Genomic DNA, 144,179 nt, shown 5'->3' with positions numbered 1-144,179 from the left:
TGATGGCAATCAAGGACGCCCCATACGTGAAGTGGCCGCCCTGTCTGAGGGGGAATCCCAATGAAAGGAATAAGCGTCTGTATTGCAGTTTTCATAAGGACCATGGTCACAGTACCGAGAGTTGTAAAATCCTCCGCGATGAGATAGAGGAGCTCATCCGTTGCGGATATTTGAGAAACTTTGTACAAAATAACAATAACAATAATAGTAGTAATAGAACAGGTCGACAAGGGGAGCACGGTAAAGACGCTCCTGAGTCCAGTAGCAAGCCGGCCGAACAACCACAGAGACAGCCTCCAGAGGAGAGGCCAGTTTGGGGAACCATCCACATGATAGTGGGAGGTTCGATCGTTGCAGGGTGCACCTCAGCGACAGCTCGGACGTTGGTTCGCGAGGTCACCCGGGAGGAGCAGAACCCCCCAAAGCGGCCGAGAACGGAAGAGCCAATTTTCTTCACAGAAGACGATGCGCGAGGGGTCCATTACCCCCACGACGACGCGCTCATAATAAAGCTGAAAATCAATGACTTCGAGGTTAGGCGCATACTCGTCGACTCGGGCAGCTCGGCCGACATACTCTTCAAAGCCGCGTTTGACCAGCTCCAGTTGTAGAAAAGCGACCTGAAGCCCGCAGACACTCCTTTGGTAGGCTTCAGCGGAGAGGAAGTCCGGCCCCTTGGGAAAATAACAGTACCTATAGAGATCGACACATGGCCTTGTGTGGTCAGATTCGAACACAACTTTTTAGTGGTAGCGACCCCCTCTCCCTACAATGCCATAGTAGGTCGACCGATCACCCATGTCCTACGGGCGGTGGTCTTCACTTACCACTTGGCTATGAAGTTCCCAACAGACTTCGGTGTGGGAGTAGCGCGGGGCGACCAGCTCGAGTCCCGCAAGTGCTATGTTGCCGCCCTAAAGGGGAAAACCAAGGTGACCGATTACCTTGAACTGGAACGACCCACGGAGCAAGGCCCGACCTCAACATCAGACCCAGCTCGGACGCTCCAGATTGGCGCTTCCGTCCAGGAGCCCCTACGATCCGAATTGGTAAGTTTTTCACTTCAAAATTTAGATATCTTTGCATGGTCGGCGGCAGAAATGCCCGGTATAGACCCCGAACTCATAACTCACAAGCTGAACACTGATTCTATAGTTAGGCCCGTTAGACAAAAGAAATGCAACCTAGCCCCAGAACGGTGGAAAGCGGTTGACGAGGAAGTGGAGAAGCTCCTCGCGGCGGACTTCATAAGAGAAGTCCACTACCCAAGCTGGGTAGCCAACCCCGTCCTGGTAAAGAAGGCCAACGGCAAGTGGCGCATGTGCGTTGACTACACTGACCTGAACCAGGCTTGCCCGAAAGACTGCTTCCCGCTCCCCAGAATCAACCGTTTGGTGGACGTGACCTCAGGGCATGAGTTGCTAAGTTTCTTGGATGCCTACTCGGGCTATAACCAGATCAAGATGGACCCGGCGGATGAAGAAAAGACTGCCTTCATCACTGAATTCTGTTTGTACTGTTACAAGGTTATGCCCTTCGGGTTGAAAAACACAGGGGCAACCTTTCAAAGGCTTGTAAATAAATTGTTTGCGCCGGTAATCGGTAGAAAAGTAGAGTGCTATGTAGATGATATGGTCGTCAAAACCCAATTCTCACATGAATTAATACAAGACTTGCATTATGTTTTTGGAATTTTGCGTAAGTTCAGTATGAAATTGAATCCAAACAAGTGTGTATTCGATGTAACCTCGGGTAAGTTCCTAGGATACATCGTTAACCAGTGAGGCATTGAAGCCAACCCGGATAAGGTTAAGGCCATCTTAGACATGAAACCGCCCCGGAAGCCGAAGGAGGTTCAGAGGTTGAATGGCCGCATAGCCGCCCTAAGCCGTTTCATGTTTAAGTCGGCGGATGACTGTTTGCCGTTCTTTAAGGCAATAAAGAGCAAAGGGTTCGAATGGACCCAAGATTGCCAGCTTGCATTCGACGAGCTCAAGAAATACCTTACTAGCGTGCCAACCCTAACCCGGCCCGATGAGGGTGATGTTTTAGAACTCTACCTCTCGGCAAGCGATGGGGTGGTTAGTTCGGTACTAATAAAGGAAGTAGATCGGGTCCAACGACCCATCTATTATGTTAGTAAAGTATTGCAGGGAGCAGAAACGAGATACCCAGAGATGGAAAAACTAACATACGCATTGATAATTGCAGCTCGAAAGCTCCGCCCGTACTTCCAAGCTTATACTATTATCGTTCTTACCGACAAACCTCTGAGGCAAGTATTGCTTAAGCCCGAGGTCTCCGGTCGGTTGACGAAGTGGGCCATTGAACTCAGCGAGTACGACCTCCAGTACAAGCCGCGAACTGCCATTAAGGCCCAAGCCTTAGTAGATTTCATAGCCGAATGCACATTCAACTCCGAAGTTCCCAGGCCGGTTGAGCGCGAGGCTCCCACCTCGGGTGAGCCCGAAGCTCCCGAGTCGGTCGAGTTCGAACCCCGTGAAGTAGTAGCCAGTGTGGCACCTCTCCTAGCTCGGCCAATCGCGAGCTGGGGTGAGGAGCCTTGGATCCTTCACGTAGATGGCTCTTCGAACCAACAGAGCAGCGGTGCCGGAATAGTTATGCACGGCCCGAGTGACATGAAACTGGAATACGCGCTATGCTTTGAGTTCGAGGCGTCTAACAATGAAGCAGAATACGAGGTGTTGATAGCCGGACTAGCCTTAGCCAGAGAAGTAAAAGCCAAGCACATCGTTATCTGCAGCGACTCCTAGCTCATGGTCAACCAAGTCACGGACGAGTATGAAGCTCGCGAGCCGACCATGGTTGCCTATTTAGCCAAAGTCAGAGAGGCCCTGCTCAACTTCCAGTCACACTTCATCAGACAAATACCTAGGTCAGAGAACGCTGAGGCCGATGCCTTGTCCAAGTTAGCCAGCACTAGCGACCACCATGAGAATCGTGTACATAGAGGACCTGTCTCGGCCTAGCATTCTCGGGGGGAAAGAGGAGGTCGCTCCCGTCATTCAAGCAGAGCCGAGCTGAATTGACCCACTCATGAGCTTCTTGTTACACGGGACCCTCCCTGCAGAGCACAATGCAGCCAGAAGGGTGCAACGTCAAGCAGCTAAATACGTCATGATAGACGAGCGGCTATACAGGAGATCCTACACACTCCTCTACCTGCGTTGCTTGCGACCTATCGAAGCCGAACTTGTACTCCGCAACACCCATGAGGGTCTGTGTGGCGGACACTTGGGGGGCAGGGCCCTCGCCCAGAAAGCGCTTCGACAAGGGTACTATTGGCCAACGATGAAGGCAGATGCCTTTGAACTCGTTAGAAAATGTGATAAATGCCAGAGACATGCTAATGTTCACCACCAACCCGCTACCGACCTCAAATACCTCACCAGTTTGTGACCTGATGCATAGTGGGGCATTCATCTACTCGGGCCATTCTCGCCAGTGACGGGTGGAAGGAAGTTCTTAGTGGTAGCAGTGGACTATTTTACCAAGTGGGTAGAAGCCGAACCCCTCGTAACAATAACAACCCGAAATGTCCAAAACTTCTTTTGGAAGTACATCGTATGCCGCTTCGGATTACCTCGAGTATTGATCTCCGACAACGGCAAATAGTTCGAGGACATCAAATTTCAAGATTGGTGCCGAGACATGGGGATCCAACAGAACTTTACTTCAGTCGCACACCCTCAAGCAAATGGCCAGGCAGAAGTCACGAACAGAGCCATCCTCCGCAGACTAAAGGCACGGCTGGATCAAGCTAAAGGATTGTGGGCAGATGAACTACCCAGTGTCCTATGGGCCTACCGGACCACGGAGAAAACCGCCATGGGAAAAACACCCTTCAATCTCACCTACGGCACCGAAGCAGTGATCCCCATAGTGATCAAAGTACCTACGTTGCGCCTCGAAGCATACAGTGATCAAACAAACGAAGATGAGCTACGCACCAACCTCGTCATACTCGACGAAGTAAGGGATCTCGCGTACATTAGGACCGCAGCCTACCAGCAGAGAGTAGCTCTCTTTACTCCCCATACACAGTACTAACTTAAGCATTGGAGTATTCCCACCAGGCAAACCCCCGGGAATCCTTCCTTTCATCTTCTCAGGTGCCGCTCGTTGCCAACAAGAAGCCCGTCAGCCGCCAGATAGGAGTGCCCAGATCGCGCCACATTAGGTTCCAAGATTGGTGATGGTTATGTATTGTAGCCAACCAATGAAAACACTCTGCAGTCCACACCAAGTCATAAATGATTTATGAGGTTTTTATTGTTAAGTCCATCCCTATAAATTTTAGCTTTACCTTATAGGTAGGATGAAAAAATAGATAAATTTTCTATAAATTATTATATTTTTTCTTTTTAATAATTTATTAAAAATTTTAGAATTTGAATTGAATCGGATCAGATCAGATCAGACTTAGATAACCAACATTCTTAATGAATTCAGATTCGAATCAGCATTTATAAGATCTAATCGAATCAGATTTCTGATATATGCTATCGAATTATATTTGAATATACCCTAATTCAAATCAGATCCAATCCGATTGCATCTATACTTTTACATTTCACTTTTGACTTTCATCCTCCGAAACAAAACAAAACTTGAAACAAGAGTAAACTAAAATTTGCACAGCCCGTTTGCACTCCCATCTACTTGCACCACACTAGTCACAAACCAACGGAACCCATATGCAAAAATATATAGGTTGCACGTGATTGCTGGAGTTGGGAAGAATCTGAAATTGAAAATTTTAGCTATTCTAATCTCAAATACATTTTAGCTTGGAATTAAGATTAATTACATTTTAAGCTAAAAACGCGGGCAACCGATTTTTATGGGAGGAGATTTTTTTCCTGCTAAGTTGGAAATTGATTTATAGGTTCCAAGAATCAATTCTCCAAAGTGAAAGAAAAAAATATAAAAAATAGTGACATAAGTCATATACTTTAAGGTTAGGGGATAAAGTTCAGACCAAATTACAAGAATACCTTCTATATGTAGAGGTATTATGACCTCATAGACAGGTGTTAGCCAAAGTAGAACTCAATTTGGGTTAAATATTAAAACCTATAACCTAACCCTACACCCGCTTTTGATTATTCAAACTTGCACCCAATTTAGGTTAAATAATCAAACCTCTAACCTAATCTTACACCTTAATAAGCCTAACCCTAACCTAACTATGTAGGGGTGAGTCAAGGTAATTTACTAGTTAACCCATTGATCATAGGAGTCACTCTCACTAGAGTTTCAATTTAGATAAAAAAATAAACATAACTCAAAAATATAATACTTGGCTTGGATGATTGACTTGGTTCAATTAAAAATATCATAAACTCTTTCTATTTCAATTTTGTAAACAAGACTCGACTAATTAATAAACAAAATTGATGGTGTGCGATCTAGATACTCCTAGTTGGAAGATGATCTATACCCTAGTTGCGTGGTGAGTTGGACCAAGCTATAAGATAAAATATCAGAGAACCTAGGGTGGCTAACCCGGCAAGGTCGCTTCGATGCTTAAGTCAGTACAATATTATGGAAGCGAGCCGAATACTTGAGTGATAGAGTGCTAGTGAGCTAATAATCGCGCGTACCTTTGTCTTGAGGTTCGATGTCCTTATATAGTGGAGTAGTCGTGAATCTTACAAAAAAACTCCGGGATCTCCGGGCTGCATAGATAAGATCCGTTCCATTTTTGAAGGAGAGTAATGTGTCAATTGATAAGGTTTATCGCTTTCCTCCGATTCGGGCGAAGTGAGGATGAGTCCTGTTATTAGATGTCGTGATCTCGAGAAATTCGGAGTCCATTGGGGAGGCTTGTGGAGTCGATTACGTGGCGCTTCTATTCTTTAGCCCCAAATTGGATTGGGTATCGAGGTGCTTTTATGCCGAGGTGCTTTTGGGCCAAGGTGACCGAATACCCGAACTCTAACTGTTGTGGATTGGACTCTTTTCGCTAAATTGTCATCCCTCAAGCAAATCGCGTCCACGTGACCTCTACTTACTAGTGAAGGGATTAGAGATCCATCATATGGATGGCCGAACCCTGCAGGTAGATTGGGTGAAATTTTAAAAATTTCCTCTCCCCTCATCTGGGAATCACATTCTCTGTTTTAGAAAATCTGTATTTTCAATGATCAATCTTGAACCATAAACCAAACCAGATCTGAAACCAGAAGCAGGAGAGGGATATACCTGATACAGAGAAGCAATATCTCCCAATGGAGGTGTTCACGCCCAAGGTAGGAACCAAAGACTGCTCTCACTGAAGATGGCGTAGTGTAGGATGGAGCAGAATCAGCAATGTCGAACCCTTCACAAGAATTCGCTGGAGGCAGTGAGCACACCTTCAGATCAGCCTTTCTCTAAAGACTGATATCAAGATCCAATCTTGATCACTCCTGCTAGAAAGAGGAAATCGAACAGGAAGTAATGGCGGCGACAGGAAGGAGGCGGCAAGGAGAAAACAGCTCAGTCTCACTGGGTGCTGTGTTCTCTCTCTGAATTTCGAATGTGATTGATCTTCTAAGGCTGCAGCCCCCTTCTCCTTTTATAACCTTAAAGGGATCAACCCCTAATCCCATGTTGCTGATCCAAATCATATTTGGATCTGAATTCCCTTTAAGAGATAAGGATAGACCCTTATCTTATCTGCAGATTAGATTAACCCTCTCCTAATCTTATCAGGAGGTTTGCAAATCTGAATCTGTATTCAGATTTGGACTCTCTGAGTGGATAGGGTAAGACCCTATCCTATCTGCTAATCTAATATTAGATTCACCCTTTTAATTAACTGATCAAATCAGCCCAGTTCGAAATGGGCTTTAGGCCCAATAAGAGTATGCTCACTTAGCCTTCCAAACTGCTGCCCAGTTGGGCTTCCTTGTTTGGCATGGGACCCAAGCATTGATCTACACATCAGCCACAAGGGTTCGGCCCAGCCTTTGTTACAAGGCTTAGCCGAATTCATTGGAAAGCCTAGTGAGCCCCATGAGCCCAACACATGGACTCTATGAGCCCAACACATGGACTCTATGAGCCCAACACTTACACTAAGTGGTCCCTGGGCCAAGCCACCTTGTAACACCCAGGGACTGTGGGCAGATGCGAGATTAGCCCATCAGGTATTACCCTCAATGGTCTTACACTTAACCTCTTAGCCCATAATGATCATACATTGCCCGACAAGAGAGGACCTCTCCCTCGGCTGCAAGGAACAATGTTGCACTATCTGCTCACATGGATCCCAGGAATTAAAACCTTTTGCAAACAATTTGAAACCATAACATATGTATACTTTTATATCCGTATATAAAATATATTTTGCAAAACAAATCTCAACGATTGAAATCAGCTGCTAGTAGTCTTGGTTTCCCTCAGAGAGAGTGCATCCCCGATCATTACCTTTGTCCGGCAAAGGGGATGATCCTGTCAATATGATCACCCACTTAGATGTATTCTCGGACTGTCCCAACATACCTAGGTTTTGACCCCCTCTAAGGATCTCACTGATTGGCATATCAAAGACAACCCAATCCGACACCTAGTGCAGTATCATAATCGAGTCTAGGGGTCGGGTGTAACTTTCCAGTTTTGCCCACTAATCTCCAAGGTCCAGGGCAATACTGGAAATCTGGTCCGGTTCAGGGTTTCAAGTAAACCTACACTGCGTGTGCTTTGGGTCTCATCCTAGTAGTTGAGACAGGCCACCCCAACACTTGGCAACACACTAGTGTCAGCCTTAGTAGGATAAATCTCCCCAAACTTATCCAACGGCTATGAATATTCTAAACTAACACGAGTCTCATTAAGTGTCCAGTTTAAGGGTATTACACAGAAACACACCACAAAAACATGAATCAAATATGCACTTTATTCATTTACAATAAATGTCATAAGTACATCAAATTGATTGGAGCTAGGGGCATACAACTGTCTAATAGCTCCAACTTGCACTTAGGTCCAATCTTGTATAAGCCGGAGTCCCATACTTTCCACGTGTTTCTCAAACACTTTCTGTGTCAGTGGCTTAGTCAATGGGTCTGCTACATTCTCCACTGATGCTACACTCTAAATCAGGACGTCCTCTCTACCAACAATCTCCCGCAGTACGTGGTACTTCCTCTCGATGTGCTTGGACTTCGAGTGGGCTCGTGGCTCCTTAGCCTGAGCAATCGCTCCATTGTTGTCACACAACAATGGGATGGGTGATGTACTAGACGAGAATACTCCTAATTCATGAACGAACTTTTTCATCCACACGGCTTCCTTGGCAGCTTCACTTGCGGCAATGTATTCGGCTTCGGTTGTGGAGTCTGTCGTGGACCCCTGTTTGCTGCATTTCCAACAAACAGCACACGATCCTATCGTGAAAGTATACCCAGATGTAGACTTTCTATCATTTGGATCCGACTGGAAATCAGCATTAGTATACCCCTGGATCTGTAGTGAGCTACCATCGAATACCAGACAAAAATCTTTTGTCCTTTGAAAGTACTTCAGTATATTTTTCACAGCGGTCCAATGCTCCTGCCCTGGGTTGGCCTGGAATCTGCTTACCACACTCACTACCTGAGCAATGTCAGGACGAGTGCACAACATGACATGCATGATGCTCCCTACGATTGAGGCATAGGAAACGCCCTTCATGCCCTCAATCTCCTCAGAAGTCTTGGGAGACATCTTCTTGGGGAGAGTGACTCCGTGCCTGATAGGGACATTTATCTTCTTAGAGTTCTCCATGCTGTATCTCTTGACAATTTTGTCAATGTGGGTAGATTGGGATAATCCTATTATCCACTTTGATCTATCTCTATTGAGTCGAAGACCCGATATATAGGAGGTTTCTCCAAGATCTTTCATGGAGACTTACTGTGAAAGCCATACTTTCACCATAGTCAACATTCTTACATCATTCCCAATGAGTTGAATGTTGTCTACATACAGAACTAGAAACATAGCCTTATCCCCACTGAACTTCATGTAAACACATGGCTCATCTGGGTTCTGCTCAAAGTCAAACTTTTTGACGGTAGAGTCATTCCAGATGTTCCAACTCCTGGAAGCTTGCTTAAGTCCATATATGGATCTATTTAACTTACATACCATGTGTTCCTGATCCGCAGCTATGAAACATTGCGGTTGCTGCATGTAGAGATAACTTTTTGACGGTAGAGTCAAACCGGATGTTCCAACTCCTAGAAGCTTGCTTAAGTCCATATATGGATCTATTTAACTTACATACCATGTGTTCCTGATCCGCAGCTATGAAACCTTGCGGTTGCTGCATGTAGATATCTTCAGTAAGATCTCCATTCAGGAACACAGTTTTGACATCCATTTGCCAAATCTTGTAGTCATGGTATGCTGCTACAGCTAGCAGGACCCGAATGGATTTAAGCATGGCCACGGGCGAAATTGGTCTCCATTGAGTCCATCTCAGCTCTCATGACATCTACCCACTTCAGGGAATCTATGTTCAACATAGCTTCCACATAAGTCACAGGATCCTCCTCACTAGTCAAGACTTCCATCAGGTAACTATCCTGGTCATAGCCAAAACGGACTGGTGGCCTGGACACCCGGGTAGATATTCTAGATTGGTCCATACCTGGAACCTGTAAGACATCTCAACTGAGTCGTATTCTTGCTGATCAAACCCCATTAGAAACTTCACAGTCCATATATGTGCCTTGAACCACCCACTATTCTTGGAATTTAGCCAAAACCCTAATCACTAATCAAATCTTCCGTCCTTTTTTTTCTCTTCCCTAGTTATTAGTCGTGCTCGAGTCAAGTATTGTGATGATGATGTTCTTTAATTTTCTACCGTGTGGAAGGTGAGAGAGAGAGGCTTTGAAATGTTTTCTAGCGGAGAATGAATTATAACGATCTCTTTATGAGGTCCATAGGTGATAGGACGTACTGTACACAGTAGTAGATGGGAGCATGCAACCCCAACCTACGTACCTGGATCCAGACAAAGGAAGCCATTACACTTTGTACATCGAAAGAGAGATGAAGTTTCCCCTCATGGCACGTTGTTAGGGACAAAGGCTTCAGTTCCAGTACAAACCAAAGTTGCTCCATCGTTTTTGTTGCATTAAATGCCAACTGTCACGGAGATGATCTCTAAGGACCCGAGCAAGCAGTGTTTATTAAGGCTGTATTTGGTTTGAAGGAAGGAAGGAAGAGGTAGGGGAATCCATACAATGAACCAAACATAATCTTAGCATTTACTGCTTAGGACGATAGGCAATTCGCATCTGCACCCCCACGGCACATTCCAACCGTGCATTGGGAACATCTCCCGGTGACATTTATGGGAGATGTTCCTAATGCACGCTGAACAGAGCCGCGTGAATTCCATCCAGCATCCAGGTTGTTAGTTGTTATTACTTCCATCGGCATCCAACACCAACTAGCAATGAAGCAAATCGGAACAGAGCCGAGACTTGGCATTGCCACGTGGCAAAACGCCCATACATCTATCCACGTCAGCATTCCGGGACCTGGCTTATCCACGTCACGGAAAGAACGAGTTCAGAAAATGCGGCACAAATAAGGAATCATTCTTTTGGATATTCCGGAGCATGAGAGTATCTATTTATTATATTGGCACACTTTCGTACCGAATCAATCAATCAAGTTTTGGATTTTGAAAGATAAAATCGTTTAGTCGATGTTAACCCCCGTTCGACGCCATATCACGAGCATGCCATTGCAGCTTGCAACCGGCCATCAGCCAAGTAATCTGACCACATTGCCCTTCTCCCAAACTCCCATAGTCTCGTTAGGCTTTTTAACTACGCAGAGAGAGAGAGAGAGAGTGAGAGTGACCCGATGTAGCAAAATCCCATCAATATGGTTTGGACTCCAAAGGGATGGGTCTATCATTTTATTTGGAGGGTGTCCCACCTTTAATTGTGAAGAGATGAATTGAGCGGCTATGATCATCTAACCTAACCACATCAATTCTTCACTTAGTGAGTGCTTTTATTAGGAGGTAGCTTTTCTTCTTAATCTGAGTGTTGACTATTGAAGGTTTGATGGGTTATTACTTATTAGGCGGTGAGCTTTGGCCTTTGGGTTCATCCAATCGACAAGGAATGGGGCTAATTGTGTTGCGTGTGTGTAGTCTATGACTTTAAAAGGAAATATGGGCATGGTGCTTAGTGAGGTCTTATTACAAGTTATTGTATATCCTACCATACATGATGACCGCATCGCAGTCATTACTCCTTTAGATTTGTTGACTTGCACAAACTGATAATATGTCAACACCATTTGATTGGTTATTGGTGAGTCAATTGATGAGGATTGATTCTGCGTTTACACAGTGGCTCTGGCTGATGGGGATGCTAGCGGTTTGGGCTCAAACTGAACCCCAACTCCAACCGGCCGCGAACCCAACCCAATATTTAATTTTAATTTTGAAATAGGAATCCTGATCGAATTCACCTCCTCAACCATCAAGGCAGTTTACCACTTCTATACTGACACCCCTAGTGCATGATATATTGATATTTTTGTCTGGAATGACATTTTCAACTCAATATCCAAAACAAGTGATAGTTACGTTGCATGGGGTTTTCCACTTCTATACGACATAAGAAAGAAAAAGCTAGATAATTGAAGAGGGCAAATTGGCATAGCACAGGATCGGCTTCTTCTTTTATACGACATTGAAAATATGGGAAAAAAAAAATCTATGTCCACAGGATATCCAAGCTGAAGAACTTTGACCAATCAAAACCTTTCCCTGAATTTTGAGAAATACCACCTGACTGATTAGCAACTCTATCATACTGTTTGATTCTTGATTGGTTAGTGCTTACAAGTTTTTCCCATATAATATCAATATTTTGAGTTCAGCGTTACATCACATTCCATCTGTGTATTGGAAATATCTCCTAATACTTGATTGAACCTAACGCTGGGAAAAAAATATACTGTGAGGTGATACTAAGATGTATTTTTCAAGAAAAAGAAACTCATCCAAACCTAATCTAATTTGACTTCATTTGTTTGTGATACAAACGTCTACCCTGGTTCTCATTTGCGAGCATTTGTCTAATATGTAAAAGTAATGATAAAGAGATCAAAAATGTATTTTCAGACATTATTGTACTCTAAAAAAGAGTATTACTATAACTATTTTTTTGGAATAATTTTGTGTTCTTATGATAATTTTGTTTTTTAACCAAAATTTAAGGAATTGAAGCATTTAATGATGGGGCCCATGCTTTGCATCAATTTCAAACAAATAGACGAATACAAAAATGATTTAAAAATGTAAACCCAATTTGCATTTATGGATTGAAAAATAAAAAGATAATTATGTAGAGTACATATTTGCATTTGCATCGCAACCAAAAGAATTAGGATCTACTCCTCACACAATGCGCCTAAGACTAACCTCACAGCCACATCCGAGCCTATATTGATAACATGTCCCCATGAATAATAAATATAAATTTCAGGAGATGCTCTTGATATGCGACTAGGACATGCTGTGAGGTTGGTGTGAGACACACTTTGTGAGGAACAGATCCAGACTCAACCAAAAAAGCTTAAATTTCTTGGTGCTAAACTAGATGACTAATGCCCATTTCATTTGCTAGTATTAGTAGTAGGTTAATTGATCAATTGATAAATTGACTATGATATTGGAGAGTATTAGTTACTCAAAACAATTGCTTGAAATTGATACCTTCTCGTAAGGTGGAACCTGAGTGTTAATTTATTAATTTATATCACACATGCAAGAACCCTAAAACCTTACTTATTCATAGTTGGTTGGAAAAACATACTTATCTAAGTAAAAACGGTCGGAGCATAAGAATTAAAAACTAATTTTTCCTTTATTGTTGATAATTAAATAAAAAAAAACTATATTAGGATGTATATAAAACATAATGTTTAAATGTCACAAAGCATTCAAATATTTTTTTACAAAATTTAGAAGGATAAAAACTGGTTATTTTATTGAAAAAATAATACCCTGTACTTTGGGATTAGTTCCAATTTGGTCCCCAAACCTTAAAATGCAATAATTTAGTATCTAAACTTTTAAAACGTGTCAATCTAGTACCTACCGTTAAGCAATTGTTAACCAGTTGTTAAGTGATATTTGAAAAAGAGACAAATGCCTTTTAAGTGTCATCCAATTTTCTTTATCAACCATCCAAATGTTAACAAAAAATTAGCAGTCCCAAATCCTTTCCTCTTCTATTCAAAAAAGTTGGGGTCATTCAAATGTCCATTGAGACATGACCCCAAGTTTTTTGAATAGAAGAGATAAGGTTTTGAGACTGTTAGTTTTTTTGTCAACATTGGAATAGTCGATAAAGAAAATTAGGTGACACTTGAAGATCATTTGTTTCTTTTTCAAATACCACTTAACGGCTAATTAACAATCGATTAATAAATTGACACGTTTTGAAAGTTTAAATACTGAATTATTATATTTTGAAATTCAGGGACCAAAATGGCATTAGACCCAAATTACAGGGTACTTTAATCAAGAATTTTCTCTATCATATCAGCCAAATTAATTTGGTTGTAATTTTTAGCCAAAGTAATTTAGTTGTAATTTTATAAATGAAAAGAAAAAAATAATAGAGCTGGACCAGCTGATATCATCATCAGTATTGAAATCGAACGGGGATGATATAGGTAGCGGCCAGTGGGTGGACTAAGGGGGTATGATCAGCGGTCATCCCAAGAAGATAAGTAAACGTCACACATTCACAGCTTTCGACGTCAATAGCTTTTCAAACCATTTGAGATGCCGCTTACGGCTTACCCAAATTCCGAACGTATTCTCAGCTCGACGGGCGACGGCGTTCGAGAATCAAGAGCTCGTGATGATCCGCCACCATGCACATGCACGTGATGATCCGCCACCATGCACATGCACGTGCAAGGATACCGGGTCAGCTCGCCCTCGCTTAGAACCAACGCCGGATTTTGCATCGGCTGAATCCCGGTACAAAATTGTCAAGGTTTGGTTACTTGAGACTGATTAGAGGGAATTATTTACACAACAAAATAATTGGAGTTGTAGGGTCCTGTGTGTGTGTGTGTGCGATTGTTGTGCAAATTTGAAATTTCTGGAGTGGAATGTCCTTGTATGTAGCATGGTGTCCCTGCACTGCAGCAGACCGAGGACCATCATTAATGGATATGACATAGACTACTGGACCATATTCTAACCCCCGCTTCCCTTCAATTCTCACCGTGACAAAAGCAAAACTTCATCAATACGAATACATATAACAGAAAATGTTTCCCCTCTAAGATCAGTCAAGCAGAAGTCTCTGTTACATCCATTTGTCACAATCTACTACTATAAATGGTGGGTCCACATTCAAAACTTCTTTTCCATGGTCGTCATCTTCTTCTCCTCTCTTTTCTTCCCAACCCTCCTAAAAAAAAAAGAAGAAGAAAAGGAAATCCTTTCAATGATAGTTGCTTTCTATTTTTGAAAGGGGAGGGGTATCATCGTCAACTTCTATATATCTTTCATGGCAAAAGCGTAACGTTGCCAGAAGAAAACAAGAATTTCTAATTCTGAGTTTAGAAAGAGAAAGAAGGGCATCTCGGTAATTGTACATCACAAAATTTATGGGCTTCTAAGTCTTAAAGTCCTCGTAGTTGTAGCGGCCCAATCACCTTGTCCCAGTTGTTTGTTAACCAACTGAAAACCAGCATGTGAAACAGGGAGGGACACGGTGAGCAGAGGAAATGAAGAGAATGAGAGAACACTGCGATCTTCAGTGCACACTTAAGCGAGTGCGAGGTACGTTGTTCTGGGTCTCCTTGCTTTCACTATTCGTACTGATTTCTGTGAAGCCGTTGTCTGTCTGTTTCAACTTCAGTTATTTTCGACCGGGGGATTGATGTTGTCGAACCAGAAAAAGCGTTTCGAGCGATGCTTTATTAGTGGGTTGTTTCCCAGATATCAGTTTTCGGGCTTTGAGTTAATGGGTTTTCACCAGATTGTTCAATGTTTGTGGTTACCATCAACAGATGTTGTTTTCTTTCTCGTCGATATTGTAACTTCTTTGATCTAGAAGGAAGAAATGTTTAAATTCGTTTAGGTTGTTTGTATATTTTCTGGTTTCCGATCATGTTTTATAATTGTATGGTTTATTCAAGATGCAAGTTCTGATGTTCTTGATTTGAATATATCTAGAAATCTTTGACCTGTCCGGACTTCAATTTGAATATGTACCTGGTAAATCTGTTATCAAGTTTGCTCGATAGAAGGGAAATTATGTTCTTTTCTCCTTTTTCTTTTCCTTTTTTGTAATTCAAGGTCCCTTCATACATGATCGAACTTTTTGGGCCAAAAACAAAGAAATTTCGTTGACATTTACTTTGCTTCCCCTGATTTCTAATTGATTAAAAGATCCCGTCGAACAGATAATTGAACCAATTCAGTTTGCCTGCAGTTATAAACTACTCTATGGTCGAGCTTGGAGAAAGATAGCTGTGTAAAAGTTGCAGCATTTGATTAAATTCAGCTTCAAGATTATCTGTCTCCCTTCAATTTTGACAAAATTGAGGTAATCCATACCTGTTGATTAGTCTATATATCCTGATCTTTTGAATCAAGGAATTTTTTTTATCAACTTTTTTTGAATCAAAACATGACTGACACAAACTGACACCTTCACTCGAACTTCTCCTTTGTCAGAGATTCGGTGTAGATCTTCCTACTTGCTGAATCTGATCAGAAATATAACTATTCCTGTTATGGTCTTTTCTGGATTCAGGTAGCACGCTTGGTTCTCTAAGGGGAAGGAAAGTCCATTCTTCTTCTCCACATTTTCAGATAGATAGTTCTAAAATGGGCTCGCTAGAGGAGGAGCCGACACCCCAAACAAATCACAGTAAGCCTCCTGCAGTTCGACTGATAGAGTACATAAAGAACTCGACCATCTCCTTCAGAACATATCAAGCCATTGTCCTAATTTTGACATTTTTCGCATATACGAGCTATCATGCCGCCCGGAAGACCACCAGCATCGTTAAAAGCGCCCTCGATCCCGAGTCATCAAAACTTGGGTTCAGCTTATCGCCATGGCCTGGAAACCACTTCCATACAAGGACTGAAAGCAACCAAGTATCAAGTGCTCTCGGGAATGGGTGGGCGCCTTTTAATGGAACAGATGGAACTGTTTTGCTAGGGGATCTCGACCTGGCTTTCCTCGGAGTTTACTCCATGGGAATGTACTTTGCTGGTCATTTAGGAGATCGATTGGATTTAAGGATCTTCTTGACAGTGGGAATGGTGGGGACTGGCGTTTTCACTTCGCTCTTTGGGGTTGGGTACTGGTTTAACATCCATAACTTCTACTACTTCTTGATAGTTCAGATGTTTGCTGGTCTTTTCCAGTCGACCGGATGGCCTTCCGTCGTTGCCGTCGTTGGGAATTGGTTCGGGAAGAAAAAACGGGGGCTGATTATGGGAATTTGGAATGCCCACACATCTGTAGGCAATATTTCAGGATCTCTTATTGCGTCAGCTTTACTGAAGTATGGATGGGGTTGGTCATTTGCTGTTCCCAGTCTTCTAATTGCTTTTGTGGGGTCGGTGGTGTTCCTCTTGCTGCCTGTGAGTCCAGAGTCTGTGGGAGTCGAGATTGAAGTGGATGAACTGCAACCTCCCAAGAAGATTAATGACGAGGAAATAATAGAACCTCTGTTGGGATCAGAGAAAGAGATTCAAAAGGAACAAGCTGTGGGGTTCATTGAGGCATGGAAGATTCCTGGGGTTGCTCCCTTTGCTCTTTGCCTGTTCTTCGCCAAGTTGGTGGCTTATACATTTCTCTATTGGCTCCCGTTCTACATTAGCCACACAGGTATATATACCAATACCACCTTCGATTACTGTTAATTAACTCCATCGATCTGTTGTGTATTCCATTTCCATTCTGAAGTTGGAGCTAGCTCTTTAATTAAAATGAAAGCATATGTCCTACTGTTGATGGTAGTTTATTTTCATCTGGCAGCAATCGATGGCAAGTATCTTTCCGATGAGACAGCAGGGAATCTATCTACTGTATTTGATATAGGAGGTGTCCTTGGTGGGATACTCGCAGGCCACATTTCGGACCATCTTGATGCCAGAGCCATAACTGCAGCAAGCTTCATGTATTGTGCAATCCCAGCTCTTTTCTTCTACCGGTGCTATGGCCATATCTCCTTGTATATGAATATAATCCTCATGTTTATTGCCGGGATGTTCGTCAATGGGCCGTATGCCCTTATAACAACTGCAGTATCAGCAGATTTAGGCACACACAGCTCGTTGAATGGGAATTCACGGGCATTAGCAACAGTAACGGCAATCATAGATGGGACGGGCTCCGTGGGAGCTGCAATTGGGCCCTTGCTGACAGGTTACATTTCCGCAAAAAGCTGGAGTGCAGTGTTCACCATGTTGATGATGGCAGCCCTTGTGGCAGGGCTGCTTCTCACTCAGCTAGTGGTGGCGGAGGTGAAAGCGAAGATTGAGACTGCGAGGTCTCGAGGTGATCACCCATCTACAACACCAGCGATAGTCGAGGTGTAATTTATCTGGGGGGATAAACTGTAAAGAATGTGTAGCTCTGTTTCAGAGCCCCCCGTACGTGATGAGATGAAATGGAGCATATCCTCTCCTTTAAATTAAAAGAGACAAGGGAGGATGTTGTTCCTTCATTACTTTCGGGTTGAAGTTGGGAAGGAAATAGGGTTGCTTTGGTTTTCCCTTCTGTACAGTTGGTTGTCTTTCTACCAAATCCAAAATGAATGGCTTGTTTGTTGTAGCCAGAAATGTTGAGCATGTTTGGCTTCTCTCTCATTTCTTTCATTGGTTGTTGATAAGGCTCCGTCTGTTTTGCGGGAAGATTTGGATGGGATGGGATGAAAAAGTGTGAAATTTTCACTTTCTATTGTTTGATTATGCAAGGGAAAATAGTGGGAAAATTATTTTTATGGAAAAATCATTAGAACTGAACTAAATTTCTTGCATCCCTCTGTATTTCTTCCTCTTAATTTGTAGAAATATCTACAATTTGTAGGAATGATGAGAAACTTGGGTTGGATAAATTTTAACACAACTTGACATGCTCTTGTTAAGTTTTTTAGTAGGTTAGATCTAGCTAGCTAAGCTTCAAGAAAGGTGAAAGCTTGAGCTTAGCTTTAGTTGGGCTTCAAGCGTGTTATGGTGAAAGCCCACTTGAGCTCAGGTTGGGCTTCAAGCAAGGTGAAATCTCAGCTGAGCTTGAGCTAAGCCCCTTGTTATATGCACCTGTCCAAGTTACATGTAATTAGCAAATCAGGAAAGGTGGGAAACCTCTTAACCTAGGAGCTAAGCTTAGGAAAGGTGTTATATGCACCTGTCCAAATTCAAAGATCGCCAAGTAATAAGAATTTGATGGACAATAGATATAAATTTTATATGCATTAACCACACAAAACAAAGAACATGATTGGTTATTGTTACTATCAACTTCGAAGTTTGAAGCCCAACATCTTCAAAAATACATTCCAAAACCTGCTAAGAAGAGTACATAATCTTTTTTTGAGAGAAAGAGATAAAGCCTAAAAATGAATGAGAAAATTTGATTCAAGAAATTAACGCATAGTCCATGAGTTTGTCGAAGGTTTCTCATAGATTTCTACTACAAGTTTGCAACGTCTATTGCTCTATAATGCCAAGTGTTCCTGTAACACAAGAAACATAGCAAATATATAAAGAAGTGATTAGGAAGGATGAACAAGAATTCAAAAGGAAAAAAGGATGTGTCTCAAATGCTTGATATAAAAAAAGCCCAATATACATTGGCCTAACAATATAACACCACTTGTCTGAACAACCAATTCAGTTCATTGATGAACAAGAAGATATACATGATATATCATATCCCAAAACCATCTCTCTAGCAAGGTTCAAAGTGTCAACATGTATCGGCCGATACGTATCATTTTGGGACCCCTCAAATACGCCCCTACAGTGGGTGTATCGGGGGTCTGACCGGTTCAGGGTGTAGAGGAGGCCTAAACCAGCTCCCTTGAACCAATTGCGAAAAAAAAAGCACCAAATGCTGTATTGATTCGCCCGATACGCCCATACCGGCATATCAGGTGTATCGATATTTTGAACCTTGCTCTCTAATTTATAATAAAAACAAAAATAAGAGTCATATTTACATAGAATATCCAAGTCCAACTATGTCAATTCCCAATGCAGAATTTCAGGTTGGGCACCATTACAACGTCTTAACATTCATAACCCTTCTTTATTTGACCATCATCATGGAAACCATATCCATACAAAAGCTAAGATAAGCCATTGCTAGGATAGAATATCATGCCATAACAACATCGTACTTAATATATCTATATCTATATAAATATATTAAGTTGAAATGTGTACGTAAAAAGGCCTAAGAATGAGGGAAATGGAATCTAATAGTATTTTTTGCCTTTTTTACTTAGAAATTATAAGAATACCACTCTCTCCTACCAATTCTCTCTCTCTCTCTTGCTTTTTTTTCTTTCAAATTACAAGAATGCCACTCTCTCTCCTACCAACTCTCTCTTTTTCTTACAAATTATAAGAATGTCATCTCTCTCTCCTTATAAATTACAAGAATTCCACTCTCTCTCCAATTGAGGGAGACCTCAACTCGACATCTCGAATGCTAGGGGACCTACAATCAAGTCGAGTTCGAGCCAAGTCGAGCTCGAACTTCTGAGCTCAAGCTCAAGTCTCTAATTTGAATCAAGCTCAAGCTAGATGACACATCGACTATTGAGGGAGACCTCGGCTTGGCACCTCGATCACTAAGGGAGATCTTGGCTCAACACCTTGACAACAGAGGGAGACCTCAACTCGGCACCTTGTCAACTAAGGGAGACCTTAGCTCGACACCTCGCCTGCTAGGGAAACTTCAGCTCGACACTTCAGCAGCTGAGGGAGACCTTGGTTTGGCACCTCGACTCAACACATCTGATGATGCGCAATCCGGCGGTCTTAGCTGTCAACGACCTTGCCTCTGAACTGAGTAGTAGGGAACCTGAAACGGAGGAGATGAGGAAGCTCCGGGGGGAACCCGGTGTAAAGGCTCCGAAGCTCAAGTTAGAATCCTTCAAAGGCAAGATAAAACCAGATAGCGCAAAGTTTGCATACCTCCTCTTTGGGGGGGTGGAGAGCCTTTTATAACCACCTCGCGCACTCACTCCTAGACTTCTGTCAGGTCGGGAATGATTACTTCCGTGCGTCTGCCAGTTCGGGCGTCATTGCCTCTGCTGGGGCAGAACCGTCACTGCTCTTTTTGTTGGAGCCGTCTTTGTAACTGGAGATGGCGGTGGCAGGTGACGGTGGCAGGTGGCCGTTGAAGTGTGGCCGTCAAGCGTCAGATCCCAAGTCAGACAGGTGCGCCACCCATGGATACGGACTCCTTCGGTGTCAGGTATGGTGTGATTTGTCCAGTTCAATGCTCTGGAGGCGAAGTGCTTGGAGCGGTGTGCGAGGCGAAGTCTTGAGTTCGGATAGGAGGGGTGTCCCGAACTGCCATGAGACGGGCCAGTTCGGGTCACTGCTTTGTGTGGCTCGGGGCCAAAGGGAGAGTTCGGGCTCCTCGTAGGGAGTTCGGGCTCTTAGTAGGGAGTTCGAGCTCTTAGTAGGGAGGTCGGGCTCCTTTTAGGGAGTTCGGGCCCCTTGCAGGGAGTTCGGGCTCCCCTTAGGGAGTTGGTCTCCTCGAGGGGAGTTCGGTCTACTGGTTTCTTCCCTTTGGTGTTTGCACCCTGGGTATGCTGCTTTAAGTGCCGAGCTACTTGTTTTTTGCCGCGTGGCGTAATTGCGAGGTCGGGCCAAATCTTCCTTCATCAATTGCCCCCCATTCCTTGTGCTAAGGGTCTTGCCCTGGCGCGGGGAGTTCGCAAGGTGTCAGGTAGATTTGCCTTGCACTTTGAATCTTGGTTCTGACAGTGCGAGGTGCGTTGTCAGGGTTCCTTGGGTTTCTTCGAGCGTCCATTAGGCGGGAAGCGCGCCGGCCTGCGTAAACGCTGATAGCTGTGGCGGCGTGCACTTTATTTCAAAATTTCAAAAAAGCGCCACTTGGGAGGCGCGATAGCGGGCGTCTTTTCAAATTTGAAAAAGACGTGCCGCTGCCGCTTTTATTGAGGAGACGTGTGCTGGCGTTCCGTCAGTTTCGAAAAGATGTGCGCCGGCGCTCTGTCAGTTTCAGAAAGACGTGCGCCAACCACGTCTCGGTCTCAGGGGACGTGTGGTCAGTGCGACTGTAGTCCGTCGGATTGGCTTTGATCTAAGCCGTCACTTTTCGGTCACTGTGAGTATAAATAGCGGAGGGGACCCCAGTTGTTGTCACTTCTGTATCTCTCGAGCTCGCATCCAGTTCGCGTCCAGGTTTTTTCCAGTTCACGTTCAAGGTCTTCCACTTGTCCGAGCTCCTGTGGTCTACAGCTTTTTTCTGGGTGAGTACTTTCCTGGATCCCATCTCACTCCCCGATGTCTAGCTTGGATGGCTCAGATAGTCCTTTCAGCGGGTCTGATGCAGGTTCTACGAATCGAGTTGCATCCCCCGATAGCCCTAGCGAGCCGGAGGTAGAACTCGAGGAAGAGTTCGAACTCGTAGGCCGAGGCGCTTCGGGTAGTTTGGCGTCCACGTCTCGTCGGAGTCGGATGTTAGACAAGTTTGGTCCTTCGACCATGTCGCCCGAGGGGCTCCAATCCCTCATTACCTACCACAACTTTCTCGGGGAGTACGCTTATTTTATACCTTCAGGTAGCTTTCCTTGGGAGCACGGTCCTGATGAGATCGTGATATTCCGGGAGCAGCTCGCCGCGGGGCTGCGATTGCCTTTCCATCCCCTCCTTGTCGAAGTCTTGAACCACTTCGGCGTGACGGTCAGCCAGCTTCACCCGAACTCCATTCGAAATTTGGTGGGGACAATCTCCTTATTTTGCGAAGAGAGCTTTCCGTTGAACTTGGAGATTTTTTCTTCAATCTTGATGCTTAAGAAGCAAGCGGGTCCCCTCCCCGGGCGTAGGCGGGCATACTACCTGTCTCCTCGCCCAGGCTTTAAGCTTTTACATGAGCTCCCCAACAAGGTCCCAGCATGGAAGCGGGACTATTTCGGGGTGTGAAGTGTGCTGGGGTGGCCGTTTCAGACTGGGTGGGGGATGGTCGCTCCTGACTCCGGGGTCACGCTTGACAAAGAGACGGCGAAGGGCCTCCAGCAATGGGCGCGGCTTGGGCTGAAGTGTCAACAGTATCTGACGGAGGCCAAGCTCATTGCGGCCGGCCTGAGTTCGGGTAGGTTCTTCACTTAGAGATTCTGTCTTGCTGTCTTTCTTGCTTTTTACTGATGGCGAACTTCTTTTCGCAGGTGTGATGGATTCTCGAGGGACCCGGGGTGGGCACTTGTTCCAAGGCATGAAGAGGAGAAAGCGGGTTGCCAAGCGAACTCGCACCGAGATGCCCCGGGATGCGGAGCCCAAGGTGCCGGACTATCAGCCAGAAGATCTGCCCAGGGAGCCCAAGATGGTTCCTCCAATGTAGGAGCCGGCAGGGGGCCCTTATGTTGAGACTACCTACACAGGGGCTCCTACATACTCCGGTGCTCCTGCTTACTCCGGGTCTGCTCATACGCGAGTTGGGCCCTCGGGCTCGGGGGCCCCGGGGGATTTCAGGAGTGTGTTGTCGCCGACCCATGCTCTTCAAAAGAGTAAGGAGGCTATTTTCCTCGAGGAGGTCGCTGCGTGGACTGATCTCCCTCTGCATCAAGTGGCCTGTCGTGCCGTTACCCATGCCATGGTGGTAAGTGTTCTCCCTTTTTTAGAGCTCTTTGGCTTTCGTTTTGTTGGTTCTTTTGATCACTCGGTTCCTTTTGGTAGGTGAATTCTTCTATTCACGCCTTGGCGGCTCAGGTGGAGAGGAGCTCGAGGTAGGCGCGAGCTGCCGAAGTGGCTCGTCACGCTGCCGAGGAGGCTGCTCGTGTTGCCGAAGAGACTGCTCGTTTTTCATGGATCAGGCAGGCGAGGTCTCAGAGAGATGCCGAGGCCATGGGAGTGGTGGTGAAGCACATGGTGGACTTGAGGCTGGATCTGCAGCATCAGGTCGAGTACCTTCAGGAGGACATTAGGGAGAGGACGCAAATCTTTTCTCAAGGTATCGAAGATGCCAAGAAGAAGGCTGTCGATGAGTACATTGCTTTTTCACGGAAGACAATGCGCGAGGGGTCCACTACCCCCACGATGACGCGCTTGTCATTAAGATCTCGGTCCGCCTCGCGTTTAACGGCGTGTAATCCGTCTGAACTGCTAGGGGAGCTCGGGACGACTGGTTCGGCTTCGGCTCTCGGGCCGGGTTTTTTCTGTCGACTGGGTTGGAGGGCTCGCCTTCCCTCTTTCTTTTCTCATTCCCGCTTTCGGTTCGTTGGTTGATTTCTTCCTCTGTCCTAGTGAACTTGTATGTGAGCTTGAGGAATTCGGCCACGGTTGCGGGCTGGTTAGCTACCATGTGCCACTTGAACTCTTTGTGCGTTACTCCTCTCTTGGCCGCTATGAGCTGCACCGCAGGGTCTAACCGCGGTATCTGTACGCATGCTTCATTGAATCGCTTGATGTAGCCTCAGATGGAATCTCCTTCCCTCTGACTACTCTGAAGATGCTTTCCTCTATCATGGGGCACCGTTTGCTGGTGACGAAGTGTGCGGTGAAGACCTGCACGAACTGGGCTCAGCACTTTATCGACCCAGGGGCCAGGTTCCTGTACCAAGTGCGGGCTACCCCGCTGAAGGTGGTGGTGAAGGCCACGCACATGCACGATTCGCTGGCCCTGGCGAGGTGCATTTGGGACTAGAAAGCGTCAACGTGGTCGTTGGGGTCGAAGGACTCGTCATACTTGTCCAAAGGTGGGAGCTTGAAATCTCTGGGCAAGGGGACCGCCAGGAGTTCTGATGCGAGGGGGGAAGGAACTGAGAGAATCGGGGCAGCTCCTACCTCGTTCGAGCTCGTCTCTTCTTTGCCTCTAAGCTTTGACAAGACACGGGTGGCAGTTCGGCGACTTCGCCGGCGCCTTTGTTGTTGAGTGGGCCTGGTATTGGTGCTGCTGGCCTCCGTGTTGCCGAGCTCGATGGGCCCGGAATGTTGGTAATCTGCTGCCAGGGCGCCAAGTCGGTTTTCCGTGAGCGGGAACTCGAGCTTGGAGCGCCGAGGTGCCGATCTTGCGAGCGAGGTTTCCGACCCGCCTGCGAGCTGCGAGGCGGGGATGATTTTTCTCTCCCTTCGGCCTGGGGACGAGGCCTGGCTGTTAGGGGGGTTCTAGGGCCGGGAGGCCTTTCCTTGGTGGGGGCGTCCATCCTGCGGGGAGGCCTTAACCGGCCTCGGAGCAGGGTGCCGAGGTGGAAGTAGTGGTTGGTTCAGCGGCAGTTGGGGGAACTGTTGTTGATAGTGATACTGGGAGATGTTGTGCAGTACTTGGTGCTGATGAAGCTGGTGTTGCTGGAACTGTTGCATTTGAGCTTGCATTGCCCGCATGCACTGCATCAGGTCGTCCAACCGGTTTTGGCTGGCTGCCAGGGGGATGGCAGTTGGTTCAGTAAAGGTGGTCTCAATAGGGGGAGGAAAGGGGATGCTCGTGGCAGGAAGGTTTACGGGTGCCACTGCTTGTGCCGCATTCAAGCTGGGAATCCCATCCACCGAAGGGGGATGGTGAACTGTCCAACGCACACCACGGGGACTTGAAGTTGTTCCCCGGTGGTGTTTGTCTCCGTGCCACGTCCGGCGTTGCAAGAAGAAGCCATGAGTGTTGGATTTTTTGAAGAAAAGAGGTTATGAGAGTTTGGAGGGAGGCTTTTTGAAGCGTTTTCCCACAGACGGTGCCAATTGATGATGCGCAATCCGGCCGGTCTTAGCTGTCAACGACCTTGCCTCTGAACTGAGTAGCAGGGAACCTGAAATGGAGGAGATGAGGAAGCTCCGGGGGGAACCCGGTGTAAAGGCTCCGAAGCTCAAGTTAGAATCCTTCAAAGGCAAGATAAAACCAGATAGCGCAAAGTTTGCATACCTCCTCTTTGGGGGGGTGGAGAGCCTTTTATAACCACCTCGCGCACTCACTCCTAGACTTCTGTCAGGTCAGGAATGATTACTTCCGTGCTTCTACCAGTTCGAGCGTCATTGCCTCTGCTAGGGCAGAACCGTCACTGCTCTTTTTGTCGGAGCCGTCTCTATAACTGGAGATGGCGGAGGCAAGTGACGGTGGCAGGTGGCCGTTGAAGTGCGGCCGTCAAGCGTCAGATCAAAAGTCAGACAGGTGCGCCGCCCCTGGATACGGACTCCTTCGGTGTCAGGTACGGTGTGATTTGTCCAGTTCAATGCTCTGGAGGCGAAGTGCTTGGAGCGGTGTGCGAGGCGAAGTCTTGAGTTCGGATAGGGGGTGTCCCGAACTGCCATGAGACGGGCCAATTCGGGTCACTGCTTTGTGTGGCTCGGGGCCAAAGGGAGAGTTCGGGCTCCTCGTAGGGAGTTCGGGCTCTTAGTAGGGAGTTCGAGCTCTTAGTAGGGAGGTCGGGCTCCTTTTAGGGAGTTCGGGCTCCTTGTAGGGAGTTCGGGCTCCCCTTAGGGAGTTGGTCTCCTCGAGGGGAGTTCGGTTTACTGGTCTCTTCCCTTTGGTGTTTGCACCCTGGGTATGCTGCTTTAAGTGCCGAGCTACTTGTTTTTTGCCGTGTGGCGTGATTGCGAGGTCGGGCCAAATCTTCCTTCATCAACATCGATTGCTTGAGAGACCTGCAATCAAAGGTAGCCGAGTTCAAACTTTTGAGCTTTTGACTCGAGCTCGTGCTCAAGTCTCTAATTCGAACCGAGCTCAAGGCTGATAGTTTATGAGCGAGCCCCTACAACATAGGGCTCCCTCCGCTAGTAAATATATTTAGCTGAAATGTGTATGTAAGAAGGCGTAAGGATGAGGGAAATAGAATTTAACAGTATTTTTTGCCTTTCCTACCAATTCTCTCTCTTTTGCTTTTTTTCTTTCAAATTACAAGAATGCCACTCTCTCCTACCAATTCTCTATCTCTTTTGCTTTTTTTTCTTTCAAATTACATGAATGCCACTCTCTCCTACCAATTCTCTCTCTCTCTCTTGTCTTTTTTTCCTTTCAAATTACAAGAATGTCATTCTCTCTCTCTCCTCTTATAAATTACAAGAATGCCACTCTCTCTCCAACTGAGGGGGACCTCAGCTCGGCATCTCAGTTGCTAAGGGACTTGCAATCAAAGGTAGTCGAGTTCGAGCCAAGCTCAAACTTCTGAACTCAAGCTCAAGTCTCTAATTCAAATTGAGCTCGAGCTAGACGACACCTCGACCACTGAGGGAGACCTCGGCTCGACACCTCGGTCAGTGAAGGAGATTTTGGCTCAACACCTCGACAATTGAGGGAGACCTCAGCTCAACACCTTGTCAACTAAGGGAGACCTTAGCTTGACAACTCACCTGTTAGGGAAACCTCAGCTCAACACTTCAGCAGCTAAGGGAGACCTCAGTTTGGCACCTCGGCAATTGAGGGAAACCTCGGTTGCTTGAGAGACATGCAATCAAAGGTATCTAGGCTCGAACTTCCGAACTTTTGACTCGAGCCAAGCTCAAGCCTGATAGTTTTTGAGTGAGCCCCTACAACACAGGGCCCCCTCCACTAGTATATATATATGGTAAATGTACTTAGATAAACAATAGATTGGATACAGGAAAAAGAATTGTATGCTAAGATTTGGAGAGGAGAATGGAGTTTCTCCTTGTTGTAAGTAGTGAAGAAGATGACAGGAGGTTCAGCCAATGTAGAGAGTAGAGACTACCGCAACAATGGGGAAAACCTTCGTATGCATCAAAATATATATAAAAAAGTGAAAATGGCTCGCCATAGCAAGAGTATTACAGATCTAGTCTCACCTTTGCTCAAGATCACTGGAGAAGCTGTCGGAGATACGACCATTGGGGTGCTGGACAGAAGGGAGAAGAGACTCTCAAGTTTTTAGTCAGACAAAGCCTGATAACTTTTCTCAGACATGTTTCACTTTTTTCCTTTCTCACCGGGGTCACACTATTTTGGTGGGATCCCATTCACGTGTTTTTCAGATCTCGCATCTCTCTTTTCTCATCCCAAACCACCGTATCCCAACAATCCAACATGGGGAAAAATCATTTAGGAATATTCCTCTTTTCCCATCCCTTTCCTACAAACCAAACGGAGCCTAAAGGTCTCAATTTCAAGCCTTAGATTGCCCGAATTGGGGTTCATATTGGCTTAAAGACTTTCTGGTTGGTTACGAATTACAAGACATTTAGGCATGGAAATGGTAAGGGGATTGCATGGAAGGTAACCAGATTTCCTACTAACTTTTCCTACCCACTGTCTACCTGCCGTGAATTGCAGCCACACATCTCTCAATTCATAATAGAAATGTGTGGTTCCAATTCATGGCAGGTAGAGAGTGGGTAGGAGAAGTGAGTAGGAAATCCCGAGAACACCTCTTAAAATGGGACCGGATCGGACAGTCGGATTGAAAAAATCAGGAACCGGTCACCTGACTAGTTCTGTTTTACCCCAGAACTATCTTTTTGGCAAAAAAAAAAACATTGATTTGGTTAGCAAACTATTGGCCCGGCCGGTCAAACCATTTGAATCGTCCAACGGTTTTTGGCCATTTTTTATTTTTTATTTCTTTTTTTAGAACGGGCGATCAGTTCGATTCAAACGGTCAAACTGTTCAACTCAGGAACCGGACCCCTAAACGGTTCGTTGTCCGGTTCGGTTTTAAAAACCTTGCTGCCCGGTCATATATTAACTTATTAAATAAATTTTGAAAATAGCGGGTTTGCCAACGTTGGATGAATCCACAAAACAGGGCCACCATCAAACCAGTTTTTTGTGAAGCTCAAACTGCCAAACTAAAAGTCCCAGCTTTTACCTTTCTTGTAAGGCTTCAACCAAACTCAGCTTTTTCAGGTTGGGTTCGGGTTAAAACGGCCCAAGTTGCTTCCCAAAATCTAAATCTTGATACATTTGCTCTTTCTGACTTATAAAACTGATTGTGTTATACCGCTTGGTTTCTTGTTGGATTTTCATGGGAGGTATGACTTCAATTTCTCCCTGGTTAGTGTGATTTCTCATTTTTTTTATAAATCTTCTAGGTGAATTTACAACAAAAAGGATAAATTACTCATCCCTCCCGCAGAGTGTTTTCAAAACCGGACCGGATCAGATGGTTGGACCAGAAAAACCAGGAACTGGTCACCTGGTTGGTTTCATTTCACCCCAAAACCTCATTTTAGCAAAAAAAGAAAACCATTGATTTGGTCAACAAACTGCTGACCTGGGTGGTCAAACCATCAAACAATTGATCCAAACAACAATTTCTGGCCATTTTTTTTATTTTTTTGTCAAAGCATACTATCCATTCGGTCCGAACAGTCCCCGGACCATTCAACCTAGGAACCAGACCCTAGAATGGTTCCTTATCCGGTCCAGTTTTAAAAATCTTATTCCCGCAGGTTTTCAGTCAAATATTAAGACCTCCTCTCCGGTTTACCCATTAACTTAATCAACCCTACTTTTTGGCGCATCCTTGCATATTGTATGGACAAAAATGCTCTAATTTACGGTTCCATCTCTTTTAATCAATCCAAGGGACTGGCAAGGCAAAGAAAGATGCAAGTGGGACAAACCATCCTAAGCATCCGATGTCTTGGAAAGGATAGACTAGATATAGACCTAACTTTGTTCAATTTTCTTTTTTCAAAAATTGTGTTCTCAACTTATCCTCTCTGTCAACAATAGTTTTTAAAAACGAACTGGTCAGGGGTCCAGTTACTGGTTCGAATGGTCCAACCATTCAACCTGAATGGCCGGCCCGTTCTGACAAAAAAATAAAAAAATAAAATAAAAAACGGTCAAAATCATTCAAACGGTTAACCAGCCGGTTTAGTGGTTTGCTGACCAAAATCAACGGTTTTGGGGGGAAAAGCGGTTTTGGAGAAAAACGGAATCAATCCCTGACCGGTTCCCAATTTTTCTGGTCCAACCATCCGGTCTGGTCCAGTTTTGAAAACAGTACTGTCAACCCGAGATTAATAATCCATTGTTATTTGTTAGCCAATCAAGAAACGTACCATATAGTAAATCTAAAAAGGGTCAAAAGTACAGCTCAAGTATTTCATCATCCAAGCCTTATCCCAATTATATGGATTTAATACATGAAACCAGGAAAACATTCGCAGTTGCATGAATATTATTAGACATAACATGTCAACCCAATCAGTCCCTTGTTTGTCTTTTTTGTCAAAAGAATATTGAGAGCAATTACTCTTTTACTCCCTCCCATAGTAATGTGTTATACCCAAGGACACGAGTCCTTTCGCCATTACATTCTGTTTAATGCCATATAAATAATTAAATTATAAGCATTTAACCATACAAAAAAAAATCCTCTTGTACAGTCACAACAAACCCAAACCCAGATGATGACAAGACATGTTTATTAATTCCTAATCCTAGTTGATCCCTTGGCCATACTGGAAGTCTAAAAGAGCTCTTCCTGGCCCTTCTCCATGTTAAAACATGTGATGTGGCAAATGACTAATACAGCATTGCAGATAAACAATCCAACTTTGCCCCTCTCCACCGTGGAAAAGTAGGTGTGCCTCGTTAATTGACGGATTGGGTTGTATTAATTTAGTCCTGGATCACCTGTGGGTTTTTGAACCGAATACAATGACATTTAATGGATTGGGTCATGGTTATGATAACCCATTATTAGTGATATTTCGTCTTTTCCGAATAAAGGGGCAACAATTGATCAAAACTTTAGAGTTCCGAGAAAACCAAATCACAGCTCCTTGCAGCTGCACATTGGGAATATACCGCACAGCTGCAAGTGGCTGTAAGTAAGGTGCGACGGAATCCGATATCTCTGCAATTATTCCCATCGCTTTCTTCACGGTTACCACTTTCCCCCAAAACCACCTTCGCCTTGTATGTGTCATTCCAATAGCAGAAATCTCAATAATAGTCAACTATTGACTCAGTCCCCACGAAAATCCACCCCAAAAAAAGCACTTTCTTGTATGAAAGTATGAAACTCGAGTAGGATTTATCAGAAAATCCTAATCCCAATAAAAGGGGGATTAAGATTTCTCAGAAATTTCATCTTGGAGGCTCTCCCTATAAGGTACTAAAAGTAAAGGTCCTGTAGACAAGGTCCAACTTGTTAAGGTTAAAGTTGAAATTCATGAACCTAGCTTTACTTTAAGTTGGATTAGGGTTGAACCATCGGGCAACCCGACCTAACCCAAACCCAAATCTATAGTGAATGTCATATATAAATATATGTTATACATATGGTTTATTATGCATTGACTTGTTTAGATGCATGATAGTTGTATAACCTCCACCATATACAATAATGCCTTTCTTTTAAGATCACATAATCCTAATCAGAAAGACTAAAACCTTAATAACATATTTTATTGTTCATCTCCTCTCTGTTGTTTGTTAGTTGTCACCCATAACTTGCTGCCCATAAAAGATCTATCATAAGCCATAACTCATAATAAAATATAGTCATTTCAAACACTTTTTTTTTTGAATTTTGTACTAAAAGAACCAATAAAAACATCAACAAATAGTCAAATACTAATAAAACGTAAGGTTATATGTAATGAAAACTGAATTACGATTTGAGATTGAGAAGTTCTACAAGATTTAAGAGAGGGAAGAAGGTTGGATTAGCGTTAGACAGGGTAAGCAAAGTATCCATGAGCTGCCAGACCGGTGAATATGTCACAGATACTATATGCCCAATGCGGGCCTATCTTTTTCACATAAAAATAAATAAATAAATAAATAATCTAGAGTATCGATCATTCAACCATCGTGAAATGTTTGGCAGTATAGTGGTAGAACTAAATAGTTCCAATAATGGAACTTGGAGAAATTATAACAGAGCGGGGGTAAACAAGTAGCCAATTTACATTAGCTATATTCAACAAAGATAATTTTATCTTAACCATAAAGTGGAAGGCAAGCATACTGGACATGTTAAAACGAACTCAAGGAAGGGACCATAATGTGAAGTTACTACCTTCCACATCCTCGTTAAAAGATGAATTCGCTGAGCTGAACATACTTGTCACCTGAAGAACATTCTCTTACGATATATGCACTATCTTCTACATCAGCATTTGGACAATTCATTCGGTGCCTATATTCAATGTTAGCAGTGGCAACATGTGTTACTCCAAATTCAAGCAGCCAAAATGAAACTGATAAAAAAAGATGATCAAATTACCATGTGAAGTGTTCATCACAACATATGGAACCCCAGATGATACAAAGTCCAGATCCTTTCCTGCATTCAAACACCATTAACGTTACATTATAGATTGATGAAGTGATAAGTCATGGTCCGCAGGAAGCCCTTTTATGAGGTAGATGGATAGGATCTAAGGATCATCCATTTGATTTGATGTTCCATTTCAGGCTAGTGGTTCATCTATGTGTGATCTCAATTGCCTTTATGGACCAGGCCCCTATTAGCCAGTGCCGCATGGACACAGACACAATAGTCAATATCCAACATGTATCCAAGAGACTGACTAGGCAAGGTGAGAAAACATGGACTTGTGGAAACATCTATGGAAGAGTATAAACTATTAAAATAGTTCATATTTTTTTGAATGTTAACATATACCTACAAAAAAAATGCTGCTTTTGTTACCAAGTAACAGTTGATATGAAAAACGGGACTCGTCTTGCATATTAGCTGTTCATTTATGTCAAATAAACTATATGATAAAAAGAACATTTTACATAGAAATGTCCTAAAGAATCCATGTAGTTTTTTTTCTGAATTTTTTAGAAAAATAGAAAACATAGAACACGGGGCTAATCATTTTTATTAGGAAACTGAATCTAATCATTCATGGACATCTTTTAAAACCATTCTGTGCATCAGATGGGCCTTTTCTAATTCTATGTAAAAAATGAAAAGCTGCTGCAAGCTCTATTTAGTGGCTTCTAGAGAGGTATTTAGCCAGTGAAACAGGATACAGGTAGAGATTACATACCAGGTGGCAGTGTACATATCATAGAACTTGTCAAAGGCCTTATCAAAGCAATAGTTACAAGCCAAAAGATCCTTGATATTGGTCACATTGCATGTTGACTTGCAGCATTTTACCTACATCAACATGGATTTATGTTCTCAATCAGACGAGACAATTAACAAACACCATGTGATATTAACAACAATGGCTCACTAACTCCAAGAATATCCATTTCAAAAAGGTAAGCAATCAAGAATTTAGTGTAGATGGCATTTTCAAGATAGCACAGTAAAGTGGTATTCATATCCATGCACCAAATTATTTGCAATCCTCCTCTGTTTATCACATGTTCATCCTTTCAGTAGCCAATACAGATTACCACATGAAAACCCTTTCACCATAGAGCTTCTTGGTGTTTTAGAACCAAAGTTGCTCAAACCACTGCAGCAGAGTAAGGCTGAGAAAAATGAAAGAAATTCAAGGAGATTATGGGAATCTAATAACATAATCAGGAAGCAAGAGCATCTAAAGTCAACATCTCCATCTGGATATGGCAATCAGCTGGCTCTACCACTAATGGTTGCTTAGCCCAATACTGAGGAGCATCCTTTCCTTCACAAGATGGTTCATTATTTGTTCTACTATCATTTATGGTAGTGCCCTATTGTTGTTGCTTACCTCAATTCCAAAATAGTCACATTGTTTTTTGGTCATTCTATCTACATTGTAAGAGGCATAACAGAGAGAATCACCTGGAGTTCCCATCATTTTTACTGTCTCATTTTTCTTTTTCTTTTATTAACATTTCTTTTGTAAGATTTTAAAATTACAGTACAATTACGTTTTTAGCTTTGACCTAATTTCCATTTACTTGACAGTAGGGGTGCTCACGGTTCAGTTACCTTTTTGTGAACCGAACCGGTAGTACCAGTTTTTGGAAAACCGGTAACCGGAACCGAACCAAAACCAGTCGGTTAACCGGTTGACCGGTTCGGTTAACCGACGGTTCGGTTCGTCGGTTTTTTGGTTTTTTTGACTTTGTAATATTTATTATAAAAATATATATAAATATATAATAAAAAATAAAATATTATATTTTAAATAATAAATAATATATAATATATTTATATATAATACGTATTTATTAATTTATTATATATAAAATATATATAATATACATAAATATATAGAAAAACAAGTATACTGGTCGGTTCGGTTAACTACTGGTTTTTTAAATTGGTTAACCGAAACCGAACTGACATCGGTTAACCAATTTTTCGGTTTGGTTTTTCGGTTTTTTTTTGCTCACCCCTACTTGACAGACCTACAAATCAAACAATTAGCAGGTGTGTAATCAACAGAGTGGTTTCTTTGTCAAGAGAAGATGATACTTTATTTACTTTGTGTTCCCTCAAATAACATAGTGCTTTGCATAATATGAAAATGCTATATGTTCTAACAAGGGAAGACTCCTGGAAACCAAGAAAGCAAATCAAAAGCAAGTTACTTTATATTCTACAATTTGTTAGGATAAACAATTAGAGATGTTAATTCCTAGAAACCTTTTAAACAATATTTTACAAAAAAAAAAAAAAAACAATTTCAAATCACTGAATGATCTTGGAAAGTAGAGTTTCACCAGATCAATTAATTGAAATTATTACTTTCTACTCCTTCCTCAAGTCAGCAGGTAACAAGTCACTTGGTAAATTTGCCCCAATTGTCCAGATTTTCAATGCCACACATGTATATTTACAACTTCAATAAAAAGGGAAAGGAAAAGAAAATAGAGACACCAAAATCCATAATTTTCAGGAAGTGAATTTCATAACCACATTCAATAATTGCACCACAGAAATGAAGATAAATTGAAGGTTCTGAAGGGTAGTGAGAAAAGACATATGCTTCATTTGTTAACAGAAGACATGTACTTGGGTAGAGAAGAATGGAGAAACAAGATTCAGTTACACAAGATAAGCCACATGATGATGATAATAATGGGAGAGGTAGTGGAAGTAATGAAATGACAATGATGCCCATACAGAACTGCATAGTTGCCAAGGTGACAAGGCGGAGGTTGAGCAATAGTGGGGCACCTTGTCATGTAGGTGCCTGGATGCCCATCTAGGTGATGCCTAGTGACTAAGTGCACCTAGAATAATCTTAGTGATGAGGAGTAGGGTGGATAGGTTATGCTTTTTAGTAATTTAAGGCTGTTGTACTAGGATGATGCATGGAATGATGGAATGAAAAGAACAAGGTTGGTGGGTCAATCAGATAAGGAAGGTAGGAAGCTGCTGTATGGAGGAATATTATGCTTGGATGAATCTTAGGGTCCATTCATACAATCACCTCAACCATTCTTGAAATTGCAAGTTTCAGAAAATAGCCTCCAGTACTTGCTTAAAGAAGGTTAATCCCCACTCCCTTTCCTTTATTCAGCAAATGCCACTTGTTAGGCAGACAACGAGCTGGGTTATAGAGTTTCATAAAACCAGAGAAATCCTTGTGGTCAACCAGCAAGGTTTCCATAGCATGTATAGTAAATTCACCAAACCAAAACAATTTGCAAGAAAAAGCCCACATAAAGAGGGAATAGTAACTTATCTGACCACAGAAAGCATTTCCCTTTTAATTATTTAAGAACCACTTAGGAAGACACCATTAGCATAAGTATAGAAGGGCAGTGTGGACATGAATGCTTAGTAAATAAAAATTAATCTTCCAATAACAGTGATGCATGTACCTTAAAAGGAAAAGATTAAATACTAAACTACATCTACATTATGCAGTAAAAAAAAAAAATCTCACCAAACGTCTAAGCTTATAAGAGTAATATTGTTGATGGGATGGGTGTGCTGCAATGTGCTCATTTAGATGACCTGCACTGTAAAGTACACCAAACTCGAATTTACAGCCCAGTAGAAACTTAAGAGGACAACATATGATGTAAACAAGAATAGCAATTGCATTCATACACTTGACAACATTCCATGACAATTCTAAATAGGTACTGTTATCCTTTTACCAGCAGTCGATTCTGAGCATGTCTAGTAAACAATAAAAAAAAAATCAATCTTAGTCCTAATTGCAACTTATTTATGCTATTAACTTCAATCCTAGCCCAAATTGAAATGAAATCCCAAAAACACATCAATGAATGAAAATTCAATCCTACCAAGAACATATTTTCTCCCCATAAGACTTGGTCTGGCTTCAAATATATTATTATTTATTAAAATGCCAAATGAAGTGAAAAAGGGAAAGAAATACAAAAGGAGAACAATAAACAATGGCCCAAACACACATGAAGAAACACAATGCCCTGAGATTTCTTTATGACATATAAAAAATGGACCAGTTGCTGTCAATGGAAGATGCACCAAAAAAAAGATCTTTCCCTTGCTACAAATTAATCAAAAATTTTGACCAAACTCCAAGAATTGAATTTAACTCTATCTGATAAATCGCTTTATAGAACAAAATGAAGTTCAAGTCACTTGATGGAAGATAACACATTTAGATACAGAGAGAATCTACAGCGAGAGAGAGGAAGATGATCGTTTTTTTTTTTTTGGATAAATAGAGAGGAAGATGATCATTAAAGAAAATTCTTTCTCACAAATATGTATTTTTGAAGAAATTGGCCACTTAGGGGAAAACAACATCTCCCTTAGGGGTAGAATAACTCTCATTAACTCTACATTGGATAATCTTCCTGTCTTTTTTCCCCTCCATCTTCAAAGTTTCTATCTACCCTTAGTTGCTAAAAAGTTGGAGAAGATCATGAGAGGTTTTCTTTGGGATTCAAGAGATACCAAAAAGGACCACCTGATTAACTGTACAACTGTGTGCAAGTGTAAGAAGGAAACTAGCCCTAGACAGAAAGGTTGATTCTTTTTTCTTATTAAAAAAAAAAAAAAGAAAGGTGGATTTTATTCACAATCTGCATGACTTGCTTCCCTAGAAAGAAAGATGGATTCTAGAAAAATGGTTGTGGAGATTCCTTGAGAAACCAGACAGGTAGTGGCATGCTGTGATTAAGGCCATGGTCCTATGGCCAATGGATAGGATGTTTGGTTAGCTGTTAGATCCACTCATGCTTGTCCTTGGAAGGCCATTTCTTCCGTGTCCTAATTGTTCTTTCTTCATAATAAAATCAAATTTTGGTCGGACTTTGGTGGGGAGAACTACCTCTTAAAGATAGATTTCAATGCCTTTTCCAATTGTCTTCTGATAAAATGGCCTTGGTTTCAAACTACATTACTTCATCTGCTCATAGTTCATCCTGGAGCCTTAACAATATAAGAGAGCTCAAGGAAAATAAGACATTTGAGATTTCCCTTCTTATTGACTCTCCAAGTGACTTTTCTCTTATGCTTCTCTTGGTGACTATAGAAGTTGGACAGCTAGCATTTTGGGTCTGTTCTCTACTTCCTCTTTCTTCAAGTCAATCTCATTGGATCCTCCCCACCACCACCCTTTCCAGTTAAGGCGGTTTGGAGTGGCCCTATTCCCCCTAAAATCAAGGCTTTCTATTGGAAGGTGGTGCATAAAAAGATCAGTACATGTTAGCATCTACAAAGGAAAAGACCTAACTGGTATTATCTCTCCTAGCATGTGTGCCTTGGTGCCTTATGCAAAAGCAAGTTGTGGAAACTACCTTGCATTTACCAATCTCCTGTCCAATTGGTTCTGGCATTTGGGGATTTTTCTTTACATTATTTGGTTGCAGGTGGACCCCTCCAGCTAGCTGGGTCGCCTATTTCAGTCTTCTTTTTTCTCACTACCAACAAATATAGGGAAAATACTTTGGAGATGCACTAGAACAGTGATCCCATGGGCAGTGTGGGAGGGAAGAAATGCAAGAATATTCAAGGAATTTTCAAACCAGGGAGGCAGTAATAGAATTATGGTGAAGGTGGCATATAGAGTGAGGACTTTGTTGAGCTTCACCTCCTTTTCCACCAACAACATCATTAGAAATTGGCAAGCCATTGCTGAATTTTCACATCAAGAGCACAAGTAGCCATTCAATGGACACTTCCTATATATTCTCTTATTAAACTCAGTTTTGATGGGTGCAGCTTGGGTTGTCGGTTATCCAAGGAACTCCAAAATTGAAGAAGCATTTAGGAGCTGTAATGATACCATACTGGTTATGCTTTCAGGTTCCATTGGCCATGGAGACTCTACAAGGGCAGAACTTATGGGCATATTACATTGATAAGATTGGCCAAAACCCTCAATTATATATCTATCATGGTCGAGGGCGATTCAAAAGTAGTGGTAGGTTGGGTCAGACATGACACAATGGGAACATGGAAATACAAATATATCTCGTGAAAGTTACACATTTGGCAGATGAACTGATTGCTAACTTCCAGTGGGTACCTCAAAGCGCTAATACCATGGCTGATGCATTGGCCAAACAGGGAGGATTAACTAGTGTGAGAGGTCATTCCTACAGGGAACTAGTTGTAAATATTCTACACAATTCAAGGGGTAGTAAGAAGATAAACCTACAAAATAGGGGGTGCTTGTCACATCACTGCTGTACAACATTCTTTTTTAACATTCTAATAAAAAATTGATTTTTCACCAATTAAAATAAATCTTTTCACAAATTTACTTAAACCTGTCACAAAAGATTGTATTACAATCAAGGCACATTGCCAAACTTGATGAGACACGACATTGGTTGCATTTTGCACTCGATAAGCCTTTTCCTACTTGGTGGCACCTGAACACATTAAACAAGTACAGAGATGAAATGATATCCTACTTGGTGGAATCTGAACACATTAAACAAGTACAGAGATGAAATGATGCTGAATAGAGCAGCTGATAATTTGAAATTTGACATGTAAAATGATTTCAAGCAAGGCAACATATAAACATCCACCTAAAGTCCTCGGTGGCCAAATGTTTTATAAGTGTAAATTAAAAGTAACAGCCAAAGCAATCTAAGGTGCTTCTGTTAATAACTGAATCTTTAAATGTCCTTACCTAACATAAATATAAAAAATAAAATAAACAAATTGTTCTACAATGATAGAAAATACATTCATGAATAAAGAGGAATATTGTCAAGCTGAGAGGATGGGAAAGGCCATCCTTATTGCCTTTTTATTTGATAATTCATCCCTCTTGCCTTTGCAATGTACGTGATTCTATTCATTGATAGAAATGTCACCTGAAATTTCTTACCAAGATCTTTAATGCCAAAATGAATCTCGAGAGGTTGTTCAACCATCAGACTAAATTTCATCCATAGGGCATTCCCCAAAGTGATGCACTAGGAGTTGTAACAATTTTTTAACAAAGGATATGGCCCTTAATAGAGTGAAATGGCAAAACTGGACTAGTGTATCCAATCCCATATAGTAAAGATAAGAGGATAAAGCTTTGTTGAGCATAGCTGAGTGTGATGTCTATTTCGACCAACTCACCATAGGCCATAGGAATATCATTAATGAGTCTCAAGTCTCAAGACAACTCCCTCCCCAAACTCAACATAGAAAAGCACAAAAGCATAGCAGTAATTTTGCGTCATTCATACAACAAAGGAAGGGAAGCTGGCTTCTTCCCAGCAGCCATGAGTTGTGGTTCACTCAGTGAAGCATGTCTACAAACTATATTCACAACATAAAATGTGATAAAATATTTCTTTAAAGATTCAATTGCTTGGCATCCAACTGTGAATAGCGATATAACCTTCTATGGTATATCATGACTTGGTGGTGATAGAAATGAGCAGTGTAGAAAAAGACATTCATTTATTTTTCTAAAGAATTAAAAAATAGTGTGAGAAAAGAAGATTTCCATTGATCTTTAAAATAACTAAAAATATTCCAAGGAGAAAATATAAAACATCAGAAATAAATGAAGGTAATCAATATTTTTCTCGTGGAACAAGAATTGATAACAGTGCAAATTTAATATAGAATTATCTTTATAAAATTGTTCCATGTTCTCAGGCATCCTTAGTAAATCCCTGCAAACACTGGACTGAATAATGTTGGATGAAACATAGAGCATCATAGTTAGCAAAATAAAAATTATAAGTGGATAAGAATTTTATAAACCTTTTGTAGAGCGCAAGAAGATCTCTGGAGATGGAACTGGACTTGCAGCCTTTGACAAGCATCTATGTGAAAGAAAAAAACATGAATAAACTGTACCAAGTGAAAAGGCAGGTCATGGTGCAAATAAGTAGTCAGAATTATCATGAACAAGAAGTAAAACCTGATTGCATGATTGAGTTGAAGCAAGAGATTGAGGATTACATGTTTTCACCAAACAGTCTTCTGCAAGGTGACCAGGTCTCTGACATTTCCAACTACAATGGAAATCAACAATTATAACGAGTATATGACTATATGCTGAACTGTATATGAGAGAGGAGGGGAGAGGGGGAAGGGGGCAAATGTGCTTTGACAGTTAATACTATCTCATTGCGAACATCAATGTTGTGCCATGAGGTAAGACTGCAAAAGGAGTTAAATAGCTGAAATTCACCAACATCTAATGTGCTTCAGAACTCTCCTAACAGGCATGCATCATAAACTGAGATGATTAACAATGGAATGTACCATCTATATGTGCATAGATTGAATGTCTTTGTGGTCCACTTAAGCCATTCAAAATCCCAAATATCCTCCTTAAACTCAGGTATCACTAAACCACCACCTATTCCTGAAAGGCAAACAAGAGAATCTTGGGTGCTAACTACTCCCTGCAAAATAGTGTACGAATAGGTTAGAACACTGTTCAGGGGAGAACACTTAATAATAATATGAACCTGAAAGTTATTACATATTCAGTCAAAGATATAAAAAGGATTGGAGAAAAACCTCAGACAGGTCAACATTCCCATGCTTCAGCAGCTCAGTTTTGCAATCCATACTACAGATATCGTCACCTGTCTGTATTGAGGATGGGGGAAATCATCAAAAGGGCAAGAAGGTGGTAATTTGGAAGACATCAAAAGCAATGAACAGTAGATTGCAATTCTCACCTCATCACAAATATACTCTCCATATTTTCCACATACCACACAAACAGGTTCTCCAGGAACTGGAAAGCGTTGCTCACTTCTTGCCTTGATACAATCAACTTCTTTCATATGATCTGAAGGAACAATGATGTCAACATAGATGATAATGATTCCTATCCCATAAAAGATCACATACCAAAAAGCCATTTACATTATTAAATTCTTGCCCAAAGAGCATATATATGCATGACAATGAAACTATATATGCATGCATCGCATGTGTCTAGATAGACATATCTTGAGTTTATATGCCTTATTATATTTCATATCATTTTAAGTTACATTGGTGACAAAAGCCAACAAATTATTACATTCCACAGTTTTCAGTCTATATGACAACAATAATACCTCATCATCCTTGAATAAATCACTTCTTTTTATTTATTTATTTATTTGGACGGGGGGTGGTGGAGGGTTAGGTGGTTATACTTAAATAACATGTAGAAGCTAGTCTAAATGTCAAGCTAATAAGGATTTAATCTTGAATTTTCTCTTGGCCTTGAAAAGTTCATGGTGGACGGAGGTCCACAGGTTGTGGTGGGCCAGATGCTCTCCCCTATAATGGGCCATGGACACTATCTTGCTTCAGAAGAAAAGCACCTAACATCCAGACAGATCAGAAGCTTATGTGGACCCTGAGATCAGCAAATGCTATGGCAGATGGCTTGCCAAGAGATCATGTAGGAACATAGGCATATTGGAGACCCCTTCAAATTCTGGTTGAGTTGTAAGCTATTGCTGTTCAAATATAGTGTAGCGTTTCACTATTTGAGGCTCAGGTGACAGGAGTGTAGTGTTTTCTCTCTCTTTCTCTTTTTCTATTTCAGTATTAATAAGATCTCTTTAATCATTTATGATGAAAAAATTCAATCTAAAGATAACATATTTCAAGTTCACCCAAATTTTTATCTCTAGAAATTTCTATAGTCAAAAAATGCAAGATCATCAAGAGATAAAGCAACGTAAGTTTGTACTAATGACAATGGAGATGCATAGCTCATGTCAAAATTTATGGTCTGACAATATCAGCAGTTAAGCTGCAACACTAAGTTCATTGGTCTCAACTGAAGTGAAAGCACAATGGAAATAAAATAAAACAGAAAAATACAGAAGTAATAGAGATAGATTAAAATGGTTTGACCTGAAGGCCTAACAACAATGTTTGGCTCATTCACTAATTATTTACCCTAAGCAATCCACTATATAATACATACTTCTCAGAAAAAATCAAACCATGTTTCCAAAAAGAAAAACTTCCATGGTTTTACATAACATATGCAGCACCTTCAATCTGTGTGATAACCCCCTACACGACATGAATTTCTTATCCCAAAGTACAGAAAAAAAAGGAGGAAAGAGGATCACAAGAAAAAATAACAACTTTAAGTTTTCTAGAACTATGTTTCCATGACTATTCCTGTCTTCCTGATACTGCATTACATAAGGAATGTGTATAGTCTGCAGATTCAACAGCTTGAGTACCATGTCAAAGCAAATTTCCTTGCAAAGTACTCTTAGGCATTTCTTTCTATAACAATATTAGAGACTTCCTTGTCTAGCAAGTGCTTTCTTTTCTATAAGATGTTCATTAGCTTTCACCACATTTAACCCCCTCCCAACACTTAATTCCCAAAAGGAAAACAAAGATGCATCAGTTCAAACAATAAAGAAAGTTTACCTATAATATATAACAAAGATGCATCAGTTCAAACAATAAAGAAAGTTTACCTATAATATATATATATATATATACATATATATATATATATATTAGTTGCAACATAAAAAGGGCAGCCCAGTGCATGAGCCATTGCGGGTCTGGGGAGGACCAGGAAGGACAGATGTATGCAGCCTTATTCCTGCAGATACACAAAGAGGCTGTTTCCAGTATTTGAACTCCGGTCACCCAGGTCACAATGGAGCAACCCAACCATTGCACCAAGGCCCACCCTCTATTTAAGTTGCAACATGTAACCTACAAAACCATGCTGAGAGAAATTTTTAAATTCTAGTGGTAAAGAGAAAAGTAGAATAAACAAGACAATAATAGAAGATCCAGGGAACAAACCAGAACTAGGTGCAGCCAGTTTATCTTCACATTCCTCCTGTTTTTCTTCACATGTTTCTGATGATGTGTTTTCATCACCTGAATATTCATAAAAGAATATTATTAGTTAGTAATTAAAGTAATACTTGAAGAAAAACACAAAGGCACTGCAATATCAAAGCAGCTTTGTTTTTTTTTTTTATCAGTATAACTGAAATTCATTAATAAAACAGAAAAATGGAAGAGGCGTGGAAGATTAATGTGGAGAGCCACAAGAGCAGCTATCTTATGGTCAGTTTGGGAAGAAAGGAATAATAGAATCTTTAAAGGCGTGGAGAAATCCAAGGAGGCAATTGTAGAAAGGATAATTATTATGACTATTCATTGGTTGAAAACTTTGGATTTGTTTAAAGACTTCTCAGCTAAAGACATTTACAGGAATTGGGAAGTGGTGGCTTCTACAACTTCCATGAAACCTATTGTGTAGGAATTGTGGTCCTCACCAACACAACAAAGAGTGAAATTGAACTTTGATGGGAGTTCAAGAGGTAACCCGGGCCCTTCAGGTATAGGAGGAGTATTCAGAGATGAAAATGGCAGAATTGTGGCTTTGTTTTCAAGACCAATAGGAGTGGGGGACTCATTGAGAGCGGAGGTGATGGCCTTGCTTCAAGGTGTAAGATATGCAAAACAGTTGGGGTTACACCAAATTGAGATTGAGAGAGACTCTAAATTGTTGATTGAGTGGCTGCAATCTGGTAAGTTGGGAGTCTAGATTTATAGACAGCCCATAAGGGAAATCCACAATATAACAATGGAGATCGGCGCATGCTTCAAATGGACAAGGAGATTAGCTAATGGTTTAGCTGGCACATTGGCTAAACAAGAGACTGTGAGGGAGAGTATGTTCTGGGCAGTTTTGTAAGAAAGATTACTGGGGGCTCAACACCTACTTAGGGGTTGACAGCTGTACTTAAATTTGGAGTCATTTTAATGAAGTTACCGTTTCCAATAAAAAAAGAAAAGAAAAATGGAAGATAAAAATAAGGAGGAGATAAACTCTCTTAACTCCCCCATTGTAGAAGTAAAATGGATTACAATATAGCCCAGAAATTACTCAATTAGTGTTTCTTCCCACCCCTTGTTTAGCTAAAGCATCAGCCATGGAGTTGGCATCCCTCTTAAGTCTTAACCCAATTCAGCTTGACATCCATTCCTTGTGTCAAGTGTGCAAATTTCCTTTTTTCATTCATGTAAGCCCACCATCCCCTCTCCTCCTCTTTTTGAAGCCGGCCAATAACCAGCTTAGAATCCCCTTCAATTAACACCTTAGTAAGGTTAAGCTCTTTGGCTCTTTTAGCTCCTTCCACCACAGCAAGGATTTCTGCCCTTAATGAATCCCCAACGCTAATGGGTGCAGAGAAAAGAATAAGTAACTCTTGCTCTACTTGAAACTTTGTTCATCTACTTGAGTATGTAATGCAAGTAACTCTTTTCAAAACTTCGAAGTACTCAAAGGGCAAAAACATCAGCTAGCAATACACTTGATATGACCTTGTTACATACAAAAAAAAAAAAAAAAAAAACAAACAAAAAACAAAACTGAAAACGAAGTATCAGGGTGTTTAGAATGTGTTATTTTATTCTATATAAAACAATATAAGAAAAGCATGTTTTCAATTTAATTAACATCGTAAGGTCAACTTGCAATGCCCATTAACAGAGCAATTACTACCCCATTAAATTCAAGTTAAACCATATGATTATAGAATTCCACGGTTCCTTCAAAATCCCTACAAATGTTCCGATTATGCAAGAACCAACAATTACATAAACCAGACGGATAGCTTTTGTAAAAACCTACTTTCGTATTGTACCAAAGGCTTGAAACTCGAATTGGAACTTCCCTGTCAAAAAGATGAACCAGAAACTCAAATCAAATTATAGCTTTTAGAACATCCTATGACGAATGAGCAGAGAATGACATGATTGAGGTTACCAGAACATCTGGGGTCGATTCCTGATAAGCTTGAAACGACCTGACTTCTTTCCTATCTATGAGAAAGAATAGAAGTTAAAAAGAATTGATTCTTTATGAAGCGATATGAATCTATAGTCTATACAAGTGTGTTGTGAAATGGTTGCCTTCTCTTTTCAATGTAACTTTGGTGAGTGAGAGGACCGTCGTTCTCTTCTTTATTTTTGATAAAATCGATATTAGGTTTTCGCCTTCGATCAGGAGGGCGTTTACGACTGACTTTCTTCTCCTCGTCGTCCAGGCGTGGTTCTTCGGCTGGAGGAGCGTTCCCAGTCGCAGCGTTATAAGCTAACAATCGGAGTATACATGAACCAACAGAAAGGCCTAGTGAGATGGGGAGAAGAATTGCAGAGAACGAGATAGTTTAATTAATTGATCAACAACTAATACCTCTGAGATTTTGAAGAACGGAATCGAGACTGAAATCCTTTCTATATGCGAATGAAGGATTCTTATAAAAATTCGTCCGCGTCGTCATCTCTCTCCCCCGCTGGAATGGGCCTGAGCCCTGGAAACTGGAAAGTAGAAACTATGGAGTCCACTCGCCCTAAAGCTGAAGGTCTACATCGTATTGGCCGATACGGACGTAACGTCTAACAGACGGAGGCGAGGAGGAAGGGTGCAAGAAACGGGAGGCGACTACAAAAAGGCGGTTAGAGTGGGTTTATATGAGTTCAGACTCCTTTTGTTATTATTGAGTCTATCTCCACTTTTCCATTTTAATGAATCAATGTCTAATACACCCTTGGTATAAGTCATGTGATCTGCTTCCATCAAGTAAACTTCTTGATCACATATCTGTAACGAGTTAGAGGTCTAGACATCCCAGGTAGATCTTTTAAGTTGAGTAATATATAAAATCTGTGAGACATTTCTCACTATTTTTAAGTTCTCCTCATCAAAAACAATTTTTTGACAATGATCATTTAAGATAGGCAACGACTACTTTTTTATTCTAATTTATTTGTATTTGTTTTTCTAACATGTACTGGACAACCCCAAATCTTCTTCAAGTGACTTACACTTAGTTTCTTACCGGTCCATAGCTTATATAGAGTCTTAAGAACGAATTTGGTTGAAATCCGGTTCAGCACATAAATTGCAGTCTCCAATGCATGTCCCCAAAAGGATATAGGTAGTTCTAAATGCATGAAGAATGATCGGACCATGTCTAATAAAGTCCGGTTTTTTCTCTTTGACACACCATTTAATTGTGGTGTAGTAGGAGGAGACAATTGTGATATAATCCCATTGTCCTTTAGGTAATCTCTGAATTCATCGGAGAGATATTCATCTCCTCAATCTGATCGAAGGGCTTTGATGTGTCTCCCCAACTATTTCTCGACTTCTTGTCTAAATTTCTTGAACTTTTCAAATGATTCAGACTTATATCTCATTAGGTACATGTAGTCATATCGAGAATAATCATCGGTAAAAGTTATGAAATAACAGTGCTGATTTCGTGTCCTAACATTTATGGGACCATATACATCAGTATGTATTAAGTCAAGTGTGCTGGTAGATCTTTCAGGTTTACCTGTAAATGGTCGTTTTGTCATCTTACTTTGAAGGCAATGCTCACAAATTGATAGATCTTCTACAGTTAGAAAATCCAAATGACCATGCTTCACCAATCTTGTGATGCGATCTATATTGATATAACCAAGTCGTTAATGCCACAGGTACATGGGATTAACCGTATCATGCGTTCTCTTCCTGGGGATTAGTTCCGACGTAGTTTCGGTTATGTTCACTTCTAGAGAATGACGGAGGACATAAAGACCATTCTTAAATTCTCCATAGGTAAGGAATTTATTATTCAATTTAATAGTGGTATTATCACTGAACAAAACAGAATATCCATTTTTACACAATTTAGAAACTGAAATCAAATTTCTTCTAAGTAACGATACATAAAGACAATTTTTAAGGGTTACAATTCCTTATTTGAAAATTAAATCTACTATTCTTATAGCAGTAGCTACAACGGTTGCAGAAGTCTTCAAGTAGAACACCACCTCATCGTCATTCAGCCTTCTGCTTTCCTTGAACCCCTGTAGTGTATTATACACATGAGTGAAAACCCCAGAGTCAATACACCAGGATGCAAAAGTGACCAACAAATTGGTCTTTATGACAAGAGATTCAAAATTACCTTATTTGTTCTTGTAAGATTCTAGATATCGAGGACAGTTCCTCTTCCAATGTTTGGCCTTTTTGCAGAAGTGACACTCATCTGATGATTTTTCTTTCTTTTACCTTTTCGGCTTGCATGCATTCTTCTGAGGCCTCTTCTTACTTTTCCTCTTTCTTTTTCCAGATTTGCCACCTTCAACAAACATGACTACTAGCTTATCCTTCTTAATCAGTTCTTCAGCTCTCTACAATATATTGCTGAATTTCTAAAGGCTAACATTTAGCTTGTTCATGTTAAAATTCATGACAAACTGATTGAAAGAGGGAGGTAGAGAGTTTAGGACGGCATCAGTCTTGGTGTCATCACCCATCATCCGCATGACGTGGTCATGGACCAGTTGGCTCTTGGTCATCCTTGTGGTCATCAACAGCTTGAAGACCTTTTGTCTGACAGAACGGTTATGCTCTTCGTACATAGTCTTTAGACTATCCAGAATATTTTTGCAGATTTCGATTTTATCAAACTGTCTCTGGATAGAATTGTCTAAAGATGCTATGATGTAACACTGGGCAAGAGAGTTATTCTCCTCCCATTCCTAATATTCTCTCCTACGTGCTTCATAAGCCCTATCACTCGAATGTTCTGGAGCTGGGTTCTTGGCAATTTCTCGGACGTGAGGATCAGATTAAGGTTACGGTACCAGTTAGCATAATTAGGTCCCTTTAGTTTGTTGTTGTCCAACAGTTTGGCGAATTGTACGTGTGACATTTCTGATAAAGGACAATAGTTATTAGTCCATGGCCTAAAATTGTTTCATGTTATCTCACATAGAATGGTCTTTTATCTATGTTCCACCTCCATTTATTCATCTTTGAGATTTCGCTCCTATCTCAATGACGAGGACACGATGCATGTCCCTAAAAATGTGAGAAATCACATAGGTGCATGGAGCCAATTGTTTCAGCTGCAAAACCCCACCACTTTCTATGAATGATCAAGTATCCACCTATCTAATGAGCTTCCCCTTTGGCATCCATCAGACAAGGTTCATTGCCATTTTAGGTTAAACATTTTTGTCTGGTAAGTGCTGACCCATCATATCATGGACCCCAAGGTACCGTGAAAGAGTCTTCCATTTTAGGATAGGCCTCTCCCACCTCGGTCTATGACATCCCTATCATCTCATGAAGCAATCCCACCGATTGAACCAGCAAAATTGATAGCCCAATTTTATGGTGCATCTCCACCCACCGATTCAACCCGCTTTCATGCCAATGACAAAAAGCCTTTAAAGAATTCATCATATGATATTTCCTATCTCATTGCACTTATATTAATCCGGAGGGAACGAGCAAAATAATCCCTAAGTCTGATTTAGATCATACCAAAGTGATTCCCACTGACTTTCATAAAGTTAGATTCGAATGAGCCCAAATCGGGCTAGGGTTCCGCAAGGTTCCTCTTAGGGAGGAAGCTGATCAGAGGACCCATCGAAAAGGGAGATCATGCAATAATCTTAGGACATTATGGCAATGATGTGCATTCAACCATGATATTCGCAGAGAGCCACATACGTCTAAACATGGGCCAAGCTCTTATGATCCATGAACGAATCACATTCAGCACATCGTAAGCACAAGCATAAACACAAATTGATCCAATCAATTAAAAGGCTTGTAAAACCCTAATTAATTTAGTTAACGCACAATCAGCCCATTAAAGGCCCAAAAATAATCCAATAATTTCATCTTGATATATGGGCTAAACTGCAAAAAGCAGTTCAACCCACATAGCAGTAATGCTGAAACGGGTTGATGTTGCTTAACTTAACATAAGCTAGGTTTTCAAGGGTAGGCCGAATTGGTCCATGTGATGGACCATCAAACCCTTGGTCCAAATCCGGTTTTAAGCCACCAAAAATGAGACCATGGGGCTGTGATCATACCCCATCAAACCATTGGTTCAGCCCAACTAGTTTGGACCAAACAAAGTCAAATTGGCCTAGGGTTTGGTGTCCAAAACATGCAACAATTTATGTGAATATGATCTGAAATTTTAACAGGCGAAAAATAACAATCAATCATAGCAGAAAAACAATAAACTAGGGTTACAAGTGTGATGGTCTGAATCTGATCCAGACGAACTACAAACCTGCAAAAAACTATTAATTACAAATTGCAGATTTTCTACAAAAATTTCCTTCTCCTTCTCTACACGCTCCAGCAATTCTTCTGATGTAAAAAAATAGAAAAAGCCCTAATTTTCTATTACTTACATCAGAAAAAAATCCTAATACATTTTTTCTAAAAAGAAAAAAAATATATTTACAAACCAATAATCAAATAAATAATTTTACAAGTGCGCAGATCTTGGCTCCAATAAAGAACTCGATTTCCATCACACAAACAGCCCAAGAGCCAAAGATATCACAGTAGAACAATTCTAAATAATATCAAAATATAATAAAAAAATTTCAGATCAATTCGCCCAAAAACTGAGAACTGATTTCTTATAGAATTGCAAACTGCGCAAATCAGCCATACTAGTTATGCCAATTTCAGTCTTATTTCAAATCTGGTCTATTTCGGTTCAAGATTGAACCTTTGGCTTTGATACCACTAAAGGAAGGTCAGATCCATCATATGGATGGCTGAACCATGCTAGATGGTTGGGCGAAATTTCAAAAATTTCTTTCAACGTTCTGAGAATCGTATTCCTAGTTTTAGAAAAATTGCATTTTTCAAGGATCGTTCTTACACCGAAACTAGACCAATTCTGAAACCAAAAGAAAGGGAGAAGTATACATGATACGGATTCCACGAGTGTAGCTCCCAAAATGGTAGTTCATGCCCAAAGTGAACCCCAAAACAGCCTCCACCGAAGATGAAGCAGCTTGAAATGAAGCCAATTCAGCAATGCAGTTTTTAGCAAAATTGCAATCCAACCGATTGGATCGTGCAAGGGAGGTGAGCACGAAATAATTCAGATATTTTCTTGCAAAAATAAAAAATCAGAACTGATCTAGATCAGTGACAAAGAAGGAGAATGAATTAGGGTTTCTGAGTGGCAAGAGCAAAGAAAGAGAACTGAGAGCAGAAGATGATCTGAAGCAGTTCACCTCCTCCCTTTTTATAAGCCTTAAGGAGCACCACTCCTAATCGAATTAGGAGGTTCCTAATACAAATCTTTATTTGGATTTGGATTCTCTAAGTGGACAAGACTTATCTTCTTATCCTAATGGGTGCTCCAAACCCATATTCCTCCATGTCACATGACTACTTAAACTATTATGTGAAATCTTGATTAATCCAATTAATCATGGGCTTTAGGCCCATTTAGTAAGTGGCTCACGTCCCTAGGTAGTTGCTGACCCATTTATATTCACTTTGTATGGTGTGGGACCCCAACAATGACCTTACATAAGCCCACATGGATTTGGCCCAACCTTTGTGAAAAGGCCTGGCCGAATTCACTATCAAGTACAATGAACCCCTGAGTCCATCAGTATGGGCTCTTAATGGGCTCAACATTTACAGTAAATGATCATTGAGTCCAACCATCTAATGAAGGCCCAAGGATAATGAACTTAAGTAAGATATAGCCCATCAGGTAAACAACCCTTAATAGTCTCTTACACTTAACCTCTTAGCCCATAATGATCAAATAGTGCCCGATAGGAAGGACCTCTCCCTTGGATGCAATGTGCAGTGTTGCACTCTGTGCTCGGATGGGTCCCGAGAATTAAAACATTTTTCTTAAAAACATAATATATATATATATTATCATATAAATATAATTTGCAAAACAAATCTCAAACACGATTGAAATCGACTGTTGACAGTTTTGGTTTCCATTAGAGAGAATGCAGTCCCGATCGTTCACTCTGTCTGACAAAGGGGCTGATCCTATCACTATGATCATTCACTCGAGTGAATTCTCAGACTGCTCCAACATACCCAGGTTTTGACCCCCAAAGGATCTCACTGATTGGCATATCAAAGACAGCTCGATCCGATACCCAATGCAGTATCATAATCGATTCTAGGGGTTATGTGTAACGTTCCAGTTTTTCCCATTAGTCTCCAAGGTCCAGGGTATAACTGGAAATTGGTCCGGGTTTAGTGTTTCAAACAAACACACATTACATGTGCTTTGGGTCCAACCCTAGCAATTGAGATAGGCTGCCCCAACCTTCTTGGTAGCACATTAGTATTAGCATTGGTAGGATAAACTCCCAAAGTCTATCTAATGGCTAAGAACATTTTAAATTAACACGAGTCTCATAAGTGTCCAGTTTAAGGGGTAATTACACAGAAACACACAAATCATAACATGAAACAATTATGTACTTTTACTCATTTATAATAAATGTATCAGTACATCAATTTGATTGGAGCTAAAGACATACACTATCTAACAAATAGTACCAGAAAATGATGAGGGCTCATCGGGAGATGTTCCCAACACATGATGGGATATAATGTGGGATGTTGTGGGGCGCCTCCTTATGGGGGGCTAATTTAGGCCCTGTTTGATGATTAAGTACTTGTTAAAAGAAGTACTTGTTTTAACTACTTAAGATTGTTTGGTAACCTACTTTCCAAGTCGCTTATTATGTTTTTAAGCACTTATTGAGGTGGGTATGTTTGGTAAGCTATTTTCCCCATAAGTGTATATATCGACACAAACGACAATTTTAGCCCTCACTTCACTAATACGTATATACAATGTTTTTCACATGTTATACTATACATTTCAACTGAGAGTCCACGTGGATACCACTTCATGACAACTGTGGATCCACACATGAATCACCATGTGGACCCAATTAATAATAATAATAATATAGTAATAACAATAATAATAATGATAATATAATAATAATAATATAATAATATAATAATAATATAATAATAATAATAATAATAATAATAATAATAATAATAATAATAATAATAATAATAATAATATTCAACCAGGGAGCCTTTGGCTTTCATCAAATGCCTGTCATTTGTTCTTCATGGGACAGCTTCTACCTTTCATCAAATGCCTAGCAACATCCACTCAACATCTTGCCGCATATCACTCTCCCAAGCCAATGAATCTCCGCCAAACATGGGCCTTGATCTTATCTTCATCATTGCAGCTTGTGAACCCATGCACATTGGAGATACTAGGCTTCCAGTGATAGTAGAGTGGCCATAGGCCCTCGTTTAATCCTCAACATGTTGGGATATCCAATGGCCATGTGACAAGCCACATGTTGATGGAAGATGATTTTATGGTTATCTCCATGCAACACTCTTACACACAATCATTCATTTTAAATTATTACTTATTTATTTATTTTCTATTAAAAATAATTTATTTGATTGTTTATTTGAAAATGTTTTTATGCATGGAGATACCAATATTGCTGGATTATTCTGGATCCAAATTCCATCTCTTATTGGGTCAATGGATATTCATTTGACCCAGTCTAGACCGGATGACCATGTAGATAGATCCTTGATCAGTATGAGACATTTGTCTCAATCTGGAGAGGCCTTGACTTGGTCTTCCCTCCAAATGTTCAAGTCGGTTATGCTCCCTCCTCAAAACAAGGAAGGGAACGTTGGGGAAAGACCTATATAAATGGCTATCACAAAGATAGCAGTGTGTGCAAAATCAAAGATAACTTGGAAGGTCAAGCAACCTCCAAATTTTGGCTCCATCCAGATTTGACAGTTCTCTCTTGCATTTTGTTTGAGAGATAGGTGTCTCGGATCCTATATTGTGCAGCTACTCTTATTCTCTCTTTGTATACAGGTTTGATAACCAAGATCTTAGCCGTTCACCTCTACATCTACTCGGTCCTTCACTGGTATCAGAGCCAAACATCGACTGGCATAGTTTTCTGAGTGTAGCCACGCCACACCGAATAGCACCCCATCTTTTAAGCTTCAGAAAAGGGAGAGGAGAGAGAATACAACCAGTTCAAGAGTTTCCTCCTTTCTCCATTGTTCGAGGGTTTCGTCAGCTCTCCCATCTACGCATCTGTTCGAGCCTCCAACTGTAGTTACACTACGAAGAAGAAGAACCAGATCGGAGTTTTTCCTCCACCGAAACCCTGTTTCGGGTCTTCTTTCTTCTTCGTCGAGATATCAAACAAGTTCTTGATCCGACGACTCAAAACGAACAGAAACTTTGGCGACTCCAAACCTAGTTCCAGTTTCCTTATTATTTTTGTTCGAAAGAGACACTTATTCAAGTTTTCTCGGAAAGATATATGAATCTGCTGCTCGAAGAACTGCAAAATTTTATCTCATATCTGAAGTCAGAAGCAAGAAACCCTAAATAAATTTAGGGCTTTTACTGTTTTCGTTCACTACAAAACAAATCTGGTTAGATAAGGCGGATTCGACCAGTAAGCCAAACCCAAACATCTCAAATTGGGTATTGGAGTTTTATTTATTTGCTTATTTCGCCCATTTCAATTTTTGTTCGGTTTTGCAATCGTTGATTCCTACATCTTATTAATTTTTTACTGCCATTTTTTTTAGGATACATTTTTTTTGGGCTCCAAACCACTTAGAAGTATCATTGTTGAATGCCAAAGCTGCTGCTGAATTAAAAGTAGTGGAAACTGGACAAATTAAATCTATTGGATAACTTAGCTGTCGATTAGTATTTTTGCGTAAACAGCTAAGTACTTTATTTGCATTTACTTTATTTATTTATTTTTGGCCTCCGAACTTGAATGACAGTCTCATAAAATACAACCAACTGATATCTGTATTTGCTTTATTTTTATTTATTTTTGAATATTCTTGCTATTTTGAACAATGACTTCTACTGCCTTATCCCAAGAACTCAGTAAAACTAGGAAACTGAACGACACCAATTATGCTCTCTAGAAACGTAGGATTAGAAGGATACTTGATGAAGAAAATGTTGATTATGTTTTAGATAAATCTATTCCTACTAAAACTATTGATGATGATTCATCGATTGTAATTCATGAATATCAAAAACGGGAAAAGGATAATAGGAAGGCAAGAAATTATTTGTTAACTTTTATGGAACCTGACATAGAGTTTGTGTTTGAAGAATATAATAATGCTAAAGATATGTTTGAAGCCATTAAAGAAACATATGGAAAAATAATTGAAACCTATGTTCAATTGTTAATTGAAAAATATTATGGTTGTGAAATGAGATAAGAGGATTCTGTAGTAGATCATGTTAGTAAAATGAATGTGATTGCCAAAGAGTTGACAACCACTGGGAACCCTATTCCTGAGAAAATTCAGGTCTCCATCATTCTTAATAGCCTCCCATCTTCTTGGAATTCTGTAGTAACAACTTTAAACCTATATGGAAGAAAAGTTAGTATAAAAAACTTACCTACCTTGTTAGGATTAGAGGCTGAAAGGAAGATGAAGAAATCCCAACCTTCATCCTTAATGGCTACTCCCAAACCAACTGAAACTTCCCAAATGTGTTTGTTGGGATGGGAAATGTTGGGATGAGAAAAGGAAAATTTATTTTCTCAGTTAGTTATAATCTGTTTGTTTGCTGAGAAAATTTTTGTGAGAAAATCCACTTTCTAGTGTTTGTTTGCTGAGAAAATTTTTCTCAACTAAAAAAATGCATGTAATTTACTTTTATGACAATTTGCACCCCCCAAATGTATGACACATATGATTGAACTTGCCACGTGGCATGACAGTGTTATTAAACCTGCTCATTCAAAAATTTTACTCAAAAAGAGTAAGAAATGCTTAATTATTTGGACTTGCTCATTCATCATAGAATTTGTTCATAGGTCTACTCAATGTACTCATCCATAAAAAAACCTGTGCATGCATTCATAAAGAAAACTACTAGGAACTAAAATTGCTCTATTTGGACCTGTTGGTACATCAAAGAAGTTGCATTCAATAACATATTTCATTCAAAAAGTCATACATACATCAATAAATCATTTGAATTTGTCTTTAACCTGTAATTAATTCATCAATGCCAATAGTTCAACCTATTCATTCCATGTATTCATAATCATCCATATACCAATAAATCCATTTGTGGTAAAATATAACCATTCATTCCACCTAATACAAGTAGATTGACCATCGCAAAAAAAAAGGGACAACAATCAAATTGCCAATGCATCCCCAAAAAATATATAAAATGGACGCAAAAGCTCAACCATCAAAACAAGTTTTTGTCATATATAATTAGTACCTAGTTTGTTAATAAATGTGAGTTATAATAGTTTAAGTCTTTTATCCATCCCTTCAATATGGAGGCCTTAACTTCATTTGAAGCCATGCCTTCCTCAAATTTAACTCAACTCCGTAAAATGTCATAACTCGACTTTCAAATTCAACTAAGAAGTCATATGCTTTCATAAAAAATGCCACTGAACATCCTTCTAGGCTCATAACATCGACATACACCTTTTCCTTGCTAAATAAACCACACTCTCAACTGCAGATGCAAGTTTCCCAAGATGTGTAGCAATGTCTTGCACTTGTTCAGCAACAATTGCAGCATATGACTTCCGTTTTTCTAAAATTCTTCCTTCTGCAAAACTACTTCCCTCCATCGGCTTTGCTTGAAGGTTAGGATCTCCAGAATTCCCAGCCTCATCAATGTCATCAAACACATGCTCAACATTCGGTGTTGCACTAGTGGCAGTTGCAGAAATTGCATCTTGCTTATTTAGCTCCTTGGTTGTAAAGGCATCATTTCCAGTCACTTAATCATTTCCACATACCAATGCCAATTGGTCATAGTTTGGAATGCTTTTTCGTCTAAACTGCTTTGCCTCTGAATGCGCCTACTCATTTACCATGGGAGTTTCATAATAAATCACGTTTCGTACTAATAAGTCATCTTTCATATAATTTGTAAACCAAGTGTTTAAAGTATAAGTATTGTTAATCTATTTTACCTCAATATATGTAGTCCAAACATCAGGTGTTGCATTTATTGTCTTGGTTGAATCATTCCACGCAAAGCCACTTTGATTCAAAAGGTTTTTTAATATTACAAAATTCCGCTTGATTGTTTTCAGTCTATTTCGTGTGTCCTTGAATACATTCAGTCTATTTAAAAAAGTTATACAACAAAAATTATATTAGAAAGAAATAGTTAAACATAAAGAAATTAATGTCGAGCCCTAGATCGATACAATACATAATCAGCCCTCATTTGGGTAGCTATTTCTTCTCTGAGACGAATTCCTTCCCTTGATTGTTCATTTCTACTAGCTCGTTGAAATAGTTGAGAGATTTGTGTATTGTCTGCTCTATCATCATTTAAATCATCAATTCTTGCATCATCCTCAGTATCAACTGCTTCTCGATCATACTGACACATGATGAAATCATACAGATCTACACCCATGACATGGTTGTGTAAGATGTAGCATGAAGACACAATATTCACCTATGACTTAAAAGGGTAATGTTGCTGAGATACCAAGATTGGAAAGCGTTTTTAAAATATAAAAAGTTAGAAAAACATACATACTTACCTATTAAATAAAAAATGTTTCTTGTGAGAGTTTATTACTATCTTGAGGGACCTCTAACTTATGCTCTCTCCTCAGAGCATTGTTAAGCATGTGAGAATCCGATGCAACACCCTCCCAACCAGGTAATACATATGTGAACAACAAATTGAAAATGCATGCAGCAAGGATGTTTTGTGTGATAAGATTTACGACCTCGAAACCTAACAACATCAGTAGAAGGGACTTTCACAGGGAGGTGTGAGCCATCAATTGTCCCAACACAATTCTGTCAGTAGATTTAAGTTTTTTATTATTCATTTTTTTTGGTGTATACGTCATAAAGAAGATTTATCACTTAATTACCTTGAAATATGGCCAAAAATCACGTCGGTTTCTAATTTCTGGAGGTGTTTCAGTACCACTTGGTTGAATCAAGTACCTATCCTCCAAGCTCAACAAAGCATTCAATACGTTGTTGAAATGACGGCTCACAGTCTCACCAAACCGACTGAAATGAAAGTCTATTATTCTATTCCTAACATTGTGTGCCAATATGTATAGGAATCGTGCCACTTGTTCTTCTACCATGCACCTTATTGTATCATGTATTCTTCCTGTCTCACGAATAATCTTGCATAGCCTTGTAAAGGTTGCTTTCCCCATTCTAAATTGGTTATAACAATCTATTTCTTTTTGTCCATATAATCTATCCAATAAATCCTTTCGTTCAAAATCCCGGTTCACGGATGGTTCCCTATCAATATAATCCACATATTCTTGCAACAATGAAAATGTAACTGCAACCGTAGCAGTTGCAGCCCCAACAATTGCATAAAGCAAATTTTGCTCCATCTATTCATAGAAAATAAATAAACAAACAAATAAATAAATAAATAAATTGGGGAATTCATTCTAGAATGCCTATATAATTTACATATTGGAAAAGTAGTCGATGAAAAAAAAAATAAGAGCAACCATTAACCATGAATAAGTTTACTTCCTTCACTATACCATGAATACACTAAATAAGAAAATTGAGAGAGGATGGATGATTTGACAGCCCCTTAGACAAGCCTTACAGGTTTAATAGTATATACTTTATGTCAATAAATGGTGTGTGTGTGTGTTAGTATTGAAGAATTAAATTCTAAAAGATTATATTGACAAACTCTTAATATGGAATGACTAAGTATTGCATTTCAATCCGGTTTGGACTATAAATCTGTAATTTTTAAACAACATCCGGGACTCCGGGTTTCATGTAAAAAGTTTCATTTGGTTTGGATTGGATTGGATCCAATCTGGTCCATTTGCATTTCAATTGGACTGGATTGGATCTGATTTGTATAGGGGTTGGACCGGATTTGGTCCAGTCCATTTGTAAATGGACCAATGTTGGACTGAATTGGATTGGACCAAATCCAGTCCAATTGACAGCCCTACTGTTAAGTCGACACCATGGCTTATGCAATCACTAGGATTAGGGATTGTTTTATAAGTCCAATCCTTGTTTGAATCGCTTTGTTTTGACCCTACATATGATTATGGAAGAAAGAATTTCTTTTACAGACTGAATTTGTTCATTAACTCTATCTCAACTTCAGAATAAAACCATAGTCCATTTCTTAGCTTCTTTTAAAGAAGGTAAGGAGATCTATTAGCAAAAAAGGGAGATGAAAATATATATCAATCAGACCCAGTTTAACTCAAGGTTTTTTCTCCATCCACAAGGTAGTTGTGTAACTTCAGACATAACCTCTTACCCGATACAGTACTCTTCTTTCTGTTGGAAAAACAAGGGTGATGAGTTGGGTAATTAAAAGCACTATCTAAATGCCACCATCTAAGGTTTGGGCTTATAAAATATTGGTTTGGACTGGTTTTGGGGTTATTGAACATAAAACCAGTATTTTGTTGTATTTCTTTTCATGATGGGGCAATCCTAAATTCATTTTACAAATTAAAATCGCATGTAATTGTAATAAAAGATTTCATGAAAAGTATAAGTCTAGTCATTTTCCATCCTTTTTGGGCTTTAAAGCTATCATTTGATATCTTCAATGACTTGCTATCATTTGATATGGAAACCTATGGTTTGAAATGAATGGACATTAGGATAAGGTGTAAGGCATAATTATTCAACATTTGCTTTTTAGAAGCAAAGGGTTTTCCTACTTAATGGAACAATGATGAAGCCAGGAATCTTCAATTGCGACAGATGTGATGGTTGAAATAGTATCTTCTTCCCCCCTTTTCTATTTGTGAAAGGAGATAGAATTTCCTGGCTGTTTTCAGAGGAAAATGTAACATACAGGATATAGGGTTTATATTAGGGAATGGCACTGCATACCTGGACAAATCCAGTTTCCATATTCTGACACATGGACTAGATTGGTCAGACACCACCTCTCTGTGGCTATTAAGTTTTTGGATTGTTCTTTAGAAAATTCCTGGAGGGCCCATCTAGGAGATCTTGTCCCTGTTGTAATACAAGTGTTTGTCATTTTCTTTTATTTCTTGTATTTTCACATAATATTTTCCAAATTGCTCGTTTTACAAGTTCAAATATTGTATGATATTTGTTGCCCTCCATACATCGAAGCAAGAACCTTAGTCCATGTCAGCTTACATTCTGCTTTGCTTAGTTTTATCTCATCTTTTTCACTGGTTTCTCATGTCATTGTTTCTTTTATTTAACAGTCAGGTTTTGAAGGATTTGTTAGGGACAAATACACAACTCTTCCAGAATCAAATGAGAGAATGCTGGCAACAGAAGTCAGTGCTTTGTGGAGGTATGGATTAACTATTTCATGAGAAGCTTAAGGGATTAAAAATGTTTTGGATAGACAAAAAATAAATTGAATATTTGTATAATTGTACTGTTTATCAGTTTTTGATAAAAAAGGTTCATTGTCTATGATATGTGTTGGTGGTTCACCCTTAGTGGAGATGGTGGTTCACCCTGGAAACCAAGCAGATCTCTAACCCTTGGAGATGGTGGTTCACCCTTAGTGGTTCAACCATTTGATATGTGTCTCATCTTGTCATGTCATCACGTCATCAATTTGGAAGATGAAAAACAGGTGAAATGGAAAGAATCTGACAACAATTAATCATCTAATCCACCATATATCCATTTATTTCATAAAAATAGAGAAAAAACTTTAACAAAAAAATATATAACTTTGTTATTTGTCTCCCCTCTGTTAGGTAGTTGACTTTCCAAATTATTTGTTGATAGAGTTTTTTTTCTTTTCTTTCTGATTGGGTTCATAGTATCTGAATCCCACCTTTTCTCCTTTCCCTTCTTATACAAATAAAGACATTTTCTTAATTGATAAACAAGGTCAATAATATTTGTTAGTATAGTTAATAAGTTAATAACTAAGTACAAAGGGAGCAAGATAAAAGAAGATACAAACAGAAGAAATAACAAAGAAACATCCTAAGGCTGTCATGCTACAGCTTCCCTCTACATCCATATAGAGAGCAAATCTCCCTAATGAAGTGATTCAATATTCCAATGCAACTACCTCCTATCCACCCCTTTTCTAGTCAAAGATCACTAGAACATGAGAATATCTCCTAATCTAACTGAACAATGCGTTCCCTCTGACTGCTAAAAATATAACTTCTTTAATATAGTATATCATTGGATCCTTAGTTCGTCTCTTCCATCCCTAAACCAACTCACTACTCTCCAAGAATCACATCTCCAATCTCAGATACCCAAGGGCAGCATCAATAAAGAGGTCTGATATAGGACAGGTTGGGGGGGTCCTACAACACTCAGATCTGGTGGTGGGCTTCAGAATGCCAAAGTTGGGTCACTAATGGTAATAATAAGATGGAGAAGCAAGTAAACAGCTTGATTTCCTTCAAAAAATGACTAAGGGATTAGAAATAAAGAGCAAAACTCTTGCCGTGAGAGTAAACATCAAAGAGATGTCACAAAGGAGAAAAAATAAATTGGAGAAAAAAGAAAAGTATCTAGCTCCAAGCAGAATTTACTAAACCAAATTTTTAATCTTTAAATAAACTCTTTTAATTTGCAATTGCAATGACTCTATTTATGGAAGGCCCTATCAGTAAAATAGCCATAGCTCACTCAAAACATGTTGGATTTACACGATCTTGGTCTTGTTGGATATATAAATCAATAACCCTTATAATAAACACATTAACACCAAAATCATGAAAAGTGAACAATTTTTCACCCTCAAAAATAAGATAAAAGAAAAGTGGCGTGATTTCATCTTTAACTCTTAAAAATTCTAAAAGCTGTCTAAAAAATACACTTAAATTACATGACTCACTAAGGTGACCTACCCTATTATTAAGACACTAACAAATTAAAAAATAACTCCTGAATACTCAAACTAACAAAACTCAAATAACCCCAAACCTCTGAAATTGCCGTTGGTGCAACAATTTGAAGAAACTTCCTATCCTATCAGGCCTTTTTTATTGAAAGTATAAGGTAAAGTATTTCATTTAAAAAAAAAAGGGCCAAAATACAATTAAGTCTCTGTACAATGAGAAGCTGTACAGAGATAAACCATCAACCCAATACACCCATCCCTCAAAATAACTAAAAATTCCTTACAAAAAGGAAGTCTGAATCAAAAAAGGAAGAAATATGTTTATTTCTAAATAAAGGATGTATTGCCAACCAAGAGCAAACCATCCCCATAATCCTGTTCAGAACTTCTTCCTTTGAAGAGTGCTTTCTTTCGAAAATAAACCACTAAGATCTCACCTCATGATTCCTAAAAACTCCTCATACACTTGAAACCCAGATTCCATCAAACTTGAGCTTGATGGAGCCATAATAAGGGGGAGTCCAATCCTGTACAAGATTGTCTTTCAAAGTAAAAGAAAATGCAAGAGCCAACCAGCCTCTACAATATCATTGTTAATAAAATTCCAAAACTTCTCTCTAATATGAACCCAATGAACCACTCTGATGGTGATAAGATCAATGAAAATACTTTGATCTTTCTTCTTATCAAAGAAGACCTTAGGGTTCCCAAATCATCCATAAGAATGCTGCCCTTAGATTTACACAAAGAAAGGGAAAAAAGAACTCCTGGCAGAACTGTGCAAATCCAATGAACAAAGCCCAAGGATATCCTAAAATTAACAAAAAATGCATATAAATTATGAGTGAAATCCTCACTTTCCAACCACAGAAGAAGGCAATAAGGGTTCTAAGAAGAACTTGAAGCAAATAAAAGAGGGAAATTTATAATGGCAAATCCTCACAGAGTCATTGGTGTTAAAGTCACAAGACAAATCATCCCAAATTTTATTTAGTCATAGCATAAATCTCTATCCAAAATGAAGACAAGCTTTGACAATTTATAATGGCAACAAAAGAGGGAAATAAGAATTTCATACGTTATGGTGAAACTAAATGTCTGAATCTGAAAGCCAAATTGAAATTTAACTCAACGAGAGAGCCGCATCTGTTGCTAAGCCTCTGCAGCAATGTCTTCGTCCGCTTGAAATCTACTTTGGAATTGAAAACGTTTCCTCCGGATCTTAGATTCTTGTCTCCAAACCCAAGAACTCTATACGATGACGACAGACAACTAAACAACCAACAAGATTTGATGAATAAAAAAGCGAAAAAAAAGGAAAGACGAAGACAACTAACGGAGGCACAAAGGAAACTCAATACTCTCTGAGCATCTTCGTGTGGAACCGACTCGCGGAGGTATGGAATAATGGAACGAAAAACAACAAAAAAATGGTAGAACAGGACCGCTAGTGAGAGGGATTCATGGATTTTGTCTTACCTTCCACAGATATGGCCGGAGAAGCTACCGGAGATATGGCCGTTGGAACAGCGGCTTGAAGGGGAGACGAGCTTGTCGACTTCTTGCTCTGACAAATTCGATAGATTTTCTTAACTTTTCTTTTCACCGGCGTCGCACTAAAATGGTGCGATCCAGCTCACTAAACGGTGCGTCCCTCTAATTTCTCATCCCAAAACACTGTTTACCGGTAAACAAACACAAGAAATAGATAATCATTTAGGAATATTTTCTTTTTTCGTCCCTTTTTCAGCAATCAAATAGACCCTAAGGACAAGTTTTTCAAAAATAATAATGGGAAGAAATTTAATAAGAAATTTAAATTCTCAAAAGGATTCAAGAAGACTAAGGGTAAACATTGCTTTAATCGTGGAAAACAATGCTATACAAAATATAATTGCCCTGAATGCAAGAAGAATAAATCAAATAATGAAAAAGGAAAAACTGAAAAGAAAGACAGTTTGTGTAGTCTCTGAATCCTACTTTACTGATTCTGATTTTTCTGATTTGTGCATAGATTCTGGCTCCTTTAACCATATTTGCAAAAATAAAGAGATGTTTTTAGAACTGAAGAAAATGAAGATAGGAGAACACATAATTTTTATGGGAAACAACACCTACACTGTGTTATGGTCACACCATTCGGCAGTGCACTGCGGCGCAGTCATAGGCAGCAGCACGCACAGCAGGCCGCACAACAGCGGGCACCGCCTGGCAGCGCCGTACAGCAGCACGCACTGCCGATAGCGCACAGCAGCGCGCACACGCCCAACACCGCGTGGCAGCGGCACCATGAGCTGCACGCACGCACTGTGCGACAGCAGCACTGCACACATGCACCGCGCGCACGCACTCGGCAACAGCAACAGAGCGGGGCCCACACGACAGCTCATAGGGGTGGGCCCACCCTTATCTAGACACGTCAAGCCAACTCGCCACCAGCTTATCTTATCCCTTATCCTCATCCCTTATCTTATCTTATCCTTATCTTTATCTTATCTTAAGTAAGAGTGTGTTACCAATAGGAGTAGGTAATTAGGAGTTTGAGTTCAAGTTGGAGTTTGAGTTTAATTAGGAATTTCCATCTGTAATCTCCTATTTAAGGAGCTATGAATTGAAATAAAGGATTCAGTTTTCCAATCAAGAAAAGAGTGAGGAGAGTCGGGTGGTCTCTTGGACAAATCACCCATTCGGAGAGTTAGGGTGGTCTCTTAGACAAATCACCCATTCAGTTTCTGCAATAGGGTTTGCACGCAAGGGAAGGCGCAAGGGAAAGCAAGGCTTTCTCACCGTGGACCGACCCGTGACGAGATCCTACGCGCGGGCCCATAACAATTTGGTATCAGAGCCAAACGTCACAGGCAATATGGAGCAGCTATCAGTCAAGGTCAACGAACTGGAACATAGGCTAGCAGAAACCAGCATGGAGGTTCGTGAAGTCAGGAAAGACGTCCGGGAGATGCGACGCCTACTGGAAGCATTCCTCCCCAACAAAGAAATGAGTTCTGAGGGAATCGCCAACACCAACAGACACCGTCCGGACTTGGCAGAGGCATCCAGCGAACAACAGATCGTTGCCCCTACAGCCGCAGTTATTTCCAAGGATCAACGCACGGAGGATGAAACTGTAAAGTCTCCTCCTTTGGCCGAGGACAATGTCACGAACATTATAGTAGAACCTGCAAAATGCGCTCCTTTGACGAAGACAGGTGGGCTTGGCGATGTTGCTGGGGCTTTACCGAAGGCCTTGGCTCGGCGTGGACATAGAGTTATGGTTGCGGCACCACAGTATGGTAACTATGCAGAAATCCAAGAAACAGGAGTGCGCAAGAGATGTAAGGTGGAGGGGCAGGATATAGAGGTAACTTCCTCTCAAGCTTATATTGATGGCATGGATTTTGTGTTCATAGATAGCCCTATGTTCCGCAATATTGAAAAAAATACATATGGGGGAGGCCGAGGGGATATTTTAAAACGCATGGTTCGCTTCTGTAAGGCTTCTCTTGAGGTTCTCTTCTGTAAGTATACCCGGTGCGTTCCTGTGATCCACAACAAAGCACACCAGGGCCGTGGTCCAGTACGCGATTTTTGTTATGTGGATCTTCCACAAAACTACTTCAAACTATATGACCTAGGAGGTGGGGAACACTTCAATGTCCTTGCGGCTGGACTGAGTGCAGCAGATCGTGTAGTCACTGTATACCATGGTTACGCCTGGGAGCTGGAAACTAAATAAGGTGGCTGGGGTCTGCATCAAATAATCCAACTTTATGCACTGAGATACGGGGCAGTCCCTGTTGTTCTTGCTGTTGGTGGACTGAGAAATAGTGTGCAGCCGTTTGATCCATTCGCAGAGTCCCAAGCCATGTATCCGAAATACGAGCTTGAGGACAAGCTCGTAGTCCGGGAGGGGTGTAATGTTATGGTCACACCATCCGGCAGCGCACTGCGGAGTAGTCATAGGCAACAACATGCACAGCAGCAGGCACCGCCTGGCAGCGCCGCACAGTAGCACGCACCGCCAGGCAGCAGCGCGCACACGCCCGGCACCGCACGGCAGTAGCACCATGGCGCACAGCACGCACCGCCAGGCAGCAGCGCGCACCGCACGCACTGCACGGCAGCACGCACCGCACACATGCCCGGCATCGCACGGCAGTGGCACCATGAGCCGCGCGCACGCTCTGCGCGGAAGCAGCACTGCGCGCACGCACCGCACGGCAGCGACACCATGAGCCGCGTGCACACACCCGACAGCAGCAACAGAGCGAGGCCCACACGACAGCTCATAGGGGTGGGCCCACCCTTATCTGGACATGTCAAGCCAACTCGCCGCCAGCTTATCTTATCCCTTATCTTATCTTATCCTTGTCTTTATCTTATCTTAAGTAAGAGTGTGTTACCAATAGGAGTAGGTAATCTCCTATTTAATGAGCTACGAATTGAAATAAAGGATTCAGTTTTCTAGTCAAGAAAAGAGTGAGGAGAGTTCGGGTGGTCTCTTGGACAAATCACCCATTCGGAGAGTTAGGGTGGTCTCTTAGACAAATCACCCATTCAGTTTCCACAATAGGGTCTGCACGCAAGGGAAAACATGGTAGAGTTTTAATATTTGGGAATAAGTTTGATGGATTGTATCGTTTGACTATTAATAAAGTTGATGCTCTTTCTAGTTATGATTGTGCTTATCATGTGAATGAAAATGCGTACATATGGCACATGAGACTTTGTCACATAAACAAAGATAAAATGATGAGAATGAGTTCTAATGGATTAATTTCCAAAATAGAAATGAATTTCAATTATTGTGAACCATGCCTTAGTGGAAAAATGACTAGACTCCCTTTTAAGAAAGGGAAAAAATCAGAGGAATTATTGGCTATAATACACTCTAATGTTTGTGGCCCTTTGAACGTAAAAACACATAGGGGTATGAAATATTTTGTAATTTTTATAGATGATTTTCTCCAGATTTGGCTTTGTGTATCTGATTAAAAGAAAATCAGAAGTATTAGAGAAATTTAAAGAATATAAAATACTTGCAAAAACCCAATTGGGTAGAAAAATTAAAACTCTTACGAGTGATAGAGGTGGAGAATATATCTCTAACCTATTTAGTTACTTTTGTACACAAAATGGAATCATACACCAATTAACCATGTCATTCACACCACAACAGAATGGAGTGGTTGAACGGAGAAATAGGACTTTGTTGGATATGGTGAGATCAATGTTATCTCACTCAAGTCTAGAAACACACTTTTGGGGAGAAGCCTTAAGTACTGTTGTATACATTCTAAATAATGTTCCAATTAAAGTTAATAGCTTAACACCACATGAAATGTGTACTGGTAGAAAACCAGACTTGACTGACATCAAAATTTGGGAGGCTAGTGCCTGTGTAAGAGTGCCAAATCAGCAAAGAAGCAAGTTAGATAATAAGAGTCTAAGGTGTACCTTTATAGGGTATAGTGATAATAGCAAAGGGTATAGATTTGTTAATCATAAATCTGATGGAACAGTTGAATTAATAGAAAGCATGGATGCTATTTTTCTAGAAGATCAAATTGAGGATAATAAACAATTACCTAGCTTATTTGAATTAAATAAAGAAATTATAGAAGTTGAGACTGCACCTGATAGACAAGTTTCACCTAATAATGACACCTTAGGTAGAATTCAAAGAGAAAGATTCCCTTCATCAAGATTAAAATATTATTATACCTACTTGAATGAAGAGTCTCTTGATGATCCAATTGACTTTGAAAATGCTATGGATGCACCTGATAAAGAAAAGTGGTGTGAAGCCATTGAAGAAGAGTTAGATTCAATAAATAAAAATCAGGTTTGGGAATTAGTTGATTTACCCAAGAATAGGAAACCTATAGGGTGTAAATGGATATTAAAGAGAAAACTCAATGCTGATGGGTCTATAGAAAAATATAAGGCAAGATTAGTAGCAAAAGGGTACACCCAAGTAGAAGGGATTGATTATGAGGAGACTTACTCTTCAGTTGCCAAGTTTACCTCTATTAGAATCCTAACGTCCTTAGTTGCCTTTTTGGACTTAGAGTTGTGCCAATTAGATGTTAAAACTAATTTTCTCAATGGAAAGCTGAATGAAGAAATATACATGACTCAACCCAAAGGTTACGTAATAAAGGGACAAGAAAATAAAGTGTTTAAATTAAAGAAACCATTATATGGTTTAAAACAGTCCTCTAGGATGTGATACCATACCTTCCATGAAGCAATCTCTAAACTTGGATTTATACCTAATCCGTTTGATCATTGTATTTACTCTTTGAATAGTGGGAGCAGTTTTGTTGTTCTTTCATTATATGTAGATGATATTTTTATTACTGGAAATGATGTGTCTATGATTAATGAAACTAAAGATTGGTTAAAAGCCAACTTTGAAATGAAAGACATGGGTGATGCAAGTATGTATTTGGAATTAAAATAGAAAGAAATAGGAACACTAAAACCTTAACTCTTTCACAAAAGCATTACTTGGAGAAAATCCTAAGGAAATTTAATATGAAAGATTGTAATGGAGTTGAAACTCCAATTTGTAAATAAATCCTTGGTCAGTATGAGACATTTGTCTCAATCTGGAGAGGCCTTGACTTGGTCTTCCCTCCAAACGTTCAAGTCGGTTACGCTCCCACCTCAAAACAGGGAAGGGAATGTTGGGGAAAGACCTATATATATGGCTATCATAAAGATAGCAGTGTGTGCAAAATCAAAGATAACTTGGAAGGTCAAGCAACCCTCAAATTTCGGCTCCATCCATATTTGATAGTTCTCTCTTGCATTTTGTTTGAGAGATAGGTGTCTCGGATCCTGTATTGTGCAGCTACTTTTATTCTCTCTTTGTATGCAGGTTTGATACACCAAGATCTCAGCCGTTCACCTTTGCATCTACTCGGTCCTTCATCCAGTTGATGTCAGGCAGCTGTCAACAGAGCAATCCCCAACCCAAGTTGGCCCATTTGAAGCAGATTCTCTTCAAGAGCTGTAGCAATCTCATTTAAGGTAGGCATTTTGATGGTGTCGAGTGGGACCATACCCAGACAGTCATTAGAAATTTTAATGGCCAATTCAGAGAGCTCTTGCCTAGCAGCTTCAAGCCCAACTGATGCTATGGTTTGCTCATTGAGAGCCTTGCAGGCTTTCTCAAGTATGGACTGCAGATATTTGCCTTGTGCTTCAATCCGAAGGTGGAGATGTCGCTGGACCTCCAACTGCTCATGCAATCTTCTTTGGACTTCCATTTGCACATGTAAAGCCTCAGTAACCTGGTAACCATCATTTAAGTCTTGAGCCATCATTCTTGATGATGCTGATGAAGATGATAAAACAACACCCTGACTTTCATCTTTAGAATTGTCAGTGAACTCCTTGCATGATTGCTTCTCCAGACGATATTTCTGTAGATGAGACTTCAAATGATATAGGGTAAGGCCCTTTACACCCATTGTCTTGATAATGGTTTTTGGTGTTGCTTTGTCAGGGCCACCCAGCTGAGTAACATCATCTACAAATCTCTCATGGAGCTCAGTTATCCATTGTAACCGAGGCTTCGGATCGATAGTGAGAACTAGACATGCGTCACCAGGTAGATTAGTGCCTTCAAGAGATCCCTGTAAATCTTCATGGCTGACGCTCCCATCAAGCGAATGAATCCCATAGTACATTTTCCTTTCTGCTTTCTTCCGGGGCCAGGCGCCCCGAAAATCTTCAGACCTAGTTAGTGATCAGTGCCTCCAAAAGCTTTGCAAATCCAAAAAGTTGTTCTTACAAGGGAATTCAAGTGTAGATCTACAAAGAACTGGGAGTTCAAGTTAGAAAAAAACCAAAAAAAAAGATTAAATGAGAAAAATAACTTCAGAAAATAGAAGAAAGTGGCCAAACGACAGGTCCACCGATCACTTTTCCTCACCACTGATCGTCGACGATGAACTTGCAACTGGTGTGCCGCTACCTGGTAGAGATGTTCAAATGAATGGAGAAGGAGGTATAACCCTTGTGTGGGGGTATTTTAGGTATTACAAGAAAAGATTAGGGATTGGTTCGCCCCATTTTTTTTTGGAGAAGTACTTCTTCAAGAAGAGCTGGAAAAAAAAGCCAGCTTGGAGTTACTTTTTTAAAGAAGTACTTCTTCCCCACTTTTTTACCAAACACACAAAACCACATAATGTGTGGTCCCAACTCTTAAAAGAAGTATTTGTTAAAAGAAGTATTTATAAGTGTTCTTAAATAGGGGCTTAAACTCGTACCCAAACTCTTAAAAAGTGTCTAAGTTGGTCTAAAACCATTAATAGACGTTAAGTATCATGTGAAATAACAAAAATACCCTTCACCTATCATCTAATTTTCTCATGATTGATATCCGATCCCTAATCAGTAACCACCTCCAATATCAAGCTGGTTATGGATTTAGTTGCTTTGTACCACAACACATTGTCAAGTTAGTATGCCAAAGCAAGGAAGTGTTCCCGCCATTCTCTACATTACATGCCAAATTGCATCTTAGGGAACTGGTGTGGCTCCGAGAATTACTCGATGGGGAAACTGTGCAATGATGCTTTAATGGGAGCAAAGGTTGAGATCGAATTCAATACTCCTCCAAACAGGCAAACAATCATCACTCATGACCATGAGCTACTTCTACCATTTTCACTTCACAGTCCTTTGTCACACCCTTCTCTTCTGTTCCACTAACCATTGAACCTGCTCGAACAAACTTGGGGACTCCCAAGTCTAATACACCATGATTTAACCCTAATCCCTGAAGCCCCAAAATATCTACCACCACCACCACCACCACCACCATCACCATCACTACCCTCCTCTTCATCCTCCTCCTAATCATAACCATCTACCTTGTTATAACCACTACTCTGCCTCCATTCCAGGACTTGACTCATTTCTCTCCCAGTAGTCACTTCTCGACCCACATGCCTCCAACGATTCTTTCCTTCCCCTCTCCTTGTCCCTCAAAAAATCCCTCTCCCTTCACACCTTCAGTGTCTCCTCCCTCCTCTCCCTCAAAATCTAAGTCCCCATCCATGTGAAACTCATTGGATCTTCCTCTAGCCACTCCCAATATCTCTTCTCTTTTTTCCTCCACACCACCATCTTCTCCAATTGATTCCATGTCATCATACCTATTCCTCAACACCTCATTGTAGAACCCCAAACCCCCAAAACACAGTTTTGCTTTGTGCAACCAAAACATATATGCTCATTGCTCTTGCCTCCATTATCCATTTCTTATTTCTTTCAAATCTGTTATCAAAAATAAGAAAAATAGCTTCTCCTCGAACAAGAGAATCCATCTCTCTACTTTGGCCCTCTCTATAACAATACCCACTAATGAATCTTCAACTTCAACCACCACCTCGCTTTCCACAAATCACGGAAGAAAGCCCATAGAGAGTCTCCTAAATGTTTGCTTCAATTCAGCCTGGATATGTGCTTGAATCGTGGTGACCTTGTTAAAGCCCTTCACCTTTACGACGATGATGCTCCTAAGAATGGGTATTGATGGAGTTGCTCCAAATGAGGCCACATTAGATTGGTTGTTGCAATGGAAGACCCAGAGATGGCATTTAATTTGATTAAGAAGATGACAAGTCATGACATCCTGCCAAAGTTGAGGTCATACTGACTTGCGCTATTTGGGTACTGTAAGAACCGGGAAGCGGATAAGGCTTATGAGGTTGATGCTCACTTGGTATCACCTAGGGTTTGGGCGGAGGAGCCTAGGCTTGTTGCATTGCTACAACTTAGTTCAAGGTAGAAGACAATGAGCAATGTCTTTTTTTGAAGGGTACTTTTGATATTTTAAAAAATTTTAAGTTGCACATGTCATCACCTGATCAGATAGTTGATGGTCAATTAATGGCATGAACCAACTTGACACTTTTTGAAAGTTTGGGTACTATAGTGACACATTTGAAAGTTCGGGTACTAACTTGACACTACCCCCAAAGTTAACGGTACTAAAGTGGAATTTTCCCAAAAAACAAATAGTAGTAATCCATGTGATACATGAACTTTTGTTAAGCGAAAGTGAAGTAATAAAAATACGTAAGAATAAATAATTTTTTATATATTTTAACTTTTGAAATAATTAAAAATTATTTATATTATATAATAATAATAATAATAATAATAATAAATAATAATAATAATAATAATTGATTTTAGCTAAATTAATAATCTAATCTCTAATAAATAACAATATTACTTTTTTGTAAATTATTTTTTATAAATATTAATTGATATAAGTGAAATAATGTTTTCATTATTAGTACAATAACAATTGCAATTATTATTCTATTTTTTAATATCTATTAATTGAAATTTATTACATATTTTTGTTATTTGGAAGCTTCAATACCTCTAAATTATTTAATATATTTTTTATTATTTCAATAATATTTAAATCCTTTATATTTTATATTCTTATAATCAAATATTATTAAAAATATTATAATTATTTTTGTTTGTTAATGAATTTTTAAAATTTATCACTTAATTTCGTTATTTAATCTAATTTTTGTTATTTAAATAATATTTAAAATATGATTTAGTTACTAATTTTTTCAATATTTAAAATTGATTTATTTAAATATTTTTTATTTAAATTTTAAAAATATTATTTATTTATTAAATTGAAATAATCCATAAAATTATAATTTATACTATTATTACATAATTCCTTTATTAATTTTGTAAAATATAAAATTATTATTAATTCAATTATTATGAAATCTATTATAATTACTTTTCTATTTTTAAGATTTTTCTAATTTATTACTTAATTTGTTATTTTAACTATTCAAAATTTAGTTATGTTAAATATTACATTATTTAAAATATTTAAATAATATTCGAATATTATTTATTTTGAATATATTAAATAATATTAAATGTTTGTTATATAATTATTCAACTATATTTAATATTTTGTTACCCAAAATAAAAAATAAAAAAGCACCTTAGTCGGACAGCGAAGTGCAAAGTTATGGCATCCCAAAATTTTCATACACATTTAGTGTGCAACCCATTCATATGGTTTATTGACCAAGTCAATGGTTTTTTATTGCCCTTAGGTTTTATTAAAACCAAACATAGAATCTAGATCGAGTGACAGTTCAAACAGTTCAATTGGCCGGATCAATGACAAGTTGAAAACATTGAACGGGTCAATAGTCCAACTGTCTGGGTCATATGGTTTTTGAATGTCCTCCAGGTTTTATTAAAATCAGAACCAAAATCTTGATTGTGTGATGGTTCGGATGGTTCAACTATCCTCTAGGTTTTATGCATGCAGTCAGTATACCACTTTAGTGGCAATAAAAGCCTTGTTTCTAGCGGCAGTTTTTGATCTTTACCGGTAGTCACCAAAACTGCCGCTAGAACTCTTAGCGACACCTATTTTAGCGGCAGTTTGTTGACTGCCGGTAAAACTTCTACCGGTAGTTTTGATTATTTTTAGCGGCAAAATTGCCACCAAAAGTGATTTTTCTTGTAGTGGCATGCTACCACACTTTATTTTCTTTATATAGTTAATTAAAAGTTTTTATTACACAATAATATGAATCCTATTTTTTTGAAGTTTTACTCCTTAATTTGTTTTATGTAATTAAATTAAGTATTTATTTCTTGAATACTTCCTAGTTTATTCATATATGTACAACAAAACTGAATTTATACATAGTTACTTCATACACTTTCGAATATGATTTGTTTCTTTCATAGTTAATTTATATTTTTTATTACACATACTTTTTAATATGGCATTTTATAAACTTCATGCATGCTGTATTTTACTTTTCACTTACAACCTTTTTACCTAAATAAAACAATATTCTTACATGATATGATTTACATATATTCTAGTATAATTTTTAATACAAAATGACATGATTTTTAAATGAATATGTTTCATGATATTCAAACTTCTTTTTTTTTGAATTAAATGGCTTGTAAGTGAGACCATGAGAGTAGATAAAAATAGTTTGAGGTTTTTTTATTTGGTTTTTTTATATTTACTTATTTATTTTTTTTTAATTTAATAGGTTGTTGGGTCCTATTGTCATGTATCATTGATGAACATATGAATGATAATGCCATTCTCATATGCGTGACACATTGAGACATAGAGTAGCATATTATTATTATTATTTGTTAGGAAAATAAATAAAAATTTTCGGGGGTTAAAAATATATTAAGGGATTTTTAGTGGAATCGGATATATAATAAAATCTTCTTGAATTTTAGAAAATATTTTTTTGGTAGAAGAAATTTGGAGAATATCAAATATTGATATATTACTAATGTATTGTTTTATTTAATGTTGCATTAATGAGGGGTACACCTCATTAAGCTTGAGGCTTAATAAGTCTATCGCCATTCATACAAAGAGGGTGAGGCAAGAGGTGGCCTTGCCACGGATCTACTCCTCACACCATACTCACAATACATTATAGCCGTGTGTTGGGAATATCTTCCCATGAATAAGGTTGGTGTGAGACGTGCCTGAAAACACTTTTTTTTTTTTTATTGGAAAAGGTAAGTTCATTAAAATTAAAATTTTGATAAGGTACATCTGTCAACTCCTAAGAAGTTGACCCAAGTTACATTGTTTTGTTAAGGTATCCATTAGCCCGTTAACTGACCTTCCTGTCCATTTAAAGCACACACCAATCTCTCCCGTTATATTCATTATTTTCCTTATCATTTGTCTATATTTCCACGCTCCCAAACAACATGACATCATCCACCCCATTAACAGCTTAGAGTCCTCTTCAATCTCCATTTTCAATCTTCATTTGATGTAGTCCCAAATGCCTGGCATATCTTACGCCTTGAAGTAAAGCCATAACCTCTTCTCTTAATGGTATCTTTGTCTTTTTCATTTCTAAATATTCTCCCATACCCGACGAGCCTAGATTACCTATAGAGCTGCCATCAAAGTTCAACTTTGTGTTTTGGGAAATTGGCGAGGCCCACATTTCCTGCACCATAGACTTTACGGATGTAGTACTTGCCACCTCACCCCATCTTCTGTAAATGCCATTAGCTGAAAAGTCCTTAAACAACTCACTTATTTTCAACTAGTGAATATAGTTATTCATTGATTTCCTTTTACATTTTTCTCTTCGGATCTTTTAGTACTCTTAAAGATTCTATTATTTCTTTCTTCCCAAATTGATCAAAGAACTACTTTTGTAGCTCTCCACATTATTCTACCCCACTTCTTTGGTTGCTTGTAAAAGTTTGGGTCAAAAAGGCTTATCACATCCAGGGGAGGGGTCCACTTGCAACCAAAGAGAGAAGATAAGCAATACCAAATAAAAGACACAAAAGGACAAAATATTAAGAGGTGTGTGATTGTCTCACCAAAACCCAAGGAAAGGCTACAGACATGGGGTGAAAGGCAAATGCTTGACCTTTTTCTTTGCAACAACTCCAGAGTATTATTTTTTGGAGTGTAACCTCCCAACAAAAAGCACAAATTTTTGGAGGAATAGGACTATACCAAACCTCCTTTGTTGGAAAATTCCCTGCAAGGTTAGAGGACTGGAGAAGGACATTATAAAAAGAAGCACAAGTGAAGACACTAGAGAGTGAGAGTTTCCAAATTCTGCTATTCAAACAAGATCAATCCAAATAAACTGACCCTAAGAGAGCAACAAGTTCATCCACAATCTCCATTTCCGATTCCCTAACCCACGTCCAAACTCATGAGAAAACTTCCATCACGTCCAAAGAACCCCCTAGGTTGAGCCTAGGGGTGTCAATTGACCGATTTTGGATTGGATCCAATTTGATCCAAGCCTTATCAAATTGGATTTGGATGGTCGATTATAATTATTGGATTGGGCCAATCCAAAATAAACTGGTCCATATTCTTATTGGTTTGAATTGGACATAAACCAAATTTCCAATATTCTAATCATGAGGCCAAACCCTTGTCCGATTTGAAACTGATCAAAACTGAAATAGACATAGAATCACTTTTATGAAAGTACTTTTACGAAAGCACTTGTACAAAAACACTTTTATACAAGTAATTTATGAAAAGTACTTTTATGAAAGCACTTTGCAAAAATACTTTTAAGAAAACACTTTTACAAAGTACTTTTATGAAAGCACTTTTACAGAAGCAGTTTTATAAAAGCACTTTTACGAAAACACTTTAATAAAAACACTTTTATAAAAGTACTTTTACAGAAAAACACTTACAATTACAGAAGTAATTTTATAAAAGTACTTTTATGAAAGCACTTTTATGGAAGTATTTCTACAAAAGCATTTTTATGAAAGAACTTTTACAAAAACACTTTTATGAAGTGTTTTTATAAAAGTACTTTCACAAAGCATGGAAGTACTTTTATTTCGTAAAAATACTTTTATCAAAGTACTTCTATGAACAAAGTGCTTTCTCAATGCCAAAAGGGTATATTTTCGTAATTTTCAGATTTTCTTCATTTTAATATATTTTGTAGTTTTTTTATATGTTATGTTTTTTATATAGTTTTTGATATTTCATTCAGTTCGGATTGAATCCAATCTAGTCCATTTATATTTTAATGGACTGGATTGGATTTGAACTGGATTGGGTCCAATCCATTTGTAAGTGGACTCACATTGGATTGGATCGGGTTGGATCAAATCCAGTCCAATTGACACCTCTAGTTGAACCTACATCAAAGAAGAAAGCTTTAAAGCATTCTTGAAGCCATTAATGATGCAACAGAAGCTCTGAGACATGTAACACGTTTATTCTCCTTTTGGGCCACATGATCAGCATATACAATCTCTTAAAACGTATTCACGTAATTGGGGAGAGCATCGGAAGATGTCAAGCATGTCAAATGGATGTATACTGGTGCAATAGTGTCTTTACTCGCCTTTGGCTCCTAGACTATATCTCGGGTAAGTTCCTTCCATTGAATCCATTTAATTAATTTTCTAATTATTCTTTGTCATTATCGTGAAGAAGTGCTTGGCTAGCATTTTATGGTGCTTCATGAAGTCCATTGCATGTTTTCTATCTATTATTAAGGCTTGGTTTGCTTTTCGATCAAGAAAATGCAATTACTTGGGTAAGTTTTTCCTGAGAAACACTTGCCCGGGTAAGTGCCTTTAGCCATGTTCTTTTATTTCTCATGTAAATAAGGCAATGGCCATTTTAACCATAAAAGTCCATTATTAAAAGGGACATTTTTGTCCCATTCAAGTGTAAGCAACTTTCCCCCTAGGTGGAAAAGTTATTTACCCACTTAGGGTAAGTGATACCTAGGAAAATAAACTTTCCCTGGTCCCCACATAAATTTAAAAAAAAACATGGGATTCTTGGTTATTGGAAACCAAAATCCCATTGACTGACTTTCCCCCCTCTCAAAATCCCAAAAAGAACACCCTCTAAATGTAGATAATTTCAGCTTTTGACATTTTAGCAATCAAGTAGAATTGGCCAACCATTCATTGTAAAGATGAAAAATGTTCTAATAGATTATTTTTTTATTGCCTTGCATGTACATTTTTAGCAGCATCGATGTCCATTTCATTTGAGCAAAAGAGTAGTTAGTCCAAATAAAATTTTGCTCAGATACATTAATTCTCATCTCATTTCGTAGTTTCCTATTACATGCATTAGAATCATAACATTATTAATCTTGCACTTTATTTTCCAACCTTAAGTGTTTCCATAGTACATTTATTAAAAAGGAGAATTTCTTTTTTTTTTTTTTCTGTCATGCATAATCCTAATAGGCTTGCATCATATATGTAACAAATGGTAGGAAGTTGCTGGTTTTCTCTATTCATTTCTTCATTTTCCGACTTTAGACCATCAGCATTAGCTGCTTGCATTTCCACTTAATAATTCTCCTTGGATTTTTAAGCTATTCTTCCTAGGTAGGAGTTGAATATGCATACATTTTTTGTATAGGGACAACCGGGGAAACTCATCACCCATTGGACCATCTTGTTCTTGTTACAAATATCTCTTTCCCAATAGTCCCCATCCTTCCCATGTCATTTGATTCATGTTAAGATGTTTTTTTTTTTTTAAAGTTGTATGTGCATGTCACATCCATTTATCTTAATCATTACATCTTAGAGTGGAAGAGTAGAGGGTCCCATTATATTTTTAGTGTTACCCTAAAGTCATTCTTGGGTCTGTTTCATCTTGCTTGAAAATTCTTGGTTATCAACACTTTCACCTATTTAGAACTCCTCTTACTTATCTCATATCATCACTAAATTCCCATGGTCTTTGCAAGTATCACATCATCGTTAAGCATAAGTGGTGAAATAATAGTATTATTCATTTAGCCAATCAATGCTCTTTTCTTTATTATTTATACTTTTTCCTTTTAGGTTGGTTAGTGATAGCATTATTCATAAGTGGTGAAATAATAGATAAATTTTCATTTATCTTATTTACCATTTAATGTTCTCCATCATTTTGTTGAGTGCTTAATTTACATTATGTATTAGCATAAACAATTTTGAATCCTTGCATGTTCTCCAATTTACCTAATTAGTGTATAAATTTTCAATAATTTATGCCTAAAGTTATTAAACTTCTTTGGAATATTGGTGAAGTAGAAGCCAGTTCAACTACACGCGTGGGGTGCCTAACACCTTCCCACATCATACTTTGGTCCCCAAACCCTAAGAGTTTCATCCCTCTTGAGCAATGAATCACCAAAAAACAAATTGTTTTTCTTGAAAAATCTCAAATTTTGAGTTTTCCTAAATACCCAATTCCCAAAAAAATTTATATGGCGACTCCAATCTATGTTTTGCCCCCCCCCCTCCAAGTCAGGTAACCACATTCCCAAAACAACACTTTATTCCTTGTACAAGCATCAAATTTGAAAAAAAGGAAGGATAGAAGGTAGGAGTTCATGAACAACTTTCCAAGGAGAACATTGAAAGGCCCTAGGGTCAAGACCCGCATCCCAACCATTGTCTTCCATTCCATGTATGGTAACGACCACTCTGTGCTAGAGTTTATCTTGTTCCAATGGCAACCTCCACACCCATTTCCCCAACAACGATTTCCTTAATCTAATGTTTCCTATCCCTAGGCCACCATCATCCTTATTTCTAGAAACCACCTCCTCCTTCATTAGCTAACCAAATACTCCGCACCCACCTCTTGTCTACCTCAAGTAGCTTAGATTCTTGAATTAAAACTGTTTGTCTTTTCTTTCCTCAACATACCCCTGATCACTCATCTCTTTCATGAACTCCCCAAACCTCTTACATACCATCTTAACAACTTCATAGGCACAATTCAAAAACAAACCCTTACTAGAAGACCCTTTTACAATTTTTTCCTCCCCTTTCTACCCACGCTCCCCTTATCATAATCCACCTCACATTTGAGTCTTTCCACTTTAATTTCTTTTTTATCTTCTTTAAAGTCTCTTCTCCCTTTTTCCTAGACTCTATTGGTTTTGCTTTCCCATCTCCTTTTTTATTAAGACTCTTTTTCTTTTTCTCCCCCTTCCCTTTTTTTAAAGAGCTAGTTACATTTCCTGCTTTCTCCAACTTCTCCCTCATCTTAGGATTCAGAGTGTCACTCTACTCAACTCTCTCTATCCTAGCCTGTTCCTTTTCCACACAAATTCTAATCAACTCCAAAATAAGCTCCCAAATCTTGTTTCCAAGCTCCTTATCCTCTTGTTCAACTGACAACCCATCAACAACCTTAGTTTCTTGCACCTTATCACACAAATTGGCATTGTGCATGGTTGGGCTGGTCTCACCTATAGACATGACATACATAAGTGATGTATGTATGTCATGCGGGGATACTAAGTGATGTATATCTCTACTTCTAAGTTTTGGGTTGACATCAGAGGACCTCTGTATGGGAGATGTTCTCAATGCACACTTGTGATGTGCGATGCGGTTGGTGTGAGGTGCACTATGTGAGAAACATATTTGAATTCTTTCTAACCATGGCTATTAATAGGCATCTTGATAAAGAAAATTCTTTCTAAACCATGGCTACTAATATGCACATTCCTAAGCAAAACTAAGGGCCTGTTTGTTTGCTCTGAAGTCTAACATTTGAACGTGCAATAATTACACTAAGAGGTACATTGGCATTGGTGAACTTTTCTTTCCTCTGAAGTCTGAATGCAGAGAATATTATTCTGAATTCTCAATTCTGAAAGTTATCAAATATCCATTTTGACCCCATATCTAAAAAAGTTTTTATTTGTCTTTTTAGAGTATCATTGAAAAATAAAAAATTGTATAATTACACTTTAAGAAATAAGAGATAAGAGAAAACGAACAACTATTTTTCTTCATAAATTTTTATTTACGTCTATATGCACTAAATGAAGCTTTGGTTCTCTTGTAGATTTTAATATCTCTTAATGCCACTAATACTTCCATGCCTCGACGCCAGGACCAGCTCAGCAAGCTCAGCAGCACCGTCCTGATCTGCATCGCAACGGGCAACTCCATGCCTTCCTGGGGGTCGGGAGCAGTGAAGAACAAAGAAATCTGCATGGACATGATGGCTCTGCATACAATACAAATGGGTACTGCCGTATTGTATACAAATCTGCTCATGAGTCATGAGACAAAAAATTTATTTCTGGACTTCTGTATACGAATGCAGACTATTGCGGTGTTATTAAACAAATCTGTCCAGCTTGCTTCTGTGTTGTTTGTCAGCCAGGTCAGGAAGTTTCTGTCTTGCTTCTGCTGCTTCAAGAGATTGGTGAGGACTCTCAGTTCCAATAGGAGCGTTCTGAATGTCACTGATTCAGAGTTGGAACCCAATATGAAGCTGGATCTAAGCCATTTTCCTTTGCATCTTGAAGGAGAGGAACAATCAATCAAGTTGATCATGAACAGTTGTCAAGCAACGGATCATTGGAATTGCAGAGTAACAAAGAAACAACCAAAATTTCTCATACAGCTTCTACAAAAATCAACCATGTCACAAGGTTTCAAGAGAATAAGAATTTGATAGTGACCAAGTTCCTTCACTAGCTTCAAAAGAACCTCCTAATTGCTGGGCACTGGCCGTGGTGAGTGGTGACCCTCACAAGCATTGCACTTCCAAACAATGACCAGCTTAAAGTCACAATTGTTACGTGGAGCAATTGAAGGCCTCAGATATGTCAGACTCATATAAAAGAACCTTGACATCAAAGGAATGTGTAGATATTCTGTGGCTAAGGGTTGATCTTTAATCTAAGTGGGTAGATGAGGACCTCTGTAAGATGGCCATTAAAGGAAAATGTCCCGTGGAGATAACTGAAAGACTAGTTGATATTGGAAAGAACTATTTAATGAAATTCAAGGAAAGTAAAAGCAGTGGGTGTGGACGGAGTGAGAACCCTCTCCATTGGCCCATCAGGTTTTAGCAGCCAATACCATGTATAGACTTGGTTCAGACTTGAACAGATGACTCCTCACTCCTTGGTAAACATACAACATTAAGACCAACTTTACTAAAGATGCATATTAATTATGTGTGTGTATTATTGGATTGAATTGGAGTGGATCCACATTTGATCCAGTTATAGATAGATCAACTTCAGATTGCCTTGATATGATTGGATTCAAATTTGAATTTGGACAAACAGATACCATTTGCAATGCCAAAAAGAAAATCATCTCATAAAGATGGTCTCGAAAGACAACAACAGAACAACTCAATATTAGTTCATGTGGATTAGCTTATGACAACCCAACCAGCATACCTTTTCCAGTCCATAAATCTCAGGTGCCATGATCAATTGACACCTACTCTAGCCTATATTCTTTATTTCTTTTAAGAAATATTGGCTTTGCCACCTAATACTTACTAAGCCACTAGAGTCTACACAAACTCAAATATGCAATACAGCCAGGAGAAAAAAAAAAACTTTGAATATGAATCTATTGGAACTCACATCATCAGTTTCAATAAGCCAGCTTCTAGATTTGGTAACTCAACTCTTACACCAAATCTTCAGCTGAAAAGATGATCTGTAGTTAGCAAACACAAAACCAATATAACCTTATGAACCAAATACTTGTGCATTATGAAAGAGATTACAGTTTGGCAGTGCAAGCTAGAAATTCATAGCCCTAGTATAAACTCTCATATCAGTTGTACAAGCAATAACATCACTTCAGCAAGCTTCTAAACAAACACTAAAAGTGACGGCTCTCAAATAAATGTTGTGGTTCTTGGCAATGTATACCCGGCCCCCACATACCATTCTACCATTCCCACCAAGAATGAGAAACTGCTTATCTCCATATTCTGCAGCTCCAGTTCCTCCCCTTTATGATAATCTACCACAACAGGCTGGAAACTGACTGCTGAAGAGGACATGCTCATCAGTCTTTGCTTGAATTCCAAGTGTAAACAGCAAAGCCAAATGGATGAAGACCACATTTCTTTAAAATTGATGAAGATCAGGGTCCAGACTCTCAATGAAGCTATTCCATTGTATCATTAAAATCTATGGCTGCTCTTTGAACTTTGAGCCAATCTGCATGTGTCAGTTTGAGAAAGGAAGAGATGGAGACTAGGGACTCCCCCCGCAGAGAGTCACATTCACAATTCATCACATGGTCTTGTGTGAGAATACAATGCAACACAACCAGCCAGCAGAATGCTTCCACTCTTGGAGGAATAGGGTTACACCATATGCCTTTAAATGCTAGAATTTTAATCTGACTTTGGTTTAATGTTTTGTAAAGAGACTTGACTGCAAAGTGCTCCTTCTTGCACTCCTTCCAACATCTCAAATCTGGATTTTCTGGACTGATATCCACATCTTGAAGTTTAACGGAATAGTATATTCCTCTGTCTCTTTATCTATAAAGACACCACACAACCACACTATGCCTGACTTCAAAACACTAACTGATGGAAATTTCCTTCTCACTTAACCTGTTAAGTTATGTTAAAAAATTGTTGGTGCAAACCACATTTATGTTTGCATTATGATGTTAATCACAGTTTTGGTGTTACATTTATTTAGCTATTTCAGAGGCAATGAGTCACTCCAAGAAACCTTCCCATGCTCACATCTTCTCGGTGAGTGTGATGTTTTAATAAGCATGGATCCATTTTGAGGAATCTCCCCCCTTTTGCTCTATGTTTGTGCACTGAAGGAGAAGAATATTTTTTCTATGGCAAGGTGTCTCCCATTTAATTGAAATTAATCAAAACAGGGAGAACGTTGATGTGATGGACTCTCATTATTAAGGGTTTTGAAGGATCAAATTATGAACATTATAGGAGATATTGGAAAGAATTGATCCTGTACAACCCTTTGGTGTATCTACATGATCTGAATTCAATATAACTTCAGCATTTAGTAAAAATAGTGAAGTTATATCTTCTACTTTTTATCTCTTTTAGGATAGTAAGGCTGTTTGATTATGAATACAATTATGTGCTTTGACTATCAAAAAAAAAAAAAAAAGCTTTGAGCAGTGGTAAAATCTGGGGCTGACAAGTGATCTCTTATGAAGTACTGTTGTAGTGCCACTGAGGAGAGGGGAAGGAATCTAAGCAGCCAGTCTTCTAGGTGAATTTAAAAATCCCGCTAGGGCACCTATCCTTTTAGATAGCTTGGAGGTCAAGTTAAAATTTGAGAGTAAGTCTCTTGATAATCCCCACCTTGGCCTGAATGGGTGGGATGGTCCTCAAGGATGTTTACAACATGTTTTGGGATTATAGTGGACCTATGGAAGATTAGGAATCAACAATAAGGTACTTTCCCTATTCAAGAGAACCAGCATTGCTAAGGTTCCATTTGTTTGCAGTATCTAGTTTGGATTTGTAGCCATTTGATTGCCATGTCAACTTGCACCCCTAGATGGGTAAAATGTAAACTTCTCCCATTGCACCTATTGATGGTGCAGATTTTGCATCCCAAAAGGTGATGCAAACATTGCACCCTTCATTTTCCCCCATACAAAGTGAGGACCACATCATTTTTCTTCCCATTGTACTCCTAAACAAACAAAACAAAATAAACTGTGAAGTAAAAGTGAAACTCTCCCGATTTGCACTTCTGTGCATTTGCACCAATGCAAATGAAATGTGTACTGCAAACAAATGGAGGCTAAGCAACACTTCACTCTGTCCTTAACAAACAAAACAAAATAAACTGCGAAGCAAAAGTAAACCAGAATTTTCATTCTCCCGGTTTGCACTTCTGTGCATTTGCACCAATGCAAATGAAATGTGTACTGCAAACAAATGGAGGCTAAGCAACACCTCTCTCTGTCCTTAACACTATGCAAGTGGAATTAGATGGAGCCAACACACTGTACGGGGCATTTGGAGATTCGTTAACTTCTCCCACGAAACTAGAGAATAATAAATGTTGAAGATTAATTAGTTTTATGATGTTTTTCTGAGTAGATGTTTTATGTTAGACGTTAGATAGGAGGTGGGGACCATAGTAGTTATGTGAGTCCAAATTTTATTATGTTTTTGAGTGTTATTTATGCTGTTTTATGTTTTGCCGCCCTATAAGGGCATAATTGTCTTTGTACTGTTCTATTATTTTAGTATAAATAATAAGTGAAGGGGGCGGCCAGATTATTGCTCTCTTTTCTTTCAACTTCTCTTCTTCTCTTCTCCTCCTTCTCTCTTCCTTCTCTCTTCAAGAAACTACTTTCTTTTATATTTTTTAATTCAACAGATTTCTACTTGGTATCAGAGCATCGGCTAGGGTTTCTTGAAGCATTCTCATGCAGCCCTAGATCAGTCGACTGCATGAGTAAAGGGCTGATTGATCTGCTATAGATTGCCCAGTTCTTGGAGTTTTTGGTGGGATCTAGACATCAGGAAGGTGATCTACTGTTCGACATCAAAATCAGGAAGAACTGGAATATAGGGAAGAGTCCCAAAAAAGTTGGACTCCTTGTTTTTGATCTGATCTTGGACGCCTAGGTATTGTTAGTTTTCTTTTGATTTTCTGAAGAGGGCGGTTTGGTTTCTGAAATTTTCTAGGCCTCCCGAAGTGATCGATTCACTTTTCTTTCTGTTGGGAGGCATGGGGAGGAGAGAGATTTCCCTCCAGCTAGGGTTTTCTTCTTCCGGAAGGGTTGATTTCTGTGTATGGTATTAAATTATTTTTTGAAGGTCTCCAATCTATTTTTTCTTACTGTTGAAATGTTTGAAGTAAAATGGAGAGTTGGAATACCGAGATGAAATCTACCGGTACTGTGGGACTGGGTGTTGGAGGTAGTAGTGATATTTTTGGGTCTGAGATCATTACTACAGTAAAACTTGATGGTAAAAATTATTTGGAGTGGGCACAATTAGCTAAAATAGCTATTGGTGCCCGTGGAAAATTAGGGTATCTCACTGGGGAGGAGAAGAAACCTGATACAGACTCTTCCCGATGGGTGCAAGAGAATTACATGGTAACAAATTTCCTATGGGCTAATACTGCTATAGAGATTTGGGACGGAGTGACTGAAACCTACTCTCAGAAGCAAAATGAAGCCAGAGCCTATCAGTTAAGAAATCAGGTGATAAATATGAAACAGGGAGAAAAACCTCTTGCTGTGTATTTATCCATACTGAAAACCCTATGGCAGGAAATAGATCACTTAGAAACTGTGGTATGGGAAAGTGTAAATGATGCAGCAACTTATCACAAACTGGTAGAGAGGAGTAGGGTTTTTGAGTTCTTTCTAGGGAGGGTGTGACACTCTCTCAGGCCTATGCTTTTGTCTCTAGAGAGGAGAGTAGGAGGAATGTAATGCTGAGACAGCCTGGGATTGACCAGTTGGCTATGGTTGGTACAACAAAACCTAAGCCGAATGGAGACAGGGGGAGTAGTAAGACTAGAAGGGCAGATAAGAAGGACCTGGTGTGTGATTATTGTAAGAAGCTTAAGCATACCAGGGACACTTGTTGGAAGTTTCATCCAGATCTAATGCCTGCTCGGATAAGAAACAAGAAGGAAAATGCAAATGTAGCCACTACAGGAGACTCTTCAGCCCTTCTCTCCCAAATTGATTGGGAATCCATTGCAATAGCAGTAGTGAGAACAAAATTGGAGAGATTTGGACAGCTTATGAGTAAGAAAGATTCACCCAGCTCTAGCCTTCTAGATGGACAGCAGAATGCAAGAGCCAAATACATCACTTCCTTTGCACATACAGGTAGTTCATATGCAACTGCGAATCTTGCATCCACTTTAGATAAGGAGGGACCTCCCTAGATTATAGACTCAGGAGCATCTGAGCATATGACTAATGCCCCTATCATTTTCAGTTCCTATCAGATGGTTCACATATGCCCATTGCTGGGAAGGGGGCAGTTAGAGTGACCAATGATATAACTCTGTCCTCTGTTTTATATGTCCCTAGACTTCATACCAACCTACTTTGTTAGTTCTTTGGCAAAAAATTTGAATTGTTCTGTGACCTTTCTTCCTACTAATTGTGTTTTGCAGGATCTGGAGTCAAAGAAGATGATTGGGAGTGGACGTGAGGTGAATGGAGTCTACCTTCTGGATGAGATTCCGAGACATCAGGGCCATCATGTTAGCAGCAACAGTAGTAGTGGGTCAGAGTTAATAAACCAGATTATGCTTGACACAATCACTTGGGACATCTTTCTTTTAATTCTTTGAAATGTCTTTTCCCAAAGTTGTTTTAGTCTGTTCAATTATCTACTTTGGAGTGTGAGAGTTGTCAGTTAGGAAAGCATTGTAGACAGTCTTTTAAACCAAGTAATAAAAGAAGTACTTCTGCTTTTAATATTGTTCACATTGATGTATGAGGGCCATATCAAATCCCTTCCATGGGAGGATTCCGTTACTTTCTCTTGTTTGTGGATGATTATACACGATATTCTTGGATATATTTGATGAGATCACGTGATGAGGTTTCTAACTTAGTATGACAATTCCACCAGATGGTTCTCACACAATTTGGAGTGAGAACTAAGGTTTTTAGATTAGATAATGCTAGAGAGTACTTTGAGAAAGACCTAACCATGTATCTCTTAGAACATTGTGTAGTTCATCAAAGCAGTTGTGGATATACACCGCAACAAAATGGAGTTTAAGAGGAAAAATAGACACATTGTAGAGGCGGCAAGGAATCTTATGGTGTGTGCTTCAGTTCCTGTGTAGTTCTGGGGAGATGCAGTTCTTACAGTTGTACATGTGATTAACCGTGTTTCTTCACGAACTTTGGGGTTTAAGATGCCATTTAGCATCATTTTTTCAGATGGAGAGATATTTCATATACCTCTGAGGGTTTTTGGTTGTGTTTCTTTTGTTCACATTCTTGGCCCTCATCGCAAGAAATTGGATCCTAAGGCCAAGAAATGTGTTTTTCTTAGGTATGCTCAAAACCAAAAGGGGTATTGCTGTTATGACCCAGTGTTGAGGAGCAGATTTGTCACTATGGATGTTACCTTTCTTGAATCCACATTCTTCTTCTCGAGTGGTTCTCCTCAGGGGGAGAGTTTTGGGGAGGAGAACTCACAATCTGTTCCTCTTCCTATTTCTATGGTACCAACATCAGTTCAATCACCACCTGCACCATCAGTTTAGCCAACATCGGTTCAGCCAACACCTGCACCTCCAGTTTCATTACCTGAGCCACTACGGGCAGCCTCACAGCAATATCAACGTCGGTAGATGATGGTTGACTCCACACATCCTCGACCCACACTACTCTCTGTTAGTCCTTCTGAAACTCCAGATTCAGCAGATACAGTCCAGGTATTCCTCTTGAGCCTGTTATGTTTTCTGATGATAATGTTTCTATCCCTAACACCATTGTTGCAGCTGATCCCACTGACCTTGATATTTCCATTGCATTTCGTAAGAGGAAGAGAAAGTATACAGCCCACTGCATTTCACACCATCTTTCCTACAGTGCCTTATCACCCTCCTACCGTGCTTTTCTTTCTTCCCTAGATTCTGTCTATACCCAGGAATGTTACTGAGGCTCTCTCCAAACCTGAATGGAAAACATCCATGCAAGATGAGATGGATGCTTTGGTCAAAAACCAAACTTGGGAAATAGTTGATCTCCCCCCAGACAAGGAGACAGTCGGATGTCGATGGGTATTCATAGTGAAGTATAAGGCCGATGGCAAGATAGAGAGGTACAAGGCAAGGTTAGTAGCAAAAGGGTATACTCAGACCTATGGTGTTGATTATCTGGAAACCTTTGCACCAGTAGCTAAGATGAGTTCAATTCGTATTCTTTTATCTCTAGAGCCACCTATTCATGGCCCTTGTTCCAGGTTGATGTAAAAAATGCTTTCCTCAATGATGGCTTACAGGAGGAGGTATATATGGACATTCTAGCAAACTTTTATGAAAATATTGGTAAAGGAAATGTGTGCAGACTTAGAAAATCTCTGTATGAACTGAAACAAACACAGTCTGATCACACACTCTTTGTGAAGAGAAGAGATGCTTTGGTGTCAATTCTGATTGTGTATGTGGATGTGGATGATATAGTGGTGACAGGAAATGATCTGGAGGAGATTGACAATCTCGAAAAAATCATTGCAGTAGGAATTTGAGATCAAAGATCTTGGTGAGCTCAAATACTTTTTAGGGATTGAAGTTGCAAGATCCAAGCATGAGATCTTCATTTCACAGAGAAAGTATGTACTTGACCTACTGCGAGAGACTGAGAAGTTGGGGACCAAAACAACAGACATTCCTATTGATCCAAATCACAGAATTAATGGTGAATTAGTAAAGGATGTGGGGAGAAATCAAAGAATGGTGGACCGACTGTTGTATCTGTGTATGACATAGCCAGATATTTCTTATGCTGTTAGTATTGTGAGTCAGTACATGCATGCACCTCGGGATTAGCATTGGGAAGCTATTGAAAGAATACTTGCATATTTGAAAAAACACCCTGGTAGAGGCATTCTTTTCTCAAATCATGAGAATCTGAAGCTAGAATCCTATACAAATGCAGACTGGGTATGATGCTTAGATGACAGGAGGTCTACATCAGGAGTGTGTACCTTTGTAAGTGGAAACTTGATCTCCTAGAGGATTAAGAAGCAAGCGGTTGTGGCAAGGTCAAGTGCAGAGGCTGAGTATAGATCCATGGCTCATGGTGTCTCAGAACTTCTTTGGGTTAGATCTCTTTTGAGTGAGATTGGGGTGAAAGCAGAAGAACCCATGATGTTATACTGTGACAATCAAGCTGCAATCAATAGTGCCCACAATCCAATTCAGCATGATAGGACAAAACATATTGAAGTTGATAGACACTTTATAAGAGAAAGGGTAACAACAGGAGAAGTTTGTTTGCCTTATGTCTCTTCAAAGTTGCAGCTAGCTGATGTTCTCACTAAAGGGGTGGCTACGCAAGTTGGGAATGTGTGACATTTACTCCCAACTTGAGGGGGAGTGTTGAAGATTAATTAGTTTTATGATGTTTTTCTGAATAAATGTTTTATGTTAGTCGTTAGATAGGAGGTGGGGACCACAGTAGTTATGTGAGTCCAAATTTTATTATGTTTTTTGAGTGTTATTTATGTTGTTTTATGTTTTGCCGACCTATAACGACATAGTTGTCTTTGTACTATTCTATTATTTTAGTATAAATAATAAGTGAAGGGGGCGGCCAGATTATTGCTCTCTTTTCTTTCAACTTCTCTTCTTCTCTTCTCCTTCTCTCTTCCTTCTCTCTTCAAGAAACTACTTTCTTTCATATTTTTTAATACTATAAAAAAAACAAAAATCTATTCCAGTTCAGATTAAATAGATACCTGGAGAAATGAGTTCTCTAAGTTAGTATGCTTGTAAATTAACCATCACATGAATGGGCAGAGTTTACCCCATCCTGATCCTTTCAATCTTTTGGTAGAACATCCTGTTAAAATTTCTTCTTAACATTTTGGCCTATGCTCATGGTTTTTCTAAGCGTTTTTATTCTTTTGCTTTTGCCAATTCATTAGCTGAACTTTGTGTTGCTATAGTTGTTCGATAAGGAACAATAGATTGAGATGCCAAGAAACTTAATGGTAATTTTAAGATAATCATAAAACATAAATTCATTTACAAGTTTTCGTTAATACATGTTGCTAAAGGGAGATCACTGGGAAAAGTAAGGATCGATGTTAACAATAAGAATTGCAAGATGACGAATATGAATTTCGCCGATCTACAGCAATTTATTCAATCAATTTAATATAACAATTGCATATCCTTGCTACAATTAAAAAAATCTGACTAATGCATGCTTTAATTTGAGGTAAGGAAAGGAACAATTCAACATTTCCATCAATAAACAGAAGTGTTAACCCTCAATCAATCTACAATGTTCACATTGCGACACCAAGGGTTTCAATTTTTTCCCGTCTCATTTTGTAATACACAGACATCAAAATTTAAAGCACCCTGGTGAAGAAAACAAAAAAGGGAAGAGAACCTGGTTTCAAGTTTTCCTAAAGCATCGCTTTCCCTACTAGTCGTCGTCGTCTCTCTTCTTCGGCTTCCGGTACGTTTCCTCGATGTGTTTGGCTATCAAAAGCCCTGTACTAGCGAGCTTCTTTATGTTGGGAACGTTGTAGTTCTGAGCAACGTATACTCCACACAACGTCCCTAGCATGAATGAGAAACTGCTCCTGATTATACCCATTTTCTGCAACTCCTCTAGTCCTCTGTAATTGTCACCGATGAATCGACGATACAAAGGCACGGTAAAGATTGTAGAGAATATAGAGGCTGAATGGGTGAAATCGATATCTGTTAATCTCGATTCGAATACAGTCTAGGGCTTAAATAGGTTCGACTGTCGTCCGCCCCACGCTTCACACGCAGTCACTGACCCCTTCTCCAAGTCTCCACTCTTTCGAATTGAATTGCGAGCAGGTCACTTGGCAATCTACGACGATTTGTTGGGACTATTGGAAGCGTCATGTTGGTAGCAGACATGAATTTCTTTGGAGAGAGGAATGGGATCTTCTCTTCACTCGGGGGGAACGGGATCTGTTTCTCACACTTAGGCCCTTCACATGCAGATCCACCGTGTATTAGGAACATCTCCAGCGAAAAAATTCTTAGAAGTACAGGAGATGCTCCTAATGCATGGTAGGATGTGCTGTAAGGCGCGCGTGAAACGCCTTTTGTGAGGAGCACATTCGGTCTTCACTCAGAGGCGCTCACAGGTACATCCACCGTGAATTGAAAACATCTCCTGTGAAAAATAAGTACGAGAGATCTGTGCGCGTGAGGTCAGTGTGAGGCGCCCTTTGTGAGGAAAAGATTTAGTCTCGGTAGAAGATTCCAGCTCCATAGGTCAGTGCTGTTAGAATAGACAACATCAGATCCGCTGCACAAGTGGCACATGCGAGTCGTCGGAAGACCAATTGCTGGAGGTAACGTGCCGGCGAAGACCTATTGTCTATTGATCAGAGCATCGTCGGGAAGACCTGATATTGGTGGTGTGGGTATAGTATAGATGGAGGATATGGCCATCTTGCACATGGTGGATTCGAGGTTGAATGGGAAGAATGATTAGAGGTGGTGATTGTGCTCATGTTGGGTTGATTGTCCTCACTGTGTCTCATCTGCACCACGTTCAACCATGAGACAGGTTGCCAGGTACTATGCAGGAGAAATCAGGATGCCAGAAGATTTGAGCGGGCTTGGAGAGTACGAAGCAGCGAAGAATGAGGACTGAGGAGGGGTAGGTTTATTAATGATTTTATACATTTCTATTCGTTGTGGACTGAGAAGATAGGTTTGCATTCTTTCACGGGTGCTGGAGATGGTGAAGCAGCAAACAGAGCTTACCAAGCCGTTGAGGATGCAAAAACCATGTCGTTCCATCGAAGAAATGGTGACTAGCGACGGGCTTGAACCAGAGGATTGGCGCTATTACGAACGTAGATACCTTGCTCGACAGCTCGAGCAATGGTGCGAACTGCGAAGTGCCTTACCACTCGTCGTGTAAGAGGTCACACGCGTGAAGAACTTCACATGCTTAATCTAGTTTTGTCCACAGAAGATCCGGACTCCCAACGTCGCTTCAGCCTGCATGTCCTTTTCTTTTACTTGGAACGTCAAGTCTTACATGTATAGTTGAGTGGAATCACTGAGATGGGTGGACGAAGGCCATAATTCAGAGATGATGGACAGTTCGGTTCCAGAGCAGCAACAACAAGAAGGGAGCCGGTTGAAAGAACGGATTGTTTTTGGACTTCGCCGAATCGCCATAGGGTTGACGCCTCCTCCCCGATATGAATCACGGGCTTGCTCTGTTACTTATCTGCGCTCTCATGCCCATATTAACGCTGTAAGTTCTCTTAGCAGGGTATCTTCATATAGCTTATTTTATGTTTTCTTGTTGGGTTCACAATGAAGAAGCACTTTCAACTCCTTTGCATTTTTCTGCTTAGTATGTATACAATTCTGGTGATGATACGTGATTGGACATTTGATATATTTGGAAGCTATAACCTATAATTACTGCCTATATACACTAATTTGCTGTTACAGAGTGAATTTTTGTTTACAGAAGGGGTTTACAGTTGTGACTTGTTGCAAAGGAAAATCAAAGAGCTTTGGATTCAACAGGAGAAGATCCCCCCTCCCTGATTCTTCTTCTTTTTTAAATTTTTAATTGTTCAATCATATATGTATATATTGAATAGAACAACGAAGAAATGCAAAAGTATGTATCCAAGCAAGAAAAAGGCAAGGGAGAAGAAGGGGTGAAAGGAGAGAGTTACAAAGGAATATTAAGTCCCTGCTAAGTGCGGCCCAACAGATCCGCTTTGATTTTTACCAAAAACAAGAAAGAAAGAAACAGATTCACTTTGATAGAATTTTTACCACATCGTTTGCCTTCCCTGGAGACCATTAGGATGAAAATATTCACTGAAGAGGTCACTACATTCATTTTTTTTTTATTGATCTTGCATCATCTCCAAACTACGTTTTTGTTACTCCAAAGTTCAAGCCCAACCCAAAATGCACCTTAAATCTTTCATGTTGTTATGGCAGAAGATAGGCTTTTCTACACCTTTAGTCCATTGAAAAAAAACAAATGTTCTGAATCAATTAGAATACCTTCTACCTAGCCCTATTTATCTGAGGATGCTACCAAGACTGAGTCACTTTAAAATCTTTTCACCTGGTTCTTGTTAATGAGATTGTGAGGTTGTTCAGCAAAGAACTCTTGCAAAGAGGTATTTTCCCAGTAACAAAAAAAATATGTGAATTCCACTGACTAATCAACTGAAAGACATCTGAAGGATAACCCAGCATATGGAAACAACAAAGTTTAATGAGGCCAAGTGGAGGGTGACCTTTTGGTGAAGGAAAAAGATGCTTATGCAGATTCTTGTCTTATTTGCCCTCAAGCAAAATATTTTTTTTTTTTTTAATGAGAAACAATTCATGTTCAAGTGAAAGTTACTTAAACCCTTAACTTTAGCCCTTGCAACTTAATTTGATTCTTCCACTGTTTGAGCTGATTAACATGAAGTAATATGTCTTTTCCTTATCATGCCACTTCTAGAAACTCATTTTTTGGATTCATACATTATGTACCTTCAAAAGATGTTGCCTTTATTTGTAAGCAACATCTGATATGAAAAATGGTATTCGACTTGTGCATTATCTGTTCAGTTACATCAAATAAGGCAGGAAATAAAAAGGAAATGTCACATATAAGTGTCCTCAAGAATCTGTGGGGTGTTGGACTCTGTTGGATGTCTGACATGGGCAGGTCATCCATTTAGGAGAGTCCATGCAAGACTGCTTTGCAGAGCCAGTCCTGGTTTTATTTGGAAGACTTATTTATTTGTTACTGAATACACTGCAGCAAAACAAAAGGAGAACACAAAATAAAGTTATACAACCTGTCATCTAAAGGTCCTGCTATGCCACCCATCATTTTTCTAGAAATAGATCAGATGAATGTAAGAGACTGATATCCTTCGCAGAAAAAAGTGATGAACTAATATTGTATGGGATCTGTGCATTTTGGCTAAAAAATAACACACATGGAGGAATTTGTTTCTGTTAGTGTTTGGCACTAGTGCCCAATAAAAGGAAGCAGGCTGTAGAGGTAATTGACACTTAAGGAATCTTCTTAGTAAAATAAACTAGGATATCATCATCATTGTCCAAGCCTCATCCAGCTATATGGGGTTGGCTACATGAATCCTATTTCGCCATTCCATTTTGTTTAATGCCACATCCGTTGTTTTTTTTTTTTTGAAGAATAAAGAGAAAATTCATTAAAAAAGAAAAAGAAATACAATAGAAAGGTGATAAGGTATCACCCGAAAGAGACATACATCCAGAGGACCCCAACAAAAACAACATTCTATAACAAAACCCAAAAAATTCACAGATGAAAGACCTAAAGACTCAAAAAACCAAACTCTGCCAGAGATGGTGTTTCAAAAGTGCAAGGCATAGGGGTCAATTCGCACCTGAGGTGCAAGGCACAAGGTGAGGTGCACGCCTTTTTGAAGCAAGGCACACAAATAAAAAAATGCTAAAAAATAAAAAAAAACTGCAAAAAAAAAGAATATTAAACATAATATTAATAAAAAAATATAAACTTTAAATTTTAAAATAAATGTTTTAAGAAACCTATTATCTAGAAGGGAAAATTCCACTTTAGTACCCTAAACTTTGGGGGTAGTGTAAAGTTAGTACCTAGACTTTCAAATGTGTCACTGCAGTACCTAAACTTTCAAAAAGTGTCAAGTTGGTTCCTGCCGTTAATTGACCGTCAGCTATCTATTGAAAATGTCAAAACTGCCCTTTACATTGTTCATTATCTTTTACCTTGAGTATGAACCGGTTGAGGTGTTTGAGATTCTGGACTAGATACAGCTCATGAGATTAACCTTGAAAGGAAACCCCGACCTGCTTGCGGGTTCAGTCTCAAGGTAGAAGACAATGAACAGTCTTCTTTTGACACTACCCCTAAAGTTCGGGTACTAACTTCGTCCAAGACTTTGTTTTTAACATACATATTTTCCCAAAATTTTGATATTTTTTTTCTTGATTTTTCAGCATATTAAAGGTGATTGATCTAATAATGGAAAGCACCTAGAACATGGTAGTCCCAATACAGAGCAACATCACTCTCCACAATGGATGTGAATTCTACTTGCTCACTAAAGAGGACGTCATCCGGTTCCTCCTGAGCTCCATCAACCTCTTTTCACCCATCCCGGCTCTGTCGATTGATTCTCTCAGCATCATTGGCATTGAAGCACCGACCATCGGATATCACGATCTAGCCTATTCCACTATGGATTTAATCTCCAGTTCCTTGTCTCAGTAGACCATTGTCATAGATGCTGATGGGAAATTTATCGGGGAGATCTCTCCATACACCCTGGCAAATTGCGACGGAACAGTTGCATGGGCAATATCCTCTTAGCGGGCAATTTAATGGCTTACGTCGACTACGGTGGTCCGCCAGAAGCCCTGGTGCAGGTGGTGAAGGCAAGGTTGAAAGAGAGGAAGTTTAAAGGAATGTTGGAGTTGTTGGAGGAATTCTTCCCATCATTGTTGTCATCGTGTTTGTCAGATGAGGAGTCCTTTTCGTCGTCACCAAGGGTACCGCTGTGGTTGCATGGGTATAGCCGACAGGGAAGTTACTCGGCGAAGATGGTGGGGAGAGCGGATGCGATTGTGTGCCATCCAAGGAGCTTGCTGGTGGCAATGATGATTCAAGCGCTGGCCCACCGTGTGAATTACGTGTGGTCATTGAAGACGACTACAGCTTGGCCGGAATTGTCACTTTCTTCGACATGTTGAAGGTTTTTCAAGAGCATTTAGATTCATTATGTCATTAGAGTAGAACCCAGGGAGAGACTCAAATTACTCAACGCGGATCAAACCGGTTGAGGTTCAGTCCGGTTAGATGTGAACAGTGCCAAACAGTAGATTTTGGTCCCCCGTTTGATCGTTTGAATGAGAAAGTGTGGTGTTTATTTAGGAGAAAATTTTCCCGTTCTGGTTGAAGGTGGGCCCTTCATTAGTCCAGAATTTCAAGGTAGAAGACAATGAACAATGCCTTCTTTTGAAGGGCAGTTTTGATATTTTCAATAGATAACTGACGGTTGGTTAGCGTCAGGGACTAACTTGACACTTTTTTCAAAGTTTAGGTACTGTAGTGACATGTTTGAAAGTTCGGGTACTAACTTGACACTATCCCCAAAGTTTAGGGTACTAAAGTGGAATTTTCCCTATCTATAATTAAAATACATAAACATAACATGTAAAGCATATTCAAATGTGAATTTAAAAATAAAATCAAACATATATAACATTTTCAAGTATGTAAAACACACAATCTATTTTTTTCCTCAATTGCATTACTTAAAGTAGCTAATGTAATGTAAAACATATTATATTCCTAATTCTACGAGCCACCTTTGTGCCACACCCCTCGAGGCAAGCCCAAACAAGTCCATGTTAGGGTCTTAAGTTCTTAGTTCTCACACAAAATAATGATTTTATAATTTTAATTGCTTTTTAAGAAGATATTTTAGTAGGTTGAATGAATGAACAAAGCCCCAAGCCTAGATGGATTTATGATGGCTTTCTTTCAAGATTGCTGGGAAATTGTGGGTGCTGATTTAGTGGAAGTTTTTGCTGAATTCTTTGAAAGGGGAAAATTTAACTTAGGGGCAAATGCCACATTTATCACTTTGATCCCTAAAACCTTTGATGCTTCCTACCCAAAAGATTTTAGACCCAAAAGTCTTGTGGGCAGCATGTATAAAGTTGTCTCCAAGGTGTTAGCTGAGAGAATTAAAAAAAGTTCTTCCCTCTTTAATCTCTCCAAATCAAGGGGCTTTTGTGTTTGGAGTAGAAATCTGTTGAATTGAAAAATATGAAAGAAAAGTAGTTTCTTGAAGAGAGAAGGAAGAGAGAAGGAGAAGAGAAGAAGAGAAGTTGAAAAGAAAAGAGAGCAATGATCTGGCCGCCCCCTTCACTTATTATTTGTAGAGGAGATGGGCCGAATGGCCCATAGATTGTCATTTCATGTTATGTTATGTTTCTCTCTGTTGTGGGCCTTATTCTGGGCCCATACTCTATAATGTTTGTTTTTGGTATTTTCCTGCTCACTCAAGGGCCTCTCTGTAATTTGTCAAAGATTAACTTATTAATAAGATGTTTAGAGTGTTAGAGAGAGGTTATGTTCGAACCTCTTACTCTCTAACACTCATTGCCGCCAGTTCTCTCTTCTCTTCCTCTCTTGTTTGTTTATTTTCTGGTTTGCATCTAATCTCAAACAGTTCCATACATCAAGTGGACTATTTTCAACTTTATTTATACTAAATATAATAGAATGGTACAAAGACAACTATGCCCTTGGCGGCTAAACATAAAACAACATATATAACACTCAAAAACATAATAAAATTTGGATTCACATAACTACTGTGGTCCCCACCTCCTATCTAACAACTAACATAAAACATCTACTCAGAAAAACATCATAAAATTGATAAGTCTTCAACACTCCCCCTCAAGTTTAAATGTCACACACAGAAACCAACCCTTTTGGAAAAAGAAAACCCTAGCTGGAGAGAAATCTCTCTCCTCCCCATGCCTCCCAACAGAGAGAAGAGTGAATCGATCACTCTAGGAGGCTTAGAAAATTCCAGAAACCAAACCGCCCTCTTCAGAAAATCAAAAGAAAACTAACAATACCTGGGCGCCCAAGATCAGATAAAAAACAAAGAGTTCAACTTCCTGATGACTAGATCCCACCAAAAAATCCAAGAACTAGGCAATCTATAGCAGATCGATCAGCCCTTTACTACTTCATGCAGTCGGCTGATCTAGGGCTGCATGAGAATGCTTCAAGAAACCCTAGCCGATGCTCTGATACCAAGTAGAAATCTACTGAATTAAAAAATATGAAAGAAAAGTAGTTTCTTGAAGAGAGAAGGAGAAGAAGAGAAGTTGAAAAGAAAAGAGAGCAATGATCTGGCCGCCCCCTTCACTTATTATTTATACTAAAAGTAATAGAACAATACAAAGTCAACTATGCCCTTATAGGGCAGCAAAACATAAAATAGCATATATAACACTCAAAAACATAATAAAATTTGGACTCACATAACTACTGTGGTCCCCACCTCCTATCTAACAACTAACATAAAACATCTACTCAGAAAAACATCATAAAACTGATTAATCTTCAACATTTGGAAGACAAATAATAGACCAAATCCTTATTGCAAACGAGTGTGTGGAGTTTAGAAAACGGAGAAAGGAAAAGGGCTAGTGTGCAAGTTGGACCTGAAGAAAGCCTATGACTTGGTGGATTGGGATTTCCTTCTAAAAGTGTTAAGATTGAGAGGTTTTGGAGTGAGATGGTGCAAATGGATAAAGGGATGTATTTCCTCCTGTCACTATTCCATTTTGGTTAATGGAGTTGCCAGAGATTTCTTTCCAGCTAAGAGGGGCCTTCGACAAGGAGATCCCCTTTCCCCTTTTTTCTTCACTCTGATAGCAAATGTGTTTAGCGAGTTGATTTCAAGGGCTGATGCCAACAATTTGATACGAAGTTGGAGAATTGGGGGGAATAATGTGGTGGTTACCCATTTACAATTTGCAGATGATATTCTAATCTTTTGCGAAAGGGAAAGGGAGGAAATGACAAATCTACAAAGGATGGTAACCCATTTTGAAAAGATCTCCAACCTCAAAGTAAATTGGAGCAAAAGTTGTGTAGCAGGGTTAAATAAGGAGAGAGGAGAGGTTGAAAGCCTAGCTAGTTTGTTAGGTTGTGAGGTAGGTGATTGGCCTTTACAGTACCTTGGCCTACCCTTGGGGGGGAACCCATTTTTTGAAAGATTCAAAAAAAGGCTTGCTGGATGGAAGAGAAACTACATTTCTCTAGGGCAGTGATTTAAAAGGCACACCTAGGCACACAGGCGTGGCGCATTTTTGGGTAGGCGCCTCGCCCAGGTCCTAGGCGCAGCCCATTCAAAAGGCGTATGCCTGGTGCGCCTTTTAAAAATTTGCCGCTTTTTCCTTTTTTTGAGTCTGGTGGCTAGAGCCCCCATGCCCCTCAAGGCCAGCCCAAACAAGTCCATGTTAGGTTCTTAAATTCTTATTTGGTGATGTTGTCCATTCATTCGTCCTAATAAAATATCTTCTTAAAAGCAATTAAAACTAGAAAATTATTATTTTTTGTGCAAAAACTAAGAATTTAAGACCCTAACATGGACTTGTTTGGGCTTGCCTTGAGGGGCGTGGCACAAAGGCGGCTTGTAGAATTAGGAATGTAATATGTCACATTAGCCACTTGATGCAATTGAGAAAAAAAGAGATTGTGGGTTTTATATGCTTGAAAATGTTTTATATGTTTGATTTCATTTTTAAATTCTCATTTGAATATTCTTTGCATATTATATTTATGTATTTTAATTTTAGATAATAGGTTTTTTAAAACATTTATTTTAAAACTTAAGTTTATATTTTTATTAATATTATGTTTTATAATTTTTTTATTTTTTTTGCATTTCTTTTGAATTTTTTGCATTTTTTTTGATTTTTTAGCTTTTTTTTCTTAAATTGTGCACCTTGCCTGAAAAAGGCGCACACCTCGCTTGCGCCTTGCGCCTCAGGCGCAAAATGGCCCTTGCACCATTTTGTGCCTTGCGCTTTTAAAACACTGCTCTAGGGGGTAGAATAACTCTAATAAAGTCAACATTGACTAATTTGCCAGTCTATTACCTCTCAACCTTTAAGATCCCCATAAAAGTAAAAGTGGCCAATAAACTAAAGAAACTGATGAGAGACTTTTTGTAGGAGTCGGGGGATACAAAAAAAGATCATTTGGTAAAGCGGGAGGTGGTATCAAGAAGTAGGGATAGTGGAGGCCTAGGGATTGGAAACATCAAACTTAGGAACTTGGTACTGTTGGGTAAATGGCTGTGGAGGTTTCCTTTGGAACAAGAGAACTTACGGCATAATGTAATTGCAAGCATTCATGGCATGACAGACAACAGATGGGACGCCGGTCTTGATCCTAGGGCAACAAAGGCTTCTCCTTGGAAAGAACTGGGAGGATATCTGGCTTGGGGATGTGACAAGTCTTGATCCTAGGGCAACAAACGCCGGTCTTGTCCCTTTGCTTCTTGTGTGTGGAGTTGGTTTTCTTCCTTATTTGTCTACAGGTGGACCCCTCCCCCGGATGTGACAAGTCTTTTCAACCCAAGTTTCTTCCTACTATCAAAGAAAAGGGGAGAGTGATGTGGAGGGCAACAAGAGCAGCCATTCTTTGGTCTTTATAGGAAGAAAGGAATAAAAAAATATTCCAAGGGGCACAAAGATCAACAGAACAAGTCATTGACTGTGTGGCCATTAAGGTCATACATTGGCTGAAAGTAAGTGACTTATTTAAAGATTTTTCAGTGGATGATATACAAAGGGGTTGATCAGTAGTTGCAAACTCTTCAACCAGACAGCCTGCTCTTCAGCCTTCTTGGACACCAGCAACACAACAAAGGGTAAAGTTAAATTTTGATGGAAGTTCCATGGGTAATCCAGGACCCTCAGGAGCTGGGGGAGTCTTTAGGGATGTGGAGGGCAGAATGGTGGCACTATACTCTGGTCCCATAGGAGTGGGAGACTCTATGAGAGCTGAAATTTTGGCTCTTCTACATGGCCTGAGATTTGCCAAGCAATGGGAATTTCAGAACTTGGAGGTGGAAGGGGATTCTAAATTGTTGATAGGGTGGCTGAAAACAGAGAAGTTGGGTGTATGGAAGTATAGACAGCAAATAAGAGAAATAATTTGCTTGGCAAGGGAAGTTGGAGTAACATTTAAATGGATAAGGAGATTAGCAAACTATACTCTGGTCCCATAGGAGTGGGAGACTCTATGAGAGCTGAAATTTTGGCTCTCCTACATGGCCTGAGATTTTCCAAGCAATGGGAATTTCAGAACTTGGAGGTGGAAGGGGATTCTAAATTGTTGATAGGGTGGCTGAAAACAGAGAAGTTGGGTGTATGGAAGTATAGACAGCAAATAAGAGAAATAATTTGCTTGGCAAGGGAAGTTGGAGTAACATTTAAATGGGTAAGGAGATCAGCAAACTCTGTGGCAGATAGCTTGGCAAAACAGGGGACAGTCAGGGCACACTTTTTTTGGGCTGTACTATAACTCTTGATGTTATGTTGGGGTCAACACTCTTTGTTTAAGTGGTTGACAGTGTAAGATGTTTATTTGATATCCTTAATGAAAGTTTCCGTTTCCAATCAGAAAAAAAAAATCTTACTTTGAAAAATATTAAAGCACTCAGTCTTAATCACAAATGTTTGGGGATGGCTACACAAATTCTTTCCTGCTCGTTTGCTCTATCAAGAGCCATGTTTTCTATCAAATTATAAGTCCTTAAATCGTTTTCTACCACTTTGGGCCACATTTTCTTGGTCTTTTCTTTGTGTTTTTGGAACCTTCTATTTACATGGATTCACTCTTCACTTGTGCAGTCATTGGTTGTCTATGCACATGACCAAACAATCTAAGCTGGCTTTGAAAAACATAAAAGTACTCAACCTTAATAAAAAATGTTTGGGGTTATTCTTTCCTGCTCATTTGCTCTATCAAGAGCCATGTTTTCTATCAAATTACAAGTCTTTAAATCATTTTCTACTACTTTGGGCCATATTTTCTTTGGTCTTCTCTTTGTGTTTTTGGGACCATCTATTTACACAAATTCACTCTTCACTTTGCAGTTGGTTGTCTATGACCATCTCAGTTGACTTTTTCTCATCTTGTCAATAATTGAAGCTACTCCTAAGTTCGTTCAGATGTGCTCATTTCTAATTCTATCATTTCTAGTCTTATAACTTATCCATCATAACATTCTCATCTCAGCCACACTCATTTTTTTGGGCATGTTCTTTCTTGATTCCCTAAATCTCTGGGTCTGCCCCTAGCTCTTCTAGACTCTTCAACTTGCAACAGGTCACTTCTTTTTACCGGTGCTGTAGCCGGTCTTCTCTGCACTGTTATTTTCATGATATTATATTACATAATTGTCAACTGGCTCATTTTTGAGTATTGTAGATGTGCTGATGTAGAACTGAGGAAATTTCCTATGTGACTTTACTTCCATGGATATTGGGGAAGCATGTATGCCATTTATGTTACAATAGAAATGTGAGGTTTTCCTAATTTTGTTCTATGATGCACCAATATCTGTGCCTGTCAGCTTGGACATACAATGCTGTTGTCATGTTCTGATTCCATGTTGAATCCTCTAGTAGTTCTGTTCATGATGTCATTATTTTTGGCATTTGTTTTGTTTATTGTACTTTCATATTACAAAACACTTAAAAAGAGATGTGAAAGAAAATTCTATGTTGACTTGCTTCTTTAACTTTGGGCTGCAGATGATTAGATCTTTGAGGAAGGCTTTTGTACTGCAATGCAGTGTTTTTTTGAACACCACTTACTCAAATTAGCCCAAAGAAGACATGGGAAGGAGCGACTGCAGGCTTTAATGGCTGTATAGCTAGTGCACTTCTGTTATCAAAGATGCTTTCCTGGCTAACATCTTTATTAAGGTATGACTGTTCATGGAACATGGCAACTGTAAATACAGATTTGTTGGATGAGATTTGAGCTTGAATTTGAGACTGCATCTTTATTGTTCTTCAATTCCAGAAAATTAGTTTGCTTTGTTGTAGGGATTTCTTTGTGCCATCATGGTCTTCAGATAATGCTTCAGATTTAGCATCTGCTTCTCTGATATCAAAAATTGATCTAGAATGAGTTGGGTCCTACTTTTAATAAACAACTGGTTTCTGGATTACTTGACTGATGCAACAAAGTGAACTAATGACTTTAGTTTTGCAGAAATTTGCAACTATTTGATAGGATTTCAATAGTGGATAAAGCATATATGTAGAAGGTTTAAGAAGGGACTTAGATGGCTGGGATGGTTGGTTGGGTTCCTATATTTAGGCCTGCATAGGGTAGAGAAGTATAGTGAAAAAAAATCTGAAAATGCTGAAATTCAAATTAGAATGTCTTCTTATTTGATTCAATTATTATCTTAGCTCAAGTATATTCAATGAAGGAATGAAAAAGTATTAAAGGGTTGACCTGTTTTGCAAGTTGAAGGTGTTAGACAGTTTTGTATGCCCTTAGCTTCAATCTGATTTGATGTACTTTTGATATTTAGTGTAAATAAATAAAGTGCATGTTTGATTCATGTTGTTTGGTATGATTCTGTGTAAGACCCTAAAACTGGACACTTAATGAGACTCGTGTTAGTTTTAAATGTTCACAGCCATTGAATACGTCTGGGGAGATTTATCCTGCCAAGGCTGATAATGATGTGCCGCCAAGTATTGGGATGGCCTGTCTCGGCCACCAAGGTAAGACCTAAGGCACGTGCAGTATGGGATTACTCGAATCCTTGAACCGAACCAGATTTCCAGTATTGCCCTGTACCTTAGAGATAGATGGGCAAAACTGAAAAGTTACACCTGACCCCTAGACTCGATTATGATACTTCACTAGATGTCGGATTGGGCTGTCTTTGATATGCCAATCAGTGAGATCCTTAGCGGGGGTCAAAACCTGGGCATGTTGGGGCAGTCTGAGAATTCATCTGAGTGGGTGATCATAGTGACAGGATTAGCCCCTTTGTCGGACAAAGGTAATGATTGGGAATGCACTTTCTCTGATGGAAACCAAACTGCTGGCAGTTGATTTCAATCGTTGGAATTTTGTTTTGCAAAATTTATATATATAATATATATTTAAGTATGCTTTCAAAATGTTTGCAAATGGTTTTAATTCCCGGGATCCATATGAGTAGAGAGTGCATCACTGTTCCTTGCAGCTGAGGGAGAGGTCATCTCTTGTCGGGCAGTGCTTGATCATTATGGGCTGAGAGGTTAAGTGTAAGGCCATTTAGGTTAATACCTGATGGGCTAATCTTGCACTTGCCCACAATCCCTGGGTTTTTATAAGATGGCTTGGCCTAAGGATCACTTAGTGTAAGTGTTGGGCCCATAGGGTCCATGTGATGGGCTCAGGGGTTTACTGGGCTTCTCAGTGAATTCGGCTAGGCCTTGTAATAGAGGCTGGGCCGAACCCATGTGGCTGGTGTGTAGATCAATGCTTGGGTCCCACGCCATACAAAGAAGCCCAACTGGGCAGCAGATTGGAAACCAATTGAGCACTGATTATTAAATGGGCTAAAAGCCCATTTCGGACTGGGCTGATATGATCACCCACTTATGGGGCGGATCTGAGATCAAGGTTAGTAAAAGGATTGAGCCTTTAACCTAATCCACTCCAGGAGACCAAATTCGAATTAGATTTGAATGTGGTAATCTCCTGATAAGATCAGGAGTAAGCTAACCTGATCTGCAGATAGGATTAAGATCATCCCCTATCCAGATACTGATTTGGATTGGGATAACTCCTAATGGGATTGGGAGATTTCTTAACCAAGAAGAAAGAGGAGAAATCCTAAGAGGATTAACAGAAATCGAACCTAGGATTTTGAGAAAGAAAACTTACTGCGAATTGAGATAGGATCTCGTACACTCTAGAGAGAAGAGAAGCAATCTTCGCCATCTTCATCTCAGGAGTTCTCCTCCAGCCGCCGCCATTCTCTGAAAAGATTCAATCTTTGAAGAAAAGAAATCAAGAAATCAGTTCTTGATATCAGTTTTGCAGAAAGAACTGAAAAGATTCGATGCTCAGTGTTTCCAGAGGATTCTTGTGAAGGATTCAGTGTGTAGGACGCACTCTGCTGGTTCCGTTCCACACATTGCTGTGTTATCTTCAGCGGGAGCGGATCTTGGTGTCCTCTTTGGGCGTGAACACCAACTTTAGGAGATACTGATTCTCTGGATCAGGTATAATTCCTCCCTTGTCTTTTGGTTCAGATCTGGTTCGATTACGGTTCAAGTAGGATCCTTGAATATTGTATTCTAAATTTAGGGAATATGATTCCTAGTTGGAAGAAGGTAGGAAATTTTTGAAATTTGCCCTCCCATTCCGCAACCTTTTTGGCGTCCATACGATGGATCATACCATTCTTTCAGAAGGGTGGGTCTAGAAGAGCTAGGGACAGACCATAAAGAAATGGGTTGAAGAGCAAGGTAGCCGTCTTGTGGACAGTATGGAAAGAAAAGAATTTGAGAATTAAAAAAAAAAAAAAAGACGGTCAGAGGAAGATATCATTAAAAACATTTTGATGAAAGTGGTGTGCATTGGCTAAAAACCTTGGATGTGTTTGCCCCCTTTCCAGTGTTTTCAACCCATCATTGACCCACCCAGTTGGACTGGTGACCTGGTCACAACTCCAGTTTGGCTCAATCTCTAACCCATTATGTTACAGAACCCATTGTCTTGTCAACCTTGATGATTGAACCATTGCCCCATCTGACTCATTCAATGGGTTACTGGGTTTTTTTCTTTTTTTTCATATTGATGACATCATGGGTTGATCCATTGACCTGGACGGTTGAACCACTGTCCCATTGACTTGGAGGATTGGTGCCACTACCCCAGTGGATTGATGCCCACTAACTAGCCTCCAAGTCCAATTAAATCTTGATGATTGTGGTATGAATAATCTAGTGATTTTGGTATAGTAGGAGAATTTAGAAGCAGTTATGGGGCTATTCTTACCATCTTCTCAGGACCCATATGTGTTAGACTCATAAAGAGCTAAACTGTTAGCTGTCCTACAAAAGTTGTGTCTGGGAAGATCCCTGAAGTTCAGAAATATAGTTGTGGAAGGGGACTCTTGGGTCGTAGCGAGATGGCTAAAGAGCGATAGGTAGTGGTGGAAGGGGACTTCTGGGTAGTTGTGTAATGGACAAAGAACAATAGCCAAATCTTGTGGATGGACATATTATGATAAAAAGTTAAATACTTGGCAAAGGAATTGGGAACCTTCAAATGGCTCCAAACATCAGCAAACAACTTGGTTGACACGATAGCCAAACAAGGGGGTGAGTAATTAGCGTTTTTGGAGGCTTTCTCATAATGATTGCTGTAAATCAATAAAAATGGGATTAGGTAGAAGATGCTAGCCTAACAGAAAAAGGATCTTTAGTGCTTCGCTATATAGATTTCATTCTTTATTAAAACTTTGACAGTTAAAAACATAGACTGATTGATTGACTAATAAGAAGACAAAAATGTGGATAGAAGAGTCTTAACCCATCTTGAACTTGGGAAGAGAGAGATGGCCCGTGGATGGGAAAAAGAAAGCAAACTTCTGTAGAACCTTGCTGTGGCCAAGAACAAGATAGGATGAAGAGAGTCTTCATGCAACAATTCTGGCAAGATCAAACTACATGGTTAATGGTTAATACTGGAAAGAAAGAAGACTCGAATACATAATAAAGATGAAAGCAAAATATATGTCTCCTGTTTGGTTTTTATAACTCCTATAATCTTTTTTCCTTTTTTTTTTCAAATTTGTAAAAGAAACTGCACTTTTTTCTATTTGTTTAATATTTTTTCCATATGAGCCTTTTAATGAAATGTACACATGTATGCATATGATACTGATGGAACTGTGGACTGTGACTGAGAATAGTTGGAGCTGGTTCGAGGGAGCTCACCCTCCTGAGATACTCGAGAGGGGAGAGAGAGAGAGAGAGAAAGAGGAAAGAAGAAAGAAGGAAGAAGAAGACATTTATTGTATTACTCATCTGATGCTCTCAAGAGCTCATTACAGATTTATAATGTGAAGCACATCTTCTAACAAACTAACGACCGAATCACACCTCCTGACGTGGACGGCGGCGCAAGCACACGAACCTCAGAGGAGTCATGGTGTGCATGATCCCTGGGGCGGCTTGAGGTGGGCTTCGAGTGCTATGGGCCTGGACCTTTCCTTCTAGGTTTGCTTCTACTCGGGTCTTAACATACCCTTCCCCATCGAGAACGAACTTGTCCTCAAGGTCGATGGTGGGAAATTGCTTCTGGAGCTGGGTATAATCCTCCCAGGTTGCATCCTCCTCCGGTAGACCCTTCCACACAACTAAGACCTGCTTGTGGGCCTTGCTGCCGATTTTCACCCAACGAACATCCTTAATCCATTGCGGTTCAAACACCACTTCGCCAACTTCAGAAACAGGGGAAGTGTGGGGCTGGTGATGTCAGAAGGAGATAGGCAGGGCTTAAGGAGGCTAACATGAAAAACAGGATGCAACTGGCACTCTGTAGGGAGATCAAGACGATAGGCTATGCTCCCAATTCTTTCAACCACTTGAAATGGGCCAAAGTAATGGGGAGACAGCTTCTGAGTTGATCTTCAGGCCAGAGACGCTTGTCTATATGGTTGGAGTTTCAGATAGGCCCAATCCCCCACTGAGAATTCCAACTCCCGGTGTTTCTTGTCATAAGAAATTTTCATACGCTGCTGGGCCCGCTGTAGGTGATACTTGAGGGTCTTGAGTATATCCTCTCTCTCGGAGAGTTGGGCTTCAACTTCGGCTACTGAGGAGGTTCCCTTCTCGTATGGCAGAATAGAAGGGGGGTCACACCCGTAGAGTACCTTAAAAGGAGTTGTCCCTGCCGAAACTTGGAATGTGGTATTATACCAGAATTTGGCCCATGGCAACCATCTAACCCACTGTTTGGGCTTATCTCCAACAAAACACCGTAAGTAAGTTTCCAAGGAACGGTTAACTACTTCTGACTATCCATCTGTCTGTGGATGGTAACTGGTTGAATGAAGTAGATGTACACCTTGGGCTGTGAAATAAGCCTGCCAAAAGGTACTCATGGAGAGAGGGTCCCGGTCTGTCAAAATGGAGATCGGGGTCCCATGGAGTTTGGCCACTTCCCGTATGTAGACCTGGGCTACGGTGGAGGCTGAGTAAGGCCTGGAGAGAGCAATAAAGTGGGCATACTTGCTTAGCCGGTCGACCACTACTAGCACCACCGACTTTCCTTGGGAGGTGGGGAGTCCGGTTATGAAGTCCATGGTAACCTCTTCCCAGACCTTCTCCGGTATGGGTAGGGGTTGTAAGAGCCCAGTCGGAGCCTGAAATGCTATATTTCTGCTGTTGGCATGTGGCGGACCTTGCCACATGTAAAGAGACTGGGCTGAATGGGTCCTAGTATCTTCTCTTGTAATATCTTTTCTTTAATTGTTGGCTAATGGGCCTGTTATTTCTTTTTGTTTAATCTCTTTATGTTACTGCCTAGCTGGCCGCCCACTTAAGGGCATACTTGTCATTACTCTAACTTTAATTCTTAATAAAAAAAGGATTAGAGGAGAAAGGGAAGATAATTCGATTCTTCTTCTTCTTTCTCTTTTTGCCATCTTCTTCTCTTGTGTTGCTGCTCTTACTTCTCTTCTTCCTTTTTCTTCTAATCTTCAAATTTACACCTAATATTTGAGGACTGATTTTCTTGGTATCAGAGCAGGTCTATTTCTTCCTTTTTCTTCTTTCTTCTTCTTTTCCCATACACCCTTAGATTAAGAGAGTGTATGGAGAGATAGATTCTCTATAGTTCAGAGGATATTGCCAAGAAGCGGTGTTGTTCTGTTGTTGCCCAAAACCCTAGCCGATTAGAGATTTTCAAAGGTATAGGTAAAGGTGAAGCTTTGGGTGTGGCGCTCTGTGCTTGGGAGGTGTCTTGTGACTCCTAAAGGAGGGCGGTTCAGGTTTGGAAGAGATTGGGAAGTTCTGGTAGGAGCGGCTGCATCTTCTCTCTTCCTCCCCAACAACTAGACGGAGTAAAACCCTAGTTTTCAAGCATCTGGGTTCTGGTTTGACTTTAAGTAAGTTTATATAGACAAAATTTCTGGTTCTTTGATTTCCGTTTGATTAATGGAGCCATACGGAAGTGAGTTCAAACAAGTGCCGGTTTTAGGCCTTGGCTCGGTAGATTCCGTTTTGACTGGTGTAACCACAATCAAGCTAGATGGGACAAATTATCTTGCTTGGGCACAGTCTATAAGAATTTATGTCTGTAGTAGAGGAAAACTCGGGTATCTCACAGGTAGTAAAGTGAAACCCGAAGAGGCAGACCCTGAATTTGAGAAATGGATGCAAGAGAACTATACTGTCATAGGATGGTTGGTCAACTCTATGCAACCTCATATAAGTCAGCATTATCTCTGGATGTCTTCGGCTAAGGAGATATGGGACAGTGTTACTGAGACCTGTTGACAGATGTTGTATATATGTTTGGTACTGCAAGGGTACTTTTGTAATTTCTTCATTCTTTAAGTTGTACGGCCATCCTAGTATAAATAATAACATATTGCACGCCTGCAATATTCTTTTTGGGCTCTCAGTCCTCTCGCCTCTCCTCTCTCCTTTTCTCTTGTTCAACATGGTATCGGAGCATGTCGTCCAGGCCTGAAGGGTGATGTCGGGCAGTCTGATTTTTTCATCTTCCAAAGTCGAGCAGTCTGTCCCTTCATCTTCCAGTTGTGTCCATCTGCTATTCGGCTTTCAGCAAGTAGAAGTCTGCCTGACTTTTCATCTTCCAGCGTGGAGAAGGTTCTGTTTTATGGAGAAATTTCCATCTGATGTTCGACTGAAACTTTCATGGAGAAGTTTTGTTTTCATCCCCTGATGTTCGTCTGAAACTTTTAGAGGCTATCATCTGATGTTCACAAAGGTATTATCTGTTGTTCATCTGCTGTTCGGCCACCCTGGTATTCGACTGAGGTACCTTTTTTTGTTACTTTGTTCTCATTGATTGTTCGACTCCCCTGTTGATGGATTGAAGTAACCTTTTTTACTTTGCTCTCATTGATTGTTCGGCTGCCCTGAAGTTGGACATGTACCAGGTCTGCCGATTAGGTGTGGTGAACTTCACCTTTCTCCTTCCACTCTGTTGTGGGGTCGTATGATCCCTGCAAAACCGTAGGTCATAAGGACCTGTTTATGTGCTGCAACAGCAGTGTTTGTTTTTGGATCCCTGTGAAACCGTAGGTCATAAGGACCTGTTTGTGTGCTGCAACAATAGTCTTTTTTTTTTGAGGCAGTGTTCCTCCTTTGGGTGTTGTTTTTAAATCTGAAATCATTAGCGGTGAAGATTCTGCCACATCTGGAGTTTCCTCAATGCTGAATGGAATGAGTGGGGGTGGTGACCTATCCTTTCCCATGGCTGTTGTCCCTCTTGATGGTTTAAATTACCTAGAGTGGTCAAGAGGGATCAAGTTGTACATCACTGCAAGGGGGAAGATAGGATATATTAATGGGAGAATTAAAGAACCAAACTCTGGGAGTGCTGAATATGATAGATGGAATCAGGAGAACAACATGGTTATGTCTTGGCTCTTAGTCTCCATGCAACCTCAAATAAGGAAGAATTTCATGTGGGCTGAAACAACATATGAGATCTGAGAACAAGCAAAATCTACATATTCAGAATTGCGACACTATGCCAAGATCTATCGACTATAGGCAGAATCGTCTACTTGTAAACAGGGGAAGAGGTGTTTATCGGTATATTACTCTGACTTGACTTCTGTCTGGAAGGAGTTGGACAATTACCAGAATGTGGACTGTAAGTGTGACGAGGATGCAAAACTGTACAAGAAGCTTGTCTCCCAGCAGAGAGTGTTTGCCTTCTTACATGGTTTGAACCCTCTGTATGAATCTATCAGAGTCCAGATTCTCAGTTCTAAGGATCTTCCATCAGTTCAGGAAGTTTATGTTCTTGTACAATCTGAAGAGAGTAGAAGGAATTTGATGAACAGCCCTGGTGGAGATGCAGTTGTGTTGGCAGCAAAAGGGGGTGTCTCTACTAGTGTGGGAAATTCTTCCAAGAAAGGAGATCTCTAGAAAAAAACAGAGGATAAAGACAAATTGTGGTGTACTCATTGCCAGAAACCTCGACACACCAGAGATACATGTTGAGATCTTCAACCAAAATGGGCTCAAGATCTGAATAAGAAGCAAGGTTCAGATGTGAATAAAAGGTCAGGACAACAAGGTACAAAGAAATACACTATGGCCAACATGGCTACTCGGGAGAATCAGCCCTCCATCCATACTGTGACTCAGACACATCTCTCTGGATCTGATCCAAGGGAGGATATTATGAATTCCTTCTGTGACCATTTAGAGCTCTATGGTAGAGCAATTCGTTAGATGGATGCTCCTCCCTCAACCTCATTTGCATCTACGTCAGGTAACTCTGCCACAACTTTCCATGTTGCTTCTCACACCCTTGACTCTCCACGGATCATTGATTCTGGAGCGTCAAAACACATGATTGGTATGTCCTCTTACTTTCAAACCTATCACCTTCTTTCTGAAAGAGACAAGGTGAGACTAGCTGATGGATCATACACTTCTATAGCTGGTCAAGGAACCATCTCTCTTCCCCTTGGCCTTACCCTTTTTGATGTCCTACATGTTCCAAAATTTCCCATTAATTTGTTCTCTATTAGTAGTGTTACTAATTCCTTAAACTGCTCAGTGACCTTTTTCCCTTCTCATTGTGTGATTCAGGATCTGGCCTCGGGGGGGACGATTGGTAGGGGATGTATGGTTGATGGACTTTACATGCTGGAGAATAAGGCTGGTCTTCATGTTACAAAGTCTGTGAGTCAGTCCTGTAAGAGTCAAGTTTATTTATGGCGTTGTCGCCTTGGTCATTTGTCTTTTGAGTCTTTAAAAGTTGTGTTTCCAAAACTGTTTAAGTCAATGTTCGTTTCAGATTTCTCTTGTCAAACGTGTCAGTTAAGTAAGTAGAACTCATTTTCTTCAAAAAAATAGTAAATATGAATTTCCTTTTCACATTGTTCATTCTGATGTATGGGGCCCTGTTACTTTACCATCTGAGAATGGTTACAAGTATTTTATTACCCTCATTGATGATTATTCTAGATATACTTGGGTATATCCTATGTGAAACAGGGAGGAAGTACCAAAAATTATCCAAGATTTTCAGCGGATGGTTTTCACTCAATTTCAAACTGAAATCCAAATTTTTCAGTCAGACAATGCGAAAGAGTTTTTTCATAGTGATCTCACGGAGTTCTTTGCTTCGTGTGGTTCACTTCACCGTAGCTCTTGTGCCCGAACACCACAACAAAATGGTGTGGCTGAACGGAAGAATCGACATCTCCTTGAAGTGGCTCGGGGTTTACTACTCCATATGAATGTCCCCAAACGTTTTTGGCTTGAGGCTGTTCTTTGTTCTACCTACCTCATTAACCGTATGCCCTCTCGTTTGTTAGAGTACAAAGCCCCACATCAGCTTCTCTTTCCTAAGGCCCCCCTTCTTCCCATTCCTCCTCGTGTATTTGGTTGTCAGTGCTTTGTCCGAAATCTGTCTCCCACTCGTGGGAAATTGGATTCTCGTGCTATTCCTTGCATATTCCTTGGGTACTCCTTCACTCAAAAGGAATACCGTTGTTTTGATCCTGTTTCTCAGAAATTCTATGTCTCCATGGATGTTTCTTTCTTTAAGGATGAGCCTTTCTTTCCTGTTTCTCCTCAGGGGGAGTGTAGGCATGAGGAGAAACTGGTTCAACTCCCTCCTCTTTCTGATCCTCCGCCCTTTCGTGTCTTCTTCTGTTGTCGCAAAGGCCAACCAAATTCAAGAGCTGTGGAGAATCTAGAAGTTGTACCTCCAGTGCCATCAAACTCGGGGGATGATCATATCCACTCAGGTAACTTGGCTCCCAATGATGTTCCTGATTCTATTGAAATTGATACCTCTGCTGCTAATGACCTTGACCTCCCTATTGCTCATAGGAAAGGTGTTAGATTGTGCACCACTAAACACCCAATCACCTACTTCATATTGGACATTCTTGTGGTGTTTATCATAGGTGTGCTTCATCCATTGCTGTGCCTGTAAGAGATGATGTCTTAGTTCCCTTAGCACCTCATCTCGTTGCGTTAGCTGTTCTTCAACGGCCGCTATTGTGGTGGTTCCTTTTTCATAAGGAAGTAGAGGGGGAGGGTCCCGACCATATAAAGCTCTGAAGGGTGTCATCCCCGCGACGCTATGGAAAGTGGTGTTGTACCACCATTCGGCCCAGTGGATCCACTTCACCCATTGTCTTGGTCGATCTCCCGCGAAGCATCTAAGATATGTTTCGAGACTCTTGTTAACCGCCTCTGTCTGTCCATCAGATTGGGGGTGGTAGCTAGTTGACTTGAACAGTTTAACCCCGTGTAGGCGGAAAAGCTCAGCCCAGAAACGGCTCATAAAGATAGGGTCCCTGTCTGATACAATTGAGCTGGGAAGCCCGTGTAGGCGCACAATTTCCCGGAGGAACAATTCAGCAATTGTGGCTGCTGTAAATGGGTGTGATAGAGGTAGGAAATTATTGTATTTCGTCAGTCTATCCACTACCACAAGGATAACTGTTTTGCTGGCAGAAACGGGCAATCCCGTGATGAAATCCATTGATATATCATCCCAGACTTGGGTTGGTATTGGGAGTGGTTGCAAGAGGCCTGCTGGTGTTGTAGTGGCCGACTTGTTTTGTTGGCATAATGCACACCCGGCTATGAAGTTCTGGATAGATGTACGCATGCCTTTCCAATGGAATTGTGTGGTGATGCGCTTTTGTGTTCGTAGGATGCCGGAGTGGCCACCTGTGGGTGAGGCGTGGAATAATTCCAGGAGCTTCCTGAGATGAGCAGAAGCTGCCGGAATTTCCAGGCGTCCTTTGAAGAAGAGTAGATCATTCTTAATGGTGTACCCAGGGTGCAGTGAGGGATTTGCCAATACTTGGGCTTTCAACTGCTGTAACTCCTTATGGGATTGGGCTTCTTTTCGTAGTAGATCCAAGAGTGGAGAAGTTGGGGAAGATACTAGTAACTGAAATGACTGTGGGTGCCGTGAGAGGGCGTCCGCCACCCGGTTAGCAGCCCCTGCTTTGTATTCAATTCTGTAGTCGTACCCCAGTAGCTTGGATATCCAGCGTTGTTGTTCCGGGGATAAAACTGATTGATCCAATAAGAACTTCAGACTTTGATGGTCGGTCCGAATTGTGAACCGTCTACCGATCAAGTAGGATCGCCAATGTTGGACTGCTAAGACTATTGCTATTAATTCTCGCTCATAAACTGATTTGGCCCACTTTTGTGATGTTAAGGCCTTGTTGAAAAAGGCTAGTGGTCGCCCCTCTTGCATGAGAACAGCCCCAACGCCTTGACTGGAGGCATCACACTCAATGATGAAGTCTTTTGTGAAATCGGGCAGTGCTAATGTTGGAGGGCTCGCAACTGCCTGTCTCAATTGCTCAAAAGCTTGTTGGGCCTGGGTTGACCAGTTAAAAGCGTCTTGTTTCAACAATTGGGTCAATGGGGTAGCTATTAGGCCGTAGTTTTTTATGAAGCGGCGGTAGTACCCGGACAGGCCCAAGAAGGCCCTCAATTCTTTCACACATTTGGGTTGCGGCCAGCCCATTATACTGGAGATTTTATCTGGGTCAGACGCTACAGTCCCCTTCTCTACAACATGTCCCAAGTAGTAAACTTGGTTTTGTCCAAAGGAGCACTTGGACTCTTTAGCGAACAACTGGTGGACCTCAAGTGTTGCAAGGGTGACCTGTAGATGATTCAGATGTTTCTCTCAATTGGGGCTATAGACCAATATGTCATCAAAGAAAACAAGGATGAACTTACGTAAATATGGCTGGAATATGTCATTCATTAATGCTTGAAATGTGGCTGGAGCATTGGTCAGCCCAAATGGCATGACCGGGAACTCATAGTGGCCATCATGTGTCCTGAAAGCCGTTTTGTGAATATCCTCCCTATGTACCCTTATTTGATGATACCCAGCTCGTAAATCCAGTTTTGAGAATATGGTGGCTTGACTAAGTTCATCAAGCAACTCATCAATGACTGGTATCAGGAATCAGTCTTTAATGGTGATGCTGTTAAGGGCTCTGTAATCAATAAAAAACTGCCATGTCCCATCCTTTTTCTTGACTAATAGTACCGGTGAAGAGAATGGGCTGTGATTGGGCTGTATTATCCCTTGCTGAAGCATATCTTGAACTTGCTTCTCGATTTCAGACTTTTGAAAGTAAGGGTATCGGTAGGGTCTTACATTGGTTAGGGCTGATCCCGGTATGAGGGGGATGCGGTGGTTATGCTCCCGGCGTGGTGGCAATCCTTGGGGTTCTTTGAACACGTTGCCATAGTGTTGAAGGAGTTGTTGTAGGCGGCTTTGGAAGTCTCTAGGCCCATCTGGGCTGCTGTTAGCTAAAGATGGGCTGGTCCAATTTGAGTCCATGTGCATGAATATGGGCTGATTTGGATCTCCTCTTTGCTTTGTTAGTGTTGCAAGACTAATGGGCCTTGGACCCTTGCATGTTTGCCCTTGTAGATGGACTGTAGAGTTCCCTGATGTGAAGTCCATGGTGAGACGGGCCCAGACACAGACCATGGGTCCTAGCTGTCTTAGCCATTGAATGCCTAGCACCATGTCCACTCCACTGAGATGGAGAGGATATAGGTCCACCGCAAACTGATAACCCTGAACCTTTAGTGGTAGGCCCGTGCAAATGCTATTGCAGGATAGGCTATTACCGTTGGCCACATGAACCGTAAAGGCTGTTGTTGGTTGAACCGGAAGTCCCATTTTATCCACCAAGACTTGAGTTATGAAGTTAAGGGAGCTGCCACTGTCTATGAGGATTGACACTTGGCGTCCTAGGATTAGCCCTACAACTCTCATTGTTTGAGAGGACGCAAGTCCCGTTGTTATAATTCAGGTCTGCCTTAGAGTTCGGCCTAATTGAGTTCAGTTATGTAGAAGAAGAAAAAGTGATAAAGAAAAAGAGAAAGAGAGAAAGAGAGAAAGAGAGAAGAGAGAATCCTGGTTCGAACTGAAAGAGTCAACTTGACTTCTCCCAGTCGGCCAGTAAGTATTTATATTATTATTAAACATGACTGAAAAGACCTATGTGCCCTTAAGTTAAGAGCACATGTTTCAATACAACATTATAGATCAGCAACAACAATCAAGGTATAAAGACAGAAATACCCCTACGCTAACACTCCCCCTCAAGCTGGTGAGTATATTGTTACATATGTAGTCCACTCTTCCCCGACTCAAGCCTTTTGTAAATAAGTCAGCCCACTGATTTCCTGTATTAACATGTGTAGTGTCTAGCTCTCCATTCAGCACCTTCTCCCTCACAAAGTGACAGTCAACCTCAATGTGTTTGGTTCTTTCATGAAACACTGGATTAGAGGAGATATGAACTGCAGCCTGATTATCACAATAGAGCTTCATTGGAGTGTTAATGTTGTACCCTACTTCCTGTAGAAGGTTCCTTAGCCACACTAATTCACAAGCGGTATGCGCCATAGCCCTATATTCTGCTTCTGCACTGCTTCTTGCCACAACCGTCTGCTTCTTACTTTTCCATGTCACCAGGTTACCTCCCAGAAACGTGCAATAGCCTGTAGTAGACCGCCTATCAGACATAGAACCGGCCCAATCAGCATCAGAATACCCTTCTATTTCAAGTTTTCCCCCACTCTTGTATATCAGACCGTGACTCGGGGCCCCTTTTAGATACTTCACAATTCTCAGAACCGCATTCCAATGAGGAATCAGAGGTTTTTGCATGAACCGGCTTACCACACTAACTGCAAATGAGATGTCTGGTCTGGTAATGGTTAGGTAGTTCAGTTTGCCCACAAGTCGTCGGTATTTGCCAGGGTCTTCAAACACTTCACCCATATCACTGCTTAGCTTGGTATTTGTGTCCATGGGTGTTTCAGCTGGTTTGGCACCCAACAAGCCTGTTTCTTCTAGCAAATCAAGCACATACTTCCTCTGGCACAGGTTAATCCCATACTTGGATCTCGCTACCTCTATCCCCAAGAAGTATTTCAGTTTACCCAGATCCTTTGTTTGAAAGTGATCCTGCAGATAAGTCTTTAGCCTGTCAATACCAATGTTATCATTCCCAGTAATAACAATATCATCTACATACACCACCAACAGTATTTTTTCTCCTGGAGAGTCATGACTAAATACAGAATGGTCAACTTTGCATTGTTTCATGCCAAACTTCTTTACCACCTCACTGAACCTACCAAACCATGCTCGAGGAGACTGTTTAAACCCATATATAGCCTTCCTTAGTCTACACACCTTACCATCCTCCCCTTGAGCAACAAACCCTAGAGGTTGCTCCATGTAGACCTCCTCGAGTAAGTCACCATGCAAAAAGGCATTCTTGATATCAAGCTGATATAGTGGCCACTCATACATGGCTGCAAGAGAGATCACAACACGAACTGACCCTATCTTAGCAACCGGTGAGAAGGTCTCTGTGTAGTCAATGCCATAGGTTTGGGAGTACCCTTTTGCAACTAATCACGCTTTCAGGCGTTCAACACTACCATCAGGCAGATACTTAACCGTATAAACCCACTTACAACCAACAACTTGCTTCCCAGGAGGAAGAGCAGTGAGGTTCCAAGTATGATTATGATGAAGGGCTGAGAGTTCTTCTTCCATGGCACGGCACCACCCTGGAGAGGCAAGGTGAGTAAGAGAAACATAATTAGAAATGGGATGAAGGGTGCAAGTACGTTTACCTTTCTGCAAAGCAATGGGTAGATCAATCTCAGATGCTAAGTGGGGGTCTGGTGCCGGATCCGTCGACGGAGATGTAGCCGGAGGAGTAGTAGCTGGTGCACGTGGGCGATGTGTATACACATGACGGATAGGTGGGCGTTCAACAGGTGGTAGCACCAGAGGCAAGGATTTGGTCACGACTGGAACAAAGGGAGGAGGATCGACAACGGGAAGTGGAAGAGGAGGAGGTGATGAGGAGGAAGAAGCATCACCAGACCCCAAAAAGAACGGAGTAGACTCAAAGAAACTGACATCAGCACACACAAAGGACCGTTGAGAACCAGGATGGTAACACCTATACCCTTTCGGGTCCGAGAATAGCCAAGGAAGATGCACTTGAGAGAACGGGCATCAAACTTGTCGTTCCTGGGACCCAGATTATGGACAAAACAGACACACCCAAAACCTCTCGGCATAAGAGGGAACGGAGACAAAGTGGGAAACAAGACCTGAAACGGAGACTGACCATCAAGGATGAACGTGGGCATCCGATTAATCAGAAAACAAGAGGTAAGCACTGCATCACTCCAAAAAGGTTTGGGAACATGCATGTGATGCATTAGGGATCTTGCTGTTTCAAGGAGATGGCGATTCTTTCTCTCAGCCACCCCGTTTTGTTGTGGGGTGTAGGTACACGAGGTCTGATGTATAATGCCGTGTTGGTCCAGGTATTCCTGAAATGATGAGGATAAATATTCGCGGCCATTATCAGAATGGAAAACTTTGATGTGGGTACCAAATTGGTTACGAATTTCAGCATAAAATTTTTGAAAAATGGTAAACAATTCACTTCTTTCTTTCATTAAATAGAGCCACGTCATCCTTGAAAAATCATCCACAAAAATGACAAAATATCTGTATCCATTATATGACATTACTTTATAAGGACCCCAAACATCTGAATGAACTAAAGAAAAAGGACTCGACACACGGTTATCAACTCTAGAACTAAAGGGAACACGTTGGTGTTTCCCAAACTGACACGACTCACAATCCAAAACAGAAAGCTGACTCAAGGACGGAACCAAGGACTTCAAGACTTTGAGCGACGGATGACCAAATCGGCAGTGCCACTGGAGAGGAGAAAGAGATGACTGGAGAACTGTTGAAGTTCTACCACCACCACCGTCAAGATAATACAGTCCACCTGCTTCATGCCCTCCACGAATCTTCATCCTTGTCTTGAGATCCTAAAAGACACACATAGAAGGATAAAAGGTAATGGAGCAGTTAAGTGACTTGGTCAGCTTATTAACAGACATAAGGTTAAAAGGCAATTTAGGAGCATACAGAACTGATGAGAGGGATACAGGATCTAGGTCAACATTACCAACACCACAAATTGAGGATGTGGAACCATTAGCAAGGGTGACAGATTGTGATGTTGAGCAATGAGATAAGGAGGAAAACACACCTGGAGTTCCAGTCATGTGATCGGAGGCTCCAGAGTCAATGATCTAGGGATTGGGTGTAGATGCCAGACAAGCCATACCTGAGTGAGCAAAAGTCGCCGTGTTCTGCTGTGATTGGATAAACCTCTCATATTCATCACGGGGAACACTCACCATCTCCTTCATGGGACCATCTGTGGATGTAGGAGGCAACTGGTCAGATGAATGATTCTCCTGTCTAAAGCTGGAACTTGAGTCATCGGTCGCGGCATGATTGGCCCAGGTTGAGGGAAAACCATGTAAATCATAACAATAGTTGATGGTATGTCCATCCATACCACAATGAGTGCACTTCCTCGGGCCTGAGTTACATCCTCTACCACGGGCTCCCCCTGAATCTTTGCTCCCAGTACGACCACCACCACGATTATAAGTAGGCCCACCATTGCCACTTCGGCCATATGCAGAACCACTACCACCACCACGGCCAAACTGAGCTCCCCGAGCTCCACCTCTACCACCACAGCCTCTCGATGTAGCAAAGGCAGATCTATCTAAGATATTAGAGTTCTCAGTAGATCCAATAGAAATCCTCCGAAGTCGAGCAAATACCCCTTCTAGGGATGGAAGAGCTGATCCCCCTAATATCTGAGCCCGTACTGGTTCATATTCAAACTTTAGTCCCACCAAAAATCTAGTCACATCAAGCTGCTCTCTTTGTTGTTGCTGAATCTTGACATCAGAAGTGAGAGGATGATAAACATTCAACTCATTACGTATGTTCCTCATGTTGGCATAGTACTCCTCAAGACTCTGATTGCCCTGTTGCAGATTAAAGTACTCTTGATAAAGCTGATAAACCCTAGTTGTATTGTCCTGCCCCGAATACAATTTCTTCGCATGGTCCCACACATCTTTGGCAGTATTAAGGAACATGAAGTTCACACTAATCCTGGGTTCCATACTGTTTCACAACCATGTGATGATCTGAGCGTCCTCTTGCTCCCAGTCTTCATACTCGTGAGAGTCAGAGGAGGGTTTCTCCTCTCTGATGTGTTTTACCTTCTTCTTTGCCTTCAGAAAGACTTCAACGGATTTAGCCCAAGGCACATAATTCTCTCCATTTAACTTAATGGAGGTCTTCTGAACATTCAGGTAGTCTGTAGGCACCATCACACTAGGTTTATAATCATTATTGTCTCCCATTATGTTATCACCAATTCTGCACACTTGCTGAATTCTATTATTACTGAGATCTGCACACTACACACCACTAGGTCACACCTGTCACAATGATTGCAGCACTAATTGTTGCTGGAATGTGTGCTCTTTACACCACAAACCCTAGATCACACCTGTCACACTGATTTCAGCACTTGTTGTTGCTGAAAAGTGTGCTCACACCACAAACCCTACTCCTACAACTACTTGAAATCTCACCACTATATGATCATATCTCTTCCTTCAAAATGCACAAAGAAACCAGCATAAACCCTAGCTCTTATTGGCCGAAACCCTAGCAAATGGTCTGAAACACACCTCCTATTTAATCCATAACAGATATCATGCACTGAAATCTCTTACCTTATCACTGAAGTAACATGCATGCGAGCAGGAGAGCAGTCCGCACACAACAGCCGCTTCACACACAACAGCCACACACAACAGCCACTGCCCACACAGTTCGGCCCTCTATTCTTCCTCTACTAGGAGAGGGCGATCTCAGAAATCACAGCAACCAACCACATACGACCTGACTGGAGGCATAGAGACCCCCAAGGGAAGAGGGCGATCACTCCTTTTTAGCCCTTTCCCTTATCTCCAATCGAACACAGAAAAAAAGAGGAAAACCCTAGATAGGGTGCGCAGAGAATGAACCCTAGGCAAGCAGAAACTAAGGCAGATTTAACCTAGCTCTGATACCATGTTATAATTTAGGTCTGCAATTGAGTTCAGTTATGTAGAAGAAGAAAAAGTGATAAAGAAAAAGAGAAAGAGAGAAAGAGAGAAGAGAGAATCCTGGTTCAAACTGAAAGAGTCAACTTGACTTCTCCCAGTCGGCCAGTAAGTATTTATATTATTATTAAACATGACTGAAAAGACCTATGTGCCCTTACTTAAGTTAAGAGAACATGACTGAAAAGACCTAACACCCGTAAGGGCTTGTAGAGATATTTCAGGCATGCCATTGGATTGTATTTCCCACCTTGGGTTAGATTCTCCGCAACTGGTGATGTCGTCTTCCTCTTCGACATCTGTTTGGAGGAGAAACACTTGTTGTTTCTTGCAGTGTTGGCCCAACCCAAATTTCTCTTTGCAGTTGTAATAGTGAACTTTGTCTCTGCGGGCTTGCATCTCTGCCCAAGTTAGCTGTTTGAAAGGAACCAGTGGGCCTGGGCCCAGTACTCCTTCCTCCTTGTCTGGTGCTATCGTCCTTTCTTGCTCCCTTCTTGCTCCTAGACCCCATGGTTGTTGCAACTTTCTTGCTTGACTGAACTTGTCCTCATACAATCTTGCTAGTGCTGCCGCATTGATGACCGAAGTGGGCTGCATCGCTTTCACTTCCAATCGCAGTTCTTCTTTTAGGCCGTCGACGAAGCTTCCCACCAATGCCTTCTCCGTCCACCCTTGGACTCTCACGACCAGCCTTTCGAACTCCATCTGGTATTCCTTTACTGATCCCACCTGCCGCAGCTTTGCCAAATTTTCATCAAGATCTTCGAACCCAGACGATCCAAAATGGACAGTCATGGCGTCCGTGAAGTCTGCCCAGGTTTTCCGAGGGTGCCCCCTTCGGTACCATTGAAACCAGAGGATAGCTTCCCCTTCAAGATGCACAGAAGCCAGAGCTACCCTATCTTGCCCTGGTGTTTCATGGTAATCGAAATACTGAAAGAATTGGGTTGCCGCCTGAGAAGATGGGGAAGTCGATTTTGGCTATTCTTGTTGTCGCCGCTGTTCTGCGGTTGTTTTCATTGATGCGCTCTTCTTGGCTTCCTCTATCAATGTTTGTTGCCCCTTTCGGCTCTGAGAATCCAGGGAGTTGGGTCGCCACCTGAGAAGATGGGGAAGTCGATTTTGGCTATTCTCGTTGCCGCCCCTGTTCTGCGGTTGTTTTCATTGCTGCGCTCTTCTTGGCTTCCTCTGTCAATGTTCGTTGCCCCCTGCTCCAGTTGAAGGAGGAGAGCAGTGAAACCTTCCTTCATTTTTTGAGATCTAAAGACATTCGATGGATCTCTACCTCCATCTGATCCACTCGGGTGTCTACTGATGTGTTTCTTGTGTTGGTCATGCTGGCTCTGATACCAAATTGTTAGGAACCTACCTAACTCATAACTCAGGGTTCTTCGAGGGGCCAACCTCCTGAATTCTTGGAAAAGAGAGAGAGAGAGAGAGAGAGAGCTTAATGCTGAAAGAATCAATGTCTTATTCCTTTTCTGCTCTACTACTTATACAGTTTTACAATCTTGATTTTCTTTCTATTACAATTGTTGCAAGTGGATGGTTAGTTGTGCTGACGTGGCCTCCTCTCGTAAAACTGAATAACTGCTTTCTGTTGGTCTGTTCCAGCAATCTTAACATAACCATAGCATGAAAGTTCTTAAATGTGGGAAAGACTTTTGATTTCTTTCAAAGAAAGTAAATCCATGTGTATCGGGTACAATCATCAATAAACAACACAAAGTATTTATAACCCAAGCATGAAATAACTGGAGACGATCAAACGTCATTGTGAATAAGGTAAAAAGGTGTAGAAGCATGTTCAATAGAAGATGGAAAAGGCAAAACATGACTTTTACTATAGTAGCAAGTTAAACAAGATTTATCAACATTCTTAAATGAAGTAACAATGATAGGTGAACAACCAGAATAAAATAAATAGTCCAAGTTTTTAGCATGAGTGTGGCCCAAACGTCTATGCCATAAATGCTACACATTATTACAAGAGGTAGAAGAAAAACTAGAAGTAGTAGACAACAAACAAGAGTCTGATGAAGTTTGCTTATTCTCAAATTCTAGGGCAAACAGTCTCCCAAGCCCATGCCCCTTCCCCTTCAGCTCTCCAGTGTGTTAGTCTTGGATAAAACAACCGTGACAAGTAAACAAAACATTATTACCATCATCAACAAGTTGTTCAATAGAAATAAGACTAGTAGTCAACTTAGGCACAAAAAAGGTTTTGGGAAGATGTAAGGGTGTAAACTTAGAAGTGGATAGAAATAAATCATCACACCTATATACAAGAAGAGAATCACCATTAGCAGTAATAGTGTGGTTAACAGAGGTGTAGGGTTTAAAAGACTAACCAAAGGAAGCCCTAGCCATGTGGTTTGAGGCCCCAGAGTCAATAATCCACATGTGTGAAGGAGAAGAACACAAATAATTAGACTTACCAGCTAGTCCAATAGCTGAAAATGCAGAGGAAATAGCCAAGGGCATAAGCTCACAAATCTTATCTTCAGTCAGATTTCCCTGTGAATCAAGTTTGTGAGCTGATGGGGAGGAAGCAATATCAGTTGGAGTCGGTTCAGTTGAGGCTTGATAAGCCTTATGTTAGCGTTTCTTGGGGGGCCTGGTTGGGCATTCCACTATAATGTGTCCTTGCTATTTGCAATAGGTGCAGAAAATTTTCTTGTTGCAGTGGAATGCCATGTGTCCAAATTCCTTGCATTCATAGTATTGCATCTTCGAGAAGTTCTTCCCCTTCTGTTTGGTAGCCAAGAAGATCTTATCTATTCCATGTTCCTTCTTCTGATCAAGTGCAGACTGAGTGGGAGCCAGTTCATATTCAGTCCAGAGGTTCACAAACCCAACATAATATATTCTTGAATCCGTTTCTCTCCTTGAACATAAGAAAATGTATCAACTTCAAGCTGATATTGCCTGGACATGTTTGATTGCTGATATACCTTTTCAAGGTATTCAAACATGTCATGGGCAGATTTGAGTCCCCTCATTGGAATACTGACATCCATTGTGACAGAACCAATAACCCATGAAACAACCTGTGCATTCTCAGTTTTCCACTGTTCCAGTCCTTTGACATCATCAACATTGGGTATGGGTGTGGAACCATCAATGTTACTCCACATACCCTTCCCTTCAATAAGAAATTCAAAATACAAGAGAGTCAAAATATAAGAGAAGCCTCTTACAGTCAAAAGAGAGGGTCCAAAGTACAGCAATGGTTGAAACCTGAGAACACAGTCCAAAAATGGGAAGACTGAGAAACTTTCGGAGTATGATGAAAAGGGCCAGGCGACACTTCCTTTCATGTTTTACCACAAACAGATGTCTTTCGAGAGAGATCCAATGAGATCTTTCTTGCTGATTGTGCAGAACACATAAAACTGGTTCCTGGATTGATCAAAACAGTCCAGAACCAATCGAAGAATAGAAGAACCCTCAAACAGTTTGAAAGAAAGAGAAATGAACCAGAGAACAACCCGCTCTGATACCATGTTAATCTGTGAGAAAGAGAAGAGACAAGAGGGAAGCAAAGAGTTCAGATCTGTTAGGGTTGATCAGCATGATCCAACCAACCCAAAAAGAAAGAATTTATATTAAGAATGTGAATGGACAAGATTGTCCTTACAAAAGAAATGAAAGAAAAGAGCTGTACACTAATGTACACGCCTACTAGATTACAAGAAAGAAAAGGTAAAACTACATAACTACCCTCCATCTTCTCTACAGTGCCAAGCACCTTGCATTTCGTTTTAAGCTAGCCTTGCTACCTAATCCATCAAACCCCTTTTCTTCGATTACATGTATCAATCAGCTTCCTATAGGTGAGCCCCCAATGAATGGCTATTAGGGGTGAGCATAGACATACTGGGTTGAGTTTTAAGGTTGGCCCATGCTGCTGAGCCCAAGCTCAGTCCAACTTAGGATACTGGGCCTTAGACCGAGATTGGACTTGCCCAAAACTTTGAACAAAACTACAAAATTGACAGGGTCCAAAGCACTTACATCTCTAGTTTAGTGAGCAAAATGTTAGCTTTGTAGTTATTTTGTTGGATTAAAAAATGAGCCAACTGATAAGATTAATTTAATTGTTAATGTGAACTATACATGAAAAGAATAAATTATGTAGTATTATAATATTATTTTGTTGGGAATGTCTATAGTGCCAAAAAGACATGATACTGAAAGAGCTTTGACCAATCACCCCTTCCCCCTAGTGGATTTTGATAAATACCACCCAACTGATTACCACCTTTATTATACCAATTGATTGATACAGGAAATAAAGGGGGTTTAGGAATTTGGGCATTTTCAGGGGGTAGGCAGGCCTAAGACCGACCCCCTGGCCAATTTTGAAAAAAAAAAAATAAATAAATAAAGGGTGTAGCCAAATCACCCAATTCCAAGAACAAGAACCAAGTATTATGTATCAACATTTTTTTCCTAATAGATGCTCTCTCTGTAAAGATGATGGGGAATCCGGTTACCACCTTTTGGTCTCTTGTAAGTTTACTAAAACTGTTTGGGAGTGGGTACTTTCTCGCTTTGGGTGTACTTGGAACCCTCCTGAGAGTGTCCAAGGTTTGTCCTCCCCTTCTTTTTTCAGATGGCCTAAGAAGCGAGGGAAGATGATGTGGAGGAGTATTAGCGCAGCCGTGTTGGTCACTATGGGAGGAAAGAAACTCTGGAATATTTTCAGAAAAGGAAAGATCCCTGGAAGAACTATTAGACCTAATACTTTTAAGGGCTGCCCACTGGCTAAAAACTACGGAACTATTCTCAGACTTTCCTATTGCTGACCTGTTAAGAAACTGGAAAGAGATAGCAACCTCTACTCTGTGTAAGAGGACTCTTAGTCCCTTGTGGTCCGGATTTATAAAAGTGAACTTTGATGGCAGTAGCATAAGGAATCCAGGGTCCTCTGGGACTGGGGGAGTTTTCAGGAATGAGGAAGGGATTGTTGTTGCTCTGTTCTCAGGCCCTATTGGAGAAGGAGACTCTATTAGGGCTGAGATCCTTGCAGCTGTGGAAGGGGTTCAAAGAGCAAGGGAACTAAATATCAGTCAGCTGATTTTGGAAGGTGATTCAAAGGTGGTGATTAGCTGGTTGAAGAAAGAGGACAGTGGCTTGTGGAGTTACAATAATGAAAAGAAAAAATTCTTGTGGCTATGTAGAGGCATTGAGATACAATACAGCTGGGTAAAAAGGACTGTTAATTCTTTTGCAGATGGGTTGGCCAAGCAAGGGGTGAATAGGGAGGCTATTTTTTGGGCTATTTTTTAATCTTCTTTCATTGTAATTTTCTGATGGGGAGATAAGACTCTTTATCTCCCCCTTTTTTTGTACCTAAAGCTTCATAATTCTTAATAAAGTTTTTGTTATTGATCAAAACAAAAAATGTATCTGCATTTTTTGATGATGATCATTGTCCACATCAGCTCTTTGTCATGCTATCTGGGTGGGGTACAAAAATTTTGTTCTATAATTCCATTATTATAAGGTCATATATTCTTTGTAATTTTGCTACCTCTTTGTAGGCATTGAACACAACTCAATTAAGGTGTATTTCCTCTTTCTAAAGCATTTTAACTGCAGTAGTTATGCTTCTGTTGAACTTGTTGCAGGATAAAATCATTTATTGGAATAAATTTTTTTCTTGGGGATATCTAACATAGTGATAAGCATAAAAAGAAGAACAAGATCACTATCTTGTTCTTGTTAATAGAGGCATAGAGCTATTGAATCCAAAGAAGGCCTCTTGAATCTGCAAGAGAATCATATAAAACTCTTTATTATGTTCCCAAATGAATTATTTACAAGAAAATAGAACCCTACCTTAAGATCAAGAAGTCCCAAATGAAAATAAAATTTCGAAAGCCCAAATCCCATCATAAGCTGACACACTGTTAAAAGAGTCATATCTTGCTAAAAACAGACCTGCTTTACAATATCTTAGTCCTATCAGATAACTAACTTGAAAAGCTACCTAGTGAAACCAAACTGATGCAAAACAGATGAGTTTTGACCCCTCAAAATCAGGTTGAAGGAAAAAGTGACGAACATAAGGCACCCAAAATGCTAAAAAGTAATAGGATAAGAATGAAGTGGACACTTGGTCCAATGCTTAGATAGGAGGTTGTAATATTCCCTGGAAAGAGCAATAATATGATCATCTATTAATGCAGAGAATCTGAAAGGCTCTTGTGGTACCTTTGCACTCTTCTTTTCATTTCTCTACAAATCCTGAAAATATTAGTTGATTATTACACGGGGGTTCTCTGATAGAATTCATGATTGACCTCCAAACCAATACAAATGAAGTCCTTTTTTTCTACTAATGTATGAAGAGTGTATGTTGATGTTCGTTATTATCTTATTGTTTTCTTATGTAGTATTTTATTTTCATCCTGGTGAAACAGTAGTATTATATATATATATATATAATACTTGAAAGTTTGATTCTACAATCAAAGGTTTTGTATGCATTGGTTACGGTGGGTGAAGGAAAACTAAATAACAAACCTAAAAAGGAAAGCATAAATAATGGATGAGTAAGAGACCTTTCTGCTTCATCATCGTCATCATTTTTAATTTTGGCTTATGATGTGGAGATCATGCATATGTGCAGGTGGCATACTTGACAGAGTGGACAGCTACATCTTCACTGGTGCACTTGCATACTCCTCTGTCAAAACGTTACGGCAAGCCAACGTTTCTGGTTCTCAATTGGGAAACTGTATCGCAATTGAGGTAAAAAAATGCAGCAAGTTTCAGAATGTGTGCTAGTGGGCGAGGAGAGCATCAACAAGTGTACGTACATCCTCTGAGAAGGAAGCTGAGAACCAGCTGAAGTGGTTCTCTGTATAACCCTGTTGAAGAAAATACTTGGTTTATGTGTTTACTCATTTTTCATTAGTTCGATGATACTTGGATTCGATGTTCCTCTCAATGTGAACCAGAACGAGGTCAAGAACTTGAGGCCTGTATTGGGTTTCTACAATGGGTCCACTTCATAATGTGAAATTTCATATGGTTGCTTGCAGGGTCTATTGCTGGATCTACTATTGGCGAAGTTGGTGTAAACATGCAAATTGGTTATTTTTTGCTTGTGTGGTTTGCCTTTTCAAGAAGGTGGTTTGACAAAGCAAGCTTTTTCAAGGATATTCGAATTCTAACCAAGGATCAAAATTTAATCACGTATCGACCAATACATATAGTATCAGCCCTTCCGATACGCCCTGGCCTATAGGGGGTGTTTCAGGTCGACAAGTGGTTCAGAGGGTAGATCAGCCTTAAACCGGCCCCTCTGAACCAATTTCGGGCATATTGATATTTTGAACCTTGATTTTAACTAAAGCCTCAGTTTAGAAAGAGTACAAATACAAATTTGTAGAGTGCAAAATCTTATATTTTGTATATATTTGTACAATACATATTTGTATTTATACTCTTTCTAAAATTTGGAAATAATACAAATACAAATATATACAGTATAGTGCAAAACTTTACATTTTATATTATTTTATATGTATTTATACTGTATGTATTTATATTTATACTCCTTTCAAACAGAGCCTTGATGAACTTTCTGACTCGACAGATTGAATTGGATTTTGAGTATGAACTATAAAGTGTTTTTGGATCTTGTGTAAAATAAACCTTTTTATTTGGACAACTATCTTCTAAATGAACTATATATACTGTTTTTACTTTCTTTTTTATCTTTTGCTTGAATATGTGCATGGTACATGCCTTACACTCTTGTTATATAATGCCAATAATTGTGTAGATTACCGTAGTGCCTGTACAAGTTAAATCAAAGTACTTGGTGTCATAGCATATAAGCAAGCTTCAAAATGGTAGCATATTCAACACACAAAAATTGCATATTTAATAGTTTCATTTTGTTGAAATTCTTTTTTATTTATTTGATACGGTTATATGTCAGGGCATACATCACATCATCTATTAACATCCAAAACAGGTGAAATCACCTAATTATTTGTATTTATCAGTCACCCTGAAAATCGACGTGTATTGTATGATATGCATGCATAGATATTGATACTCTGAACTTTATGAGATTAATACGTATATAAAGTAATTATTCAAATATTTTAAACTTTAAATCCATGAATTAAAACATTTAAAGAAATATAGTAAAGAATTAAAATTCAATTTTTTTAGGGTAAATTACAAAGACCCCCTATACTATGGGGTCTGTGGCAAAGACCCCCTATATTTTGTTTTGCAACAAAGACCTCATTTTATTAGTTTTTCGTTAATATTTTTTAATCCTCATACTACCCCTATAAGAAAAACATTGTTCATCTTCCCCGACTTTACGCTACAGGAACAGCAGCAGCAATAATCCCTTCTACCTCAGATTTCTTCACATTCCTCTCTATCTCCCTCTCTCTCTCCCCCTGATTTCTCTTCTTCCCCTTCCCCTTTCTCTCTTCCCCTTTCGTCAGACTCTCCTTGGTCTTCTCTCTCCACCACCTGAGCTAAGCTGTGGTTCTACGATTCTGCCATGAGAATAGTCAGAAAAGGAAGCTGCTCTTTAATTTTCTTTGTTTTTGGGTTTTCTTGTTAATGTTTTGGATCATGTGGGTTCCGAAACTGGCAACACGACAGCTTTCGGTTAATGGGTTCTATCAAGTTTCAATTGAATTAATTCTGTTCTTTCCAAATTTTACTAATTATTTTGCAGGAATATGCATAAAGTGGGTTAATTTCTTTTTGTGTTCCTCTATTTTTCTATTTTTAACCATGCCTGCTTGTGATTTGTGATCTTGGTCCTGTGTTTACCACAACTTAGATGGATTTGATACTCCAGAACTGGGTTCCCTTTCCTAGATAACCAGAGCGTTGTATAATGTTTTTGTTGGGTGATTCCGCAATTGGGACTGATTTGGATTTGTCAAAGAGAAAGAATAAACCAACCATGGAATGATGGAATCTGAAAGCTTTTTTTTTTTTTTCTTAGCGTTTACTGATTGAAATTTGGTTTTGACAGTTCTCGTCCACAATTGAGACAGGAAGTGGACGATTGTGAGGTGGTCATTAAGGAGATTGAAGATCGGGTGGTGGGGAGAGGTTTGAATTTGATTATAAGGGGATGGGCCTCACAAGTCCCAATACCGAACCATAGAACTGTCACTGTTGTTCGGCCTATTCCTGTATCATGAGGTCGGGGGAGATGAACAGTGTTTTTCTTATAAGGGTAATGTAAGGATTAAAAAATATTGTAACGACAAATTTCAACGGAAAATTAATGGAAGGGAGTCTTTCTCTCGCGGTCATAGTACAAAGGAGTCTTTGTCGCAAAACAAAGTACAGAAGGGTCTTTGTCACAGACCCCATAGTACAGGAGGGTCTTTGTAATTTACCTTTTTTATTTTATCTTTTTAGTTTTCACTCTTTTATCTTCTTAATGGCATGTGGGTACGAGGGATGAGCTATTTTGTTGCCATAAGAGTGAAACGTTGGCAAATCCCTAGTGAAAGTGTAAAACATTGTTTATTTTCAGTAATCAGAAGAGTCAAAACATGGGTATGGGGAGTAAGGTTTAGCTGAATGTTTTAGCTATTCAGAGGGCTGTGAAACCATTCCACGCCGATAATAAAATACATGGGGCCCATACTTTTTACAGTTGGGTTCATGAATTTGTTATTGTTTAGACAAAGTGTTTCAGTTAATCCAAAATGAAAAACAAGAAAAAGATATGCACCATTTTTTTAGTAATCAGTGTTGTGTTGTCAGACTGGGATGATTGGATTATCAGAAAATGGTTTTTAGGCTTTCTGTTGATCTGGTCAACTTTTTTCGAATACGTGTTTCAAGACCTATTACTACCTAGATGTCAGTGGATCGGGCTAAACGGAAAATCTGCCATCACCTGATTTAGGTTTGGGTCAGGTTTGTTCATGTATAGGGTTGGGTTAGGGTTTGATTCTTCAACCTGGTTTAGGTTTGGGTTTGGCTGACCGACCCTGTGGGTCATGATACCCCATAGGGTTTTCTGTAATTTGTTATAACATCTTGCTTTAGAACCTTAGGCTGTGCTTGGTTTGAAGGAAAATCTACCTTTTTCTTCTTTTTCTTACCTTTTCCTTCAAATACAGCTTTAAGGTTTAGGATAATCCTTTAGGTTATGTTTGGTTTGAAGGAAAAGATAGAGAAAGAAAGGGAAAGATAGGAAAACTCATATAAGGTTTGTAAAAGTTTTCCTACCTTTTCTTTTCTTTCCTTACCTTTTCCTTCAAACCAAACACAGCCTTAATGTTTATTTTAATTTTTCTTTGTTCATTATGGAGAAAGTGACACATTAGAAAGCCAAATTCAGTTTAAATTTATAGCATGAAAAAATCTATAATGCCAGAAAGACTTTGATCAATCAAAACTCTTGTGAATTTTGATGAAAACCCATCTGATCGGTTATCACTTTTATGATGCCGATTGATTGGTTTTAAGTTTTTCCAATATCCTAGTGAACCCTAATGACTTTTAGGTTTCTAAAATGCATGTGCTATAAAAATATATAATTTAAAGGCTTCCGGTTGGGGTTGGGCTGGGTTGAACCCTATAGGGTCAGGTAGAGCCAGGCTCAAATGGAAACGTTGGAGGGTTAGGTTAGGGTTGAGGCAAACGTTACCAAACCCAATCCATTGACATCCCTACAACTTACATATTTGTTAATTTAAGCTTATTTTGACATGAAATGGTTTTAAAGTACAAATTAAAATAATTTATTATTTTGATTTTTTACACTAATCAAATGATTGAACCAAACGGGCAGACAGTTTGACTCATAACCTTATCGACGAAATGGTTGTGTCCGGTCCGAGTTTAATACTGTGATAGGGGTATGTCGAAAATCAAAATCACTCCAAATATTAAAATCTTGGGCTGAAAGATAACATGGGAAGTCAGTGTAGTCAATTAAACTTTACCGACTGGTTGGTGGCCCATTTGGTAGGAGCATGGCTTCACTGTTACAAAGGACTCCGGATCACCCCACAAGAACTCTGCCCACATCTACTTACAACACACTACCCCCGTAAATTGGGAATATCTCTTCCTATATAATACCATTTAGGAGGATGAGATGTTCTCCATGTGTAGCTGCGATGTTATGTGGGTAGATGTGGGCAGAGTTTGTGTGGGCAGGAGATCCAGACTCGTTACAAGGACCTAGGATCTAATCCCTTTGCCACCAGGGTCGAGTGTTTTATGGATGGGGATGGGTTACCCAACCCCATGAAAGAGAAAATCTATGGGCAGGAGATCCAGACTCGTTACAAAGACCTAGGATCTAATCCCTTTGTCACCAGGGTCGAGTGTTTTATGGATGGGGATGGGTTACCCAACCCCATGAAAGAGAAAATCTATGATACCGGAAAGACATGGTAATGGAAGAGCTTTGGCCAATCAGAGCACCCCATGAAGTTTGATGTATACCACTTGATCAGTTGCCTCTTTTATGATATTGGTTGATTGGCTTTAAGTTTTCCCGGTATCATGTCTTTCCGATATCATATATAGTTGAACCCAAAAAGGGAAATCTATAAAAAAATCATGTTCTGTCCAAATTTTAAGTTGGACTTTCCTATCAATTATAATTTGCAGAAACTAAATAATTAGATGAAAATATATTCTTTAAGGCTGTGTTGCCTTTTCTTTCAAACCAAACACACCCTAAAATTTGAATCTTTGTTGATAGTATTAGGCCCTGTTTGCCAAATCCTTTTGAAAGATCTATTGGGCTTTTAGAAGCTCAGTAGACCAAAAACGGTCTTTTTCTGCTTGGCTAGTAAAAGCCCGCTAGACTAGAAGACAAAACTCCAAAAAGACCATAAAAGCCCGAAGTGGTCTAGATTTTATAAACTACAAGTGAAGTTTATAGTCTTTTCGGGCTTCCCAGCTTCCTGATGTGTTTGGCAAAAATTCCAAAAGGGTCGATTGAAGCTCCTGATACGTCTGCTCCAATGACTAAGCATGGACACAAGTACATCCTTCTCATTTTCTTCTTCTTCTTCTTCTACTACTACTACTACTACTAATTGAAACGAGTTGCAGCGGCAGGAGGGAGAAGAAGAAGGAAATGGTTCAAAGGAGGGTGATTTCTGCCCAATCTACCACTGCAAACGAGTTGCAACGACAATGACAGATTAGGGGAGGGGATGTTAGATGAAGAGGAAAGAAGAAATAAATCGGGTGCTAACACCTAGAGGTGTAAAGTGGGTCGTGCTGCCCTCCTCGGTGAAAAATTCGGGGGTCGGCCCAGCACAGCCCATGGCCCAGGCTTGTGCGGGCCCGTGCTGTACCACGGGCTGGGCTGGCCTGTGGGTTGAGCCTTGGGCCTAGTCGGGCCATGCATCGGGCCAAAGCTATTTATTTAAAAAAATTGACAAAAAACTTAAAATTTTAATTTTATATGAATTTTGTGTATACAATAATTAAATAAATTAGTATAATAAAATTAAAAAAATATTTATTTTATTAATATATTATATATTATATATTATTATATAATTATAATTTATATAATATTATATATATATATATATATTGGGTTGTGCTGGACTGGGCTGCGGGCTAGGCTGTGCAGGTCCGTGGGTCGTAGGTGGCACGTCCTGCTCGGTCGTGCCGTGTTGTGCCGGCCCGTGGACCTAAATCCCCAGGCCCAACATGACCCGCATGATCGTGTTGGGCCTGGCATGGCTCATGGACCATCGTGCCGGGCCGTGCCAAGTTGGTCCAAGTTCATGCCGGGCCACGGGTGAACACGACCCGATTTACATCTCTACTGACACCTATTGGCATGGAACACCAGTTGTTGTGAAACACATTAATTCCTCCATCTCTTTCAAATGACCAAATAGTGATGTAAGATACTATTTGATGCAATAGTTCCCTAATCAGTAAAGCAATAGTTCATTTCTTAAACTTTGACATGTATGTTGGGGGAGTCCAGATCTGCTACCGGGTTAGTGCAAGCATGTGCAATCCTCTGAATCGCATTCCTCTATACTGATATGTTCCCAAAGGATATACCTTCCAAGAGAGATGCCATAACAATAATGGGGATACAAAGCTTTGGAGGAAAAGTAGCATTAGCAGTGGTGGCAACAATGCTATCAAAGACCCTCACCTATAACAAGGATTCTGTAGGAACAAAGATGAGTTCCTTTAGGCCAATCTATTTTTTCTTTAATAAATTCTTCTTTTCTATGTAATTATTTTCTTTCCAAATTCTGTATCATGGTCCAAGATAGATCATGTTTAGAGAAAGATGCATATATGGAAAAAGCGTTTTAATATTTCAATGATTATCAATAAATCTTTTTTTTTATGGATTTGAGTTCTTAGAAATTAAAAGATAAACTTGAGGTTATAAATCAATTATTTTGCATAAGTAAATGTGTAAGTGAGACCTACAAGTGTTATTTTGCACAAATAAAAGTGTATGTGAGGCCCACAAGTGCTAAATGTACATTTGGATGCATCAATGTATCAACACTTGTTTGTTGTGCTATGTCTGTTTACCCAACATTCTTTTTGTCTTTTTAGCTTTTAAGAAGATCTATTAAAAAATTGCAATCAAACAGTCTTTTAAGCTCTTTAACATTTGAAAGGTCTTTAACATTTGAAAGATCTTCTTAACACAAGTTATGCCAATCCCATTAATAAACAATAATTTATGAATTACAGAAACAACCCACAAAGCAAAGCTCGATTCTATGTTAGAATATTGGTCATTGGAGCCATGATCCCTCTAACAGTCTGCATGATGACTAAGTGGACAGCCCCAGTTAAACAAACTAGATCAATCATCATGTTTCGGTTGATTTGATCAGGCCCATTTAAATCAATAGCCTACCCAATTCAAATCCATCATGATTCATGTTGCCATACATGGATGAATTTGTTGTAAGACGACCCAGTTATACAGAGAGGGACCCATCATGGTACGTAGAAATTTCCCTGATCTAGGCCCAAATCTTATTGGACCTAACCTAATATATCTAATTTGGTTATTGAGCTTGAGCCAGAGAAACCCAAACGCAATATCCGGTAATTGATATTGTTGGGAACACCAAATTTTAGCTGTCGCTTGATTTGTTTAACCTGAATTGGGTTGTTGACTCCAGTAACCAAAATCTGACATTATCTCAAGTAGGTCCAAATGAAAGTCCATTGACCCATGCATCACTTTCCCAACGCTTGAAGACACACACACACGCCACGCAATCAAAGTCATCGACAGATAGCCAATTAATCATCTCTCCCCAGAAATTCCAACGTCACAAGCTACATCATCATATCTCAACTCCTTGTGGCGTCAAAAACTAGAGAGAGAGAGAGAGAGAAGGTTAATTGGGCTTCTCTTATCATAAAACCGAAAGAAGAAAACAATATTACAATTATTTGGCAAAGATAACAACCACAGAAAGGCGTAGCTCCAAACGAGAGGATGCAAACCCTCTAACAGCTCCACATGGGATTTGTCTCAACTGCTCTTCTCAGCCCAATATATATATATATATATATATATTTGTGATTTGTGTGTCCACGTACATGAATGCTTCAAATCAGCTGCCATTAATTACAAATAAATTGAAGATATGTAAAAGATATACAGTTGCAAGAATTATGAAGGCATTGACTTGGGAAACAAACATAGAGACGAAACAAACCGACCCAAGTTTGATTTCTTTTCAAGAGAGAACTTAAAAAAAACCCATGAAAGGGACAAGCGTAGTGAATGTTGAGAGGTTGACCTTATGAGATTACACCGTAAACTGAAAAGATGAAATGAGTGAAGAGAAGAAAGGAGAGAATAAAAAGGAAGAAAACCCAGATTTGGAAGTTTAACTCAAATCGTCCATGTAAGAGTTACGTTGTGTGGAGCCAAACTTCCACTAAGTGAAGTATGGTCCACAGGGGAAAAGAAATTACACCAGCTTTGGGACCCAGATGAGAAAACGAGATTGTATTGTAGGACCACGGGAGATGGAAAGAAAATGAAGAAACAAGGATGATGGGGCCTACATCCAATGGCTTTTGACACGCATTGAGTGCTTCCTTTTTGGGTTTTGATATAAAAGAAAATGTGTGGGAAGGAAGGGACGCGTTGTTTTTACGCTCACTAAGAAATATAGAGAAAAAGAGAAGAGAAGGAGGAAAACAATTGAAGGAAACTTAAAGAAGGGTTGGGCAAAGCATCTGTAAAAGATGAGAAGCAAAAGTTCGTGTGATGACAATCCTCTAACTTTTCTTGCGCACGCACACCTGTATATATGTGAGATAGCTACCCCCCGCTCCCCTTTTTCTCTTTTTCACTTTACCCGTTGCTTTGTATCCTCACATGGTTTGTCTTGGCTTAATCAATCTTTATTTTATATATTTTTTCCAATTCTAATTAATAAATCTTAATAGTCCAATTTCTCAAGTTTGGTTGTAGACAGATTACAAGAAATTAATCCCATTTCATCGATGGAGGTATAAATTTTTGTTTCATAGTTATATATGATTTTCTTAATAAACAAGGGGAAGACTGAATTGCAAACAATGGACAGGACAAAGACAGACAACAACCATTGTTTCCACGTCCAACTCTTTCATTAATTTAATTACTTATTTTAAGCAATCCCACCTTTCCATCTTTCTTATTTATGAGAAAGAAATATTGGGACTTGGGAATCGAGATCAGATAATGAATGCTGAATCAAATTCTAGCACTAAAATAGATGGAATGGATATATACATATGGGGAGCTAGAAAGGTATTGAACTACATTCAAGGGTTAGATTCGATGCATTAATTAGTGGGTCATCTCTGCATCATGGAGGCTGTAGGGGGGAATGATGGATCATCTTAAATTTGTACGAAGAGTGTGTCATTGGCAGATTGGGTGCAGCTTTTTTTTTTCACTTTTTCTACTCTTTCTTTTTTTTTTTGCTTTCTTGCTTTATTTTTAAAATGGATGATTAGAAGAGGAAGTGGGGTCTCATTGTCAAATTATAGTTAATAAACCCATATTATAATAGGAATTATTATTAAGTGCATATGGGTTTAGCAGCTGGTACAAGAGGAGTAGGAGCTGGCTGAGAGCAAGTAGAGTTGATTAGTGACCCACCCACAATAACCTACATTATTGAAGAGACCAAAAGCTGGTTCATGTCTCATAAGCGCATCTATGTTGTCCTAACCGAATCCCTCACTCCTAGGAGGCTTCTCAATGACAAAAGCAGCATCCCAGTTCCTTAATGAAAAGTTGTTTATCATTATACTTTCCATGGGATTTGTTGATTTTAGAGATTAAAAAAGTGTGCAGCTTTAGGGTTTCTATCTCTAGAATTGAAGATGATCAGGTGGTGCTCATCCACACATTCCCTCTTTTTCCCTCTCTACGTATCTCTCTGTATCTCTATTTATCTCCCCTATGTTTGGGAATCTTCTTTCACCTATTGAGGTGACTAAAGGCAACAGCAATGCATGGCAGGCTGAACAAAGAAAGATTGAATTAGGTTATGAGAGGATGATAAGGGGAACCCCCTTTTGGCCTTTTCTAAGCATTCTTCCTTTAATTTGTTGATGTTCTTTTCTTTTCTCCATTTGGGATTGATCAATCAGTTCATCTAAGACAGACAAAGACCAATTGGAAACTGACATTTACCAACTATACTAGCTAATGCTAGGCTGACATACTCGATCGGTGAACCACAGAACCAGACTTTTTGAGTCGGCAAGTTTGAACTCAATGCGCCAAATAATCTATATGGGTTTGTTCCTGATCCAATTGTTAATGGGGTTCTGCCAAGTTCAATAGATAATGACAAGCAGAGTCCACTGTAGGTATGTACAACAATGGAATTGGGTCAGTTGTAGTTCAGTCCAGATCAAGGCCGACTGAGTTTGGAGATCAGTCAGGGCTAGTAATCTCCTTATTCTTGAAAGAAAGAAACAATCACTTAATTTGTATTCATGATTCATCTGGAGCCACAGGTGGGGGGAGGGGGGGTTGCACCATTTTGTGAGGGGTTGCTACTGCAGGCTCTGGCTGGGGCATGGGCGTCCCATCACCATGAGCTATACAGAAAACGACCTTGCATTTGCTTTTGACAAACATATATCTATGGATAAGGAAATTCTCTTTGTTCCTAGGCCATATACGTAAAGCAGTGCTTTTCCTATCATGGCTCTTGTTCTCTAGGAAAACTTGTCCCTTACTATATATAAAGGGAAGCAATGACTTGGGGTATGTGACCTAAAGTTTGGTTGATTAGGCCACTTTTTTTTTTTTTTTGAGTGGGCCACACCCCAACGATCAAATTTGATTTGAGAATGATCAGATGGGTTATTTTGTTGGATCATAACTTTTTTCATATACAAGGATAAGAGAGGACGATGGGGCGATTCAGGTTTCAGATTTATGAGCAAAAGATGTAAAAAGTTTCTACAGTATAGGCTTGGATTTCTATGAATAAACCTACTCTATGCAACAAATTGGCACCTATCCCTCAAAATACCTTGCGGACTCAGAATCCGAGTCGACTCAGCAAAGCAGGGACCCAGGATTGGAGTTGAGAAGTAATAATTATAGATTCGATCGACCAAGGATCCATGTTGCAATTGTATAAGTTGGCGCTAGCTGTTTAAAAGTTAAAATTATGCTCACGTGAAAATATATTACAGTGAAGAATCTCTCTCTCTATCTATCTATCTGATTTTTACGAGTCTAATGGTCAAAGAATTAATGAATTAGGATCATGCGCAAGCCCAAAATGAGGGAGAGGGGCCAAAACAAAATAATTTTGTTGAGTTCATGTAAAAGTAAAACTAATGTGTACTCTTGGAACCTTCCCAAGTTCCGAAATTGGAATCTCAAAGTGAAACCGCAGGAAAAAAAAAAAAAAAATCATGGTTGAAAAGTGAAAAACAAATTGAGTTGTAGTCCAACATGCAGAAATCCGGTTCCAACTTGAGGTGGTCTGAAATAATAGAAAGAAAAAGCGGGAATCAAATCGACTTGATTTCTGACCAAGTATGAGGGAGAGAGATTAAAAAGAATCCAAGATTGTCAGGATCATGATTCTTGGGGTTGCAGGTACAATACAAAAGCCTTCCACTTCATGTACCAAATGAAAACTGTAACAACATCAACAATGAAGATAATAAAGAAAAACAAAATAACCCTTTGAACGACCCATCACCTTGCATCTCTATTAATCACGTGTGTACTACCATGCATCATGATAGATAGATAGATAGATAGATAGATTAGTTTGGTCAATAAAGTGCAAACTTACTAACTAGGCACTTTATAAGTATTTGCTTTGCTTCAACCTTGATTTTTCGTGTTTCAGTAAGATTAAAATGGTGGCTTGTGACCCCTCATTGCTAAGTTGTAAGTGTGGCTTAAACAACACACTTGAAAGAATTTTTTTTTAGAAGACAAAGAGAAAAAGAAGCACATAAAAGATTAATTTTTGGCTGAGTATTTGTTTGGGATGGGAAAACTTGACTGTGTAAAGAAAGAGGTAGCAATGTATTAGGTCATATCCCTTCTTATCCTCAACCCCCCCACCACCATGCTTTGTCTTTGTCTATCAAATTGGCTTTACATTACTGTACACAAAAAAGAAGAATACAGAAGGATAGCTAAGCAAAATCGATCATATATAGATAGCATCAACAATCAATAAGAAATCCTGGGCAAGCACGCCTTAGCTAGCTTCGAGTGAATAATTGAGCAGAGAGTCGATATGCTAGCTATGCGCTTGTTGGTTGCTTCAACAAGCTCATCAATATTGAGGAAAATCCATTAATTTGCAGAGGGACCCATTAAGATTGAAATCGTCATGGCCACGACTCACTTCTCAATTATAGTCGTTAAACGATAATCTTGCCAACTATATATAGCTATTGCTGAGTATTTGACCTGATCCAGTACTGAACACTCTGCTTTCGGGGTTTTGGTTGGTTAATCCCTTTTCCCTTTCATGCTTAAACCAATTTGAATTTGATTGAATTTGGTGCCACCGACACAATTAAGGAGGCTTGTAGCATAAGAGCCTGGATAAGCCAGTGCAGAGTCCGGGCCAGGTTAATAGTCAATGGCAGTTTCGATCCGGGTTAGCGTTTTGGACCGACTACTACTCACAGGACAAATCCGGGCTACAGTGTACAAAAAACCTACTTTAGCCACATCCAAGACCCGGTTGGAGTATGGTGACCATCCAATTCCAATCAACTGTCGTCTTCGATCCATGGACAAGTAATAAACTGTCTACAAGAGTCCAAAACTAAAAGGATCATCATGGGTCGAATGGTTGTAATCATCCAACGCGTCTGAGTTACTTTTCCGCTTTGGGCGTGGGAGATGAAGCCCAACTGCCCAAGGGACATTGTGGACTATTGGAGGGATGGCCTCATTGCTGGGGTACCCCCTGTCCCCTCTGTCCCTACCGCCCTCTCCCTTCTCTTCCTCCCATTCTCTGTCTATTAATTTCAAAGCTAGCAAATATAAAAAACATTTGTTTAGCTTGGTGAGTGAATACAATCATACTACATTAAGAACTTAATTGGGTTGATTGTGTATAAATATAATGTTCCAAACCCGTAAGCTGACGGACTAATTGCTTAGCTTTGGTGGGTCCAGTCCAGAAGTCCAGTGTTGGCAGAAGCAGTCTCGTCATGTGAGGCCGGTCACAACAACACATTACGTTCAATTTCAATCCCCCACTAAAAGTGTAAGTCCCAATGCCCAAAGTACGGAGCTCAACACAGTTTGGACGTATCACGTAATACTTGGACACATATGGTGAATTTCAAGTCATGCGGGCCCATCCTCCCTGCAGCTGCCGTACACGTGGCATACAACCTGATTGTGACCAACCATTCATGGGTGGGTGCCCACCAACAACTTGGGTGCTTGGGGAGAGATCTCTTGTCATTTTCTTCTCACTGCCCAATAACTATTGCAATAGGGATGACACTGGGTCATGCATAAGCCAGCCAGTCTCCCCCTCCAAGTGCAACCACGGTTGCCCATCGATTGTGGCTGTGGGGCATCATCACCTAGTACACTAGACACGTGTAAGGCAGTGATTGATTTGATGATAGAAACGTCCTAATCACCTCTCAATGGAGTAGGCAAATTACTAATGTTTGTTAGGGGGTTCTATTAGCATATTCTTCTTTACTACCATCTAACCATCACTAGTAAAACCAAAAAGTCAAAGCTAATAAGATAGATGGGGAGATGTGGTGATGATTATTATGATGGGGTACATTTGCCCTAGCCCCTAGTAAGAAAGGGCTCATGAATGGGACAATATTAGTATGAAGGTGATCCAACCCATGCATTATGCATCTCATAATGTTAGTTTTTTTATTTGTTTTGGAGAGAGAGAGAGAGAGGGTTCAGAAGGAAAAAATATTTGAATTGCATCATGAATTGAGTCAAACATGACTTTGAAAGAGAAACCCATGTTTGATCAGATGATCATCAGGGTTTACATTTTTATAATTTTTATAAAACAGTGACAACAAGTGGGCCCAAACAAATCTATTGGATGGGCTGGACCACATGGACACCTACAACAAGGATGGTGGTCACTAGCTTTTGTATCCAAGGCTTTATAGAAAAGTTCAAAACCCATTCTCTCAAAATCACTTGAGTGGGCTGCCCATAAAGAAATCCTGTCACCATCTGCGTTCGGATTTGACTGACCTCATCACCGTTTTAAAATAAAGAGGAAGAAGATAGAAAAAGTAGAAAACCCCTTGATTTCAATTTTCAATTAATCCTTTTGTTCGGTTTCTCTGGCCGGGGCTACTGAGCTAGGGCTTTTCTACTAATCCAATCTTACCCATCTAGAAAACCAGAAAGACAACTTAGAATTGTAAACTAAACAAAGAGGATGAATGAAGCATGATGGTTGAGGCAAATATTATATCCCACCATTATCGAGGTTGTTGTTTGCAGGGATTTTAGACGTTCGTTTTCAATGAAACCGACGTGTTATATTTGTTTTCTTTTTGCCCCAGACAAAAAAGAAAAGAAACCGAACAGAGGAGAACAGAATAAGATATAATTGATCAACGTCTTTGTCCATACTCGGCATGTTCTCATGTAATTTCCTTTTTATTTCTCGAAATATTTATAATTTTTGCTTCACTTTGGCATAGACTATTAAGACTTGTATACCCACCTGCAATATGGTCTCCTCATTAGCTTTTTGTTTTCCTGTTAAAAATTTAGAGATTACAAGGTGAAGAGGAAAGCAAAAGCTCTTAATTTAAACATGAGGCATGTGGATTGATTGAGAGAGAGGTACAATAACTATCCACAACTATAGCAAATTCAATGTAGAATAGCACAAGTGTTTGCAGCTTATCATACATGTATAAAAATAAGTGAATATTATATTTGCACCACAAATAGGACCACACATAAGCTAAAAGATTGTTAACCGATACCAATCATACTTGCAGTTGCAGATCGAGTTTTTGGGGGTTTATAAATTATCATGCGTATATGCCAAGCTTTGACTACAACTGGGTTATTGATTGGATTTAATACAAAGGCAGCTTGTAGACCTTTAACACAGTTTATTTAATCTACTTGGAGGTTTTATCTTCAATTGTTTAGTGTTTGGTCCCGGATAACGACTATTTTAAAAAGGAACAAACCTGCTATACAGACAGATAATCAAGGCCAAAGGTTTGTTGGAGACAATGATGGAGAAAATGAATTGATAACAAAGAAGGGTTAATTAAACTCACACGTAATATGCAATGGAGAAGCAAACATAAAAGCATTAGAAGTTCTTCAAATCAAACACGATAATCCAGAACTCCAGACCATATTTTTTTTTCTAGGAAGGATCCATCTCAGTTTGTAAATTTTTTGGTGGATGCTCACCTCCGTTAGCAATTAGTTGAGAAAAAGGGCAACCCTGATGAGTATGTTTCATTGCAAACAAAATTGATTTCACCAAAAGGACCACTTGTGAAGAGTAAAGACAACCATCAAACTCACATGAAAATAGATAATTTCATTTGAGCATGTTCTTGGCATAGAGCACCACCACCCAACCAAAAGGAGATGGTGACTGGACTCTAGTTCGGGCCCAGGACCTATAGCTTTAGAAACCGCATCCTTCACATAATTTTTTTTTCTTCTAATTTAGTTCAGTCTTTCACCTTTCAGGCTTTCACATAAATCAGTTGCAGAGAAAAGGAAATTCTTCACAATCACATATGGGCAGGCCAATCAATATCCCATTGCAAGAATTTACGAAGTGCTGTGACAATATAGAAAGTAGATGCAAATGGCATGGATATTGATATTCCTGGGACTGACTACTGACTCTAGTGGTAGCTTTTCTCTTTTTGATTGGTATAGAGGAGCTTCTAAAGAAGGAAGCACACAAACGGCATATAACAAACAACCATACCAATTAAACCAGAAAATCCATTAGCATATAGGCAATCGATTTCAGAAACAGTTGAAACAACTCCTACTTATAGAACTCAACGAGAATCACAAGTATTTCACTAAACAACCTCAAGCTCATAAGGAGAGCATCAAGCCACAAAGAAATTGTTGACTACATATATATGATCAGCAACACAGTTTATGTTTTCACATTATCATCCATGGAAAGAATGGAGTACCAGATGAACCCAGTTTTAAATGGTGTGTGCTTCAATTTGGAGGGAGCTGCAAAGTACCCAAAAGGACAGTTTCACCTACTTATAATAAACACATAGTAATCACAGAGAAACCGACAATCAGTATTAATGTGAGAACTATGGTACAAAGCAATTCCACCTGGAGTAGAAGATTAGAATCCATGAATGAAATTTAAGAAGCAAAATTTATAAGAACTAGACAGAGTATCATCCACAGAAATAAACTAAATAGTTGGGGGAGGGGGGGGTTAATTCTTCTTTTTCCATTTCTGTTTTTTGCCTTGTTTTCAAGTGTACAACAAACCACCACCATGTTAACGAAGCAGGTGCTGCTTCTCACCATAACATTAAGAACACCTTAGCAGTAATACCCATATCCAAAGTAGAGACTGAAAGAAGAAAAAGAACTGTACTAGACCTTCCGGTTTCTCAAATGCTTTGCTTTACTCGGAAACAATCTGTCTAAACCACATAGACAAGGGGAAGAGGAGAATCACAGGCAAGAAAATGCACGATGACATCACAGAAGAGGTGCCTACTCTGTAACAGAAGATTTATTAAGATGAGAGTAGAGTAATAGGTTTCGTGGCACCTTCATGACAAGTGTGAATTTGAAAAACGACCCTCCTGCCCGTAAAAAAATGTTGCTTCTCAGCACTTCCAAGCCGACGCCGAGACGAGCTCCCGACGTTGCCAGTAGAGGATGAGAGAAGCCTGGCGCTTTTCCACGTGGAATCCCCTTACCTGAAGCCTCTTCACCAGGTATTCGGCCTGGGTCTCGGCGAAATTAGTGAATGGTAAGGGCGAGAACCCAGCGGAAGCAAAAAGGTTCCTCCAAGGCGGCATCTTCTCAGGGGCTCGTTGCCGTCCCAGTACAATGCTCTCAATTCTTGGCTGGAGCAGGAACTTCTCAATCTTGTGCACGGCATCCGAGTTCACATTTACAGCATCAAGAGAATCCAGCAGGACCGAGAATGATTGAAGAGCATGAAGAAAATGGTGGGAGAAGGGAAGGTCACTGCGGTCGCAGCCTCGGTCCACAGAGACGACAATTTTCGGCGAAAGCTGCTTCACAAAGCGGAGGAGGGAGGGCACAGAGGATGGGTGTGCCGACGAGGACCCGACGGGAAGGTTCACTGCAACTGCCTCGTTCTCCGCCACATGAAGTTGTGCCAACGACCAGGAAGCAGGGTCAAATGAATCAAGGTTCACGATGTCAAGTTCGAATGCGATGCCGAGGTCATTGGCAAAATGGGTGAGGTTCTCCCTAGTGAGGACAAGCTCTAGTGCGTCGTGGGACGCTTGGGATGCAAAGGCAGTAATCTTTAGCGAGGGAGCGCCCCTGCTTGCGAGCTCCTGCATGAAGGAAGACCATTGTGCGCCAATCCCAATATCAAAGTCCATTATGTGGATTCGATCAAAGCCTAAAAGCACATCAAGAAGGGCTTGGTTGCAAGTGAAATTCGCAAATTGCAGGAGGGGAGAAATCTCGGAGAAGGCTTTGTAGGCGCCAATTTTGAGAACAACATCAAAGTGGGTGGAGTTCCTTGGAGGAGGGGAGGTGGCCATGTTGTTGCTAGAAAGGAGGAGCAGTTGCAGGGCCTCCTTGAAGTAGAAAGCAGCCCTCTGGAGAGGCTTTCCTACTGGGGAGAGCTGGTGATTGAGCCGCGCCAATATCCCTCGCGCGTGTACCGAATTCCCGGCCTCGACCAGCTCGGCGGCCTTGAAGAGCTGATCGATCAACGCCTGCTGCTGCTGATGCTGATGAGCCACTTCATCGCCGGCACCCACTACCTTGGGCTTTGTCGCCATAGTCGTCGGCCTCTGTGGAAGATGAGGAGATAGTAACTGGAGCTGAGGAGGGAAACCTTGTTGTTGTTGCTGCTGTTGCCTTCGCAAGAAAAGCTCTTGACCCGAATCCGAAAATGGGACCTTCGGGATCTGACAGCTCGGGTCGACGGTGGCATGGTAGCGTTTCGGTTGCGGAGGGAGGAGGTGCTGCTCTTGCTGGGTGTACGGCAATGGCATGAAGAAAGTCGGGTTCTGAGGGTGATGGGCTTGTTGCTGATTTATCGGCACTTGTGGAGGATTAAAGAGCTGAGGCTTTTCATCAGCGGGTTCAAGCTGTGGTTGTTGCTGCTGCGACTGCTGAAAAAACATGCCAGGAGGAAAAGAAATAGGGAGAGGAAGATTGATGGGGTTGGGAGGGTTACTGTTGTTATTCAGCCCA

At 40.1% G+C, this 144,179-nt stretch overlaps 3 protein-coding genes, 1 long non-coding RNA gene and 3 pseudogenes across 20 annotated transcripts in view; 2 read left to right on the top strand and 5 right to left on the bottom strand.

The window, feature by feature from the left end:
* Window positions 1-14,680: 14,680 nt before the first annotated feature.
* LOC104602322 (putative glycerol-3-phosphate transporter 1) lies at window positions 14,681-17,860 on the top strand. Of its 8 annotated transcripts, none has more exons than XM_010265953.2 (4): window positions 14,681-14,836; window positions 15,492-15,605; window positions 15,816-16,904; window positions 17,055-17,860. In XM_010265953.2, the coding sequence occupies exons 3-4, from the start codon at window positions 15,890-15,892 to the stop codon at window positions 17,615-17,617; spliced, it is 1,578 nt and encodes a 525-aa protein (XP_010264255.1). In that variant the 5' UTR covers window positions 14,681-14,836; window positions 15,492-15,605; window positions 15,816-15,889; the 3' UTR covers window positions 17,618-17,860. The 8 variants fall into 8 exon arrangements, with proteins under 8 accessions (XP_010264255.1, XP_088751906.1, XP_088751904.1 ...); XM_088895780.1 differs by having other exon boundaries at window positions 15,737-16,904; XM_088895778.1 differs by having other exon boundaries at window positions 14,709-14,836; window positions 15,481-15,605.
* A 13,063-nt stretch (window positions 17,861-30,923) lies between these two features.
* On the bottom strand, window positions 30,924-44,987 carry LOC104602320 (uncharacterized). Its single transcript, XM_010265951.3, has 15 exons — window positions 44,690-44,987; window positions 44,407-44,587; window positions 44,261-44,312; window positions 44,126-44,168; window positions 42,283-42,360; window positions 40,176-40,288; window positions 40,012-40,083; window positions 39,751-39,893; window positions 39,404-39,497; window positions 39,244-39,305; window positions 37,794-37,898; window positions 34,967-35,042; window positions 32,177-32,289; window positions 31,399-31,458; window positions 30,924-31,311 (listed from the first exon to the last, which is right to left on the bottom strand). The coding sequence occupies exons 1-15, from the start codon at window positions 44,775-44,777 to the stop codon at window positions 31,206-31,208; spliced, it is 1,386 nt and encodes a 461-aa protein (XP_010264253.1). The 5' UTR covers window positions 44,778-44,987; the 3' UTR covers window positions 30,924-31,205.
* A 3,119-nt stretch (window positions 44,988-48,106) lies between these two features.
* Window positions 48,107-68,071, bottom strand: LOC104602420 (protein PHR1-LIKE 3-like; annotated as a pseudogene).
* Window positions 55,446-62,263, bottom strand: LOC104602321 (uncharacterized). Of its 4 annotated transcripts, none has more exons than XR_016080876.1 (3): window positions 61,740-62,263; window positions 61,339-61,532; window positions 55,446-56,790 (listed from the first exon to the last, which is right to left on the bottom strand). It is a non-coding gene; the product is annotated as an uncharacterized LOC104602321 (long non-coding RNA). The 4 variants fall into 4 exon arrangements; XR_016080878.1 differs by having other exon boundaries at window positions 55,446-55,877; XR_016080877.1 differs by having other exon boundaries at window positions 55,446-55,871; window positions 61,740-62,262.
* Window positions 68,072-78,487: 10,416 nt separating the features above from the next.
* Window positions 78,488-89,160, bottom strand: LOC104602319 (uncharacterized). Of its 4 annotated transcripts, XR_016080875.1 has the most exons (3): window positions 88,716-89,160; window positions 80,219-80,281; window positions 78,488-79,131 (listed from the first exon to the last, which is right to left on the bottom strand). XR_016080875.1 is itself a non-coding variant. In XM_088895772.1 (2 exons), the coding sequence occupies exon 1, from the start codon at window positions 88,923-88,925 to the stop codon at window positions 88,752-88,754; it is 174 nt and encodes a 57-aa protein (XP_088751898.1). In that variant the 5' UTR covers window positions 88,926-89,160; the 3' UTR covers window positions 78,490-79,131; window positions 88,716-88,751. The 4 variants fall into 4 exon arrangements, 3 of the variants coding, with proteins under 3 accessions (XP_088751898.1, XP_088751899.1, XP_010264252.1); XM_088895772.1 differs by lacking the exon at window positions 80,219-80,281 and having other exon boundaries at window positions 78,490-79,131; XM_088895773.1 differs by lacking the exon at window positions 80,219-80,281 and having other exon boundaries at window positions 78,492-79,065.
* Window positions 89,161-89,466: 306 nt separating this feature from the next.
* On the top strand, window positions 89,467-97,178 carry LOC109115025 (CBS domain-containing protein CBSX5 pseudogene; annotated as a pseudogene). The gene is made up of 2 exons (XR_016080874.1): window positions 89,467-90,584; window positions 93,326-97,178. The product of XR_016080874.1 is annotated as a CBS domain-containing protein CBSX5 pseudogene (transcript).
* Window positions 97,179-142,115: 44,937 nt separating this feature from the next.
* LOC104602418 (scarecrow-like protein 6 pseudogene) overlaps window positions 142,116-144,179 on the bottom strand; it is a 3,387-nt pseudogene continuing 1,323 nt past the window's right edge. For both annotated transcript variants that reach the window (XR_016080872.1, XR_016080873.1), the window contains one exon: window positions 142,116-144,179. This exon is cut by the window's right edge. The product of XR_016080872.1 is annotated as a scarecrow-like protein 6 pseudogene, transcript variant X1 (transcript).

This window comes from Nelumbo nucifera, chromosome 1, assembly GCF_055504915.1.
Source record: "Nelumbo nucifera cultivar China Antique chromosome 1, China Antique-T2T, whole genome shotgun sequence".
Taxonomy (NCBI): Eukaryota; Viridiplantae; Streptophyta; class Magnoliopsida; order Proteales; family Nelumbonaceae; genus Nelumbo; species Nelumbo nucifera.
The sequence above is the reverse complement of the archived record's forward strand: the minus strand, read 5'-3'. Positions and strand labels throughout refer to the sequence as shown.

Bases quoted from the DNA above. Each gene is read 5' to 3' on its own strand.
- LOC104602322 (XM_010265953.2), top strand. From the start codon at position 15,890: ATGGGCTCGCTAGAGGAGGAGCCGACACCCCAAACAAATCACAGTAAG. The intron at 16,905-17,054 runs GTATATATACCA...TTCATCTGGCAG, and splicing joins GTTCTACATTAGCCACACAG to CAATCGATGGCAAGTATCTT.
- LOC104602319 (XM_088895772.1), bottom strand. From the start codon at position 88,925: ATGGGTATAATCAGGAGCAGTTTCTCATTCATGCTAGGGACGTTGTGT.
- LOC104602320 (XM_010265951.3), bottom strand. From the start codon at position 44,777: ATGACGACGCGGACGAATTTTTATAAGAATCCTTCATTCGCATATAGA. The intron at 39,306-39,403 runs GTTTTACTTCTT...TCTTTCACATAG, and splicing joins CAACTCAATCATGCAATCAG to ATGCTTGTCAAAGGCTGCAA. The intron at 37,899-39,243 runs GTTTATAAAATT...TAATGTGTTCAG, and splicing joins CTTCTTGCGCTCTACAAAAG to GTGCCACCAAGTAGGAAAAG.